Raw genomic sequence first — 140,251 nt, forward strand, 5'->3', positions numbered from 1 at the left:
GTGCCTAGAGCCCATGCACCGCAACGAAGAGTGGCCCCCACTCGCGGCAACTAGAGAAAGACCGCGTGCAGCAACAAGGACCCAACGCAGCAAAAAATAAATAAATAATTTTTTTAAAAAAGTGAATATCACAATAAAATGCTGCCTGCCCTCAGGTTTTTCATTTAAGCTGGAGAAAATCATTCGTATAGGATCAATAGGAATGTGTTGTAGCAAATACCAATCAAGTTAAGTCCCAGCCAAAGTGAGCGAGTGGCATGGACATATACACACTACCAAATATAAAACCGAAAGCTAGTGGGAAGCAGCCGCATAGCACAGGGAGATCAGCTCGGTCCTTTTGACCACCTAAAGGGGTGGGATAGGGAGGGTGGGAGGGAGGGAGGGAGACGCAAGAGGGAGGGGATATGGGGATACATGTATACATATAGCTGATTCACTTTGTTATACAGCAGAAACTAACACACCATTGTAAAGCAATTATACTCCAATAAGGATGTTAATAAATAAATAAATAAAGAGCAGTAATTATAAAAAACAAAACTTACGTCCCAGCTCACAACTGCCCTTCTTTGAGAACAGCCCCAACCACAGAGGTGGACCTGAAGTAATGATGTGTAGTGTCCTTGCAACTTGACCCTGACCTCTGGCCACCTCCTAGGGGTAGACAACTGATCTAAGCTGTACCAATTTTTCAAACTTGAACAGAGAGACTGAAGCTGGCTGAAGCTGTTACCTTCATGGCAGTGTCCATATACTCCCATTGCTGAGGCCTCCAGAACTGCCCAGCTTCTTGCCCTTTCCAAGGCCTGGTTGGTTAGCTCCATGTCTGATTCTGAGAGCTATGGCAGAATCCTTCCAATACATCCCTCCATTTACCGAAGCTAGCCACAATCATTCTCTGTTGCTTTCTACAAATAACTTCAATTATAACCCAAACCAGTGGTGCTCCTTCTGGGAAATAAAAGTTGTCAATTGAGGATTTGCTGGTGATAGGGGAGGGGAGGTCTTCAATCAGAAAATAGCATGGGTGGTTGATTTATAGATTAAAATAGCAAACTCCTGTTGCATAAGCAAACACTTTACCCTGAAGGAGCTGTGTATTGCTTGCTACACGCACAGGGTTATTTTCCTACTGGAGGTATGGGGATGGGAGGAGGACAGAGTTGTGTAAGTAGCCTAAATTATTCCGAGTTCCTCCCCCATTCTCCTGGTCGTTATTCAGTTGCCAAATGTCGCTGGTCTGAGAAGACTGGAAGGAGGAAGCTGGAGGAGGCTGTGGCCTGAAGCTGAGGCTGCTGTTGCTGGGCTGGGACTGCCAGTCAGGAGAAAGATGTGTATAAAAGAAGAGAGAAGGGAGCAGCCCCAGAAGCTGTCTTTTGGACACTGATCCAGCTGGTTCGAGGTTCCTCCACAATTCCTAGCAAAAGGTTGCCCGGCATCAGGACCTGAGATCACTGCAACGTGCGGGGAGACTGAGGAAGAGGGGACCGAGAGAGGTGCCTTAATGCCTGCCCTGCACGGGGCTGTGTCCCTGCAGATGGGAAGGCCCTCTTCACCCAACAGCCCATTTCTACTCAGCGCCAGGCACAGAGCCACACTTAGCAGAGTTCAGTGAACTGTGGGATACAAGGGTGGAGAGACGGAGAGGCCACGGCAGGCGCAAGAGGCAGGACCAACAGCCTCGCAGGCCACTGGAAAAAATCGGGGCTTGGGACCCAGGAGGGGCCTCGCGTGATTCCTCACTAACCTCGCGGATTTCTAGGCGGGAAGTCAAAGGGCGGGCCCTGGGATGCTCTTGGATTTCGAAACTGGAAAGTAGGGAGGGGATTTGGCGGATTTAACGGTTCAGTACCGAGGTCATCAAGGAAGCGGATCTTTGACGTAGGTTCCAGGATCAGGTAGGCGAGGCGAATCGTATCCCCGGCCTGCGGCGCTGAAGTCACTGCCCGGGAAACGGGAAGGAGGCGGAGCCGGCCGAATTTTGACTGACAGGAGCCAAGCAGGGGCGGGACTCTGCTTCTGACTGGCTGTGTCCCCCACGAGGGGCGTGGCTCACCTATGACTAACAGGCCCAGGGGCGGGGCTGGCTTGAGACTGACAAGCTTGACGGGGAGGAAATGGGACTTGGTTTTGGCTCTTTGGACACCAGCCAGGGTGGAACTAGGGTAGTCTGACTGGCATGAGTCCACAGGGCCTGAGCTAAAGCTGGCCCAAACCACCTGTCCTTAAGATGCCGGCCATTAGCCCCAGCGACCAAGGAAAAGAGCAGGATATGGCCACCTGGTCCCCTCCCTATGGCCAGGGTAAGCCAGGCCTCCAGGTCCAAGCCATTTTTTCACTTCGAACATAGGCCAGGAGAGAGGAAGAAGGCTGGGGAGGAAGGCCAAGGATGCAGATGCAGGTTCCCAGAGAGGGTTCCTGGAGTCTGAGCACTGGGAGGAAGAGAGGAGGCCCAAGAATGGGGCCGATTATTTAACTGTGAGAAAAGTGCTATCTCTACCCAAATGCTGACTTCCGAGGAAAATTCCAAGCATGTGGAGGCAGTCTGGAAAACATGCCTGGCTAGGATTTGCCCCTAGAGAACCTGTGAAATTAGCTTAAACCAACCGTTTTTTCTTTGAGAAGCTGGTATGGAACTAGGAATGAAAGATGGCAGGAAAGCCTTCCTTCTAACTGGCCCACTGGTGCCCTGACCAGCCTTCTCTCTGACATGGTTTAGTATTATCTGCAGAGCACAGATAATTGTTATTAAATGTTCTTAATGATTTTGTTTTACAGAGATTCCAGCACCTCACTCCCCAAGTGGGTTTCTTTTACCTAGATTTTCCAGTAAAAGTGCAAGGCCTCTTTTCAAGGGTATAGCTGTGGGCAACTTCCTTAATGTCTTTAATAAGCCTGTGTCTTTGCTATGAATGGACATAACATGTCCGGCCTCACAGGGGTGGTTGTGGAGATCGAAGGAGACAATGAACTTAAAGTACTTGGCTTCAGTAAGCCTGCCTGGCACAACAGGGAAGGACTCAATGAGCAGTAGCTGGTGTCACCCCCACTGCCCATCAAGTAAACTCCTACTTCCTAAGAGGATCGAGTGAGCGCAGGCCAGGGTAACAGGTCACTTGAGGCTGTTGTGGGACCATTCAGCTCTAAAGATTTCTTCTGACCACCTAGTGTGAGAGCTTTAGGCTGAAAAAAAAGGGAGATGAGGGGTATTTCCTGCAGGGAATAGGGAATGGATTTTGTTATAGATTCATTCACGTTTATTCTTTTGAATCTTCCTAAGCCGAGACTTGGGGTAAGAGAGGCAACTATTGGGGGAATTCCCTGGTGGTCCAGTGGTTAGGACTCTGAACTTTCACTGCTGAGGGCAGAGGGTGCGGGTTCAATCCCTGGTCAGGGAACTAAGATCCCGCAATCCACAGGGCCAAAAAAAAAAAAAAAAGACAACTATACACTGTTTAATAGTAGCTCTCACCAGTTTTACATAGGCATGAACAGGACTTTGGGCCTTATTTTTCCTGGAAAAAAAAAGGCGGGGGTCATAAGCAGGGAGGGAGTAGAGGGCCCTGGGGTCGGGGGAAGGGGTGTTAACTAGCAAATGGTCCCGACCAGGCTTGTTCCAGTGTTGCATCAATGAGAGTGTGTAGGGGTGTAGAGGTGTGCTGGCGCCCTAACAACTTCTCTGATGGAGCCAGGCAGTCCTTAGCCCTCTAGCCTTCCTCTCCCAGAGGCCACCACCCCATGCCAAATGCCTGAAGGGAACCAAGAAGCCCAGAGCCTGAGTTGGTTTGTAGGTGTGTGATCAGCAAACCCGCACCCCCCGCCACCGCCCCCGGCCAGAAAAGAAGGAAATGAAGCCAGCACTCCATCTCCTGAGGGAATAGAAGGTGGAGGCAATCTACCCACATCCCTCCTACTTTAGTACTCAGGGTGCTGATGGAGGACTGATTTTTCTATACTCAGAGCTCCCTCTGCTGGGGGCTGAGGCTCCCTACAGAAGGGGAGGGAAGAGACTAAGAACTGAACTTTGTAGGGAGAGAATGGAAGGCCGCAGGCAGCAAGCTCTTCCTGGACACTCAGGACATAGAATTGAATGAAGATCAAGAAGTAGACAGGTTTTCGGTTTATTCAGTAACAGTGGCACCATAACTTTTATTACTGGTGGCGGTTGTTTGGGGGAGCAAGAAAGTGCTCTTAGAGGATCGCACTGGGGCCTTCACCCCACTTCAGCCAGAGGTCACAGGAGTTGGAGTCATGGTCCAGCTCTGCACTCCGTGAATTCACCAGCACATATTCCATCCCCAAGTTCACCTCCCCTATGGACCAGCCGTTGACTGCCGGGCCCTTCCTCCTCTTGGAGGTGGGGGTGTGGGGGAGCAGGGCCAAAAAGCCTCAAGAGAAGGAACTAAGATCAGGATCCTGCTGAACGTCCAGCAATATCAGTGGAACACAAAATCCCCTGTCTTGAGATCATATGCTCAGGGCCTAGTTGCCCTTGAGGTGTCCTAGTTACAGCCACTCAGACACCTGTGGAGTTTAAGCACCGTTCCCACGCTGTGTCCCTCCGTAAGAGGGTGCAGTGGGGGCTCTTAAACAGGAATGCTTGCTCTGCCTTTGTGGCTTTTTGGTTAGGGGAGGGGGTTGGGATTGTAACTTTAGACTTAAGGTTATGATGTCTTGCGGCCCAAGAACTCCTAAGATTGTGCCTGAAGATGCCCGTGCTACAGTGTGGGGGAGATGGGGAGATGGCAAGAGCAGTACAGGACACTGACACTCCTTTGTTCTAGCAGAGAAGAGGAGAGGAGATGACCCCTTCCAGGATGTAGGGAATGCGATAAGCCCCCTGCCTCCCTTATCTTGCCATGTCATCCTCTGCCAGCCCAGTTCCTGAGTCAGCTTCGGAAGCCAGGAAGCAGAAATCTGAAGGATTCAGCCCAGTTTAGCCTGCTAGTGTCCCTCAGTCTCTGTCCTGAGATCCTGGGTCTCCTCCTGTGTCCAGAAGGGGCAAGGTTCCACCAGGAACGACTCGGCTGGTGGAACTGTTTAGGCGAGAAAGTCCCATAGCCTGGCCGGCTGGCAGGTGACAGGAGGCCAAGAAGGGAAGCCAGACATGAGGACATCCCAGGACAACCTGTACACACATGTATCACATATGTACATGTGTAGACACACTAGTGCAGAAGGGATCATGTGATCCTGCTCTTTGAAATCAGAGGAGAGAAAAAGGCTACGGGGGCACCTCTCCCAGCCCAATGGATTGCTGGTCTCAACGGCTGCTCCCACACCAGGCCCCCGCCCAGTACCAGGCAGATGGAAAAGTGGCAGGGACGGCAAGGCTCCACTAAAGCAGCAGCCCAAGGAGGTGAGAGAGGAGGCCAGGGGCTGACGCCCCCTCAAAGCCCCTTGTTGTAGTAAACCGCTTCGATACTGGGGTTTTGCTCATGGATCTGAGCTCTCAGCTCCGGCTCCAGCCTGCTCACGTGGATGGAGCTGCAACAGAACAGCGCAGGCAGGCTGAATGTCCCTTGAGCCCACCCCCTCAGCTGGGTGCCCCCCGATCACCACCCCTCTTCCTCCCAGGTTGCTGAATCTTCTCCTTCGACTGCCAGAGGCCCAGATCACTGTCACTCCCCCACCCCCAGAATAAGCTGAATGCCTGCCAGGCCTCCTCCGGGAACACACTGAAGGAACCTAAATCAGCTGCTCCCAGAGACGTGGAGACCTGTCTGAAGCCCCCAGCCAAACCTGGGGGCAACACTTACCTTCTCTGGGGGAACAGGGCACAGCACAGGGGGGTGGCAAATACCAGGCTGAGGGAGAAGAGTGTTGGAAAGGTTTGTGAAGCTCTGATCTAAGAGTGTTCCCTCCCGGCACCCCACCCCATCTCTGGAGACAGCCCCTAGGGGTGGAGACTGATGAAAGCCAACGATGACATTAGGTTCTGGCCGAGGAAAGAGCCTCCAGAGCAGTGACCCAGAGCGCCACAGCCAGTGACAGAATCAGGAATTAAATGTGCATGAAACTCTGGGCTGGTACCAAAAGGTATATTTCCATGGTTTCCGTGGTGGATGTAGAACCCCTTCGACTAGATTCTTGACCTTCAAGAACAGAGATCACTCCTAACACACACAGTATGCTCTACAGGTGTCCAAGACCCCTACCAGCTGAATGTATGATGTATTTAATGTATTAAATTATCTTAATTATCTTATCTTAAAAGCAATAAGACCCCCCCACATCCACCACAGAAAGGATACTCCCACACATTCTAGCTAACTCCCTGCACACTTACCAGAAGCCCACCAGTCCCACCTGCAGGGGCGCCCCCAGCCAGGGGCGGCGCTGTGGGGAGAGAGAGAGAATGTAATGGTGTGTGTCCCCTGGCCCCCCTCACCCCTACACATTCACCCACCGCGGCTCTATCCCATCAGCGCTGCCTTTGAGCCTCTGATATGTGGCCCTTTTCTTTCCCCCAGTCCCATAACAGGGACTCACCACCCTGCACTCCAGCCAGGCCCATTTGCTGACACCCTCCCTAGCGTCCCACCGCCCATCTTCACCTCTCTGAATCGCTTCCCACACTTCCTTCAGGAGCTGCTTTCTTCAGGAAGCCTCCTCTAACCCTCCACTCCCTCCCTCCCATCCCACTGCGTGAATCTGTCCCTTTCCAAACACATCTCCTGCTCTGCACACCCTTCTTGATTTGCTCCAGCCTTAGAGGCCACCGATCTGTTGCTCCATGTACATGGCTGGCACTCAATAAATATTTGCGAATAAATGATTCAACAAATGAGCCAGAGCTTGTATCCCTGTGCCTTGCTTCTCCGTCCTGTTCGCATGCGGGTGAGCCTGTGTGTGTGTCTCAATGTTTTTTGTAGCTGACAGCACGAGCACGATATCAAGCGTGGCTGTGATAGTCCATCCCTATGTGTGTCAGAGGTCTCTGGAGTGACACCAGCTTTCTTCAGGACAGAAGCCCTTTCTTTCCTTCCCTTCCCTTCTCCTCCTGCACCCTCAGTGTTCCTTCCTTCCAGCTCAATTTATTCTTGCTGAATGAATTAATGAAGGTGGAAGGGGTAGCACAGGGGTGAGGCAAACAGGTAGCAAGTCTTAGACTCAAGTCAGGTTGGAGAGGAAGTTGGGGACCGGTCACTTCTGCCCCCAGTCACCACTATTTCTAGGACGGGAGAGGTGAGAGTGATGTACCTTTAGGAAGTCTTTCTTCTCCAGGGTGTCCATGATCACTGGGGGAATGGCTGAGGGGAGGCAAGGAGGGAGGGAGTTAGTAGAGTGAAAGTCAGGACCCTAAGGAAGGGGCGATCCCCCTTTGCAGCTCCTCCCACTCCCCCCAGAGTCCTCAAACCCCCCGAATAACGGCACCCCCTTCTCTTAGAGCCGCCCCTGCCTTACCCATGGCAGGAATCGCCATGCAGATTCTTGACGTCACCACCTGGAAGATTCCTTGCTTGGCTGCGGCCACCGAGTGGCCAAGCCTCTGACCCTGTTCATCGGTCACTGGGATGCCCACCTGCAGCTCTCTGAGAAGGGAAGGGGGTGGGGGTCAGATCACAGGCCCCAAATCTGACCTGCCATGCTCTCACGGGCAGCTAGTCCCCTCAGACAGCCTAGATTCAAAGGCTGGTTCTCCCACCCCAGGATCCCAGCACCAGACCGAGACTAGGCCCAGCAGCTCGTGTGGCTGGCTGGTGTGCCTACGTGCACCCTGGGCGTGCACACGCCCGGAGCTGGGGCCTCTCACCTCTGCCTCATCAGGGGGATGTTGATGCAGTTGGCAGCTGCCACAGCTGCAAAGGGCACGAATCTGCCAACCAGCGGGGGCAAATGCTGGGGGAGGAAAGATGTCATTTAGTGCAGGGGTCCCCAACCCCAGGGCTGCAGACCGGTACCTGTTAGGAACTGGGCCGCACAGCAGAAGGTGAGTGGCAGGCCGGCGAGTGAGCGAGGCTTCATCTGCCGCTCCCCATTGCTCGCATTACCGCCTGACCCATCTCCCCACCCCCGTCCGTGGAAAAACTGTCTCCCACGAAACCGGTCCCTGGTGCCAAAAAGGTTGGGGACCGCTGATTTAGTGACCCTAAGGGCCATGGGGTGGTAAGGAACTCTGAGGAGAGAGATGGGGAGCCTGTAGGTTGGGGTGGAGGAGTGGTAGGGAAAAAGGAGGCAGATAAAGCGTGAACTGAGGGGGGGCAGTGGAATGGGGGGGATTTACCTTAGTGAGGGATTTGAGTCCCAGGGCCGTGGCCACAGCCCCGGTGGTAGCACTCACGTAAGCCGTTCCCAGCTGCCTGTGGACGGAAGAGCCAGGACACAAGGTGGGAGGTAAACAGTCCAGCATGTGGCTCTTTGCTTCAGGGACGTGAGGCATGGGAGGGTGGCCTCAGTGCAGAGAAACGTCTCCCCTGCTCCAGGGCAGACTTGTCTGGAAGCCCCAATCCCTACCCTTGAAGAGGACTGGGTCCCCCAAAGCATACACAAGAAGACCTCAGGCCCTCAGTCAGGCCAGGAAAGTGAGTGGGGGGCAGGCTGAGAGGAGGCCGCTGAGCCACTGGCTGCATAGGCCCAGGGGAACAGGAGAGAGCAATGGAGGGCCGGGAGAAGAGTCCCTGAGAACAAGCTCTCACCCCCCAGTGATGGGAGCATCGCCACTGCGGTTGGAGTAGTTAACGATGGCATTGAAGGACTGATTCACCCACTGCCAGAACACCACGGTTGGGGTCTTCCTGAGGGAACAAAGACACTTACTTCCACAGTGTCCCACATCCTTGGACACTGATAATAAAACCCCAAAGGTTAACCCCAAACCCTCAGGAGGGACCCTGTTGATGCCCCTAGAACGTGCTCTGGTGACCCCTACATGACCCTCCTTACACAAACACACCCATTGTCTCTGGGGTGGGAGGACCCCGGGGGCTGAATTCTGAGGAATGGAAGGGATTCTAACGCAAGCTCTCACCCACCTACTATTTTCTGCCCAAACTGGCCCAGAGAGGAAGTGCCTAGTCATCAAGTCACACTGTACCTTGAACAGAGCACCCAGGGAGGAGACACACAGAATAGGACCTGCCTGTAGAAGGTGAGCATGCAGCCGGTGATGGTCATGTTCATGGGCACCTGGGCTGACATGCGGCCAATCAGGACCACCTTCTCTCCTGTGTCCGGATGGAAGGCAGAGTCGTACACATACTTGGCCCTCCAGAGCTGGTCCTCGGTGAGCCCTGGCGTCACCACGCCGGCCCTGCAGAGGTTGGCAAGGAGGAGACAGGCAATTCTAGGGGGTAGATCTGCCCTCCCAAGCCCTGCCCACCCAGCTCAGGGGAAGTCTGGGCAGAGGACCAGGCACTTTGGCTCCCAATTTCAAAACAAAGGAACTACTTGTCTCTGGGGAAGAATCATGTCTTGCCAGAAGGAGGGCTCCTATTTCTATTTCCCTTCTAGCCACACAAAGAGGGGTGCCCTTCTGTTTCTGCCCAAATGCTAGGTCAATGCTGGGTAATGGTGGTTTCCAATGAGTCAATGGCTCATTGGCTGGGGTGTTGCATGAGTTTTTCCTCCTGGAGACAAGGAGGCTGCCCTCCTACTTCCTTGGGACTCAGCTGAGCCCCTCTGTCCTTGCAGAGGATGGCCCAGCAGTGGGACAGGTCCTTGTACAGGGTTTGTGAAACACAGAGCAGCCCCCTACCCACAAATATCGACACCACCTCCTCAACCCAAACACCCTGAAATCCTTTAAGTTAAAGTTCTGTGCCCTAGTTGTCTGTGATTCCAACCGAGAGGGCAAGGGAGTGAAGGGGTGGAGGAGTGGAACAGGGTCACGCTCAAGTTAGGGGAGACAGGTGCAAAAGGTACTGTATTAACAGCAGGGAATGAGCCCCTGTGTTAAATGGGGTTGGGGGTCACCTGTAGTTCTGTACGATGTTCCGGGAAGCTTCTAGCTGTGCCCCAGACAACAGCAGATTTCGGGGGTCAGTCACAGTGAAGAAGTGCCGGGCTCTGCCCAGGAAAGTGCTCTGGTCCCAGCGAGGTTCCTGGATATTGATATCTAAGGGCAACTCACCCATTTTCTGCAGGGCAGGGACCAAAGTCAGAGGACTCCAAGGAGGGGTCCAAGGGGTCCACATGGGGGAGACTTTGGTGGTGCTGCCCTGGTCCCTGCCAATCCTTCTAGAGCTCAAGATGACTCTAGATAGGTAAGCAAGGATGTGGGGAGGAGCTGTGTTCTAGGCAATGTTCCAGCCCCCCTGGGCCACTAGAGAACATGGCCAGGAAAACAGATGTCCTTGCACTCTGGCCTGATACAGATTTTCATGAGTGAGGATTTACATGTGTGTGGTTGACGCATGAGCAGCAACTAATCCCATGCAGCTACTCTTGTGCTCTGTATGCACAGAAATGCAGATTATATGCATTACACATCCACGTTGATGTCAGCTTTAGGCCCCAGTTGCCTTGAGACCTACATACAAACCCCCAAGGCTGTTTGGGAAGATGGCATAAGCCATCTCACTCCCCAGGCCCTGACTGGAGGACAGCAAGGGTTCACTGGCAACTCCAGGGCTTACCTATTCCAGATCTCAAACAGGGGACTCTGATGCCAGCCAGCCAGGTGTGCTCGTGGGCATGCACAGTCCCCTCTCCAGACCCATCTTCCTCAGCCCACACTGTATGGCCCAAGGCTCGCCTTGTTCCCTAGCTGGGCAGGACTGGCAGGAACACACATCCACCTCTCCCTGAGCTACCTACCTCTAAAGGAGCAGGATTCAGTGAGTGAACCCTCCACTCGGCACAGAGAAGAAAGCCTGAAGCATTCATCTGGCCATGTTGGGCAATATCCTACAGAATGACTAATTCTCTCCAACCACACTTCCTCCCTCACAGGCAGACACACCCTCCCCTCTCACACACTTACATTCACATACCCACACACAAAGACACCAGCATACACGCCCTACACCGACCTGCAAACAGGGTGGACATGCCCTGCATACAAAGACCGTTACTTACACACACACACACACACACACACAGCTCATATCCATCAGTTGCAGACACTTGAATGTGTGACCATACAGAGTCTCACCCCGACATTCCCTCCCCAACCAACCTCCCCTCGTGCTTTAGAGCCGAAGATGCTGAATCTCGCAGGACGGAGGCAACTTTCCTCTCTGACTTCCAGCCCTCAAGCCCCTCTCCCCTGACCCCCAAACCCCGCCCGGCACAATGGGCACTCACGATTTCCTAGGCTCCTGGGCTCCCGTCCTCTGCAGCTCTCAGTCCCGCCTTCCTCTCCGCGCGACGCCCCCGCCCTCACATCCATCACGGGTAACGTCACGCGTGACGCTCGCCAGCCTGAGGGGCGGGGACTCCCTTGGCGCATCCGCCCGGCGAGGCCAGGGATTGGCAGAGCCTGGGGGCGATGGGTGTCATTTAAGGGCGACGCCCCCAGCCCGGGCCACTGAGACCCGGCCCTACGCTGTCTCCCAGAGCCAATCCGACCTCAGGGATCAGTTCTGGTCACGTCCCCAACCCGAGAGAGGAGGGTAGGAGCTGCCCCATTTGCTTGCAGTCCCCTGGCTGGCCTCGGGAGGCACCCGGCCTCTACAACCGGGGGTCTAGGTGCCCGGGGCGAAGGCGGGCGGCGTGGAGGGGCATCCTCTGACGGTACGCCCAGAGAGACTCGGGTTACCGCCCGGCTTGTTTACTTAATGGCTGCCTTGGCAGTGGCCTCTGCCTACTTGGACCCCTGGTCTCCTACCCCGGTTCCCTCAAGGTCCTCTCGCAGCACCTTGGCATTCTCACCCCTTCACAGTCCGGTTCTGCTCGTGCCTGTGCCTCTTCGGTGTCCCCAGCCCTTTCCTCCTCCCTAGTCCCCTTTATACTCCCCTCTATAACCTCTAGCTCCACTGAGTCCCCAGTTTCCTTATGCCCCAATCCCTACCCCTGCATCACTGACCCTGGCCGCAGTCCCTGCCCCGGATGTGAAGGGGCAGAAAGCTCAAGGTACCTCTGTCTGCATCAAGAAAGTGGATCAGAAAGAGTCTTCCTCCTTCTAGTGTCCTGGAACCAGCTTCCCTGCCTTGCGTCCTTTCCAGAACTGGGTGGCCAGAGAGACACTTTCTGACATAGGAGGATGCATATGAGGGCAGCGCTCAAACACACACACACACACTCCCAACTCACCCAGTCACCATACAGAGCATGCGTGCTGCACACCCAGGTGCCAGCCCGCGCTCCTGCCCACCGCAGGCTCACGCCCCGCTCTGCCCAGGTGGCATTCCCTCGCTGAGGCCTCAAGGGTGACCGCGGAGGGGTGGCAATTCCATGAGCCCTGGTAGCTGGTTTGGCTTGGAGAAGACGTGGTTCTGGGCTCCCCTGCGCTGAACCGGTAGCGGGAGCTGGGCGAGCTGAGTGAGACCAAAGGCCTAAGTTCGCGGTGCGGGATGGGGCACCAGAACTCGAACTGGAGCGAGTAGAACACAGAGGCCCCAGCCCAGATTACAAACGGCCGACCGGGGCACCCAAGGGAGGTGGCTGGAGGGAGTGATTGGCGGCCCTCCCAGCCAATGGGAGCCCGGGGCTGCGCTGGGCGGCCCTATTCCTTCAGCCTCGGCGAGGCTTGGGCGGGGATCCCCCTGCTGCTGCTGCTGCTGCTGTCGCCCGCGCCCGCGGGCGGGCGAGGCTGGCGGCTGCAGCACGCGCGAGCAGGTGAGGGGGGCCGGGAGGACCGAGCCGGGGGTAGGGTGCTGCGTTCTAGGTCCAGGAGCTGCTCTGAGGGATTTGGCCCAGGTTTTGCGCGGGATGTTGGGGGGCTCTCGCCAGCAGGTCCTTCCCCCAAGGCTGGGAGAGGTTCACGCCCCTCTTTGGACGGGAGGGAAGGGGGGACAGAGGGGACCGCAGCCTGGGGCCTGGGGATCTCTGGGGCCCTTGGCTGCAGCTGTCCCAGGTTCTGAAGCCCCTCGAGGCGCAAGTCCCTGGGGCTGGCCCCCTACCCACATACACAGGAGGGGTGGTTCAGCGAACTGTACTGGCCCAAATTTCTCTCACACTGCTTGCAGCCCTAGGGCCGGCAATATTCCCATCTCCACTATCTCAACCTCTACTGAGGACTGGGGACCTACCGGAGTAGATGACTCAGCTGAGAGCAGGAACCAGGGGTGAAAGAGAGGTTCTCACCCACCTTGTTGTATAAATGGCTCCAGAAGTCCACAATGGTGGCTGAACTGGGCAGTTCTCTGGCCAGGGGGTGGGAGAGGTGAGAGGCCTAAGGCATGGGAGGCAGGATGCTCCAAGCAGGGGGTGGGGTGGAAGTTCTGGGGGGCAGCGGAGGCAGCATTCACACCCCTTCCCCAATCTCTGCTCTCCTTGTGCAGGCCTGGAGCACACACTCCTGAGAGGCAGCAGAGATCAGGGACACCAGGTCCCTGAGATCCCAGTCAGCACAGAAGGCTCATGGAGCCTGGGGCACGTGGGGCCCTCCTCTCAAGGGCTAGCAGGTTCCCTCTGGACCTGTAGTGCACCACCCCCGTCTAGCCACCATGGCGCATGGCTTCCCAGTGGGCTTCGACCCAGTGGGCCTCAGAGACCTAAGCTCTGGCTCTCTGAGCTCCCTCTCCTCCCGAGGCCACCTGGGCAGCGAGTCAGGCTCTGCAACCCGATACCTGCTGAGAAAGCAACGGCGGCTGCTGAATGGGCCCCTCCGTGGAATCCGAGCCTCATCGCCCATGGGCCGTGTCATCCTCATCAATTCCCCCATCGAAGGTGGGAGCAGAGCCCAGCCACCGGGCCGGGAACTGCGGGTGGGGGTAGGGGACAGCAGGCACTAGGTAGGAGAGGGCAGAGCCAGTGTGGGTGGGGGAACTCAAGAAATGGCAATCATAGGGATGCAGGGAGAGAGAGCCTCTGGTAACCCATAGACTCTTCCTCATCTACCCTTTTCTCACCTTTAAGCCGATCCTTTAGTGTTCCAGGATTGTGGAGAGGTCAGAGGTGGGAGGTCTGGCATGAAGGTAGAGAAGGGGGGTGTGGTATGCCAGCCCCCAAGGAAGCAAGGCAGAGTATTAAATTGGCCCCTCACTCCTATGGACTCTTCCTTTCTCCAGACCCATTCATGTATGACTTTGGGGGGTGGGCAGGACGGAGAGGGACATTCTTCATCAACCAGTTCATTGTGAGCCCAGCTCTGTGCTGGGCTGTGAGGAGTGAATGTCCAGCTGGACAGAAAGAATTAAAGGCTTCAGGTGCAGAGGACGGAGACAGAGGTAAAGTGGAAGATGTTGCAAAGAGTGGGAAGAAAAGGAGGGTTGAGGATAGGGAGGGAGCCCCAGGTCTGGGCCCTGAGGGAGGGGGACACCTAATCTTATGTAGTTGCTTAACGTTTCATTGCACACCTATTGTATACCAGCTCTCGTTAGGTCCTGTGGGAACCTACAGAGAAATAAGGCTCAATCTTCACCTTCCAGAAATTTCCAGTGTAGCAGGACTTAGAGACAGAGCAATGACAGCAGCTGGTGGTGGGGTGGAGATATCACAGACAAGGTTGAAACAGAAAGCATGGAATATGATGGGTGGGCACTTAGGAGACAGCCTGGCTGCAGTGACAGATGTGAGGCGACAAAGAGCCGGTGACCAAGGCAGGACCTTGAATACCAGCAGGGGAGTGGGGCCCCCTGGGCCTGGGCTTTCCGTGGGTGGGACCAGATAAGTATCTCCAGCTCCGCTCTTCTCTCTCAGCCAGCAGGGCTCCCCTGGCTGGATCCCAGACTGGACTTTTCAGCCTGCTCCTTCCCGCTGACTCAGCTGGGTCCCTCTGTCCCCTACCCAGGGCACCAGGGCAGGGGAGGAGCATGTTGCTCAGGGAGCAGGCTTTCCTGCACCAGTGGCCCATCACGCTCACCCCCATCGTCCACCAAGCCCGGCCTCAACTTCAGGTGAGCAGCAGGGCGGCATGTCATTCTGGACATGGAGCAGAAGTCGCCAGATAAGCTAGGAAACACAGAGGGGGAGAGAGGAGGTACTGTAGCACGGCCCTTGCAAGTCCCATCGTATTGGAAGAACTACGTCATACCTCCCCCTCACGTGCCCACATACTCCATGCCCAACTGTGATGCGAGGCCTATGCACACTGTCCCTCTTCCAGAAGTTCCATGAGGGCTCTCTCCCTCTGCCCCACCCCAGTGCCCTAGTGCAGCCAGGAGAGATGCATCCCCTAGCAATGGAAGGACTGGGGCATTGCTCCAGCCAGCTGGCTTCTCTGGGTTGGGGGCCTGTGAGCTCAGAATCATCCCCTCTGCCTGAGCACAAACATCTCCCAACTCACCACAGCCTGGAGCCCCTCCCCCACGTTATTATCAATATTTAGAACTTTCCAGAGGCCTAAAGTTAACTGATAAGGGAGACACAGTGGGAAGGGGAACACTACCACCCATATCACCCAGGAGTTCCCACCAACTCCTCAAACTCAGTGGGTCCCAGAGAAATGGTATAATCTTTAATCCCAACCAGCCCTTTCTCCTCACTCTCCTAATTCATTCATTTATTCATTATTCCACTTATTATTTCATTGATTAAAAGAAGACTTAGCAAATATCAAGCACAGTGCACAAAACTGGGGATACATTGGTGGAAAGAATTACTAAGTCCCTACCATGACTGAGCTTACAGTCCAGTGAAAAGAGAGCAAGGATAAATAATATACAAGTAAGCAAATGATGAGAAAGGATGGTAAGAATCTTGAAGGTACTAATTTGGATGATATGATAGAGCAGTGGTTCTCAAACTTCAGAATACAGCCGAATTGCCTGGGGGCCTTGTTAGATAGGTTACTGGGCCCTACACCCGGAGAATCTGATTCAGTGGGTCTGTGGTAAAACCCCCAAGTTCACATTTTTAATAACTTTCCAGGTGCTGCTATGCTGCTTGTCTGGAGAGCTCGCTTTGAGAACCATTCGAACAGAGAATACCTGGGAGGAGGGGGAAGGGACTTTCTTAGGTAGGGTTGTCCAGGAAGGCTTCTCTGAGAAAGTGGTGTTTGAGCCAGGAGGAAGTGGAAATAGGAGGTGGCTTTATGAAGGTCTGGGCAAGGGCATCGCAGGCAGAGGGAACACTGAAAGGACTGGCCGGTGAGAGGAACAGGAAGGTAGTCACTGTGGCTAAAGGTCATGAGGCTGGGGAGGGTGGCCAGAGGTGAGTGTAGAGAGGTGGGCAGAGGAAAGCCCAGGGAGGGCGTTATTGGGCATGGAAGGAATGTGGAGCTCCTTCTAGAAGCAGGGGGAGGCACTGAGGTTTTTAATCAGGGGAAAGGCATGATCTAGTATGAAAGTTGACTCTGGCCACTGTGTAGAGAATGGACTAAAGGAGGCAGGAGGGGCGGAGATAGTGAGGGGCTGCCGAGTGCCTGGAGGGATGCCTGGTGGCCCCAGGCTAGGGCAGTAGAGGTAGAGGATCTTCCCTCCTCAGAGGCCCCAAGCTCCTAGGATCAAAACCCCAGATTTGACATCCCCCTGGCCCAGGGCCCTAGGGAGGCCCCCCGAGGAGAGACTGAGGAGAAAGAGGGTTGGAGGGCGGGAGAGCAAAAGCCTCCTTGTCTGGGCTGAGAAAGTCCTGGGACCTGTGCAGATAGAATCAGCTAGGAAGCCCCAGCATCTCCCACACCTCTGTCCTGCACTGTCCCCACCTACAGGCTGCCCTTGGGGATTACTTCCTGAGCTTCCCTGCTCATGTACTGTAACCTGATTTCTCTTAGATCGAATAGAAGTGTGTGTGTGCGTGTGTGTGCGTGTGTGTGTGTGATATTTCTCCTCTCAAACACCTCTGAGTAAGCCTTCCCCAAGAAGAACTCTGACCTTCCCAACTGGGACCCAACTTACCCCTCCAGTCCGCTCACTTTTCTCTAACCAAAAGGCCACCTCTGAGCCTTTGCTCACTCCATCCCCTCATCAGTGCCTTTCCCTTCCCCTCCACCCATCCAAATCCCATCCTTCAAGAAACCTTCCCTGACAGCTCCAGTCCCTAAGGACCCCCTCCTCTGACTTTCCCCATCACTGATGGAGAGGACCACTTCTGTGCTCTGGGCACATACTGAGGCATGGTGGTTTGAGTTTCTTTCCTCATGTAGTCAGTTAGCTCCTAGAGCCCTCACCTCCAGGATCACAGAGTCTATGAGACACAAGGGGCCTCAGGGATCCTTCCACAACATCCCAGACAGGGACTTACTAGGTATCAGCTTGTATGCCTCCAGTGATGGGAAACTCACTACCTTTCCTTGGAAAATTCATTCCATTGTCTGCCAACTGAAGGTTTTAGAAAGTTTTCCCTGATTAAATCTTCCTCCATATAACTCCACTGCGTGGGCTTGGTTCTGCCTTATGGATTACACAGACAAAAACATCTAATGCCTTTTATAGAAGAGCTCTTCAACTATTTGAATATAGACTTACCATACTCATCTCTACTGCAAGCTGGAGAGCCCAGACTCCCTCAACTGTGCCTCGTAGAATGGAATCTTGAACATCTTTCCCATCCATCTGACTCTCAGAGTGGCAGGATTTTTCAGAATTTGGCCTATCCCAGGCCTGTGGTCATGGGTAGCTTAGTAAGGATTAGATACACACATACACAAACACACACACACACACACACACACACACACACACACACACACACACACACAGACCCTGCATTATGAGGAAAGGAGGACCGTGTCTTCTACCATAGAGTCCTGTCCTGCCTGTTCCCACACCCTCCCTGGCCCATGGTCTCAAAATCACCCAGAGAGGACTCAGAAATTAGCTACCTACCCCCTCATTTAGGGCCCTGGGTGCCGGTACCCAGCAACCCAGCCTTCGCAGGCCCCAAGCTGGGGAGGCCAGGGTCCCTCTCTGCCCAGAATGGGCAGGGGAGTCATGCCTGTGTCCCTACGCCAACAGCCAACAGCGATGAAAGTGACATCATCCATGCAGTTCGAGTGGAGAAGAGTCCAGCTGGGAGGCTGGGGTTCAGTGTGCGGGGCGGCTCTGAGCACGGCCTGGGCATCTTCGTCAGCAAAGTGGAGAAGGGGAGCAGTGCAGGTGAGTGGGGCCCAGGTCCTGGCTTCGGACGTGACCCCCACTTTGGTGGGGTGTGGAGATGCTGTTGTCAAGAATAAGAGGAGAGGGCCCTCAGCTTTGGAGGGCCTGATCCAATGGGGAGATGGAAGGGGCTAATGAACAGGTAGGTCCCTGTCTGATGGCAGATACTCAGACCCTACCTGGGGATCCCAATCTCATCAAAGAGGTTTTACCCCAGGGAGCCTAGTCTGATGGGAGAGGCTCAGCCTCAACCTGGGGGACTTCTCCCAAGTGGCCCATGCCAGCCATGCCTCCCCTGGTGCAGAGCGGGCTGGTCTGTGCGTGGGTGATAAGATCACCGAGGTGAATGGGCTGAGCCTGGAGAGCACCACGATGGGCAGTGCCGTGAAGGTGCTGACGGGCAGCAGCCGCCTGCACATGATGGTGAGGCGCATGGGCCGCGTACCAGGCATCAAGTTCTCCAAGGAGAAGACCACATGGTGAGCAGGCCTGGTCCCACCCCACCCACCCCAGCACCACCACCCAAAGCCGTGGAGGGAGAGGCCAATGGCACAGGGCTCAGCCGGGGGCCTGGCTAGTATGGCTTCCGTTCTTCCCATCCCCTGGCACTGGAAACACAGGGATCCGACAGCCTGACCTTGAAATGAGAAAAGACCATTTCTTTCCCCGAGCCCTCCTCTCAACACTCTGCTGTCTCAGACCCCAGTGGCCCTGCCCCTCCGTGCTGCGGCTGTGAGCCAGGGGCCAGTACAGGGCCTCTCCCTCGGGGCCTGGGGAGGATTTGAAATGGGGCCTGGCAGTTAGAGCTGCTCAATAAAGAGAGATTTGCATGGTTTCCCTGGCTTGATGAAATCTATGGCCCAGTGAAGATCTCAGGTCTGGGAGTCCCCCAGAGGCAGCCCTGCCTTTCCTATGCAATTGTCTTGGCTGCTGGGAGGTGAGGGGGTGGCCGGTGGTGGCTGAGGGCCCCGTGCTGTTGTCCAGGGTGGACGTGGTCAATCGGCGGCTGGTGGTGGAAAAGTGCAGCTCAACGCCCTCTGACAGTGGCTCAGAGGACGGCGCACGGCGCATCGTCCATCTCTACACAACCTCTGACGACTTCTGCCTGGGCTTCAACATCCGCGGGGGCAAGGAGTTTGGCCTGGGCATCTATGTGTCCAAGTGAGGGCCGGGGCAGGGTGTGGAACGGGGTTGGGCTGGAACCTGGGGATGGGTCAGCAAGTGAGTCCTGGCCAATGACCTAGGTCAGGGATGGCATCTGGAGAGGGGGTCGGGGGTCACCAGGAGGAGGGTCGAGGGGTTTGACTGGTGTATCCCTGTATGCAAGTGAAGAGTCTGGAAGAGGGTGAGGGAGAGCAGCCAGGTGGCCTATCAGAATGCCTCCTTTCTGACCCCAGAGTGGACCATGGTGGACTGGCCGAGGAGAACGGCATCAAGGTGGGGGACCAGGTCCTGGCGGCCAATGGTGTCAGGTTCGACGACATCAGCCACAGCCAAGCCGTGGAGGTGCTGAAGGGCCAAACACACATCATGTTGACCATCAAGGTGGGCAGGGCTGTGGGAGACAGGGAGAGGCCAGACTCTGGGAAGGACTTCCCAGGCCACTCTAGCACTTAGTGTTGCCCATCGCTGTGCAACTTATGACTTTCCACAGCCTCGTGAAAGGTAGGGCAGGCATTGTCCTCATACCTATTTCACAGAAGAAGAAACTGAGGCTCAGAGAGGCGACATAACTCAGGAATCACAGTCAATTACTCAGTTGATCAGTAGGAGGACCTGGTTTCTGTCCAGCTCCCCACCAGATGCGTAGGCCAGTGTCCCTTTGTATGAGTGGTGGAGGTCTAGGGGCCTCCACCCAGAAAGGGGGGTGGTAGCTGTGGCTTTGGGCAGGACCTGGGTAGTGGGCATCCTCAGGGCACAGGGCAGGGAGGTCTGGGCTGGAGCCAGAGATTGTGTTTCAGGGGATACGCCTGGATTCATTATTCATGTGGGTCTCACACTTGCCTCAGGATCAAGTCCTTCTCACCCTGGCTCCCGGAGGAGGTGATGTCTCACTCTCCCCTAGCGCCCAACCCTGGCCCCTGCCCCCGTCGTCTCCCTTGTGAGACTTCTTCCCTCTCACCATTCAGTGCCTCCCCTGCCATCCCCCCCGCCACCGCCTCTATTTCCCACCTCTCCCACATCCCGTTTCTCTCTTTCCTTCCTCTCAGATTATCCCAAACACTCCTCCTCTCTCCCACTCTGCCCCCATTCATTCATTCAATATTTTTGAGTACCTACTACACGGCAGCCACTATGCCAGGTACTGGGTCACAGCAGTGAACAAGATAGACCAGGTCTCTGCTACTGGAGGGAAACAGACAAACTAGGTGCATGCGGACTGTGACAGCTGCTGTAGGGAAATTAACGGAGAGGTGGGATGGGGTAATTTGGGAAGGCTCTTTTAGCCAGGGGGGTCAGGACCTTTCAGCTCTGAGGAGGTGACACCTGAAGAGCTGGCCATAAGACGAGCTAAAGGAAGAGAAGCCAGGCAGAAGAGACAGCAAGTGCAAAGGCCCTAAAGTATAGAGGAACTTGGCACGTTCAGAAACAAAGTGGCTGGTGTGGCTAGAAGAACATGATGAGCTCGGAGGAGAGTAATCAGGTTGAAAAGTTGACTCCCGTCCCATCGCTCCTTCATTCTTACCCTCCCTCCTCACCCACTCCCCTGTGCCCTCCTGTGCCCACCATGCCCTCCCTAGGAGACTGGCCGGTACCCTGCCTACAAGGAGATGGTTTCTGAATACTGTTGGCTGGATGGATGTAAGTAGCCAAGCCTCCAAGGTTGGAAGGAAGGGGCTGAAATCTCTGAAGAATAAGTGGGCAGGGGCACCAAGATCTCCTCAGGACTTTCACACGCCCAGAGCCATTTATGGGCTCTCCTCCGAGAAGCTGCCGTTCCTTTACAGGCTCTCCTGGGGTCTGGAGTTGCAGGGGGTGGTTGAAGAAGTGACTTGCTTAAGATCTCTCAACCAGTCAGTGGCAAGACGGCTGAGCAGCTGGTTCCCTAGACCCCATGCTTACAACCTTGCTGCCGCCAAGCCCACGGGTGGCCTGCAGCCCCGGCAGGGCCCCAAAGCCACCCAGCCGGAATACTGAGACGCCCTTGCCCTCCCCACTGCCCGCAGTGAGCAACGGGGTGCTGCAGCAGCTGTCCCCCGCCTCGGAGAGCAGCTCCAGCGCCTCCTCGTTCGCCTCCAGTGCCCCCTACAGCTCGGCCGATGGCTGGAGCTCCCTGCCCTCGGACCACATGGATGTCTGCCTGGGGTCTGAGGAGCCGGGCAGCTGGGGGCCAGGCCGGGGGCGGGCAGACACGGCCATGCAGACGGAGCCAGATGCGGGGGGCCACGTGGAGACCTGGTGTAGCGTGCGGCCCACAGTCATCCTCAGGGACACGGCCATCCGCTCCGACGGCCCCCCGCCTGCCCCCCGCCTTGACTCTGCGCTCTCTGAGTCCCCCAAAACTGCTCTGCTCCTGGCCCTCAGCCAACCCCGGCCCCCCATCACCCGCTCCCAGAGCCACCTGACCTTGTGGGGTATGTGGGGGATGGGTGGCTGCTGCTCTCTCCAAAGCCCCTGCTCCAAAACCTGTCCCGCACCCTGCCCTGGGCCCCAAAGCTTCCTCTGCGCCAGGCTTTGCCCCAGCGCCAGCTGCAGAATACACTCAGACCCTGCTCTGGGCTCCATTTCAAACTAGCCCTGGACCCCAAACCTACCCTCAGCCCCAGCCCCAGCTTGTCATCCCTGGGCCCCAAACCAGCCCTAACCCAGCCCCTCCATCCTGGAGTTCCCAGCCCTGTCTACAGACAGACAGACACACGCACACACTCCTCACATAGCTGTAGCTGTGGGTGGGGGAGGGGTAGAAAGCTGAAAGAGGAACCCCAGCCCCGTGCTCATCCCCACCTCCCCACATGGCTGCAGATCCCGTCTGCCCCCTACTCTCCCTTTTCTCTGCCCCTCCCCACACCCCTGCCCCTCGTCCTTCCCTTCTGCCCACCCCTCCAGCCCCCCGGGTGCTCCCTCGTGTCTGCAGAGGAGAAGAAACAGCGGAGGAAGGAGAAGTCGGGGTCCCCTGGGGAGAAGGGGGCCCTGCAGCGCTCCAAGACCCTGATGAACCTCTTCTTCAAGGGAGGGCGGCAGGGGCGGCTGGCCGGGGACGGGCGCAGAGAGGCCTGGACGCTGGACAGTGGGAGCACAGCCAAGTCCCGCCCCCACCCGGACCTGGAGAAAGGTAAGTACTGGGCAGGTCAGCCAAGCAGGACAGAGGAAAAGTCCACTCCGGCCTCCAGCAGGTCTGAGCTTAAATCCCACACTGCTTCGTCCTAGCTGTGAGCCACCACTTCACCTTGCGAGCGTCATGAGTAAAATGAGAGTAATAATACCTATTTCTTTGGGAATAATGAGGAATAAGTGAATTAGTGTATGTTAATCATTTAGCACATGGTCTGACACACAGAAGGTGCTCAGAAAATATAATGGTCCTTGTTATACTGCCTTATCTTCCCATTTTACAGAAGGGAAAACTGATGAGAGTCACAGCATAGACGAGAAAGCCTTGGGTCAGATCCCCGTGCTCTTGGCACTGAGGGGAGGCAGGGCACTCCTTTCCTAGAGCATTTGGCTTCACCTCCCCTGGCCAGAGCTCCACAGGCTTTACCCAATTCTAGAACCATCTTGAGCAAGGCCATTTGTAGACCAAGGGCCAGGCAGGAAGGCCTAGACAGGCTTCACTCACGTCAGGGGCTTCCTAAGGACACTTACAGAGGGTGTCTCATCTCTCTCTGGTGAGATTCAGAGACTGGACCCAAAATGGATGAGTGGAGACTATAGGGGTTGCCTGTAACAGAAACTCAACTCAAGCTAGCTTTAAAAAGCGCTTCTTGGCTCAGCTACTGGTGGAAGCTGGGTCTAAACGTTTAAACAATCTTCCCAGACATCTGCCCCCTTCATCTTCTGGTTCCTCTTTCCCCTGGGTTGGCTTCATTATCTTCCTGGCTTTGCCACTTGGAGGTAAGAAGGCCACTGTCGCTTAGCAACCCAGGGGAAAGAGCTTCTCCTTAAATAGTTCCAGCTTAAGGCTCTCATTGGCCCAGCTGGGATCAGGCGCCCAACACATCGCTTGTCATCTGGGAGAGAGAGAGGTGCTTTCATTGGCCAGCCTGGGTCATGTGTCCACCCTGGAGTACAGTGACTGAGAATGGGGTGGGGGGGGTGGTCCCCAAGTAAAATCAGGGTGCTGTTTCCAGAAGGGAGAGTGGATGTTGGGTAGGCAAAAACAACCAGGGGATGAGGGGCTGGGCCTTGCCCCTCCCTGGGGTCTCAAGGTGACAGTCTCATGGGAGAGACAACCCCTTCAAATCAGGGCAGGCCAGCCCCCTCCCTAAAGCCATCTCTTTTTCCAAAGCCCTCAGGGCCCTGCTCTCTCCTGGTTCTCCTCCTACTTCTCTGGCCACTCCTCTCCTTCAAAGGCTCCTCTTTTTCTCTCTGTCCCTTGAAGGTAGGTGATTTGCCCTTGGGGTTCTTCCCTCCATTCATTTGCTTCCAAATGAACCTCCATGAGCAGGGTGCAGACTGGACCCTCTCTTGATCCAAAGCCTTCACTGACTCCCCATTGCCTGTGAATGAATCCCTGGCCTGAACATGGCCTTCAAGACCCTCCTCAATAGCCTGGCCTCTTGCTTCCCGGTCCTACCACCTTCCAGCCTTGAACGCTCCATTCCAGCCAGTGATCCAGCCAGTCCTGAGCCCCCAAACCCCATTTTCAGATTGGGGACCAGGGCTGCAACTGAGCCTCTTTCTTCTTCATAGCAGGGGGAGTGGGATCCGTGCAGAAGTTTGTCACCTGGAGGCTGAGACGTGGTAATGCATGCATCCCTCTGCCAAGCCTGGTTTACAGTAGAGCTGCAGATGGGGTGCATATTGGGGGTAGTAGCTTAGGGGCTTTGGGCTAAACTCAGTTGGGGTCAAGCATGGGGGATCAGACAGATAAGAAGGTACACACTGGGGGGCAGCTAAAAGAATTGGACTATACTTTCTAAGAAAGATAGGGTTGCAGACAGATATTGGGGAATGGGAGCTTGAGTTGGGTCTCCCCAAAGACAGATTTTTGGAGAGATGAGGGAGGTAACCTTGCTAGAACTCCAGTGGGGACATTCAGGGGGTCCAGGGGGCACTGGGCTAGGACTCCACTAAGGAACAGCCTGGGATAGGGGTCTGTGTTGGGGGCTGAAGGGCCTGGATTGGAGCTCCAATGATGAGCAGATTGTATGGGAGACCGTGGTGGGGAGCATCTGGGCTAGACTGGGATTCCGTCGGGGGTACATGGGCCCCTTAGCCAGTCTGTTCTGGGGTCTGACCCCACTGAGGGGAGCCCCCCTGCCTCCTCTTCTGGATGGCTCCTGGCTCCTTCATCATACCCTTTTGCTCCTGCCCTGCAGACCGGGAGAGGGGCCGGACTCTGCTCTCTGCCAGGTCCAGGAGCCCCTCCAGCCAGCTGCCCAATGTGGATGAGAGGGTGCAGGCCTGGGAGAGCCGAAGGCCCCTGATTCAGGACCTGGCCCGGAGGCTGCTGACTGACGATGAGGTGCTGGCTGTCACCCGCCACTGTTCCCGGGTGAGCCTCCAGCCCGTCCCCAGCCCTAGTACATGGTCACTCAGTCTCCCAACCCTTCATTCAGGCCACTATCAATTGACAAGTATCTGGGCTTGACACTGTGAGGCCAGTGGTAAATAAAAGCAGAAGTTACCCCTGTAACTCGTGAGTGCACACAGACACACAGACACATGGACACACACACACACACACACACACACACACACACACACACGCTGAGCTCACAGCCAGGAAGGGAAGATAGACAGTAACTAAAACCTAAGCACCCATACTGACAAATCATGTGAAGTACTGTGAAGAAAAAGAACAGGAGAAAATAACCTAAGAGGCACAAACTAGATGGCGTGGTCTGGGAGGGCCTCCCTGAGGAGGTGATATTTAAGCTGAGCGGAGAAGGAGCCAGACCAGACAGGTGATGAGTTTGGGACTTGAGTCCCTGCAGTCTTCCCCAGGCTTCCCCACCCCTCATGCCTCCTTCCACTCCTGGGTCAGCCAACAGGTCTGGCCTCATGCCAAGCACCCTCCCCTGTTACCCAAGTCAGTAATCTTTTGTCCTCCCAACATACCCCAAGCCTCCCCCAACACCTGCACTGTTGCTCTCTGTTTCGTTCAACTTCAGACAGAAGCAGAGGGCCCCACGGTGGGGCAGAGGGCAGATCTGAGGGAGTCTGTGTAGCCTGGGTGTTGGGGAGGCTGCAGGAGGCACAGGCCACGCCCTCCAGGAGGATTGGAAGGCCCTCTCCTACCCCTCTGCCTCAAGAACCTGCAGGTTTCCTGTGATGGGTTCCTTGTGCTCCATCTGCATCAGTGTGCGCGTGACCCTGTATACCAGGGCAAGCTGAGGAGTTTCAGGAAATTGTGGTTCCCCCGACCCCCTCACCTTGGCCACGGTGGGGCTGTGTTATGTCTGTGTGACATGTGCATTTGTTAATCTCTGGGGCACCTGAGTTTGTGTTGACTTAACTGTACGGTTGTATCTGTGTGTATGTCACCTGGAGACTGAGGCACACTAATTCATGCATCCTTTTGCCAATGCTTGGTTTACAGCAGAGCTACATATGGGGGTGCATCTGGGGGGCAGCTAAAGGCCTCTGGGCTAAACTCAGTTGAGTGTCACGCTCAGCTCTGAGCGCCATGTAGGGCTGGCTGTGCGTACCAAGCCTTTGTGAGCCTGCAACTCTAGGCCCTGGCCACTAGGTGGAGCTCTGCATCAGTTTCTTTGGTAGGCTCCTGTTCCTCCACCCCTCTGCTCCTCCCACCCTGCCCAGGCCAGGAGGGCCTCTCTCTGTGCCCCAGAGCACCTAGGGAGCAATGCCTACCACCCAACCTGACCCAAGCCCCACCCACACCAAGAGATCAGACCCTCGGGGTGGAGTCCTGGCTGGAATGATTAGTAAAGCTCCGCTAGTGACTTGGATGTGTGGTTCCCGAACCCCAAGCCTCCCTTCTCTCTCCCCCTCTGAGCCATCTCCCCACAGCCGCCAGACCAGGTATTATAAACCACCTCTCTGATCACTTTACACTCCCCAAGCCCCCTTGCAGCCTCATATCTTTGGCAGAATGGAGTACAAGTTCCTTATCCTCACATTCAAGGCCCTCCCTGATTTGATTCCCCAATTCACTAACCTCTGCTTTCCCATGGTCACCACATCACATCCTCTTCCCTTGGTATAACATATAACACTGGTTTATACAGCCTACGAATTGCACAACCCTAGGAGCACTACTCACACTGTAGTCACAAACTGTACAGCCTATATGGAGGCCCTCCATGTACCCCATGTTCCAGTTCAACCTCTATCTACCCATTATTCCACAGTACCCTTTCCTGCCAGCTATCATGCTGTTTCCCTGCATTTATCCTTAAGAGTCAGTGAAAGGCCATCTCCTCCATGCAGCCTCCTTTGATCTTCCCACCCTCCTCTGAGACTCCCTCTGCCCCGTCGCCAGTGGTCTGTAGTTTACTGGAGCATGTGGCTCTCTGTCATTGTGTCCCCACTGCCCAGTACAGGACCTGGCACTTAGTGGAAGCTGAACACAGGTTTGTGGACTTGAAGTGTGTGCACATATGTGACTGGTTCTGTGCAATTACGTGTATCTCTCTCCAGACAAAAGGGGGTGTATTGTCCATATTTGTAAGTGTGGGTCCCTGTAATTTTGTATGTGGTTTAGGGCCACACACACAGTTGAATTTCCAGATATTTATGAATGTCTCACTCTGGCCACCAGGGTGTGCTGTTTCCCTGTGTCTGTGCACGCCCGGGTTGCTCTGTGTGTGTCCCGGAACCAGTATGTGTGTCCCTCATAGCACTAGGGGGCAGTGTGCTGTCCAAGTCGGGTGGCTCCCAGTATACAGTTTGCCAGTTTGTCTGCGTCGGTGGAGTGTGGCTGGTGGCATCGGGGCAGTGCCAGGCAGAAAGGCCTCCACCATCCTGGGTACTGACTGGAGTGGCTTTCTGTAGGGCCACCCCTTCCCCAGAGTCCCCATTCCAGCCTTGAACAAAGCCTAATTTGTAGGTCTGTGCAGACACAAGCTGGGACAGCCAGGCGCACAGCCTAGACTTTGGCTCAAATTCCTTCCTTCAGCCCGGGAGGTGGGGTGGGGAGGAGAGTCCACGCCCTGCATATCCTTTTCCGGTACCACAGCAGGCAGGAGCCAGAGCTCTCAGGTTCCAGTCCCTCTTCACACTTCCTCATCTGTGTGGCCTGGGGCAAAGTCCTTCTCTCTGAGCCTCAGTTCCCTCATCTGTGAAACGGGAATAATTGACGTCTCTCTCAGAGTGGTTGCTAAATGAGGGACCGTGTGTACGAGGCCTAGAAAAAGGCCCAAAGCTGCTATTGTTACTGCTGTTACAGCTCTGTCATTATTATTGCAGGCTTCCACCCAGTCACCAAGATAAGACAGCCCGGGGGTGGGGAGAACCTCTCCAAAACGTGGGGTCCCTCCATGCCCAGGCATGCCCCCTCACCGGGCTCTGGAAGTCCCCGCTGCTATCTGACCTGTGGTGCCTCTCTCTGCAGTACGTGCATGAGGGCGGCGTGGAGGACCTGGTGAGGCCCCTGCTGGCCATTCTGGACAGGCCTGCGAAGCTGCTGCTGCTGAGGGACATCAGGTGGTGAGGGCCTGGGGGCAGGAAGGGGATCCCCGATACCTCCCCTAACCTCTCCAGGGCTGAAGTCCCTCCGGGCACCTCCAGAACTGAGCCCTGACCACCCCTCGTCTCTTGCCCTCCCCCAGGGGTGTGGTGGCCCCCACAGACCTGGGTCGCTTCGACAGCATGGTGATGCCTGTGGAGCTGGAGGCTTTTGAGGCCCTCAAGAGCCAGGCAGGTCAGCAGCCAGGGGGCAGGACTGTGGATCCCGAGCCACAGGTGGGGCTGGGGGCGTGGCCTCCCAGTGGAGAGGGGCAGAGATTGCCTGGGCCCTTTCAGCTGGGCCCATCAGGGAGCCTTGTTCCTGACCTGCTCTCCTCTCCAACCAGTTTGGCCTCCTGCCTTGCGACCAGCCCGGCAGGACACACCGCCCAAGCGTCACCTCATCACTCCTGTGCCTGGTCAGTCAGAGTCCCAGAGCCTGGGGAGGGGGCACACCCTAGGGGGGCTGGGGGAGGGAGAGTGAACCTTCCATCCTTGTCCCCATGTGGGCTGTCGCGGCTCCAGAGGTATGTGTGTTTCCCTGAAGGAAATCCCTCGTCTGCCAGAACCATTTTCATCATGTCCACTCACCATCTGTACTATTATTTACTTAATAATTAAAAAAAATTTTTTAATTAATTAATTTTATTTTTGGCTGTATTGGGTCTTCGTTGCTGCACGTGGGCTTTCTTTAGTTGCGGCGAGTGGGGGTTGCTCTTCATTGCTTCTCATCGTTGTGGCTTCTCTTGTTGTGGAGCACGGGCTCTAGGAGCGCGGGCTTCAGTAGTTGGTGGCTCGCGGGCTCAGTAGTTGTGGCTCATGGGCTCTAGAGCGCAGGCTCAGTAGTTGTGGCGCACGGGCTTAGCTGCTCCAAGGCATGTGGGATCTTCCCGGACAAGGGTTCGAACCTGTGTCACCTGCATTGGCAGGTGGATTCTTAACCACTGCGCCACCAGGGAAGCCCCTTAATAATTGGGTTTTAAATCCACTCACTTTTTAAATCATCTCATTCTATGCAATAACCTCTGAGAAATTACCAGCTTGGTGTGGGAGTCATATTTTTACTTGCTATTGTAATAGTTACTTAAATAAAACTGTAACTATGACAATAGAAAGTTTTAAAATACTATTGCAATAGAACCCGGGCACGCTGCCACAGGGCCTGAGCAAACCCAGGCCTGGGTCTCCCTACACCAACAAAGGCAAGGACTGGGGTCTGGTAAGGTGGTCTGGGCTGTTGAGGAGAAGGCGGCCTGACCTTGGCCCTCTTCCCCAGACAGTCGTGGAGGCTTCTACCTACTTCCTGTGAACGGCTTCTCAGAGGAGGAAGATGATGGGGAGCTGAGGGGGCGTCTGGGGGGCCTCCAGGTCTCCCTGGGTGCCTCTGCCTCCCACCACCCTCATAAAGGGATCCCCCCTCTCCAGGATGTGCCAGTAGATGCCTTCATCTCACGCAGAAGCGCCTGCACACCCCCTCCCCAGCCACCCCCCGTGGCTCCCCGGCCCCCAAGGCCTAACTGGCTGCTGACAGAACCCTTGACCCTAGAGGGCCCTCGGCAGAGCCGGAGCCAGGGCCCAAGCCAGAGCCGCAGCCGCAGCCGCAGCCGGGGCAGAGGCAAGTCCCCCGGACGCAGGCGTTCCCCATCCCCGGCACCTATCCCCACTCCCAGCACAGCCAGCGGGCGCTACCACAAGCCTCGGAAGGCCAGGCCTCCTCTGCCACGACCTACGGATGGGCAGGTGGCCAAGGCAGGGGGCAGTCAAGGGCCCTCTGAGAACGGAACTGGTGGGACAGCCGAGGAGGCAGCCACGAAGGTCCCCAGTGGGGAGCTGAGGACCGTCACACTATCCAAGATGAAGCAGTCCTTGGGTGAGTCCAGGCAGGACTGCACCTGCTGGGGGGCGGGGGCTCTTGGGTGTGGGTGAGGTTGGTGGGCTTGGTTTTGGGGTATAACTAGGGGACCTGGGACTAGGGAAAGAATCGGGGTATTAGGATATAGTTGGGAGGGTCCATATTTGGCAGGTTTGGGGTCTAGAGTGAGTTGAGGATTGAGTAGTAATAGAATCTGGGGGTTTGGGAGAAGTTGGGGGCTCTCTATTTAGGGCTGGGTTTTCCTGGGAGCTCTGGGCTTTAGGGGTGTGGCTGCATGGTGACCCAGTGTTTCTCCCTCTCACTAGGCATCAGCATTTCTGGGGGCATTGAGTCCAAGGTGCAGCCCATGGTGAAGATAGAAAAGATCTTCCCTGGGGGCGCTGCCTTCCTCAGTGGGGCCCTTCAGGTGGGTGAAGGGCACCCAGGCCCACTCCCTAGGCCCAGAGCTGAATTCTGGCAGGGGGCGGGGCTGGTACATGCTCATCTTCCAGCCAGACATGTTTAGACCAGGTCATGGGAGGAGGCTTGGGAGCAGCGGGGTTAGGCCTGAAGGATACGCAGACCTAGGGAAAAATCTGTCCCCTCATGCCAGCCTGCGCCTGAGGGTGGCCCATCCTGTTACACCGCTAGCCCCAAGGGACAAAAGGCAATTGTCTGCACCCCACCCTGCCCCCAACCGGCTCTGGACACAAAAGTCCCATTGTCCATCGCCTCCGCCCAGAGCCCAGATGGGGAGGAGTGTCCTAGCTGGTGGAGGTGAGAGGTTGGGTGGTGGTGTGGGGTTGACCTGAGGAGGGAGGTCTGTGATTCTCCCACCCCCATCCCAGGCTGGCTTTGAGCTTGTGGCCGTGGATGGAGAGAGCCTGGAGCAGGTGACCCACCAGCGGGCAGTAGACACCATCCGCCGGGCTTATCGAAACAAGGCTCGGGAGCCCATGGAGCTTGTGGTCAGGGTCCCCAGGCCCGACCCACTGCCCTTACCCTCTGACTCATCAGCCCTCACTGAACAGCGGCTTCCTGGTGACCATTCCCCTGCCCGCTGACCCCTTGATGGTACTCCAGCTACCTCCCACTGGCTCCCAGAACCTCCCATTAATGCCCTTTCCACCCATACCCAGACCCCTCCCGCTGATGCCAGGCTTCTCCAGCTGACCCCCAGCCCAGTGCCCTCTCCAGTCTTCCAGTCTCCTGATACTAATCCCAGACTCTCCCCGGCTACCCCGTAACTCTTCCCACTGACCCCAGAGAATCCTCCTGCCATCCCCTGGACCTCACCTACTAACCTCTTCAGGCCTCAAGAACCTGCCACTCCTGCTTGCCTTGCCTACCCGCAAAGCTCTGCACTGGTGGCTCAGATCCTCTCCCCCCACATTCTCCCTCCCCAGTTGTCACTAAGGCTCTGCCCATTCCAGATAAACTTGGTGTCAAGGACAAGGTGCTACTGGGCAGCTCTGTCACCAGCTCACTATCCCTAACCCCCCAAGACAGGAAGGGGGTTGGGAAACCCAAGGTCTGGGGCTTAGGATTGGTGTGCACTTTCTCATGATTCCCCCAGTGAGGGACAGGCACGCTCAGATAGGGCCCTCAAGGGGGTCACTGTATCTAGCCCCCAGCCCCAAGCAGTGTTCTGTGCAAGGGACAGGATGGGAGTCTTTTCTAGTTTCTCAAACCCCAAGAGCCCATTTCATGTTGTGGTCCACTAGGAACTCAAGATTTTCTGCTGGATTTGTCCCTCCCCCATCACCCTTTCTCCCCGGAAGACCTCCATGAGGGGTTAGGGGAATAGCCAGCAAATAAAAGAGGGCGTGGGGGTCAAACAAGTTCCCATAATCTTTATCCAGCACACTCATCATTTTCTAAAAACAAAAATTTTTTTTTTAATTTTTTTCTTTGGGTTTGTACAAGAAATTTACAACGTGAAAAATATACAAGTGAAAACAAGGCCATAAACCTGGGTGTTGGGGAGGGGCCACTTGGTCACAAATACAAATAAACAAGACATTTCTGAGTTCTTCCTTTGGTCTGACTATAGCCCCCTTACCCCAGGAGAGAGGCTGCAGAGCTGGAACCTGGGGATCAGACCCCGCTCCCAGCCCTGTCCCCCAAAACGGGCAGGGTGGGGGCAGGCACATCTGGAGCAGCTGGCGCTGTTTGGCTCGCTCTGGCTGTGTGATGGGGAGAATGTGGAGATGAGGGAGCCCCTTCCTCTTCCCAGCCCCCTGGCTGGGTGGGCTGGAATGCTGGGGGTGAACGGGGTTGGCAGAGTGGCAATGGCAGTAGTTGGTGAGTGAAATAGGCTGAGTGAGTAGGAGCCTCGGGGTGACAGTGAACACAGGGACCTTCAAGGAGTCTGATCTTGCTCATCCAAATCACAGGGCAGCCCTGAGTCCTTGAAAGAGGCCCAGAGGCCTGGATCACAGGGGACAAGTGGCCCTGGGGCCCTCCGACTTCGGGGCCCTCAGTGGATCTGAGGCTACCATCTGCATTCAGTAGACCTCCCCGCAGAGCTGGATGCCAAGGCCCTAGATTTCGGTGGCAGTGATCTCCTCCAGGCAGATGCAGGGAGCTGGCTCCGCCAGGCCCAGGTCCGCGAGTTCCCGGGCCTCCAGCTCCAGGCTGAGCTGCTGCAGCTCCTGCTCCAGCTGCCGGTTGCGTCGGTACATCTGGATGTAGTTGTGCTGCAGCTGCTTCTGGTAGCGGATCACCTGCTCCTTCTCCGCCTGCCAGGCCAGCCGCTCCTCCTCGAAGCTGTCCCGCTGCTCCTCGCCTCGCCGCCGCTCCCGCTGTAGCTCCGCCCGGAGCCGCTCCACCTGGGCCCGCAGGCTGCCCCCAACCCCGGCTGCTGCCCGCTGTGCCTTGGCCTCATCACTCTCTGCCAGGAGGAACGGGTCAGCAGTGGCAGGAGGCACAGGGGGTTCCCGGAGGCCGGCCGCCTCGGTGTCCAACTGCCCAGCTTTCTCCCGCAGCCGCTCAGCCTCCTGGCGGTGCCGCTGCAGCTCCTGGGAACAGGCCTCCAGCTCCAGCTCCCGTGTTCGGGCCGCCTCCTGGAGGCCCCGTGCCCGGCCCTCACTGACCCGCAGTGCCGCCCGGGCCTCCCGCAGCGCCACTCGCAGGGCCACCAGCTCGCTGCCCTTCTGCACCAGCTCTGCCTGAGATTCCTTCAGTTGCTGCTTCAGGAGCGAGATCTCGCCTGACTTCTGGCACACCTGGGGGTGGGAGATAGTCAGAAAGGATGGTGAGAAGTGTTCTCCCAGGGTGTCAGGCCCTGACATCATGCTGGGCATTTAGGGAGAGGTGGTTTGATCATTACACCCATTTTACTGATGGGGATAATGAGACAGCTATTAATTGGCTACGGTGGAATACAGACCCAGATGTTTTGCTTTCAAAGCTGGGGTCTTTAAACCATCACAAAGCAGTAGCGCCCTGGGGACTGGGTGGTGGCGGGTTTGGTAGGAGTGGAAGTAACTGAGGGCAGTGCCCACATTTCCAGTTGAGAGGCACTACAGTATCCTGGTGAAAAGCAGAGACACTGGAGCCAGACTGCCTGGGTTCAGACCTCAGCTCAGCCACTGACTAGGTGTGATCTCTGGCTCTAGCCTTTCTGGGTCTCACTTTCCTCACCTATAAAATGAGGATATTAACAGCACCCACTTCACAGGGTTGTTACGAGGATTAGAGGATACACTCTACATTACACGCTTAGAATAGTGCCTGTTGAGCAGTAAGCACTACATTCTCATTCTTATTATGGCGGGAAGGCAGTGGATAGGAACGTTACTGGCTACGTGCGCACTTAGACCAGACCAATGAGGAGACCAAATGTGGAGGCCCAAGAAGACCCGCACCCAGAAAGGGAGGTCAAAGGGGGAGCCTCATCTCACAAAGGTGAGGAAGGGGAGGCCCTCTGGGGGTGGCAGGTGAGGGGGTGTGGCTGGGCCCCTCCTTTCAAGGCTTACCCACTCCCCACCCCCACCCCCACCCCCCTGCCAAAGGCCCTGCTCCCTGCCCATCCTGGTCTGGCCCACCTCCCACTTGGTCTCCTCCAGCCGTGGCCCGAGCTCCCGCTGCTCCCGCTCGAAGGTGGCGCAGCGCCGCTCCAGCTGCTCACGTTCCTGCAGCAGCTGTGCAAAGTCATCCTGCAGCTGCCGCTTCTCCTGCTGCAGCTGGAACACCTGAAGCTGCAGCAGCTGTTGGGCCCGCTGCGCCCGCTGCGCCTGGGCCATGCCGTCCTCTCGCAGGGCCTCGCGCTGCCAGTGCCGCTGCCGTTCCTCGTACACCTATGGGCGAGAGGGTAGGCCTGGGTCCTGGTGGCTCCCCCAAACCTCAAGCCCTGGCCACCCCCAGCTCCCCAATCACCGACTGCCCTGGCTCCCGTCCTGGGCTCAGGGAAGGTAGATTCCATTCAATAATTAACAATAATTACAATACCAACAGTAGCAGCTACTTTTATGAAAAGCGACACAACAACAACAATAACAGCAAGCACTTCCCAGGTGCCAGGCATTAGTCTAAGCACTTTACACCCTTCACCCTACTTACTCTTCATGATAACCCTGAGGCCAGGAATATCCCCATTTATAGATGAGGAAACCGAGGCTCAGTACAACTAAGTAACTTGCTCAAGCCTGAAGGACAGTAAATGGTGGTGCTGTGTCAACCACTCTACAGTGTAAGCCAGACAGCTGGGGTGGGGATGGGGTCACAGTGCAATAGCCCGACACCTGCCCCTCAGCACAGACAGAAATGCTTCTTGTATTCCCAGCACCTGTGGATGTCCTGCCATGCCACCCCCGTCACTGCCACTGACCACACCCGGCACATGGTCACCTCGCTCTCGTCCAGACTGTCCCGCAGCTGCTGCAGCTCTGCCTCCCGGTCTCGGAGCTTTCCTTCCAGGACACAATGCAGCAGGGCCTCATCCGAAGGGGGTGGAGGGGGTGGAGGCGGTGGCGGGGAGCGTTCCCCACAAGAGCTGCTGTCAGGGGAGGCCCGGGGACCGCTGCCCAAGAGCCCCCCGGCCATGCGGCCCCCCAGGGAGCCTGTGCTCTTGCTGGAGGAAGATCGGCCGCTGTCTGAGTGGGAGGGCCCAGTGGGGGCCCCTCGGGCTGGCCCAGGCAGTGCCCCCCGCCCAGGGCCGTGGGAAGGCAGGTGCCCGCCTGGGGAGCTGGTGGCTGGCTCTGCACCCCCGGTGCTGTAAGTGGGCAAGCTGGACAGTGAGTTTCGGCCGGAGTCGGATAGAGTTCCCGATGGACAGCTGCTGGCCCAGCCACTCAGGGTCAGGGGTTTGTCGGCAGCCGAGGAGGAGGAGGAGGAGGAGGAGGAGGCAGGGCCCCCAAACAGCTGCGTTAGGCTGCCTTGGCTTCCTGACAGTCCGGCAGCCCGAGGACCCAGGAAGCTAGGTAGGGACGGTGCCCCTCGAGGTTTGGGCAGCACTGGCTTGAAGGCTGTTGGGCGGATCACAATTTTCTCCATGTTCTGAAATGAGGTGCCACTTGACAATGGGGATGAGGCCGCCCAATCTTTCAAAGCCCTTATCATACTCCCTGCCCTCCCATCCGGGGTCCCCAATCCCCATATACTAATAACAATTGCTCCCACTGGCTGAGGGCCTCCTGAGTGTCAGCTTTATGTCAAGTAATTTAAAATGTTCCTCTCAGATCATTACAACAGCCATACAAGCAAAATATTATCACTATCTCGTCCACAGATGAGGAAATGGAGGCTCAGCAGAGTTACAGGCCTTGCTCAAATTCAAACACATTGTTTTAAGTATAAAACAGTATTTCTAAGCAGCTAACACTTATCGAGTACATATTACGTGCCAGGCACTAGGCTAAACACTTTACACACATGATTAGATGTAATTCTCCCAACAATCCTGTAGGAGTTGACCTATTACCTCCATTTTACAGATATAGGAACTGAGACTCAGAAAGGTTAAATGACTTCTCTGAGGTCATACAACCAGAATGAGGCAGAGTTGGGATGAGAACCCAGGTCTGGTGAATCTGGAGCCCACACTCCTCCCTCTAAATAGGTCTCCTAATTTTGGCTTCTCCAGGGTACCCCTGATTCCACCCAGGCCCCAAAGAAAGGGCTGGTCCTCACCTTCTCCAGCTTTCCGGAGACAGGGATGAGCTTTGGTGGGGGACCACGGAGATGGGCATTGCGTGCCCGCTGCTCTCGGGCATCTTCGATGTCACTGCTTGGGCTGGGGGGTGACTCTGTCCGGAAGTCTTCATTGACGTAGGTAAAGTTGGTGCCAGGGACAGCCTTCCTGGGGGGCACAGCTGGGCACAGCGGCTCCTGTGCCTCATAGCCACCCTGCAGCAGCCCATCCTGCTGGCGGAAGAAGGTGGGCCCAGGGGGACCGTGATGGCGGGGAGGAGCCGGCCCCCCAGGGCAGGGCCGGCCTGAGATGAGGCTGCTCACGCTGCCCATGGCTGGAGCTTGTGGGGCAGTGGCGGCCTCAGGAGCGGGCTCCAGTGGCACTGGCAGCGTCTGCACAATGGCCATGGCAGCAGAGGCTCAGGCCTGGCCAAGGGCCTCCAGGGAAACCTGTGAGCAGGGCAGTGGTGTCAGTGTCTCCATCTTGAGCTCCCTCCCTATATAAGGTCTCGAGTTCCTCCTGGTCCTTTGTCCCAGGTCAAACAGCCCCCTGACATCAGTAACAAACAACGATACCCTCCCCGCAAGGCATCCTCTCCGAGTCTTGGCAAGAGCCTCAATTATCCCTGGGCCCCAGGCCACTGCCCAATTCTGGTCTAAACATGGCTGAGGACTGAATCTACCAAGCAGGGATGATGACGGAATGGGGCCCCACAGAGGCCAGGACTCAAGTTAGGGAGGGAGCCCTCTCTACCAGCTCCCAGCACCAGTCCTTGGTCCCCTGGGACAGGTGGCCTCATTAGAGGCAGTCTGGGCAACCTCAGGGGTGCAGTCAGCAACTCAGATGGTAATTAGGAAACAAAGAGCTAAGGCCAGGCAGTGCCCAGCCTCCCCCAGCTGGGCCTCAGTTTCTCCCAGACAGACAGGCGGCAAGGGTGGAGCTGGTCAAACAAGAACTCAGAGCTCTTAGGGAGCCCACAGGTACCCTCTGGGGTCTCCTGCCTCCAAGAGGTGGATGCAGGCTCATGCCTGTTTCCATGACAACTAGCCTCACCACACCCAATCAGTCGGGCCTAGAGAAGCCTACACAGACCCACTGCCAACCCCTATGAAACCTTCTAGCTTTGGACATTCCCCATTGTAACCCCAAGGGGATAAGGATAGAAGCTCTACCATCACCTCTGGCAGCTGCTCCAAGATCTCATTTCCTGGGCTCCACCTCCCCAGGCCCTGCTCCTTCCTGGAAGGGGACAGCAAGTCTCCACCCGGAACTCCCTCCCCAGTCCTGAGGCTGAAGACCAGGACTCAGGCATCTGCTGAAGTCATCATGCAGAACGGGAGCCAAGAAGTGGACAGAGAATTGCGTAGGAGTAGGAGTGTATGCATCTTACTTATTTGTGTGTGTGAAACTGTGTGTACAAGAGCATGAATCTGAGCACTGTGTTTGAAAATATCATGAATGAATGTGTGAGTATATATGTTTGGATAGATGCATTAGTACATTCAGATATACATGCATATGTATGTGAACTCATATGTGCATATCTTACAAAAGTGTGTGTGTAAATAGGGTGTCTCTCTCAGAAAGTATGTGAAAGTCACAAACGCATACATAAGTGAATTTGTGGTGTATGACTGTGACTATGTGACAGAATATGTTTGGTTAGATGTCCATTCATATATACATGAGTTTATGTATCTTACACAAGTGTGTGAGTAGGAAATGAGGGTGCACAAGTGTGTATAGAGCACCGTGTGTGCATGGGAGCATGTGAGAGAGAGGGTGAGAGCCTGGGTGGCACGCAGGGCCAACTGGGTGAGTGGGAGCCTGGTTTTTGTCACTCACTGGATTGTGGGGAGAGGAGGGACACGTTGAGTCTTTGCTTGATCTGCTCTCCTTCATTCTTGCGTGTGTTCCGTTAAGTCCGCCCCCACCCCCCCTCCCCGCTCAAGTCAGAAGATCTGGAGAACCAGGGAGGTGTCCAGACTGAGGAAGGAGGAGCTGGGAGCTGGGGGTCGGGGTGACTGGTGTCCACGGAGCAGGGGCAGGGGCTGAGTCCACCCCACAAGCGCCAGCCCTGAGCAAAGCCAATGGAACACCCCCTCCTCTGCCCTCTCCCAGACCACTCCAGGGTCTGGAGGAAACAGTGGGGAAGGGGCTTCTTAGGGGGCCATGGGGGCTGGCATCTCTGTCTCCATTTCCCCACTTCTGTGAGCACAGAGAAAGTGGAAACTGAGGGGAGGAGACAGAGATTCAGACAGGGACCCAGAAGACAAGAGACAAAGACTGAGAGAGGCCCCAGGGTCAGGCAGACCCAGTGAGCCGGGGTCCCTGCGCGCCACGGAGCCAGGAGCCCCTAAACCCAGAAGAGACACTGAGCTGGGCCCTGAGAGCCAGACACCCAGGGAGCCAGCGCCAGGCGTCTGGAGAGCCAGGCCCAGCCAGCCCGGCTCCTGCTCTTGAAGCCCGAGAGAGAAGGAGGGGCAAGTGGAGGCTCCATTTTGAGAAGTGCGTTTGTGGCTGTAGGAAGGGAACCCCCAGCTCTCCCCAACATCCTTGAGGAACCGCTCCGGCACAGCACACACTCCCCCCGCCCAGTGGGGACTACTGAGGGCTGGGTCCAGCCGGGGTCCGAGGGAGGTCTGGCCGAGGTCCGAGCTCCCACAGACCTGTTTTGAGGGCAGAAGAGTTCGGGAAAGTCTCCCCCTCACCAAACTCCAAGGACCATCCAGCGGGATCAAGTCTGGGATCACGAGTTGCCATTCCGAGACCGGAAGCCGGGAGCCCCCAATCCACCCTCCGGAATCCATCCCCCTCCGACCCCCGCCGCTTCCATAAAGTGGGGGCAGCTGTAGAATGCCGCCTCCCCACGGGACCTCGGCCGTGCATAAGTTGGGGTCACCCCCAGGTCGCCTCCCAGCCCCGGCCCCCCCTCACCTCCACCGCGCTGCTCCATGCTCAGCCCCGGGCCGCCCCCAGCGCTCCACAGGCGCGCCGACCGGCTCCAGCCCGCGCGCCGCTACTCGGAGCGGCCCGGTCCGGCCCGGCCCCGCCTCCGGGGAGCCCCCGGCCCGGCCCGGCCCAGGCCCCGCCCGGCCCAAGTGGGCGGTGCAGCGCGGGGGAGGGTCCGAGGGGCGACCCCGCCCCCGGGGCGCGGATAAGCGTAGGCACCCCGTGTCACGCGTGTCCGGCGAGGCGCACGCACGCAGGGGCTACGTAGCGGGACTCAGATTCCCTCCCTCCGAGGCGCCGCGGCTGTGTGTCTGGAGGCTCGGTCGGCTCAGGACTAGGCGGCAGTGGGTCACCCTGTACCCCTACCCGAGCCCCGGGGCCAGCGGCTGCTGATCATTGTTCGAGCACAAAGGGCCAGGCGCCGCGGCGGCCGCCCTTCCCCCTCCGCTCCTCTGGTCGATGCCAACCCCGCCCCCCCACCCCCAACACACTCTCCGGCTTCGGAGTCCAGAGAGGGAGGCCGAGGGTCAGCTGCCCCCCACGCTGGGCCCTGCGCCCCAGCACAAGTCGGGGGCCGAGGTTTGGTGGGTGCTTGCCCCACCCGCAGCGGGTTGGAAGAGGCACGCTTGGATTTGCGGAGGCGGCGCCACCTAGCGGCCTATTCGGAGAACACGCCCAGTCACCCCAACCTTGGGGGGTCCCTACCCGACTCCCCAGCACTGTGCCCTCTCCCACTGGAGCCCAGGCCTCCCCCGAGCGCGGCTCTGTGCTCCCCAACCTTCCCTCCGAGTCATTTGCTAAGAGAGAAGTCATTGATCGAGAGGCAGCCCCTGAACCCCCAAAAGTCACTGGGGTGAGCTGGTCCAAACTTACAGGCCAAGCCTACACGAGCCTCACAGCCGACAACATTCCACTGTCTTCTCAGGGTCAGGGATATTCTCACCCTCTGGCAAACAACACTGTCTTAACACCCACACGATCTTTCCCACATTCAGTCTCACACAGCCACAATCACACAGTCTGTCTCGTCCATCACAAGGTTCCATGTCCCTTCTTTCCATAATCTTCAGGCCAACTCACAGAGATACACTCGGTGTCACACGCCTAGTTGTGCACAAGCTTTCACAGCTCGAGTTCCTTCGCACCCAGTCACAATCTTAAATACACTTCGTCTCCTAAGTATGTTTCACACTGACAGTCTCATTCACAGTCACAAAGACAACTTCTTACACATACACGTTGTATTTCACAAACATTTTAACACATAGACTTGCCCGTAGGGGTCTCTGTGACCTAGTCAGGTCAGCTGATGCCCGCACCCCTGGGCAAGGACAGCCTCCTGCCCCCTAACCCCGCCCCCCAGGGCCAAGGCCCGCCGGAGCTCCTCCGCCCCAGGAAGGAGCATTCCCCCCCTTCCAGGCCACAGCCTTGGCCGGCTCTCAGCTCTATTTTTAGCTCTATGGAAAGGGTTGTTTTTCTTTCTTTTTCCCTGTAAAGGGAAACATAGCCCAGCCACCCTCAGGCTCACCCTAGACCCTCAGCCTTACAAGAACAGACTGAGCCCCCCCTCCCCCGTGGAGACCCCCTCTGCTGGCCTTACCCTGATCCCAGCCTCCTGGGACACCAGGAGCCTCCTCCCCTTTCTGGCAGCCTGCCCAGAAGCTCCGGCAGCAGCTGGGCTCAGCGAGTGTGTAGAGGTGGGGGGTGGGGCAGGGAGGGAAGCCGAGGGCCGCTGCCCACTACCTCATTCCCTGGGGGGAGGGGGGCCGTCCTCCCTTCTACCAGAGGGAGATAGGCCCACTCTGGTATTGAGGTGATGTGTACGCTCATGCATCCTCTGGGGAAGGGGGACTCCCACTCTTGCATGAGTGGGCCTTCTGCTTCTACTTTGGGGGTAGGAGCTCCCAGTTCTGCAAGGAAGAGTGGTAGTAGGAAGGGGACCCACAGGCGCTCCCGCAGCTGCTCCCTGGGCTGGAGGACCGGGCGGGGGATGCTGTACACTGCCATCCAGAATAGCACCCCCTTCAGGGATACTTTCAGGGATGGGGGCACCATGTTCCGGAGAAGGAGGACGAGGAACCCAGGTAACCCCACCCCAGCGCAACAGTCTCTGGTCCTCCTGCGCTACCCCAACTCCAGGGGGCGTTGTGTTCCCATTCCTGGGGGAGGGCTGATCACCTCCAGGAGGAGAATGAAATACAGCCCGGCAAGATACCTGGCAAACTTGCTGAGTACCGCGGAGGGAGGTTCCCGCCCCGAGGCTGGGGTGGGGGGAGGACAGCCCGCTGGTGGGCGAAGCGATCACGTGCTCAGCGCCTGTTTACGTCTTAGTCTTCACCTGCGGGCGGCAGGGAAGCAGGAGCCTCCGGAGGTGTCCCACCCGGCCCGCCCCCATCCGCGGTCACTGGGCGGCTCTTTCCTCCCACCCCCATCAAGTACGCGACAGCAGCGCGCCCTGCCCGCTGGGGGGTCCTCGCGGGCCAGTGGCGCTGCTCCACGGACTACTAGCGTTAACTCACTGGGCGCGTCCGCCCCGGAATGCACGTGTGTTCGTGTGTCTCCAGTACGCGTGTGTGTCTGTGTGCGCGCGTGTGTGGGCCCGTCAGTGTGAGTTTCCGTGTAGGTTCCCTGTTCAGACTCCTGGCCTGCGGCCCCCGGACCGGGGACCCCCCTCCTCAACCCCAATTCCCAGCTTCCCCAGATCGGGAAAGTTCGCTCCGGGGCGGTGTGCGGCAGGCGAGAGTTCCTGCACCTCCGCGGCCCCACCACTCACTCACCCAGCGCCACCTGCACCGCCGTTCCAGCTTCCGCCCGGCTTCTGCTCCAGAGCCGGTACCTCCTTGCCGCGGACCCGCCGGCTCCCAAGCCTGCTCCCGGTTGCGGACTCCGAGCGCCCGCCCGGCCGGGCTCGGTGGAGCGGGGCGGGGCGGCTGAGGCCGCGCCCCCGACCCCGGCAGGGGAGTGGTTTGCGCAGCACCCCCTCAACAGCCGACCCAGTACCCAGCCCAGCTGTGGCTCGACGGTGGCCCGAGACTGCTCCTCTGGCCTCTGACTTCACAGCTTACTGGATTTGGCTTTTGACTTACGAAGGGGCCAGTGGCGCGACAGCCAAGCTAAGCTACCTGGCTGCGCTAACCAAGTTGGCTATAGGGCTTTACTGCCACCCTCCTCTGCTTTGTAGGGAGCCCACCCTGGTCCACTCTCAGCCCACCCCCCAGACACAGGGGAAACCCCTGGGAATCAGACAAAGAAGGCTCGGGTTTCACCAAAACAGACCCCGCCCTTCCTCACACACACCTCGGGGCTGGGGCTGCCCGAGCAGAACCAGCGTCTCCCCCTCCCCTGGAGTAGGTGTCTGCCCAGGTGAGCAGGCTTGCCAGTTCTGGCCCTTACGGAGTATGGCCAGGTTTCTCTCAGGCTCATAAAGTTCCACCCACAGGCACAAACAGGAAGTTGACCTGTATTTCAGGGAGGCACAAAGGGCTCCCACCCTCCATGGCACTCAGGCAGCCTGTGATGTCTACAGGTATCTGGGCCATATTTGCAGCCTGAGTACCTGGGCAGCAGGAGTCCTGTGAGTTTAGTCCCTTCTCAAACCCATTCCCAGTAAAGGGATGGAGGACCAAGGCTGCCCCTCACAGGCAAGTGTGACAATGAATCGAGGACAAGCCTGCAAATCCAGCTGGACTCTGCTGGGCCAGGCTCTTCCTCAGCTCTCAGGAAGATTCTTAATGTCCAGCTGGGCACAGGCAATTTGCATCAATACACTCTGGCTACGTACAGGGACAGTGACTCTCAGGGATCTTACACAGGACCCAGGGATTAACTACTGCTTTCTAGGTTCCAGGGACTCCTGAACACACTTTGGGCTAATTTTGATGTGAGGAGTTTAAGGCAGGTGTGGAATGGAAGGTGTTTGTATAGGGGGTGGGGCTGGGGGAACATTAGCTTCCCCTCTCCCCCATTCTGGTTTGTGCAGTGTGGGGGGTATCTGCTAGGAGGGTGGGGCAAGACAAGCAAGTGTGTATCTATCCCTCTAACTCCAATTCACACAGAGACCTCACAAAAGTCCCCTAATGGAAATCCCTAAAGGATTTCCTGAGAACACACCAGGCATCCTAGGGAGACCAGAATATGGAACCCACATCCTTATAGGTAGGACTGACCTGGTGGTGTGCATCTGGAAGGCATGGCTGATGTTCAACGTTATAGACCCTGGATGAGGCCTAGACCAGCCAGCGGCTGGGAATGATTACTGCAGGATTAGGAGGCCTGGCTCCAGCCAGTCTGGGAGAGACCCCCAAGAAGGGAGGCCCTGGAAGAGGTCCCCCCTCCCTCCCCCCCAGAGAACAGCTTTGCTCCAGGGTGTTTCAGGAGACAATTGTAGCCACAATTCTCACACACCACAGACCAGAGAGACCCCAGACCATTCCACAGGGTTCCAGAGCCCCCTCTTAGGTTGACAGGGAAACCTTGATAAAGCAGCCCTGCTTTCAGGAAGCAGGAACCCCACTGACCCCACCACCCTTTACAAAAGGCTTCTCCCCAGCCCCCTTAGAACATCTTGCATTCTCATCACGCTTGCAGGCAAATCTAAAGGGAAACAGACTTTAGGATATCAGAGGAAGTGAGATGGGAAAGTGTCACCATTTAGCAATATTTCTTTAAAAAAATTTTTTTCATTAGAAGCAGATTTCTTTCTTTTTTAAAATATTTATATATTTGGCTGCACAGGGTCTTAGTTGCAACAGGTGGGATCTTTATTTTTTAATTGCGGCATGTGGGATCTAGTTCCCTCACCACGGATTGAACCCGGGCCCCCTGCATTGGAAGCACCAGAGCCTTAGCCACTGGACCACCAGGTAAGTCCTTAGCAATATTTCTGACAGGTCTCTGGGTAAGTTATCTTACAATCTCCGGCAGGGTTTCTTAAAAATGAGGAGTCCTTCAGCCATAAAAAGAAATGAAATTGAGTTATTTGTAGTGAGGTGGATGGACCTACAGACTGTCATACAGAGTGAAGTAAGTCAGAAAGAAAAACAAATACCGTACGCTAACACATATATATGGAATCTAAAAAAAAAAAAAAAAAAGGTTCTGAAGAACCTAGGGGCAGGACAGGAATAAAGATGCAGATGTAGAGAATGGACCTGAGGACACAGGGAAGGGGAAGGGGAAGGGGAAGCTGGGACAAAGTGAGAGTGGCATGGACACATATACACTACCAAATGTAAAATAGCTAGCTAGTGGGAAGCAGCCGCATAGCACAGGGAGATCAGCTCGGTGCTTTGTGACCACGTAGAGGGGTGCGATAGGGAGGGTGGGAGGGAAATGCAAGGAGGAGGAGATATGGGGATATATGTATACATATAGCTGATTCACTCTGTCATACAGCAGAAACTAACACACCATTGTAAAGCAATTATACTCCAATAAAGATGTTAAAAAAATAGGTTCTGCATTTTTAAACAAGAGCCCCAGTTCTGACACACACTAACATAAGAGAAAAGCTGAGAGGGTACAAGAAGAGGGAAATGTATGGGGTGGGTGGGGGGTGGCCAGATAAGAATATGCTGAGCTTGGGTCCACGAAGAGAGGTCAGTGAGTGGCTCATGTCACAGAGGTACAGCTGGTCAGGCAAAGCCTTAGGCATGGGGCCCAGTGATCCGCACCTCTGCCAGGGATCACATGGAGATCCTCAGGGAAGACAGATAAAGAAGCACCATCCTGTCTTCCCTAGGCCACAAAGAGATGTAAGGGTGTGCATGCATGAAGACCCTTTAATACCCCTGCTTTCTTGGGAGTGCGCAGCTCAGACAGGGTGGGGGAGGGGACCTATCTGCTCCCAATTCAAAGTGAGAGGAAAATCCAGTTAAAGACTGGGGTGACACCCAGTGGTCAAATAAGAAAAAGCACAGAAACAAAGGCAATGGAAACTTTTTTCAGTAAAACTGGAAAAGGCTCTACGACGTCATGATCGCAGCCACTCCAGCAGTCCAGGCAGCATACCACGGAATGAGTGTCCAGGTGGCAGGCACCCTGGGCTAACAGCTCCCTTCCATGGCTCTCTTCCAGGCTTCCACCTTTGTGGCTGTCCCTGGTATTATAAGGGCTGAGCACCTAGATCCAATGGTAGTAAGCACTACCTCAGGGCAGGCTCCAGAGTGGGGAGCAGAGGAGATTGGTATCCACCATGTCGCCCCTTGGCTCTGAAAGCCTGGGCTGGAGTTTTGGCAAGAAGTCCCCTATCCCCTTTCCAGCTTCCCCACTGCTTTTACCTCAACTTGCTCATTCCCACGTCAGGGCCTCTGTATTTACTTTTCCCTCTGCCTGGACTCCTTTCTCCAGATGTTCACATGGCTCAATCCTAGTTCTTCAGAGGCCCCAGCTCAAATGTCCTCTGCTCAGAGACACCTTTTCAGATCTTAATCTAAACTAGCCTGTAAGCATTATCACATTACTGTATTTTTTCCTCTAGAGCATTTTTCACTATCTAAAACTATGTTTTGTATGTATTTGTTCATTGCTTATCTTGTCTCTTCTACCACATTACAGGTTCTGTGGAAGCAGGGACCTCATCTGTCTTGTCAGTGCTATATTCGCAGGATGCAGAACAAAACCTGGCACACAGCAGGTTCTCAAATATTTGCTAAATTGAATTCTCTTGCAATGAAACCCTGCCCTAGGCTAGGCCCCTCAGATTGAGAAGGGCCCATAGGTCACAACTACAGGACAGAGGCAGCCCTAGCAGAGGACTAAGAGTCTCTACCCCAGCCTGTCCTGGTAGGCTCATTTCAGCATCCAGCTCTGCAATGCCTTCACCTTGAAGGCTTGGAGAGGTCTGGCTTGTTGGGGTTGGGGGCCTGGTCAGAGTGAGTCTCAGAGATCTGGGGCACAGCCCCCTTTTTGCCAGAAGAGGGCTTTTTGGCCACTAGCCCATTGTCATCCTTGATCTTCTTGAGCCGGGCCTTGCTCTTTGGTGGTATGGAGAAGGTGAGAGAGCTCTTGTTGAATTCAAGTGGGAAGACACCTACGTCTCCATCAAAGCGGTTCTTGGACACCTGTAGATACCGTTTCCCTGGTCCAGTTACCAGCCTCCTGTCCTGCAGGATCAGAACATTGTCTGCTTCCTGGCTTGCCTGGGGGATAAGGGGCAAAAGGAGGAAGGAGCAGTGAGAAGACGTATGAGAGAACCACAAAGGAAGGTTGAGGGTGCAGGGAGGAATAGCAAAAATGGGGGAAGGGAAAAGTACTTCCCCCATCACCAAAGCTCTTTGAACTACTGACCAGAATGCTGGGGCCACTTGAGCCTTTTAGTTCCCTGACAACCCTGTTGCTGTCCCAGATTGTGTACATGCTGTTCCCTCTGCTGCTAACATTTCTGGCTCCACAGCTCACTCAACCCGAGTTCCTAATCATTTAGGTCCTGGTCTAAATGTTACACTTCATCAGAGAGACCATTCTTGATCCCTGTAAATAAAAAAGGCACTACCATCTTTCCATTTCTGTTATTCTCTCCCCCAGTTCCATGTCTGTTCCATTGTGGCACATAGTTTGTGTTCCTTGCCCTGTATTCCCCGTGCCCAGCCCAGGCTTGGCGTGTAATAGGCACTCAGTGTACCACTGGAAGCTCCAGGATCTGGCTGGTCCCGCTGCCCAGAAGGCCCTCCCACTTATTTGCTTATTTAACACCTGTTGTTGGACAAAACCCAACCCAACCTCTGTTGACACATCTTCTAGGAAGTCTCCCCCCAGGCTGACTCAGATGCCTTTTCTCTTTTCTCCCAACACCTGTGCTGCCTATCGTAGCGCTTATCATACTGAGTTGTAATCACTGTCTCCTTTTTTCCCTGTTTTTTTTTTTGGATGCGCCACGTGGCGTATCGGATCTAAGTTCCCCAACCAGGGATCGAACCCGCGCCCCCTGCATTGGAAGCACGGAGTCTTAACCACCGGACCGCCAGGGAAGTCCCTCACTGTCTCCCTCTTTTCCCCATAGAATATGTGAGTTCCTGGAAGGCAAGCAGGGCAAAGGACCCACCATTATCAGCCTTGTATTCCAGCACATGTGTTCCTCATGTCATGGCCCCAGAGGCAAGCTGCCTCCTGCCTGTTCCAGATGGACAGTCAAGATGATTTAAGGCTGAATGAGGGCTGTCCCTGGTCACACCTGCCCCCTCTACTTTCCATAGCTTGAGCTCCTCTAAAGCCCACTTACTTTGGCTGAGCCAAAAATGGATGCTGTCTGTAGTTCTTTATCATCATCTTCCTTCCGGGGGTGAATGACCAGTGTCACATGGCAGCTACTGTCTGTGGCAAACTTCCGAAAAGCCCCGATGATATAGTCTTGAGCTGCAATCCTACCCAACAAAGAGGTTACCAGACACAGAAGGACAAGAACAGACACATACTCCTGATTCGTTAACATCTCCCCACAAACCACCACAACCTCACTCTACTTCCCTCTACCTAAGGACTCACACTTAAGTCCCTGTCCATACTTCCCACTACCACACCCCACACCTCTACAAAGACAGAAATACATATGGGATGGTATGCTCCTGCACATATGTCAGAAAACAAGAGTACAGTGTGTCTGCCCAGAGGCCAGCTCCCTGAGAAGATGTGTGTCTAAGTGGGTTACAGCTAGACAAGAGGAGGATGTCACCTGTCTGTGGACAGCTGCTCATGACCCATCATGAATTGCAGATTGTCGATAACCACATGACAAATGTCATACACGTAGACTGCATGTTGCATTGTGTCTATCACAGTCCTGGGAAGAGGCAGAGACAATGAATTCAAGAGTCAGTTACAAGTAATCTCCAGACCATGGCAGCCAGAAAACTCTGTTGGGAGTCTGTTCTCCCACCCTCCTATTCTTTGAAAGCTCCACACCTAGGAATCTCACCTGATGCTCTGTTGCCCATGAAAAGTCATGAAATAGAGGGGCAGGTCTTCAAAGCGGTCGGCCCACTCGTCATATTTGTCCAGTTGCTCTTCCAGTCGCCCCACAGCGAACTGTGTCAGCATGACCCGGGCTAGTCTCACGTTGCTGATCTCAAAGCTACCCCATAGCGTGTTCACTCCCTGGGTACACAAGTCCAGGGCATATTCACTGATGAATGTCGTCTTTCCACTGCCTGTCGGCCCTGCATGGGGGGTTGAACACAGACCCGGGTGAGGAGTAAAGCCCTACCGTTGAAACCAAGACAGGCAAGGAGCTTCAAAGTTGGGAGGGGAAGGCGCCTCTTCAACATTTACTGTAGCCCAAACCCACATGCTTCAGTCATCTGACCCTCTGCCCCCAAACCCGCCCAAGCAGTGATTTCCCAAAGGGTCACCTGTGAAGACTGTCAGCTCGCCCTTCCGATGTCCCTTCAAGAGACGATTGAGGTCAGGGAAGCGGCTCCAGCGAACGCCAGCTGCCTGCTCCACATTTGACAGTTCTCCTAGCACCTCCTCCCGAAGCTGCCGGAAAGACACGATAGACTTGTGCCAGGCAGGCAGGGCAGTACGCAGAATACGAGAAAGATTTAAGCCTTGGTTCAGAGCCTCCAGGGGAGAGGGCTGCTGGTCCCCAGGCCGCACCAAGGAGCATCGTTTGGGGTTCAGTTTTCGGGCGAACAGCTTGGCAGCTTCCCAGGACCGAAGGTCATCCCCCAGCCAGAGCACAATGCGTCGAAACTGTTCGAGGTAAGGAAGCAAGACAGGGGGTAAGCAGGCTGTTCCTCGGGGTAGGGCAAGGGTGGGCAGCCCTGTGGACTGGCTCAAGGCCAGGCTGTCCAGCTCACGACTCGTCAGCACCACCTCAACATCTCGACGACTGATCAGGGGTAACCCAAACAGGTTGTGGAAGGCACCAGGCTGGGGGATGGTGGTCTCCATATAGTGCACTCTGTCACCCTGGCCTTCGGCCCCTAGTAGCTTCAGGCCTCGTAATCCCAATCCTCCAGGGGAGAACCAAGGAAAGACAAGGCTGTGAGCAGGCCGCAGGTAGCGCACACTGAAACGCTTGAGTGTGTCATCTGTCACTTTGGTGAGGCCAAACATCACGCGAGCCAGCTGGGCCTCTTTTGGTTCAGGCAGCTCCCAGAGAGGTACGGCTCGGTCCCAGATCCTCTGGACCTCCTCACTGTCCTCAGTTTCTGGGGCCTCACTAAGCAGGACCCCTTCTCTGGCCCCATCCCCTCGCCCCTCCACGCTGGCCTGGAAGTCTTCCCAGCTCCCCTCAGCTAGGCTGGTCATGCAGAGAAAGCGGCCTGTGGTCTTGTCAATGAAGAGGCTGAAGGAAGTGGCAGCACCAGTCTCGTCCTTGAGCTTCGAGGCACCCACAAAGGGACTAGGTGCCCGCACGCAGCTGTGCCCATCCTGGAAGGGGATCCCATGGGCCCGCAAATATTGCCGGATTTCAGTTGCTGTTACAGGCAACACTGGTACCTCCAAGGCGGCGAGAGCCTCCTTCCTGTACCGTCTGCGAGGAGGGCCCACGGCCAAGCTTCGTGGCAGGCCCCTCCACCCCATCCACAGCCCACGTAGTGGCAGCAGGATACGGAGGGGGTACCCACTTCGGAGGAGGACCCACATTCCTAGTCAAACGGGGGAAGTCACTGCTTGAAATGCCTTAGGTGCCCGGTTCGGGTGCCTTCACTACTAGGTCAGACCCTAGGGATCCTGCACGCAGCTCTCTTCTCCCTCTGAATCCTCTTCAGCCCCTCTACATTGCCACTTCACATCTATGCCAGAGGACACGGCCCTTTCACGTCCGTGTCCCTTTGGCCGGTTCCCTACCTCTGAAGTCCTCCACAGCTGCTGCCCCCGCCGCCTCCCCTCCGCGCCGCCCCTCGCCGATGCGGTTTTTCTCGATCATCTCCTCGCCACTACCGCCCCTCCACTGCCCCTCCTCGTCGTCCCCATCTCTGCGGCCGCCTGCGTCCCTTCCGTAGTCCCTCTCCTCTGAGCCCCCTGCTAGAGGACCGCTCCGCCGCTCCTTCCCTCAAGGGGACACCAGGCAACCTGAGCGCCACTCCTTCGCTCCCGCCGAGCTCCGCGCTCAGAGGGACGCCCGCCGCGCCTCCGCCGCGTGGTTTTCTCGGCTCCACTGCTAGGAGCTCCGCCGCTCCTGACCCCGGCCCCGAGTCACCACTTTCCTCTTGCCCCTGTTGCCTGCAACATGGGTCACTCGCGCCACTAGCCACGACCTCGGAAACAAAACTGCCGCGGCGCCAGTGTTCCAGGAAGCGGAAGCCTCGGGTTAGTCCCGCCCCCACACTGAGAGGCCGGGCTCGACGGCTTCGGAGCTGCGGCCATGACGGCGCGCGGGAGCGCGAGCCGCTTCCTGACCAGTGTCCTGCACAACGGGCTGGGTCGCTACGTGCAGCAGCTGCAGCGTCTCAGTTTTAGCCTCAGCCGTGACGCGCCCTCGTCCCGCGGCGCCAGGTGAGCCGGGGAAGGGCGCGGACGTGCGACTCCATGCCGAGGTTGCCCCGGGTCAGGAGTCACCTTGCTCACCCTTCTCCGGTCCCTCAGGGAGTTCGTGGAACGAGAGGTGACCGACTTCGCCCGCAGGAATCCCGGGGTCGTAATATACGTGAACCCGCGGCCGTGCTGCGTGCCCAGAGTAGTGGCCGAATACCGTAAGTGGGGCCGGACGAGGGCTGGAGGGAGGCGTCGTGGGGCTCGGCGCGCTTCCTGCCACTCGTGTGACCCCTGACCCGCTTCCTTTTATCCCCACCTCCGTTCGGCCAGTTAACGGGTCTGTGCGCGAGGAGAGCATCCACTGCAAGTCGGTCGAGGAGATCGCCACGCTGGTGCAGAAGCTGGCGGACCAGTCGGGCTTGGACGTGATCCGCATCCGCAAGCCCTTCCACACGGACAGCCCTAGCATCCAGGGCCAGTGGCATCCCTTCACCAACAAACCGACAACGCTGGGCGGGCTGCGCCCTCGAGAGAGGTCCAGGATCCTGCCCCAGCCTAGCGGCTAACACAATGAAGAGTTGCTCCACCTACTCCAGCCCCAGGGTTTGGACTCTGACCCCAGTAGAGCCCCAGTAGAGGTGGTTCTTCCTTCTGGTTTGGTTCACGGGAGACAGATGGAGCCCACCAAAGGGGAAGCTGATGCCAAATCTTTTGCTTGGGATAAAGAAGAGCTGCCTGTTTCTTTTTGATGTACCCTGTGAGGGGCAGAGACTGTGAGTCTCCTAATTCTGATCCAGCTGACATCTCGGAAACCCGAGAGTCTTCAGATTTTACTGGATCTTCATTTCTTAAATCCAGATCTCAAATCACAGTGAGAGGATTTAAGGCTGGCTTCTGAAGAATCCCTTATGTCCTGTGTTTGCAGCCATTGACCAAGAGAGAGCTAGTACCTTGTACCCTGCTGTGAGCATGGCATTGGGCTAGGTCCTTTATATCTGTGAATGTTTGTGTGCAGATTAGAAAACTGAAGTTAATAAAGTTGTCAAGGTCACACTTGAAGTCTACTTCAAAATATGCACATATTTAAACTATAATGCCATTTTTTTATCTTAAAACCAGAAGCAAAATGAATAATAACTCTTCAGGATGGTGTAATATCAAAGGCCATGTGATTAATCTAGGCTTGACCCTTGGAGAGAGTGATTCTCAGGCCAGCTGATAAATAGGCAGCATCTTCTAGGCTTAGCTAAAAATGAGGTGAGGGATGGGGGGAGATGGTGAGAAAAAGAGCCAGGAGGTAAAAACCTAGAAACTGTTGTATGAATTCTTGAACTGTCGTAATTTTGTTTGTCATCCCCTTATCACCATGATCAATAAATAGTGAGAGCCTTTAAAAAAGGACTGTACCTGCCCAGGACAGTCAGGATGGAAGCTGAGGAGCCCAATTTCCTCTGCAAATGGCTTTATGGGAAGCAAAGCCAACCCTGCAGCACCTTTACCATAGGCTCAGAAGCCTGTCCCCTGGTGGTCAGGAGAAGACCAGTCTAGACCAAGCAGACCACTCATAGCTGTGGGGAAGGAGGGTATTTATTAACCAACAGTGGGGGGAGGAACTGAACCCAGCCTCCCCACCCTGTCACATGCCTCTCCCGCCTCCCTGGGTCGTGAGCGGGGGCATTCCTAAAGAATGGTAGCCGGTTTACAATAAATACATTCATTGTGGGGTAGAGGGGGGAGAGGCTGGGTGAAGGGCAGTAAAAATCCCGTGGGACTCCACGTTCTCAGCTACAAAAATAACAGTCACCCTCACCCAAGGGGAATGGGGGCGCTCAGTCAGGTTTTGATTGTCCCATATGGGCCTGGAGACTTCAGAGGCCCCTGGACCCTGAAAGTGCCCCGGTGAGGTAGGACAGGGGTGGGAGCCAAGCATCCAAACTCCCAGCCTCTTATCCTTTGCATAGTTCCAAGAACGGGCTTCATGTGCCAGGTGAGACATCAGATCTCTTCTCCCCCTGCTCTGGTCTAGGGGTAGCAAATGTTTGGTCCACAAAAGGGAGGCTGGCTCATTGAGTGCAGTGTTGGTCACCCATCCTAAGGAAGTGACTGTGAGGACAGCTAAATGGGAGAGAGCTCTCCCTCTGAAATGTTCATGGATCAAACCCAACAGACACAGGTCCAGCGCAGCAAGGGGAGGCTCAGAAGGTGCACGTGAGTGGAAATGTAAGCACATGTTCATGAGGAACACCATGCCTGGAACTGTCTCTGTCACTCTTGAGAGTGACTAAGGGGGTAAGGAGGCTGACTTACAAGGGCTGCACATTAAGGAAGAAGAGTGAATGATGCAGTAGTCTTACCTCCCCAGGCTGGCCTGTTCCCAAGCTCTTGCCAAAGAGGTCATCACATGGGGCTGGGACTACAGGAGAGGACTAGGTAGGATGGGATGTGGCAAATTGGGAGGGTACCCAAAGTCCAGAAGGGATGAAACAAGAATGCACCAGGAGGTGGGCGTGGGGGCCCTGCAGCCCAGCTGATAGACATTCTTCCATGTGCACACGTGAATGTACACAGGGCTCAGGTGGTTCTGGTGGCTGGCAGAGGTCTTGTCTGTTTTCAGGACCATCCAGCACATAGGGCCATGCAGAGGGTGGTGACATTGAGGCCATCTGGACCTGCAGAGCCCTGCCTGGGAGAAAGAAGGGTTTGAGCAGATGAATGGGGCAGGAGGATGGCATCCTCTCCTCCCAAGTGCTTAGGTTAAAAGGGAACAGGAGCTGGCTCTGGGTCTGCAGAGCCTGAGGGAGCACCTACCTCTGAGGAGCACCGGTTGGCCTGGGCTGCTCACAGATGGGTCCATGGAGACTGAGAAGGGGGCTTTGGCTGGGCCTGACTCTGGCCAGCCCTACAGGGACATCAAAAAGTTGGGAGAAGGGCCTGGAGTTGTAGGGATGAAGGTAGGGTGTCTGTGCTGGGGAGGCAGCAGCCCAGCCTGGGGCAAACAGGCTGGTTTGGAAGAGCATTTGTCCTGGGAGGCTGGGCTCAGACAGAGCTCTCATCCAGGTGCTCCACAAGCTGTGTGTGCTTCCTCTTCTCCAGGATGCGGCTGAGCTCCTCTGTGAAGGAGCAGGGCCCTGCCGGCACTCCATTGTTGCTCTGCCTCAGGAGCACGTAGCTATTGCCATTCATCCTGCGCAGCCGGCTGGGCAGTGCCACCAGCCCGTTGGTCAGCTCAGCCGGTGGTGGTGGGGGTGGCGGGGGTGGCGGGGCTGGGGCCCCCTCCCCGGGGATGATCTGGAGGCAGCCACCCTCCAGGCCCCCAGCCCCCTCCCCATCATCACCATCTTCCTCTCCGGAACACTGGCCTGACACTGTCTGCAGCTGCACAGCAGAGCCCCCTGCCCGGCCGGCCCGACCCAGTGAGTATTTCTGTCGGTGTCCTCGTCCACCTCTCCGAAGACAGGCAACGTAGAAGAGGGAGGAAGCCAGGATAAGGCAGAGGCCACCAAGTGTAGCAATGGCTAACACATAGAGCAGCCGCATATCAGGCGCCAGTTGTGCCCCAGGCATTGCAGGGGCCTGTGGAGCAGGGGCAGGAGTGGCTGGCCGCACTGTGAGGCTGTAGGAGGCCAGCAGGGTGCGGAGGCCATTCTCTTCAGCATAGCAGCCGTAGTTGCCACTGTGCTCAGGCTGTGTGTCTGTTACCAGCAGCCCATCCACACCCACGCGGTAGCCATCCTGCCCATCACTCAGGCCCATGCTCCCATTGACCATCCACAAGGCCCGGGCCAGGTTGGATGGCTGGTCACAGGGCAGTAGGACATCATCACCCCGGAGCACAGAACGGGTCTTCAGTGGTGGTGGTGGCCCTGGAGGGAGCGGGGGACAGGAGAAGTGGTCATTGCCTGCCTGTCCTGGGAAGGCATTGGAGATGGCAAGCCAGGTGGTCCACTGTTAGGTCCCCAGCACCAAGCACAGAATCTGGAATTACGGTGACAACTGACTAAGCTCTCTGTGCTCATGCTCCCACATAAGGTTCACGTTGGCCCTTCTCAGTGGTTTCAATTCCTGACATCTGCCAATGATTCCTCATCTCTACCTCCAACAAAGAGTTCTCTTCTTCTGAGCATCAGATTTGAATATCTTCCACATGCTGGGCATCTCTTGGACATGTCACAGGAACTAAGGCCAAAATCTCCCTCCCAGCCTACACCAGGTATTTTTCTTGAATTGTCATCACCATGTATGGTGCTACCAGCCATTTCCCAGAAACCTGAGTTTCCCTTGGCTGTCTCTCCCCCTCATCTTTCTATCTAACCCTCACTAAGATTCTGCTTCCAGAATCTATCTTAGACCTGTTCACGTCTCTCCTTCCCCAACTGCTGGCCCCCATCTAATCCATTCTGCATGCAGCAGTGGGGTGACCTTTAAAAAACACTATGCTGATCATGCCACTCCGCTGCCTCAACACAGTCCCGCCCATTTCCCCAGCCTCTTCTCTTGTTGTTCAAACACCAAGCTTGCTCTGCCTGCTCTTCCCTCTACTTGGGTGTCATCCCCCTCCCCATGCCCTCTATTTGCCCGGTTAACTTGGGGGAGAGAGCATAACAGTGATCAAAAGCACAAACTCCAGGCAGCCTGCTTAGGGTCAGGTTCAAATTCAGACCCTACTGCTTAATAGCTGATTTAACTTTGGGTAGTTTACTTATTCTCTCTGTGCCCCAGAGATTGCCCCTCACGGAGATGGTAATAATGGCACCTTTCTCATAGGAATGCTCTGAGAATAAATGAAATTGTTCATGTAAGTGTTTGATCAGTGCTTGGCGCATGGTAAGTACTCAGTACATATTAGCTATGATTATTATTATGATTATTGCTCTTGCTTCAGTTATCAGCTTGGTCATCTGATCTTCCTTGGGGCAAGCCCTTGTCATAGTTGTAATTATTCCTTTTGTAACAAAAACCAAAGAAAATAATTGTAATTAATTGGTTGTGTGATCATTTGATTGCCTGTGCATATACTGGGCTGTAAGCTCCAGAAGTGACAAAAAACTTCACATCTTGAACCTGTTTCCTTATTTACAATTTTTTTTTGCAACAAATATTTGTCGAGTACTTACTCTGTGCTGGGTCATTCTCGCTGAAAGCACAGACACAGCCATTCAGAATCATACATGCACATACAAGTGGCATCAAATGGTAAAGAGGACAGGCTATGTAGCCAGATGCACACACATCTGTGACGTCACTTACCTGTGTCCCTGTTGCCCTCACAGCCTCGGTTTCCTCTCTCTATGTCTTGTATCAGTGCTGTCCTGGAGATAGAAGATTGGGATTTATGAACAAGGAGAACTGGGCTTCAGTTTCCCCAGTGGAAGGGTCAGTAAAGCTGTTACCAACAACTGGTCCCAACTCCCTGCAGCTGGCAGGCCCTCCTCCACCCCTCAGGCCCGATCCCCTGGGCAAAGGGGACCCTCACACACCTCTATGGCCTCCCACCTGCTACCCTGGGACCTGTTGGCTCCGGTTGTGGTCACCACGCAGGTATGGGTGCCGGGGTCCCAGCCACAGTAGGGGTCCCGGGCCAGGATGCAGTCGTAGCAGGAGCGGTAGCGGGAGCAGCTGGACAGTGATAGCTGGATGACTCCACTAGGGGCCCCCACGTAGAGGCTATGCTAGGAGCCAGAGAGGACAGCTGGTTGGCAACACCCCACTCCCACTTACAGACACACACACACAGCCACTGCCCAGCCTCCCCACTCCCTCCACTTATTCTGGCAAGGCCAGAATATTGAGGGTCACAAGTCAGGGGCTACCTGTGTCGGAGAGATGACCAGGTTCTCCACAGACTGGGGTTCCTTGAACACCTGTGTCTCTTCAATAATGTGCATCCCAGAGCCCAGGACCACTGCCTTGTGGATCCAGCCATCAGCTGGTATGGGAATGGCAGAAGGTCAGACTCCAACAGTGGAATCTACTCTCAGCCCCCTGCAATAGCCTAATGGGAGCAGCTTGGAGTCATGAGGTCAGGGACAAGGATTCGGCCAGTAGCAGTGGGCCCTCTGGACATTGGGAACTCCAAGCTAGTCATGACAAGAAGTATTGGATTTAGAAGCATTAGTGACTAGGGTCAAATGTCACTGTGGTTGGTGACAGGAGTCAGCAATCACCAAGAGCTAGTGGTCATTGGGGACCAGTAGTGTTTATTGAAGAATCAACATCAGTGGTCATCAGGGTTTTGTGATCAGGGGTCATCCAGGGGGCTAGAGGTCAACAGGGATCAAGGACTCAGGCCAGCAGTCACCAAAGGGCTCAGGCCAGGGGTCAGAAGCACCTGTGCCCAGAAAGAGCAAGTCATAGGTGGGTCCAGCTGGCGTGGTGACAGGTGTCCCCGTGAGGTGTGTGTAGCGCACACTGCGCTTGAGCAGCAGGGGCCGTCCGCGTGTGGGTACCACGGGCCGAGCCATCAGTGGGTGTAACTTCACAAAGTCCAGGACCAGAGATGGCAAGTCCTGGGATGAGTTGTAGCCTCGGCTGCGCAATGAATCTGTAATGCACTGTGGTGGGGGACGGGGTGGTGAACCTCAGGACTCTGCCACCTGCCCGTCCTCCCCACAAGGCTAGACCTCCTGCCCCTCTCAGGGGTCCCGTCTGCTCAGCACTGACCCCAGGCCTGGGCACTCACCGAGCCAGGCCGGGGCTCCGGCACCCCTCCCTCGTAGCGGCCCCAGCGTCGGACACCATCCTGGTATTCCATGTAGGGGCCTGCGAAGACAGCCTGCACCTCGGCCAGGTCATAGCGGCAGATGGCTGAGGCCTCCAGGGTCTTCCTAGAGATGGGACATAGGGGAGGTGGCTGAGTCACACTGAATGGAGCCTGCCCACTTGCATGGCCTGGAGCCCACTGTTACCCTGACCAATCCCTGCTCCAGGCCCACAGGGCCTCTTCTGAGGGTGAGCAGGCCACTGGACGTGCCTGAAGTTCTCTGTCTGCAGCCAGCCTCCCCCCAGTGGATCCTATCTCATCTTCACTGAACTCTGCTCCAGCCCCTATGCCGTCCCCGTTCCTTGCCTCCCCACTGTCCCTGCACTGACCACTGTGTGGTCAGCGTGAAGGCCGCATAGAAGTGCGTGCGGGCCGAGGTGTCAGCTTCCAGACTGCAGACACCACGTAGTGTCTCATACTGTGGAATGTGGCAGATGAGACGCGCCTTTAAGAAGGAGGTCCACTTCTTCTGCAGGATCTTCTTCCCTCCCAGGTCTCCCTGGGGAGGTAGGGGCATGGGGTCAGGGGCCAGGATCAGAGGTTCAGCCTCTACACCCTGGCCCTTCCCTCAGTCCTCCTCACCTTGCACACACGGGCCACACGGGCCACACGGTGGCTGCTGCGGCTCTGAGCAAAGCTTCCAGAGCCCTCCTCAGCAGCACGCTCTGTGAAGAAGTAGTAAACCTTGTCGTCGTCACCCGCTGCACTGGCCTTGCTCTCCCGCACCAGGACAGAGAACACAAACTCAGCATCTGTGGGTCAGGCAGTTCAGGTGGCTTCTGAGTTAGGCTGGGATCTCCCCCAACCGCCCTCACTCAACAACACACAGGAATAGACACGATCACCTGGGGATATGGGGATGGGATGGTCAACTGCCCAAGGGAGTAAAGATGAAGAAATAGTCCCCTGCCCCCCATCATCCTGTGCCTCGTCCTCCTAACCATTGAGCCAGTGCATTGGTGCCTCCTCAGTCCTCAGGGAGTGCGGGTGGCGGCTCCGGCGGATGTCAGGGATGCTCCTGAATTCATACCGAGTAGCTGTGTAGAGGCCTCCATCTGAGGCAGGGACATGCCAGCCATAAGACATGTCACACAAAACAAGACACATAACACATGGGTGGCAAGTCCTAGCAATGAGATCCGTGTCCGCAAACAGCATGCTTGTGGATGAGGGGCCGATGTGGGGAGGAGGGCATGCTTACCAATGATGAGGCCTGTGAAGCCACGGGCTGGGTCATAAGGACACTTCTCCTTCCCCTCCTCAAAGCTGGTTGGCAAGGTGAAGGCCTCAGCATCCTGGGGGAATGAAGGAAGGGCCAGAGGTCATTGATCCTGAGGATAGGCCAGGGTTGTTGCCGAAGATCAGACCAGTCCAGGGTCGGGGACCAGCAATCAGGGCAGGGACAGGAATACTCACAATGGCTGCACAGAGAGGCTGGAAGGCGTGAGTCCCGCACGCATAGAGGTGAGTGGCATTGAGGCGCTGCAGGAAACGCACGTGGTTGAAGCACTCGGTCTGTGGGATAGGTGGGGGAGGGCTGTGAGCCCTGGGCTTCCTTAGAGACTGCTTCCATTAGGCCAGCTTTGTGGTCTGGCTCTTGCCCCCACCCACAGGACAAATAGTTCTTTCCAAGAGCCTGGTGGGCTTTCTCACTGCCCAGAACACAGACTATTCCCTGGAACTCACTGTCCTTTGGTCTCCCAGGGGCATGACCCCTTTTCCCTTGGCTATCTCTTAGATTGCCTGACACACTTGGCTGGCTTCTCCTGCATCTTCTATAGTCCCCTGCACCCCCCAGTTCGGGGGCTCCAAGGGCTCTCACCACCCTAAGATGCTTCTCTCTTACATCTCCTCAGCACTGTCCCCCAGTCATGGAGCTCCCACACCTGCTTCGGGGTGGCACTACCAAATCTACCCCCAGGTTCTAGCCATTGCTCCACCTGATATCCCACAGACACATCACACTCATGCTGTCAGAAACCAAGCTCATCCCCTCCCCTCCCTCACCTGCATCCTCCCTCTTAAAACTGTTCATCCAGTCTTTCCCACTTCATCAGTCCATCCCATCACTCAGTCCAGAAACCAGGCGTCATCTTTGCTGCTTCCCATTCCCTCACCCTCACACTCAGTCTCTCTCTGTGATTAAGTCTTTGTCCTACATGTTTCATGACTTGGTCTACTCCCCCTCCACTACCACCACCCTAGTCCAAATTACCACCATCACCTCTTCCCTGGGCAGCTATGCGACCACCTGGCAGCTCTCCCAACTCTCTGCCACTCTTTACAGAAACCATTTATTTATTCAGTGAATGAGGAATACATGCACACAGTGTAAAATTCAAAAGGTAGAAAGGGATATGTTGTAAACAGTCTCCTTTTTATCCTCGTTGCCTTCAAAGGAGACTGCTGTTACCATTGTCTGGATTTTCCTTCCAGAGAGATTCTCCCAGTCAGTACCGTCTTGCAACCCACTTTCCAAGGCATATTTAAAAAATGTAAACCAGATCATGTCACTGCTGTATTTAAAAACCCTTCAGTGACTCACCAGAGTCCTGAACATAGGGTCCCATATGCTCCCGGCCCTACATGATAGGGCCCTACCCCTTCCTGTGGCCTAATTCACCCTACTGCAGCTACCCTGGCCTCCTCTGCCCATCAAATGCCCTAAGCTGCCACCCTCTTGACTTCTTTGCCTTGTTAATGATTTCTCCTCCTGCTTATTACCCAGGGTTTGAGTCCATGCAGGCCTCTTTGTCTCATCCCGCTCCCTCACCAGGTGCAGTACTTTGGCATCCATCCCTCCTCTCCACAAGCCTGCTCAGGCCTCCCTCCTCTGACCCATATGATGCCCCCAGCCTCCTCACTGCCTTTCGTGCCTCCAGACTCACTCTATTTTAAGCCACCTAGTGCCTGGGACCAAATAAATATTCTTATAATAGTGTTTCCCCAAGATGTTTACATTAAAAAAATGGAGCTGGGAGGGGGAATTCTGTGGTCAAATAAGTAGGAAACCACAGGTAAAACCTACCTTTACTGAGGACTCCTCAAAGCCTTAAGGGTATTGCTGTGCATTGTGGGATTGAGCACACAGCATTTCCCAAACTCATCTAACTATTAAACATCTCTTTTGAAAATTAATGCTCCTCAGAACATGCTTTGGGAAATGTTCTAAAGGCAAAGTGTGGTTCGGGACCAGCAGTGTCAGCTTCATCTGGGAGCTTGTTAGAATTGCAGAATCTCAGGCCCTTCCCCAGACCTACTGTGTTAGCATCTGCATTTGTAATACACCCAGGTGATTCACTGCACATTAAAGTTTGAGACTCTCTAAAGTGTCATATGGTGAGGGTGCCCATTGTCCTAGAATAAAATCCAAACCCCGAGCTGGGTGTTTACAGCCCTCCATAAACTGGGCTCCATCTGCCTCACCAGCCCCATTTTCTACCCATGTTATACTAAGAGGCAGCCTTTGATGGAATCTCCTGGAGACACCTCTTTAAATGCAGCTGCCTCAGCACCACCACAGACCCACTGAATCAGAATCCCCAGGTCAGTGGGCCTTGGGAATGTGTATTTTTAAAAAGCTCTCCAGGGATCTCCCTGGTGGTCCAGTGGTTAAGACTGTGCTTCTACTACAGAGGGCGTGGGTTTGATCCCTGGTCATGGCCAAGAAAAAAAACCAAAAAAAAAAAAAACCAAACCAAACAAAAAAAAAACCCCACTGTGTAAAAAGCTCTCCAGATGGATCTGTTACATAGCCAGACACAGGACCCCTGCAGACACCCTGTTCTTTAGCCAGAAAGGGCTGACACTTCACTAATACACCTTCCACGGAAAACTGGGTACTTGAGCTATTCCTTGACCAAAGCCTCATTTTTCTCATCTGTAAAATGGAGGATAATACTATTTTATAGGGTTATTTTAGAATTAAATGAGATAATAGCTAAGTCAGCACTTACTAGAGATTACTTATTGTTATCATGATTATTATTGGGGAGCCCAGAGGAGATTAAGATGCTGTCTCAGACCAAGCTAGTAGGTCACCAGATGTTTGGATTAAAAATACTGCTCCCAGGGCCTGCCACTCCAGTGGCACTTACAGTGCTTATTGTGGTTGCTGCAACAGACTGGCTGATCCGTACCTCTCCATCTGTGTCCCCACCAACCCTGACATCCCCCACTGAAAAGAAAGAGGAAAGGAGCTGGGGAGAGGGCAAACCACATACCTGGTTGTTTTTCCCTTTTTGATGACATTTGCTTTGCATCTCTGGGGAGGCCTCCCAGTGAATCTGGAGGGGGCAGTAAAGGGAATTGGCTGATGCATTGAACCCAATGCCTTTGCCTTTCCCCACTACCTGTGGGACAAGGTGATAGGACCCCAGCGTGGGGGTAAGTTTCAGGAAGAGTATTGGAGGTAAGGGAGACCTGGGCCAGGAAGGGCAGTGCTGTCTGACCAGGAGGCTATGGAAGGCTGACAGGGTTTCCAGGAAGTTGAGGTCCCAAGGAGCTGGATGAAGCTGGAGACCCTCTGGTGGTTCAAATTCCAGGGGCTGACCTCTTTGTGAGTCCCGTCTCCTATGTTGTGGGCATTGAGAGAGAACAGGGCGCCTCGGGCTCCCACCAGCAGCCTTGCTGAGGCCTCCTCCAACAGCAGCGTTGAGTAGTTCTGGGCTCGGCCCTTGAAGTGCTGGGTCCCGGAGAGCTCTGGGGAGAGGGGAAGCTATAAGCCCAGCTCTGGGGCTGCCTCCCCACGCCCAGCCCTGGCTCCTGCTGCCTTTCGAGGTTGGGGATGTCTAACCTTCGTAGGGGATGGTCATCCGCGGGGTGGCATCTAGTTCTCTGGATGGTCTCCGCAGCGAAGGTCCAGGGACTGCAGTTGCTGTGAGGAAGCTCAGGAGGAGGGGCCAGAGCCTCCCCCACATCTTCCTGGGGAGGCCCAGACCAACAAGACCCCCAAGGGGAGCCAGGGCCAGAGTTAAGGGGATGATGGGAAGAAGAGTCACAGGGGTTAAGGTCCAGGGAGGTGACTTAGAAGGTCAGGAGTCATGGGGCCAGGGGGGGTCCTGGAATTGGGGAGACATGGAATCACAGAGTTGTGTGGCCATGGAATCCCAGGTAAGAGGTCAAGAGGAGAAATGGATTACATGCTGCCTGTTGGCATCAAATACAAATGCCATGGTGAGAGGGAGTTGTGGGGTCACAGAGGGGTTGTAGGTCACTGATGGGGTCACCCTGCCCCAACAGCAGGACTGGTCCTGGTTCTCTGAGGTCTGTTTTCTGAAGAAAAAAAACAGGAAAAAAAGCCCTTTCATCTGCGGAAAGTAGATAGCATTACCCTCAGACTTCAGGTGGTACCAAAGGGAGGAGGCCCAGCATCTACGAAACTCCCACAAGAGGATGGATTCAGCCATTCTGTCCCCCTCGGTGTTCTGATGCAGGACGTTGGGTGGAACTTGTCCACTTTCAAGACCCTAGACTCCCTTCAACCCAAACCCAAGGTAATAGCCCTCCTCTGACCGAGTCAGAAGCTTGGCTAGGCCTCCATCTTGGTGGAGCTCGGGTTCCTAGGGAGAGTGCCTTTTCCCAACAGGGAGACCCAACTCAGGCAGCAGCTGCCCCTGCCGCCTGCGGGGGTGCCTTATGCAGGAAGGCCTGGGCAGAGATGCTTAATGGGCCTTTGTTTATTTTGTTCTGTTTTCCCTTTGTTTTTTCTTTTCCCTGACCTGAAAGCTCCCTTTGGAATTTGTCTTTAATTAGATACTTCTCCTCCTCGGCATTCCTCTACAAGGGGGTGCACATCTCTGCCCTGCCCATGCGAGTCTGTACTATACCCTCTGGCTAAGCATCCACACGTGCCCCTACCTGCAAACAGGCACTCACAGGCACCTCGGGGTGTATCTGCCTCCCTCTGCTCTCCACCCCCCGCCACTGTACAGTTGTAATACCTGTACAGGAGTCTCTAGTGTGCAAGGTCACTTAATTGAGACATAAGCAACATGTAAAAGGTGAACGATAGGATCCCTGAGCTCTTGGCTACCTCTCCTGGCACATCTTGGAGACTATTCCCACACCAGGACCCTCCCTCACGCCAACCAGCTGGGGGTGGGGTTGGGATAGGTGGCAGGTCTGATGTGATCCCTGTAATAGGCCTGATCTCTGAAGTTCCTGAGGCTTGGCTGGGCTAGGTGTGGAGAAAAACCTGACCCACCCAATCTCATCAGACAAGGCCAGGGGGGCAACTGGCCTCTCCCTTTCCTTCCAGGTCAAATATTAACTATGTGGCCTCGAAGAGAGAGGAGGGACTGGGAACTGGCCAGAGGGAGAACAGGAACTTGGAGGGTTTTTTCAAGAGGTAAAGGTCACCACTGTGGTGGGCAGAGCCCAGAGAGAATGGAGTATGAGTAGACTGAGGAGAGTGCCGGGCTCACAGAAGGGGCATGGGCCCCTGGTGTGGGGGCTGGGGCAGCAAGAGGCCCCAGGCAAACAGCGCATGCCCCACCTCTCACTGTGGAGGCACACCTGTTTACCTTTGGGCCTCCTGTCTGCTTAGTGCAGAAGCGGGGGTGTGGGGGAGCCCTATGGCTAGGAGGGATCAGCTTCTAGAATTGGGCAAGAGGAACACACCCCGGGTCAGAGTGTGGTGCATGGCACACTTACACAGGTTTAAACGAGTCACATATGTCCAGAGGAGGGTGATGTGCATGCACATAGGTACACACATACATACATATTCATCAGAGGGCTGTGAGCACGTGTACTTGCAGGAGAGTCATGCACACACACATTCACAGGGAGGTTTGTGCACACATATGTTCACCTAAAGGGCCTGCCACATGTTTATACATACTTACATGTAAAGTTGTATTTACATGCCCATTTGTTCAGCAAGTCACCCAGCCTATGGGGTTAACAAGGAGGGTTATAAACCCACACATGTCCCTATGAAGGATTGTACACCTGTTCACAGGAGGGTCCTGCACATACACATGTACATGTGGGGACATGCACACAAACCCATAGATATAGTGGGTCAGGCACCGTCATGTTTGCAAAAGGATCAACTACATGCGTACGCACACAGTCCTCAAACACACAGTTACATCTACGCAGAGACAAGCATATGTACATACAGGGGTCCAGTTTTCACTGCAGGCTTGGAGGCTGCCAGTGTCCACTGGGGGTGAGATGCAGAGCAGAACCCTGCCTCCTTTCCCGAAAGTCCCAATTCTAAGGCCAGAATCCAAGTATGTGTTTGTGAGTGTGTGTGTGTGTGTGTGTGTGTGTAGTGATGGGGGAAGTTTCTGACCTCGCATGCTCAAATAGGATGGGTGCATGGGTCAAGGCTGCTCTGTAAGGGAGGGAGGGGCTACCTAACCCAGGCAGGAGGAGGCCCCTAGTTTTAGCAAAGTAAAGATGCAATGGAATGTGTAACTTAGTCCTCCTCTACTCCCATGTATACTGCAGTTCTAGATATGGGAGTTGGGCAGGAGCTCTCAGCCCCCATTTAACTTGTTGGGAGGGAGGATGGGGCTAAAGGGGGGGGCGGAGCTGCCAACCCCCTCCCCCAGTGGCAACGAGGCTTCAAGGTCTCCAGTCCACATCCCACACTCCACCCCCGGTTCCACAGCTTGGGTTCCTCTCCCAAGGCCAGCCCCCTGAACTCTGACCACCTTCCCTCTATTAGATCTTAGGGCGGAGGGAACTGAGGAGGGGAGCCACCCTGCAAACAGGATCAGTGTAGGATGGGCAGGCTCTCGACCTTCATCCCAGATGTCCACCTGCCTAGTGTAGGTGGTATCTCCCTCTGCCCAGTAGGATGGCGGTCCCTCCAGGCCTGAGAGCCCCTCCCCCGCTACCCCCTCCCTCCTCCATCCCGGACAGTCCGCGGTTCTCTCCTCTCCTCAGGTCTAACCTCAGTCTCTACTGCTGCAGCTCGAGGACAAGCTCTCCTTCGATGCAGCCAGATGCTGGGAGACGTGACCCAGATCCCAGGGAACACTGTTCGCCACGCGGGCCCCCGCCCCACGCCAGTTCCCGACTCTGCGGTGGCGGGTCTGCGCCCAGCGCGGCCCGAGGCCTGGCCCGCGCCCCTCTAGAGCCTTTACTCGGGACCAGGGGACTTGGCGGTGAGGAAGGCCTGGCCTAGCTTGGCGGGTTTAACAGACGTGGGAAGGCCTGGCCCCCGCCCCCCCGGTCCGGGCACCGCCGCCGCCCGCACTCCACGCCTCTCTCACCTTTGCGCTCAGATCCCCGGCCATAGAGACATTGGTGCGCGGCTCCGCGGCCCCACAGCACCACAGCACCAGCGGCTGGAGGAAGGGGCCGCGGCCGGAGGAGGGGCGGGGTGGAGGCGGAGCCGGGGGGTGGGGCGGGAGCCTGGGAGGCGGGGCCAACAGGGTGAATTGCGGGGAAGGGCGCTTCCCACCCTACACTATAGGTCAGGGCTCACAAACAGCCCTCGGGTGTCTGGCGTGCCCCGCCCCCTAGGGCCGCGGCCCCGGTAACGCCCCCTGGTAGTGGCTTCACCACCCCGTGCGCCCTCGAAGGGCTGATCCTACCTTCCCACCCCTCAGCCCTAGAACCCCTTGGACTTGACTGCTCCTGGGGATGTGCACACGTCTCTTCTCGGGGCTTAACTCTCCGAAGGCCCTCTGGCCAGTCCTCTAAACTGGAGCTCACTTCTTGTGCTTCTGCCACCTCCTTCTGCTCTCTGCCTAGGGCAGAGGGCCAGAGTAGGTGGAGACCAAGAGTTGGGGCAGCTCTCACCACAGAACAGTGTCTTGATTCCTAGCTCAAGGGTCTCCAGCCGAGGTCTGAGGAGGTGAAGGGGGTCAGGCTTGGAGGGATGAAGTAACAGCTTGACCAGAAGTGCACACAGAAAATGCTGTTTTTCTGATTAAATAAGCCACAACCATTTGCACCCGTCCACTCAACCAAATCTTAGATGTAACTGGGGTTCACCTCCTCGGGGACTGGGTCACTCAGACACCTGCCTTCCCTTCCAGCTCATCTTGAATATCATTCTTACTCCAGATCTTACAGTGAGCTCCTCCTAGGCAAATATCCTGCTCTGCCTAGGCTTAATCATCGTACCCAGCAACAACCTAGGAAGCCTCCTCAGAATCAATTCCCCAACTCTCTTAAACTCAGCTAGGGAAGTCCTCCCATGCCATCTGGCACCCCCTCTAGGGTTTGAATCAAACCTGAGCTCTAGCCATGATCTGGCCTGATCCTCCCTCTCTCATCCGTGACAGTATTGATACGGGCCCAAGAATAAGACCAAAATGATGAGGGCCACAGGGTCATAGGTAACTGAGTATCACATGTGCCTAAGAATCTGAGCTCTGGAGGAGCAGGCAGTGGGGGAATAGGCAGATGAGCACTGGCCTGAGAGGGAACAGGATTAAAGTAGCTGCCGTTATTTAACTGAAGGGACCCTGGGAAAGACATGTCATCCCTCTTCTCAGAATTCTCCAAAGCTCAGTTTGGCACTTCATCATATACAGTCTCGTAGTTTGTGCGGTTGTGTGTGACTGCAGACCGCTAGACAGCAGGGCCCACGTCACACTTCCACCACCCCAGCACTCTGTAAATAGGATGTGTGTATATGTGGAAGGGGAGATAGCTGGGGAGAGATGTTTATATTAAAGTATACACAGGGAATTCCCTGGCAGTCCAGTGGTTAGGACTCTGCACTTCCACTGCAGGGGGCATAGGTTTCATCCCTGGTTGGGGAACTAAGATTCCAAGATAAATAAAATGTACACAAACTTTTACAAAGAGTGTCCAACTTCTTTCTTTCATCGTAGCCTCATTCCACCCTGAGGGATTAATAGCCCTATTTTATAGATTGGAAAACAGGCTCTAAGGGGTTAAGCAACTTGCCTTGAAATCAGGACTGGAAAAGCCTGAGAAGAGGGAAGCAGGGTAAACCTGAAGGGGAATTGTCAAAGCAAAGGCAGAAGTGTGCAAGTTTGTGCACAGATGAGTGTTGGGGGAGTAGGCAGAAGGGAAGGGGCATGAAAGAGGAAAGTGAGTTTGATTTGATGAGATGAGAAGGTTCCTAGTAAGAAACAGAAGGGAAAAGTCAGCAAGTAGTGCAGAAAAGACTGCAGAAAAAAATCCTCAAAAAGAGCTGACGGATTGAGTAAGGAAGTCCAAGCTGGGAAGACCAGGAGAGACATGGCTATGAAAAATAAATCTGCAGTCCTTGTGGGAAAGTGGGTTGGGGGACAGTAGAGGGAAGGCAGGAAGACTGCTAGCCCCATGGTACCAGACAGGAGAGAAATTAAACTGCAGGGGCCCAGTGGGCTAAGGGACACAGCTCCTCATGTTCTCACAGAACTCAGTGCCAACCTCAGATACCTCAGGAGGTGGCAAGAAGGCCAAAGTGACCTGGTGGTCATCCCACTTGTGTACACTCTACGAGGCAAGCCTTTCTCCTCTAAGGAGGTCTCAACTTATGTCTCCTCTCAGGTGGCATATCCAGAGCTGTATCTGCCTGGCAAGTTGGAAGTGGTCCTAAGCTCTGCCTCTGCACTGTATGGCTTCCCCTTTCTTTGCCCTGAGCTCTAGAACAAGGGAGCCAGGCCAAGGGAATTCTCTTCCAGGCCCCTTTGCCTAATAACCGAAAATATTTTCACCTGGATTTCAGAAAGTAAGATTCATGAGAGCTGTTTATGTTGTTTACCTAAAAAGAGTGCTTAGCATGCAGTAGGTACTTAACAGTTGTTGAATGGACATAGTAAATGAGGTAATCTAAAAATGAGATTACCAAATTCCTGACTGCAAAGGATGCAGCAAATTATTAATTGGGTTATATAAAAGTGAACTATGTACAACTATGGCTTTATGTATTCCAGAAACAGGAAACATCAAGCTAAAAATCTGACTGGAGAATCCAATGCAAGAGGAAGAAAGGAAGAAATCAGTTTAAAAACTAGAGCTTCCCTGGTGGCGCAGTGGTTGAGAGTCCGCCTGCCGATGCAGGTGACACGGGTTTGTGCCCCAGTCCGGGAAGATCCCACATGCCGCGGAGCGGCTGGGCCCGTGAGCCATGGCCACTGAGCCTGGCGTCTGGAGCCTGTGCTCTGCAACGGGAGAGGCCACAACAGTGAGAGGCCTGCGTACCGCAAAAAAAAAAACCCACAAAAAACAAACAAAAAAAACAACCTAGGTGGGGCAGGGGAAGAATCAGGACATTCCAGATACTTAACCATCCCCACTCCCAAACAAATATTACTAAACACATGTCCAAAATGAAGAAAAAGCCATTTTAATAACAGACACATACATTCATAGGACTTAAAACAAGATGTAAATAGTATAAAATTAAAAAAAAAGAGGAAAGAAAAAGGAAATCTGCATTTACTTGTAAACTTCATAAAAGCTGGTGGATTAACTGGCTGATAGGATTGCCCAGGGAAAACAAACACACAGATAAGGAGGTGCACCAACACTGTTAATGAATAAGAAATAACTGCAGATCATGCTCTATATGCCCAAGCCACCTGTACCCTAACTTGTCTCCTTAGAGACAAACCAGAACAGTCCTCCCCTAATTCTCCAACTCAGTCACTTGTTAATGGGTCACCTCTTAAATTTTTGTTTTTTTAAATTTGAAAACTACTCTTGGTTTAAAGACTCCACACATTATTACTGGCCAGTCCCCACCAACTATACTTGTTTTGACAGAAATAAAAATACAAATGCTCCAACTGAGCCTGGATGACAACACACCATTTTCTTTTACATCTGGGGAGATTTTTGTGAAGTCCAAAGCAAGCTATTACTTGTACTTCAAAACAAAAACAAAATGCCAGCCTTCTAAAAGGTGACAAAGGCACCACTGCCCTCAGGAGATAGACAGAAAATGTACAAATGCTGTTACTTTACTGCTACATAGATGCATTTTGTGCATGGAAAGCCTCTTCATTTAACTTGATATACCCAAAAGAATTATATTTTAGGATAACAAGAAAAGCAGTTTAGAAAAGGCAAACAGTTACACACAGAAGCATAAACACAAGTACCTTATTTTTCAGCTTGCAATAAGGGTAATAAGTTTGACATACATATCCAGAAAATTAGACAAGGTGATTTTTGGCACAGTAATATTGCCAAACACACCACCACTCAGTGCAAGCTTTGTTTGCCAAGTCCAAAAAAGTGGCCTGACATTCTCTGTGCAATGAACATATTCTCCCCCACTACCATCCCATTCACTGGGCAACAGCAGCAGGAGGGAGACAAAGCATGGGGACTCAGAGGGAAAAGGATAATACTTAATTTGGGAGAAAAACCATGGGCTAATTGTGCTAAAGAGACTCACAAAATTTTTGAGAACCCCAATGCAAATACTGGCTGGAATATGACCTGGAGACTAAAGACACCTACCATAGTCATAAATACAAGGGTCCCAACTGATGTTTGGCCATTGATTTTAAAGGGACAGATGAAGTATTTTTCTCTAATGGAGAAAGACAATTAAAAATAGAGACTTTTCTTATTGGAACTGCTAAATAAAAATGTATCAAAGTGGTTTTAAATTTGATGGGCAGTTATCTGTTGAAACTGCAATACAAAAGGGTCACTCAAAAAAAAAAACCTGAATAACCCACTTGTCCCCCTGTCAATGTACACAATTAGAAAATATTTACACACTGTAATTACAAGCAATATAAGCAGTATTTTATACTTTGAGATATTGTACACTTTACACAATGCAAAATGAGAAAAATATGGACACTTATAAAATTACACACAAATAATGTATCTACAAAGTATTAAATTACAGAGAGTGAAAGCCCCCATTGTTGGGCAGATAGATGCCAGAGTTTCAAGCTTCTGTCAATATAACTCTTTGTATCTATCTCATTAACCATAAGTGGCATTTTCTAACAATACCCTTGAGAGGTAGTATCAAGATAATAATATTCTTACCAGTAAACTCAACACAGAATAAAACTTTTGTTGGTCTGACTCTTGAAGCCTCATTCAGCCTGGGTTCTTGGGAACTGGATTAACTTAGTCTTCCCTATAAAATCTCCAACTGCTCAATGCTTGACATGGGCTCAAAAGTTACTGATACTATTTTGAATGATAAATTTAAGATAAAATGGTTTTTACTCCTAAGCCTCAATTTAGAGGTAGAAAGCTAGTTTTCAAAATTTATTTTCTCCCCTCTCAAACCCATTTAAACGTCAAGCCCAATTCCCTTCCCCTCCATCATCCTTCCCCCACAATTGGAGGAAGCAGAGTGCTCAGGAGAGCAGTGTCATCCAAGTCAATATTGAAAGAAAGGAAAACAAAGCTGGCATTATCTTTCAAGAAACAAACCCTCCTAAAAGGGACAGTCAACAAAAGAATTTCTCAGTTAGCTAGTAAGAGGCTATTACTACCAAAGGCTTCAAAAGGCCCTTAGGCTAAGACCAGCATGTGCACTTCTACTAACCCTCCACCATTTAAACCAAAGGATGGCTTTCCAGTGTTTAAGAATTTAGAGCAGCTGTGGTTTTCAAGTGCAACAAATTTAAAATACAAGCACACATGCGCACACAAATACACACGCGTGCGTAGTGTACCAAAGAATAAATGCCATTCAGGTCTCTGCCAAGGTTATATACTCATGAAAGTAAGGTTTTTGGAAACTTGTCCAGATCTTTAAGCTTTTACAATATAGACTTCTGTAATATGGCTACAAAGGGCCAGAATTCTAAGATTTAGCCAAGATTCTAAAATTTAACCAGTATTAAAAAAAAATATATATATATATATATATACACACACATATATATATATATATATATATATATGCACTTAAAGAAAATCCAAAACAAACTGCATATGTATGTTTTGGAATAAAAACAGAGCCACTATTTTATAGCTTAAACTCTTCCCCTTAAGGGGATCTGACAATATACCAAACTTCTGTTTCTCAACTGTTTGTTTCGATGTATTTTAAAAACCCAACAGATTTATAATCTTGAATAGCCAAGAAAAATACATGGATTAAAACCCGCCAGTGGTTTGCAGGAGTAACAGAAGAGATTTATCCTTTCTATTAGTAAACTCAGTTCTAAGTGTTCCCTTTGAGTCGTAAAATAACCAAGATGGAAAATTAAACCAAACTGGAACTTGATCTTGGTTTCCATGTCCATCTCCTCAAGTTCATCCAAACCCTTTCTTCCATCCTTTCTGTGATTATCCAAGTGCCGCAAATACAATCCAAACAAACAAACAAAAAAGATAACTGGCTTAAAATTTAACAAGAGTTAACAGGGGAAGGTTAGACATGCAACTATCAGCTGCTTCCACCCCTCCCCTCTTGTTATGGGATTCTGCTCTTTTAAAAGGCTGGTTGCCTTTTTAAGCGGATCGCATTTCGTATCTGCTTCAGAAATGGCAATTTCTTCATTACCAGCTTCATACTAGATATTCAAGTAGCACATTTGCTGAACATTTTCTTGGCCTTCCACTGGGTTCTGTACTACTTTCTACTCCTTTAGGAAAAACTCTTATTGAATTTCTCTTGGTTCATAATTTTGCTGCTGCAACTCCTGTTAAGAATCTGGTACCCAGAAGTCATGAAGCTGCCCCTAGAAAAGGGAAGGGGGAAAAAAACAGAATAAAGGAAAATCAGATTATGAATTAATCCTTATAAAACCACTAATCATCAGACAATGCGCTTTGATAATGAAAGTAATAAAGTTTTGATATTATAAATTGCTCTGAAAATTTACAGTAATCAGATTCAAGTTTCACATTTTATAGTCTAAAAATTTTTAAAAAGTATAAATAAGTACAAGATGTTTTCCTCAGTAACACACACATGTGGAGCGACATATTTAAAAAGATTAAGTAAAAAGTTAAGCTGATTTTTAAAATATTTATTTATTTGGCAGTGCCAGGTCTTAGTTGCGGCATGTGGGATCTTTTTTAGTTGCGGCATGCGGGATCTAGTTCCCTGACCAGGGATCAAACCCGGAGCCCCTGCATTGGGAGTGTGGAGTCTTAACCACTGCACCACCAGGGAAGTCCCTGTTAAGCTGATTAATATAAAGTTTTGGTATTAAATTCTTTTCTGTTTTAATGTTACATGAACAAAAATGGCAAGCCTAAAAAAAAAGTCTACTGAGATTAAAAACTAAAACAAGAACAACAAAATGTTAACTTAAGATTTCTCAAAGACTTCTCTATCTTATGAAGAACACCAATAGCAAAAGAGCCAAAGTGTCATAACACAGTGAGACTGCTTTTCTTAACTAATCTTCAGTGTTCCTGCGACTTTTATATAAAATATAAGCAACTTCTAGGCCCTATCTAATGAAAGTATGGTCCCCGGATCAGCAGCATTGGCATCAGTCTGAGAACCTGTTAGGAATGCAGAATATCTCAGGCTACACTCCAGATCTATTAAATCAAAATCCGTATTTCAACAAGTTCCTTATTGAAGCCTATGTACATTAAAATTTGAGAAGCAGGGAATTCCCTGGCAGTCCAGCAGTTAGGCCTCTGTGCTTTCACTGCTGAGGGCACAGGTTCAATCCCTGGTCTGGGAACTAAGATCTCACAAGCCACATGGCATGGCCAAATTAAAAATAAATAAATAAAATTTGAGAAGCATTTTCGACAATCCCATATTAGTTGGTTTGTAAATAAGCAGGATGGCAAACTTAATATCAGGTGTTTAAACAATGCTCCTCTTAAGGAAAGTCTCCTTAGATATAACACCAAAACCCTAAGTGACAAAAGAAAAAAAAAGATAAAACCGAACTTCATCATAACGAAAAACTTCTGTTCTACAAATAATATCATCAAAACAATAAAAGACAACATACAGGATGGGAGAAAATACCTGCAAATTATATACCTAATGAGGGACTTATATTTAGAACACATGGAAAATTCTTACAATTAGAAAATTTAAAAATGGGCAAAGGATTTGAACAGACATTTCTTCAAAGAAGCTATATGAGTGGCCAATAAACACATAAAAAGATGCTCAACATCATTAGTTATTAGGGAAATGCAAATTAAAATCACAATGACATTCCATGTCCAACCCCCTACTATGACTATATCAAAAAGACAGATAATAACAAGTGTTGGCAAGAACGTGGAGAAATCAGAAACCTCACACATTCTGGTGGGAATGTAAAACAGTGAAGCCACTTTGGAAAACAGTCTGGCAGTTCCTCAAAACATTTAACACAGAATTACTATATGATCCAACAATCCCACTCCCAGGTATATGCCCAAAATGTTTTCATTTGAAATCATACATTTACACCAAAACCTATACACAAATGTTCATGGAAGCATTACTCATAACAGCCAGGAAGTGGAAACAACTCAGATGTCCATTTAATAAGTAGATATATAAAATGTGGTATATCCATAATGAAATATTATTTGGCAATAGAAAGGACATACAACATGCTACAATACGGATTAACTTAACATTATGTTACATAAAAGAAGCCAGTCATAAAAGACTACATCATATATGATTCCATTTGTATGAAATATAAAAAACAGGCAACTCTATACAGACAGAAAGTGGATTAGTGGTTGCCTAGGGCGTGGAGTGGGGACAGGAGTGCAGGTGGTTGGGAATGAGAAGTGACTGCTAATAGGTATGTGATCTCTTTTTGGAGTGACAAAAATGTTCTAAAGTTAGATTGTGGTGATGACTGCACAACTCTGTGCATATACTAAAAAATACTGTACACTTTGGGTGAAATGAATGATATGTGAATTTTATCTTAATAAAGATATTAAGAAAAATACTCCACGAGAAATAACCTCCATTTGATGCAGTGTAACATTTTAAAATGGGGTCAAACACCTTTGGAAATAAATTAATGAATATAAGAGCAAACAGAAATTTAAAAACCATACATAAAATATTATACTGGGGTTTTCAGTTCATTTTAGGATACCTAGAAGCAAGTGCTCTGTCATGATTTTTTTTAACAGTATGAAGAAATAACATTTAGCAAAACTACTGAGAATAAATGAAACTGTTTAATAAAACGACACCTGAGTAGGTCGACAGTTCTGGATTATTTCCTGCCATTTTCCATGTATCCTGGCAACCAAGTCTTTTACCTTAAAAATATCAAGAAGGGGAAAAGGGATCAGAGCAAAACAATTTAATGCTTGATACAAAAGACCTGATAGCTGTGACAGACCCACACCCAACAACTCAATGTGGTTTCTGTTAAGAAAGAGAGAATAAACTCCTCAACTTCTGGAGGGGCTTTCAAGTCATAGTGATTACTAAGACCTTCTTTCATCACCATATCTAAAATACTGAATGCTTAGGACTCCATTTTCCCATTAGTTACTAACGATCATCCAGAAAAACACACTCCCTGCCTTCAAGACACTTATATTTTCAACTTGCTGTCTTTTGAACACCCAAAAGGGAAGCTGAAGAGTGGCCTTTGTTACAGGACCCAAAGCTTTGGCGGTTCCCTGCCTTCCAAGTTCTATTTGAAAGACTCAAGGCCACAAAAAAAGGGTTGTCATCTGTTCCTTTTCACACTATTACAAGATCCAAAATTCAATGTTAAGCCTCTCTAGGTTTTTGCAAAGTACAGTGGACTCTTGAACAACGCGGGGGTTAGTGGTGCCAAGACGCCGCACAGCAGAAAATCATACTGCTCTCTCTGCCTCAAAAACAAAGAAAGTGATAAATGACTTACCCAAGGGCAGGAAGCTAAAATGGTTTGGACAGAATCAGTACTCAAATCCGTGTTGTTCAAAGGTAGACTACACTATGAATCCTCTTCTTTTTTTTTTTAGCAGTACGCGGGCCTCTCTCACTGTTGTGGCCTCTCTCGTTGCAGAGCACAGGCTCCGGATGTGCAGGCTCAGTGGCCATGGCTCACGGGCCTAGCCGCTCCGCGGCATGTGGGATCTTCCCGGACTGGGGCACGAACCCGTGTCCCCTGCATCGGCAGGCGGACTCTCAACCACTGTGCCACCAGGGAAGCCCCTATGAATCCTCTTTAAATACCTGATCTATTCCTGTATTTGGAGGTTTAGCAAGTCTCTGTGTGAAACTCCTACCATATTAGTGATTCTCAGTTAGTTCCTGGACATAATTGCTTGACAAAATGTTTTATTTAATTAAATTAATTTATTTATTTGGTCGTGCCACACAGCATGTGGGATCTTAGTTCCCTGACCAGGGATCACACCCACGCCCTCCGCAGTGGATGCACAGAGTCTTAACCGCTAGACTGCCTGGGAAGTCCCAACAAAGTGTTTTAAACAGGTCAGGAATTTTATAGTTGCTTTAAGTTATTTCAAGGTCTGCTTTTTTCTCCATTTAGATTTCAGCAGATTCAGTTTCTCTAAAACAAGCACCACCTTTTTCTACCAGAGGCTTGTGGAGAGGCATGCAATTCATCTATTTCAGCAAAACCATCCCCTGAAAGCAACTGCCACAGACCTCTGTGTCATTCTCTGCTCTAAGTAAGAGGAGCCCTGGCACCAGTCTATGCCCAGCCTCTTGGCTTTAAGAAACAAAAACCTTGGGTGGTCCTCCTTAGCATGTCTGTCAGCAGTAGCCACTACCACCAAGTTCTATGGGCCAGTAACTCTAGTTAATGTTCAAAAGAATGTGCTTCTGAAACTACAGTTTCCACTCTAAGGCAAAGAGCTATCCGCTACATGTATTTGAAAATCTGCAATCTGATACAATTTCATTAGCTGCTCATTTTTGTATTTAACTTAAATCTATTTAAATACAGATACTAAATCTAAATGGGAATTGTTGAAATATCTAACCTTTACAGCTAAGTAATGTAAAATATAAAGTTACAAAGCTGAAACCTCACATTCAATGACTATCCAAACACAAATGGCAAGAATGGATCGGCTCTACACTACAAAAGCTAAAAGATGATTTAGAATAAAAAAAATCCTTAGAAGAAAAAGTTTCCAGAAAATCCTGTTATGTTTCAGGAAAAATCGTCAAATTGTTTTATTAATACCGAAGTTGCTTTCCTAACTCCATACTCATATATTCAGCTTGTCTTAAAATGTATTTGCTTTGAGATTCCCCCCCTGCTTTACTTTCAATCTAGCTAGAAGTACTTAGTAGAAGTTAATTTGTTATTAAAGGAGAAAGTCATATTTCTAATCTTATATGTTCCTTCTTAAAGAGAGGCTTATACGTATTACTCAAGTATTAACGAAACCAAGGTTAAACAAACAAACAAAAAGCTAACAATAAGAAAAACACACACTTACCTTAGTTCTATAAAACAGTCTTGCATCTTCCCTAATATCACACTTAACATGCTTTTCTAAAGCCCCACAGAGGTGCACAAAGTGTTTCTGTGTAAAACAAATGCAAGGGATGAAAACAACTCTGAAGCATTACAAATTAACAAAGAAAAGATCATGTAGCTAGGACAGCTAACAATCATTTTAAAAAATCTACCTTAGCAATTTCTGATATTAACTATCCAACATAATAGCAGTCATATCAGTAAAAAGTACTAACTGCCACAACAATAAGACTGTTATAGTTTATTGCTAGTTAATGCATAAAATATACACAAAAATAAAGGTTGTTTTGCTATGTATTAAGGCACATTAATGAAAATTAACCCTAGAATTCAGACTGTGAAGTAGTGCCTAGAAATTTAAGAGTCTTTCCATTAACACATTCTCTAATGAAATATTCAAGTAACAGCTAACCTATTTTTTTCTCTATGAACAAAAGGAGGTTTAGTGGTAGTTCCTCGAAAAATTAAGTGCCCTAAGTTTTAGAAGTGTATAGTCCAAAACAGTCACACTCATATATATATACTAAGGTTGAATATACTAAGGTGAGAATGTAAATGAACATTTTTTGGGAGGGAAATGTGATAACAACCATTTTTAAATAATTAAAATTTGAAATATTTATAACCTTTGATCTAGCATTTCTACTTCTAGGAATTTACCCTACAGAAATGCTTCCAAAGGTTTGTGTTAGCACTGTGTGTAATCACACAGAAAGGAATGTTCATCAATAAACGTTTTGAAATACTACAGTTATGAGATAGACGTGCCAGTAATTTACAGTGGGGGGAAAAAGAAAGACAAGTTGCAAATAATATGAATAACATGACCTCATTAAAATATATTTATGTTAGTATATGCATAAATTATGGAGAAATTTATAGGAGGGCACTGGATTATAAAGTCTTTCACTTTCTACCTTATATGGTTTTATAATAATTGAATTTTAAAGCAATAATCATTGATTGTTTTCTAATCAGAAAAAAATAATTTAAAAATGTAAAGACCATATATAAGAACAGATAGATGACTATGTTAGGTTCCAATCAGGAGAGCAAACAATAGTTCTATGTACAGCAGTGTTTATAAAAAGACATGAACCAGTCTTGTGTCCTTCTGATCAGGCCTAAGGAGATACAAAGTTTTAAACAGGGGTTGGATTACCTAAGGTGTGAAACATGAAGAATTAAACAAGAACTTTCCCCAGGAGTATGGAACATGATAGGACAGGAAGAATAAAATAATTCAAAATGAAAATCTTAATATGGTGAGATAATTTAGAAATGCATATCTGAAGTAGCCTGACTTACCATCAGTTTAATTTTGAAGGCAAACATTATTTCTAAATAAAAAGGAAGTGGAGTGGGAGTAGAGATGGGAAGAAACCAGCTAAGAGCTAGCCCATTTGGTATCTGGTGATCTTGATATCTTATTAATGTATTACACTACTGCCAAGTTATCACAGTTAAGTCCCACTCCAGTAAACAGAACTAACATGTGTAAACAAATAATTTTTGTCAGTGACATGGCTGCAAGGTTACTATTACTTCTCTCTTTCCAGTGTACACTCGGATTTCTATAGAGAATCCAAAGGTAACTTGATAAAAGTTATTTTATTAAGTTTTCTCCTATATAAAGAATGTTCATTTATTCCATCAATAGTGACACTTATTAAAAACAAAAAACACTAAAAAATACCTACCCGTTGTCCAGAAGAAAAAGAGTGAGAACAACTAACTTCACCGACTAAATGAAGAAGAATGTAGGTCAGGTAATATGCCTGGTAGAGAAATGAATAAAATCAACACCCATGAATTAGCTAGAATACATGTCATCCCAGTTTATACATTAGGAAAGCTGCCTAGGAAGGATTAAGGATTTGCTCAAGTTAACTGAGCTGGTTAGTAAGGAAAAGCCAAGCATTTATCCCAGGTTTCTGATTTCTAACTCAAGTGCATTCCTTTTACCACCTCACGACTGCCCTAGTAAAGGGCTAAAAAAAATACTCCCAGTATTAAATTACCAACAACCATCCTTTTACCTCAATCCTCAAGTCAACTGAAGAATTTCATGACAGTAATAAACAAAAATATCATTCACTATATAATTGTGTTTGCTAGAATGTTATCTAGTCTCTAAACCCAGAAACGTCCATGGTTAAGATCATCTTTTGAGATGATCTAGCCGTGGATACCTGCTTTTCAAGTTCCAAATGAAGACTATCATCAATAGTGCCATTTGGTTGTTCAGCCCTTTTCTTCAAGACCATTTTCTTCAACAAATCTGAAGGCTTCATTTGCACAAGATAGCGATGCAAGACTGATATCTATCAAAAGAAAGAGGAGACACTGAATAATTTTTGCCTTCTCTAATTTTGCCCCTTTAGCTTCTTATAGTCCAGTGATATTCACTTAACTTAAAAGTCCCCAATTGACCCACCAAGGTCATGTGACTTTTCTGTACTATTAAACTTCACTGCAATAAAATGAGAGTAAAAAAAAGTCCCCAATTGCTTTAAAGGGATCTTATTTTATTTTTATGGCTGTGCCATGCAGCTTGCAGGATCTTATTTCTTCGTTCAGGGATTGAACCCAGGCCCCAGCAGTGAAGTGCTAAGCCCTAACCACTGGACCACCAGGGAATTCCCTAAAAGGGATATTAAAGATTTAGTACTTGTAATTGAGGATGAAAACTTAAGGAGGAGACCAAATGGCATTACAATAGAGGTCAAAGGGAGGACTTTCTTTGAGAAATTATTTGAAAGGCAGCAGAGTTGAATCTTCCTCCCTGTGAGTAGCATTATTGAATTCTGAAAAGAATTCTTTTTAAAAATAAATTTATTTATTTATTTATTTATGGCTGCGTTGGGTCTCTGTCGCTGCACATGGGCTTTTCTCTAGTTGCGGCGAGTCAGGGCAACTCTTCGTTGCAGTGCGTGGGGCTTCTCATTGAGGTGGCTTCTCTTGTTGCGGAGCACGGGCTCTAAGCACGCGGGCTTCAGTAGTTGTGAAGCACGGGCTTAGCTGCTCCGCGGCATGTGGGATCTTCCTGGACCAGGGCCTGAACCCGTGTCCCCTGCATTGGTAGGCGGATTCTTAACCACTATGTCACCAGGGAAGTCCAAGAATTCTCTCTTGATGGCAGTAAATATCACTGAAAGGACTGAGAGCTATTTGCTAATTACCCTCGTGGCTCAGGTGTGGTCCCCCAAAAAAATCTAAAATGAAATCTACGTCAACTCTACTAATGTAGAAACCAGCTGTCCTTTCAATCTCTCTGTCTCACAGCACCTTGTGCATACTTCCATCACAGTTCTTGCTACACTGTACCACAATGGTTGCTTAATTCTGTTTCGACCACTACATTATATTTTCAAGGTCAGAGTCTCTATCTTATTCATTTTTTTTTTCTTAATCTGTAGGACCTAACGGATTATCTTGTACTGAACTGCAGTTCAAACAAGAACACCACATCTAGATCAGGTTCTGTGTTGAGTTTTCAGATTCAACTATGAATAACCCCATTAGTGTTACTATGCTTGTAAAAAGCCTTCAGGACTTCTCAGAGTGGGGTTTCTATAGGACATGTTTATACACACTCATATACACACTCATACATGATATATTCACTACTGGGCAACCACATTTAAGCTCTATAATTTAAAGACTTTAATATTAAAATAGGTACAAGATGAAATTAATGTTTAACAGTTCTACAATTTCTAATCTTGTGATAAAATTACTAACATTGACAAGGTGAACTAATTAAATAATGTCATATTTATATAGCACATTACGATTTTCCCAGTACTTTTTTTTTTTTTTAAATTTATTTTTGGCTGCATTGGGTCTTCATTGCTGCGCGTAGGCTTTCTCTAATTGTGGCAAGCGGGGGCTACTCTTCGTTGTAGTGCGTGGGCTTCTCATTGCGGTGGCTTCTCTTGCTGCAAAGCACGGGCTCTAGGTGTGCGGGCTTCAGTAGTTGCAGCGCACAGACTCAGTAGTCGTGGCGCACAGGCTTAGTTGCTCCATGGCATGTGGGATCTTCCTGGACCAGGGCTCAAACCTGTGTCCCTTGCATTGGCAGGCAGATTCTTAACCACTGTGCCACCAGGGAAGCCCTTTCCCAGTACTTTTAATACATTAATTCATCTAATTGTCCACAACCATCCTATGTGGTAGAGGGTGTGATACTGTCTCTATTTCACACATAAAGAAACTGGGTCTCATTAGTTAAGTACCATGCTAAAGATTACATGAATAGTATTATGCCTGAGTTAGGATCTTTTTTTTTTTTTTTTTTTTGCGATACGCGGGCCTCTCACTGTTGTGGCCTCTCCCGTTGCGGAGCACAGGCTCAGCGGCCATGGCTCACGGGCCCAGATCTACCCGAACCGGGGCACGAACCCACGTCCCCTGCATCAGCAGGTGGACTCTCAACCACTGTGCCACCAGGGAAGCCCATAACCTCAGTATTTTTGACGTAGGATCCATCAATTTTCTCTACACGTCACTAGCTCTCCCATTTATTAAAAGAAAACAAAAATGTTATTTATACCTGCAGATTATTCGCATTAGGGATATCTTCATGTTTCTCATCCAAAAGCTTTGAAATAATCACTAGGCTGAGGCACTGTCTCAGTTGCCTGGAATTAGAATTTTAAAGTATTTAGAATGTGTTTAATGAATACTGCTTAAGAAGCAAATGAAGTTTGCAAAAAGAAGTTCTTCTAATTCGAAACATAGCTAATGTTTCAAAAGAAGGCTATACAAGAATATAAAAGCTATACTAGAACAGTAAAATTTTCATGTAAAATATTTGTACACAAAGTTTAAGTTGCCTGAAGCTCAGGAAAACCATTAAGAGCCTTTATCTTTGACCCTGATGATTTACTGTTAGAAAATCTATTTTACTGCCGGGATTTCTTTTTTTTTTGCGGAGCACAGGAGGCTCCGGACGTGCAGGCTCAGCGGCCATGGCTCACGGGCCCAGCCGCTCCACGGCATGTGAGATCTTCCCAGACCAGGGCGCAAACCTGCGTCCCCTGCATCAGCAGGCGGACTCTCAACCACTGTGCCACCAGGGAAGCCCTGGGATTTCTTTTTACTAAAGCCAAAAAAAAAAAAAAAGCAAACTGATTCATTTTCATGGTATATGCCATCTATATTATCAGATAAGCTAAAATTAAACATCAAGAATATTACAAACTGATCTAAGTATCAGAATCAGGCTGTCAATGCCTTTTCCCACAACTGAATATGAAATGAAATAAAAGACTCTGATTTAACATTCAAGGAATGATTAAAGGAAATAAAGGACCTAAAAGCATTTCATTAATGTAAACATACATTTTTCTTAGTGTTTAATTCTCACTTTTCAATACCTTCCACGTGATGTCCAGTTAGGGACCAGCTGTACCAACCACAGAAGGTTGTGGGGATGACTGGAGAGTTCATTTATGGCCAGACAGAGTTCAGGCACCTGAAAACAAACAGTGAGCAAGATTTTTCAAATAGGTCAGTGGAATCAAATATCTAACAGATCACCCACATCCCTTCTTAATGAAGCATTATTATAAAAAGAGCATTCATTTTTAGAAACAGCATGGAGTACACATATTCAGTGTTTTTTTTTTTGCGGTACGTGGGCCTCTCACTGTTGTGGCCTCTCCCGTTGCGGAGCACAGACTCCGGATGCGCAGGCCCAGCGGCCATGGCTCACGGGCCCAGCCGCTCCGCAGCATGTGGGATCCTCCCGGATCGGGGCACGAACCCGTGTCCCCTGCATCGGCAGGCGGACTCCCAACCACTGCGCCACCAGGGAAGCCCCCACATATTCAGTTTTATCTTAAACTCTAGAATAGACTGAATAGATACATTTACCAGAATTTCATTTGGCTTTTGTGTTTTGTGCTACATCATATCTATCTGTATTTAAACAGTCCTTCGAAGAATAAAGTCTAAGTACACATACCAGTTTCCAAAGGTATATAATGAGAGTTGCACAAGATAATACATGTTCCTGATTTGGGATTTCTTGAATTTTAGGAATCAACTATTCCAGTATTTAAAGTCTAACAGAACTGCTTCAAAATAATCCCTGAGTAGGGAAGGGAAGTATGGGATGAGGGTAAGAGATGAGATAAGATTGATTATGTCTTGATAATTGTTGAAGTTGGGTGATAAGTATTTAGGGGTTCATTAAACTCTTCTCTCTACTTTTGCATGTTTGACATTTTCCACCAAAAAAGGCTGAAAAATATAATTTAAAAAAACCTAACAAAAACTATACATGTTTACCACCAATGGCTGCAGAAATTCAACTCAACTTCTTGCTGTTATGTATGATTCACTCTATCATTTCATTTAGGTCTCTGTTCAAAGGTCACTTCAGAAAGGGCTTCCTTAACTGCCTCATATGAAATAGTAGCGCATCCCTGCCTTGTCCTGCTTTATTGTAATTTGTAGCACTTATTACAACTTAACGTGATATTATAATCTACATTTACATTGTTTATAACCTAACCCTTTGACTAGAATAGAAGTGCTGGGAGAGCAAGGGCTTTGTCTTCTTCACAGCTTTATCTCTAGCACCTGCATTAATGCTCGGCCCACAGTAAATCCCCAGTAAACATAACACATTTTTTGTGGAATGAATTAACTGCAGTTTTAGAAAAGATTCAGTTTCATGAATTTAAATACAGTGCCAGCACAGATAGTCGTTTCTTCAGTTTATTTTTCATCTGCTGAGCACCTTAACTGAGGTTACAAACTTTCAATTCTGCATGCACTATGAAAGTCAAATTGTGATGCTATACAAAAAACAATATTAAAATTTTAAGTAATGTTACCTTTGTATTCCAATCTCTGATGTTTTTCATCAGGTTTATCAGGAGGCTTTGAAAGTCTACTAGAGGAATCTGTTTCAGTTGTTTTTCCAGACTCATTTTAAACAACATTAAAATCAGTAACATTATTTCACAATCCTGGTAACCTTCCGGATGTATAGATGTACACAAGCCTAGAAACTTTGACACATATCAGAGACAAAACAACTTAAGGAGATATATTTTGCTTGAAGAGTTTAATTATAAAAACTTTTTAACAAAAAATGCAAAAGAACTATATAGAAATTGAAACATCAGTGTCTAGGAAGAAGGCAAGAAATACTCATGTTAATAGTTGACTTGATAAGTACCTTCTTCCCCATTTTTAATTTTCAAAATTTTCTTAACAGTTCAATATCATTGATTTGATTCAGCCACTAAAAATGTTTTAACACTGTTATTAATTCTTGGTCACTAAGTTATACTGTAAGTTACAATTTTTTTCTTCATATATTCTAATTCTAAAAAATTACTGGTTTCAAAACTACTAGTAGCAAAAAGCTTCTTGGTAAAGGTATTCCTAGAACTATTTTAATCACATAACTCTGATTCAAAGTTCCCTTTCGTTCCTAATATTAAAACAAAAATAAGGGACTTCCCTGGTTTGTGTCAGGGTTAGTGGTCCAGTGGTTAAGACTCCACGCAGGGAACTAAGATCCCGCATGCCGCACAGTGCGGCCAAAAAACAAAACAAAAAATAAATAAATAAAACAGCAAAAACAACCTTTAATATGAACATTATTGCTAAGAAATTTCAGAGACTAGAAATCCCATGGTAAAACACTAGTGAATTTTTTTTTTTTTTTTAATTTGGCTGTGCTGGGTCTTAGTTGTGGCACACGGGATCTTCGTTGCTGTGTGCGGGATCTTCAATGCGTCCTGAGGGGATCCAGTTCCCTAAGATCGAACCTGGGCCCCCTGCATTGGGAGCGTGGAGTCTTAACCACTGGACCACCAAGGAAGTCCCTGATTTTGTTTTAAAACCATTAAGCAAAAAACTAAGTGGTTCCAGCTCTGTGCTAAAGACATACAAAAAAGAGTTTTCTCCTACCTTGACCACATTTAAAATGTTGGTTTCAGGGAGAGATGAAAATATTGGCTTACAAGAAGAATCTTCACTTCCTTTCACCCCCAGTGTCATCTGTGTTTCAGAACTATGGAAGAGTGAATAAAAACAATGTGAAATTATGCACAAAACTGTGAGAAGTACTGAACAACAAAAGTTTTACTGAGGTATAATTTACATACAATAAAAGGAATACACACATTTAAAATTTTGATGATATGTATACTAGTGTAACCACCATCCAAATCAAGAAACAGAACATTTCTATAATACCTCAAAAGTCCCTTCATGTCAGATCCGAGTCAATCGGCTATCTCCACTCCAGGTAAATTTGATTTCTATTTCTATGCATTAGTTTTCCCTTGAACAGCTACTTTTTTTTTTTTTTTTAAGGTAAGAAATGGATTTATTTAGAGAGAAACACACTCCACAGACAGAGTGGGGGCCATCTCAGAAGGTGAGAAAGGCCAAACAGCTACTTTTTATGAGGCGTTCTCTCTGTTGCTCTTGGTGTCAGAGAGCTATGTAGAAGGTGGCTCTGACTACAAAGAACTCATAATATTTAAAGGCCTCATAAGTGGCCCAACAAAACTTCCACAGCAATATAAACAATTCTAAGCACCCCAATTTTGGTTGAGGAATCAGTGAAGGTTCATGGAAGAGGAGACACATGAATTTGGCCTTCAAAACATAGATAATATTTTCTTGCTTTATTTTTTTTTGAATAAATAACCCTTTCATATGGTTAAAAAAAAAAGTTAAAAGAAATTAAGGCACAGTGTGCTGAAGAGAATTGTCCTCCCAGTCTAGGCCTTCAGCCACTCATTTCCCCTCCTCACAGACAATCAGTACTAGTTTTAGTCCTTCCTCCCACAGGCATTTTATATACATATAAATAAATATGAATACACTCCCCACTGCTTTAATACAAATGGTAGCATACTATACACTCTGTTGTGCACCTCTCTTTCTTCATTTAATATGTCTTAGAGATACTCCTATAACTACATGGGAAGAACTTTATTTTTTAAAATATCTGCTCAGTAGTCCTGTGTCCATTCCTAGCTATACAACCTCAGGCAAGTTACTTAATCTTTCTGTGCCTCACTCACCTGTAAATGGGAATGAAAAAACTATCTAGTAGTTGTAGTGACTATTAAATGAAGTACTCTACATTAAGCCCCCAGAACCATGTCTGGCACATAGTAAACAATATGTAATGTTCGTAATTCTACTCTTATAAACAGTGCTTCAACAAGTGAGACAGATAATTTTGGTGAGCAGACACTGAGGATGGAGGTGAGGGACTAGCATGAGGAAGATCCCATGCAGCAATGGCTAATGTGGAGGAACAGCAACAGAATCAATTTGGTTAGAACAACAGGGTGAACAAAACAGAAAACAGGTCAGAGTCAACTGTAGAGTCTTAAATACAGGTGTAAAGGTTTACTAGTGGAGAAAAAAGCTTTCATAAAAGGAATCCTGTAACAATGAAAGGAATAAATATCTTGGAGGTGGAAAGCCCCCACGGAAAAGGAGATTTTTGCCAGGCTAGGCATGAAACGAGGATCTGAGTTAGACTGACACCGGGAATGAAAAGGCAAGAATAGTTGTGAGATAGGTAGAGGAAGAGGAACACAGGGATGTGACAACTGATGGAATACAGACTAGAAAGAGGTTAGGACTAGGTCTGTATTTCCTGCAGAATAATGGTAAAGAAAAGAACTGTCCTAGTATCCTTTAACATCTTACTCTCCCCACCTGAATATTTACTCTAACAACCTTTAAACATTTTTCACTCCAAACCTCCCATTTGGATAGCAACTTGCTACTGTGAACATGCACATATATACCAGCAAAAATGGATAAGCTGCATGTGAGTCCTAGTGAGAAGAGTCAGTTGTGATATTTCAACAGAATTCACTCTCGTGCTCATGTTGTTTAAACCGGTATTTGATTATGTTTCGCTGATTCCTTCACCAGCTTACTCTTGCTTACCTGTGTTCATCTTTGCCTACCACTACGCAGCAATGGTGGTGACTTACAGCCACCATATCCCGGCTCCCAAACCTGACTGAGGCAACTCTTCAGTTGGTAAATAATCAATCAAAAAAACAATTTTGCTAAATATTATTTGCATTTATTATGTCTTAATGAAATAATTATATATCTTTATTTCACTATTTCCACTACAGTACCTGTTCACTACAGTGAAGAAAGGAAAACAAATCTGTTGCATACAACATAAAAATTCACCACACACTATTCAGTTCATTAAATGTTAAATAATAAAATAGTATTTTAACTTTCTAAATATAGGTATTTGAGTATTTTGGTCATGTTTGGGGTTTTTGAACGGTCTGAGAAAGCATTATTTTTCCTATTTAAATGGAATAGGATGGATGATGGACTACACTCTTTATGTGAAAATTTGCTATCCAACATATTTTCAGATACAGGTTATATCTGAGCAACAAGGAGGGATCCTGTATGGGGTGGAAAGAAATGGAGAGATGAAGAGTTTGGTTCTGGATATACCAAGTAACAAAAATTTGCTTTTTTTTTTTGAAAAAGTGAAGATGAGAATATTCTCATAAAGTTTAAGAACTGTTTTAATTTTTCTTTTTCTGCCTATTTCCTTTGCCCATTTTTCTAATAGGTTATTGATCTTTTTATTAATTTGAAATTAAGCCTTTGTTTGTGACCAGAGTTCCATTCTTATATAGTTGACCCTATTTTGCCCTTTTTTTTGTATGTATGTATATATGTATTTATTTATTTTTGGCTGTGTTGGGTCCTCATTGCGGTGCATGGGCTTCTTACTGCGGTGGCTTCTCTTTGTTGTGGAGCAAGGGCTCTAGGTGCGTGGGCTTCAGTAGTTGTGACATGCGGGCTCAGCAGTTGTGGCTCACAGGCTCTAGGAGTGCAGGCTCAGTAGTTGTGGTGCACGGGCTTGGCTGCTCCGTGTCATGTGGGATCTGCCCAGACCAGGGATCGAACCCGTGTCCCCTGCATTGGCAGGCGGATTCTCAACCACTGTGCCACGAGGGAAGTCCCTACACTTGACCCTTAAACAATGCAGGGGTCGGGGCACCCACTTGCCGCAAAGTCAAAATCCTCGTATAAAGTATAGTTGGCCCTGGACTTATTTTGTTCCACTGATGGAGCTATGAATATCTATCTGCATTTGTCCCATGTTATTATCTGCTAAGGTCAGTCCCACCTCATAACTCTTCTTTCTCAAAACTTTCCTGGGTATTTTTTTCTATATGGCTTTAGAATCACTTGTAGAGTCCCAACTCCCCTCGTCCCCACAAAAATCTGACTGGCATTTCTTTATTTTATTTTAATTTTATTGGAGTATAGTTGATTTACAATGTTGTGTTAGTTTCATTTCTTATTAGGATCTCATCAAGTTCACAGTTTACCTCAGGGGTAGCTCTAATGTATTTATGATGCTGAATTTTCCTATCTGGTCTTCTTTTTTGTCTCTTAGTAATGTTTACACACACACACACACACACACACACACACACACACACACACTTCTATTTAAGTTTATTCCAAGGTATTTAATATATTTTTCTTACTATTGCAAATGAAGTGTATCTTTTAACTAGCTACAGTTCATATACCTTAAGGTTACTAATTTCTCTTTATTAACATTGTACCCTGGCATCCATACCAAATTCTCTTACTGGTTTGCCATAGCTTTTCAGTTGATTCCTAGGCTTCTATGTATACATTAAATCACTTTTTCTGCAAATAATGAATCTTTCACCAACTAATTTCCTATCTTTATATCTCTTTTTTTTTCTTGTCTAATTGTTTTGGCCAGTAGCTCCAAAATAATGGTAAACAACAATAGGCAGTCTTATTTAAAAAAATTTTTTTTAATTTAAAAAATGTCCCCATTTCTTCCCTGTTAAACATGCTGATGGCATTTAGATTAAGTTAGATGTTAAGAATATATCTAATTCAAGATCCGTTTCAACTTTAAGTTTTAAAAAAAATCAAGCATGAATACTGAATTTATCAAATGAATATTAACTGTTTATATATAAATTGTTTAAAAGACAATTTTTGGAGTTAATTATGAAAAGAACACTTACACTAGGTCATCTTCATTAAAGTCTGGCTGAAGATTCTCCAGAGGGAACAAAGATTTAAAATCAATTCCCATATTGAAAAACACAGCAGCTATATCAGACAATGATGGGATCCAAGGCCAAACTGGTGAATCACTGAAGGTATCTAGTTAACAGAAGAAAATATTTTATCCCAAATCCTGGGTTCACAAACCCATAGTTGCAAGATGACAGTCTGCACATGAAACATGGATTATTACTATGATTTTATAGAAATGGCAGCTGGTAATGATATGTTAACCATATAGTTATTTAGAATGATCATATAGGAATTACAGATTTTCAAATAAATGTGAAGGAAATGACATTTATGAACAAAATATCTGCAAGTGATGGATAAAAGGGTGTAACTCAGGAGGAACATTTTCAGAAGACTGGAAAATAACAACAGTGAAAAACCAACTACTGCTAACACAAAGATTTTACCATGTTCAGTGCCTATATAGTCCCAAGCCTTAAAACAAGTGAAAAAGGTAAATCACAATGCTTGTTTCATTATAAGGGATCTCACAGGTAAGAATGCAAGTGTCATAGTTTTGCAGTGGATACTTTCAATCTTCTCAGTGCATAATCAGTACAATACTGTTGCTCACCAAAAAGCCATGAAAGTTAATTGGCTAAATAAACTTGCAACTATTTCCACTTATTCAGCACAGTAAGCTATGTCTTGGTAAAAATTAGGTAAGGGATGCCACTTGCAAGATCTTATACCCTTTTTCTCAATGCAACTAGAAAAATGCACTCATTTTTTATTGGAGTTTCATTTCATTATTAAAGTCTTTATATTACAAAAATAATTTTTTATTCTATATGTCCAAATATCCTAATTGTTTAGTAATACAAAAGAGTTCATGTACAAAGCAACCAATAATTCACACTGTTAATCTCAATAAATTTATCTACTCACCATTTCTTATTGTTATTTCCATTAATGTACTTAAAATCTGCACAGACACAATACAGTCTGTATGAACTGACATCATCTGCCAAAGTAGATAAATGATAGAGTATTAAGAGAGAAGAAAGAGCAAAGAGGCTCAGAGAGATGAACATACTCCACCCAACATAATACATGAGTTGGAATTTAAATCCAGGTCTGATTTGTAAGTCAGAGCCCTTTCCATTCTAACATGCTGATTTTTCTTTTTTACAACTTTCATCTACAATTAGATAAATATAACTTTAAAAACTATCAAAAATACCTTTCTAGTTCATATTATGCCATGAAACCCAAAGACCATAAAGGAGAAGGCTACTAAATTGATCACATCACAGGCAAAAATCAAACCACAAACTAGTAAAAATATTTGAAAAGATACAAATATACAAATTAATAGACCAATGTATATTTTTAAGAGCTATTCAGTATCACTAGTAATCAAAGAAATGCAAAGAAAAATGACATGATATCATCAGCTGACTTCAAGACTGGTAAAGATTAAGAGTTTTCATAATACCCAGTTTTCACAAGAGTACTAGGAAAGAGGGAGTATGTCCAGTATGAGTGTAATTTGGTAAAAACTGTAAAGTCATTTGGTAATATTTATGCAAAATCATTGTCCTTACACTTTGATCTACTCAGCCTTTTTTTTTTTTTTTTTTGCGGTACGCGGGCCTCTCACTGTTGTGGCCTCTCACGTTGCCGAGCACAGGCTCCAGACGCGCAGGCTCAGCGGCCATGGCTCACAGGCCCAGCCGCTCCGCAGCATGTGGGATCTTCCCAGACTGGGGCACGAACCCGTGTCCCCTGCATCGGCAGGCAGACTCTCAACCACTGTGCCACCAGGGAAGCCCTACTCAGCCTTTTTAACGTACAGGAATTTATATACAGAAGCATATAATGAATGTAATTTTACAAGACAACTTTTTGGGAACAAAATCTCAAGTTTAAAAGACGTTAAAAAATCATAACATATTGAAAGTTATTTTAAAGTGGTTTTATAGAGAAAAACATGGTGTATTTCTATTTCTCTTTTGTTGTGAAACCATGGATTATGATTATAATAAATTTAAATCTAAAATATAAGGGTGAACAGCCCAAACTCTGGTTTCAATCAGGCATATAACTTGAGTCATTTCCAAGTCAACCTATGTGAAAAAATGTCTTTGCTATGATGTTTGAGTCATTACACTCTGCCACTAGGGGCAGCACCATTCAAAGCCATGTTGGACACAGGACAAGTTCTGCATAAGAATCTTTTTGTGAGGGGTGATGAATTTTAAGGTGGGCATTACAGTACGTGAAGCTAAATAAATATGTAAAGAGATACATACATACATATAAAACAATCTAATGTCTGTCAATTGAGATTGGGTTAAATAAATAAATCATGGTACAGCACTACAAAGGAATACTATTACTATTACAATATAAAGCCATTAAAAAGAATGATAACATGTCTATACTGAGATGAAAATACTCAATAATTTATTGTTACCTAAAAAAAAAAGTTATAAAACAGCACATATTCTGTTCACATTGTCTTTCTGGTCAACTATGTTTAGACACATGATAAGATCATTAAGATGCAAACATTTCAATTACATTACAATTAAATTTCAAATTATCAGGACTATAGCATTAAAATGAATTCTGATATATTTTATAAAAAAAAAACTTGTAAGTTGGTAAGTCTCTCCATCATGAAAAATGGACTTGGAATTGAAAAGGAGAAATGAGACAAAGTGTCTTACACAGAAAAAGCACTTAACAAATGATTATTAGTTTGCTTTTCAAAGAATATAAAGAGTATAAAAAGCTGCTTACATGAAGATATGCTTGTATGTCATCATTAGGGTTTTAAAGGCTATAATGATGGGCCCTCACCAACAAGATGAAAACAGATAAATGCAAAGTCCTACTTGTAAGTTTAAGAAAAGATATATTACATAATTAGAGAATAATGAAGTCCTGGTGTGACAACAAATGAAGTTTTGAATCACAATAAACAAATATGTGGGGGCGGGGGTAGATGTGTAAGAGCCTTGCTGGAAACTGCTGGTAGGAAAGACCTTATCTGGAGCATATATTCATTTACTGGGGGGAAGGAGGAACACTTTAGGAGGGAAACTGACAAGCTAAAGGTCATTCAGAAAGGTGATCAGTAAAGGGACTGGATATTTAGTGACTCGAGAAAGTTTAGTGTGGGGAGTAATGAGGGTCATGATAGTTGTTTAACTGAAGGACTGTTAGACAGATGAGGCATACTGTGGGAAGCTATAGAAAAGATAATTAGTACTACTACTTAAAAAACCATTTGGAGGCAAATTTTGATTTAATTAGGACTGTTTAAAAAAAAAAAATCACTGGGATCCAAGTAGTGAGCTCCTAACAACTGGAAGCAAATGCTCCTGCCCCACAGTCTGTCCCACCTGTTATTCTCTCTGCCTAGAATGCCCTTCTCCCATTTACCATCTGACATATCTATAAACATACACACACCTGTTTATTGTCTATCTTCTCTGTACTAGAATGTGGGTTTCATGAAATCAGAAACACTGATTTTTTAAATTGCTGTTCTCTCCAGCACCTGGCACAGTTGGCACTCAAACATGGCAGCTATATGAAAAATGAATGAAAAACTATATTGGAATATATAGCTCTTGCAAATATGAGATTCTTTGAAATGTAACCTTAAAGCCCAGAATAGAAACTGCATATATTTTTCCCACTTCTCACTTCACATATATAGAGTAGTTACAGTTCTCTGATACCACTGATATTTATAAAGTTACCATGTAGATAATACAAAATTATTTATTTAAGTGCATTTAAAAGTTAAATACAAATAGGGAAAAGAAATATTCAATTGGATTTGCGCTCCCCGCACCCAGTTATGAATGGGGAAATATCAGTATACAAGTCAAGTCCTAAAAATGTATGTAGGCACCTCCACAAAAATAGGGGGGAAAAGGTAGAAAAAAATCCCCCCAGGTACACAAGCATTAGAAGACTTCTTCTAAAGCAAACTACAATAGTGATTTACCAGTGTGATGAAACGACTTAGGCACAACTAGCATTATTGCCTATCCTGCACACTATCTGCATTAGCATTTCTTTTTTTTTTTGCGTTACGCAGGCCTCTCACTGTTGTGGCCTCTCCCGTTGCGGAGCACAGGCTCCGGACGCGCAGGCTCAGTGGCCATGGCTCATGGGCCAAACTGCTCTGCAGTATGTGGGATCCTCCCGGACGGGACACGAACCCATGTCCCCTGCATCGGCAGGCGGACTCTCAACCACTGTGCCACCAGGGAAGCCCCCCAGTATTTCTTTTTTTTTTTTTTTGCGGTACGCGGGCCTCTCACTCTTGTGGCCTCTCCCGTTGTGGAGCGCAGGCTCTGGACACACAGGCTCAGCGGCCATGGCTTACGGGCCCAGCTGCTCCGTGGCATGTGGGATCTCCCCAGACCGGGGCACGAACCCGTGTCCCCTGCATCGGCAGGCGGACTCTCAACCACTGAGCCACCAAGGAAGCCCAGCATTTCTTTTATAATCTCTTTATACTGACTCTTTTTGCTTCATTCTAGCCCACTAAAATCATGGGTTTGATATGCTAGATTTTTTCTCTAGTAATGTGCAAATAAGATTATATTTTAAAAGTTTATTTTTGACTGGGAAATATAGAAAGAGGCAACTATACCCCCCAAATATTTCTCTTACCCGAAACAGCCACTTTAACACAGGTACAGGACACTGGACATAGTGATAAGCAGAGGTAAGGAAGCCTTGTGTTGTCAAAAAAATCTGATCTGTTTTTCCTGATCTGAAAAAATACAGTGAAATCAATATGACTGTTATTTTCATGGCAAGAAACTTCTACCACCACATCTGACATAATCAGGGAAATGAGCAAGCAAACCATCGTAGTCCGTGGAGGTGGACTCTACCCCAATGTGGATGGGTTACTCATTAGAAATTCAATCAGTGGCCTAAAGCTGAACCAATCTGTTGGCTTGGCTCCAGATTTATCTGGTGGACAAATCTACAGTAGCTGGCAGTGTCAAAGAGCCTATCAAGTCTCAGAGCATCATCTGCTTTTGCCAGACTGGGTTTGTACTTCCATAAAACTTAGCACCACAATTAATGTGATCTGTCTGGATCTGAGCTATCACGTACTGAGAGAAATTAGACCAGTTTGGGTACTGTGGTAGAGACTGTTAATCCCAACATCTATTCTTGTCTTTCCTCTTGGTAACTGAACCCTGGGGTTTTTAGCTGGGCACACTGGCTGCCTGAAATGAAAATCACTTCTCAGCCTTCCTTGTGGCTAGGTGTGGCCATGTTGACTAAGTTCTACCCAACTAACCATAAGTAGAAATGTTGTGTGGGGTTTCTGGGAATTTAAAGGCTGGAGCTCCAGTAGCACCTGAAGCAACCAGGTGCTAAGGATGGTGGGGAAGAAAGATTATATGGTGAAACACCAGCCCTGGACTTCCTACCTCTGAACTTCTTCCACATCAGAAAGAAATATACTTCTTGTTTAAGCCTTGTTATTTTATTTATTTATTTTTAACATCTTTATTGGAGTATAATTACTTTACAATGTTGTGTTAGTTTCTGCCATATAACAAAGTGAATCAGCTATATGTATACATATATCCTGATATTCCCTCCCTCTTGCGCCTCCCTAAGCCTTGTTATTTTGACAGTCACTGTTACTAGATACTGATCTTAACCCTAACTAATAAAGGCATGTAATATGCCAAGCGACTACCTTACACGGCTTCCTATAACTAAATAATAAAACACAAAGAGCAACAGTAATAAGTAAGAGGATGAGGAAACTGGATAGGTCAGAATAGAAATTAACCTTTCAGAAGATTACATCAGTCAGAAACCTTTCAATTTTTATACAAGAATAAGTTAAATGTCTATTTTCCTACTTACTTAAGAATAAGCTTTTCTACAGCACTTTGTCCGATAAAACCAGAGTCTCTTAAATCCAAGGTATACTGATTGAAAATTTTTCCAGAATTAAGGAAATTAAATATTTCTTCGCCTGGATGATGATCAGGAATAGCATCAATTGTAACTGAAAATTTCTTTAGAAATTCTCTGAAAAAAAGAAGTTATTGAATACTGAACAGTTATACTGCATATAATTTTGTATTTGAAGATTGGGTGCAAAAAACCCTTTTCTTAGGACCACTATTAATCCCACATTAGAAGATGAACATGAGAACACATGTTCTGCTCTCCCACTTTTTGCTAGTATTGAATATTTATAGTCCAAAGCCACTAAATGTGTCTGTGTGAAAAGGAGAAAAGACAAAAAATCTAACTTGGCCTTAAAATCTGCCTTTCAAATCCACCCCAGATGGATTAAAAACCCACCATAGATTATTCACAGAGTAAATAACCGTCAATGGCTCATTTATTTTACGAAAACAAAATTTTAAAATGTATTTTTAATACAGCATACATCATGAAAAATGCTGTACCTGTGCTCTTTTTTCCTCTGATTTTATTTACTTATCCAGTTTTATTGAGGTATAACTGACATACAGACTGTTTAAGTTGAAAATATATAGCATAAGGATTTGACTTACATACATCATGAAATGATTATCACAAGTTTAGTGAACATCCACCATCTCATATTGATACAACATTAAAGAAATAGGAAATCTTTTTCTTGTGGGGAGAACTCTTAGGATTTACTCTCTCAACAACTTTCATACACAACATAAAGCAGTGTTAATTATATTTCTCATGTTGTACATGACATCCCTAGTACTTATTTATCTTATAACTGGAAGTTTGTACATTTTAACCACCTTCATTCAATCCCTCCCTGCCCCAAACCTTCTGCCTCTGGTAACCACAAATCTGATCTTTTTCTTTGAGTTTGTTTTTTGAAGTATAACTGACCTACAACACTGTTAGTTCCTATTACACAACATCATATTGATTTTGTACTTCTATACATTGTAAAATGATCATCATGATAAGTCTAGTTATGATACACCACTGTTTACAAAGATATTATACAGTTATTTACTATATTCCCCACATACCTGTGCTCTTCTAAGAGGCCATCTTCATCATCTGTACTGTCTTGATCGCCAATTCTGATTGGAGATTTAATGCCTCGGCCCTGCCTTATGTCTTCCTGTAGTTGCTTCTGCAGTTCATCTAGCCTGAGAATCGAAAGAATGTTATAATAAATGGCTTAAAGATTTTTTTATTTCTAGGGTCTGTCTAAAAGCAGCACCAAAGAAAACTCTCATTAAAAGATCTGAATATTTCTTTATGGCTAGGACTTCAAGAATGATGTCCAAATCATTTAGAGATCAGGGGAGGAAAAATCACAAAGAATAAACACCACTGATTTGATCATCCCTCTAATCTTTAATGCTCATTGGACTTCCAGTAGACCAACAACCTGATAACGTTAACTAGGCTTTCTAGAAGCAGCAGTCATCACCATTGTCACTATGATTATCACAACACCCAACACTTACTAAGCAGTTACTATGACACCGTACCAAGGACTTCATGTATTAACTCTTTTAACCCTCACAACAATTCCATGAGGTAGTTTATTACCCATTTCATACACGAGGAAACAGGCATTAGAAAAGCTTACTTGTTCAAGCTCACAATGTAAGGAGCTGGGATTCAAAGCCAGAGAGTTTAGCTCTGGAGTCCTTGCTTATATTGCTTGCCAAGATTAACTTACTTTAACCAAGGTCCTTATTCCCAGCTCCAGCTCCACAGTAGATGAGTATAATACAACAGTAAATGACCAGTAAAGGCACTGCTCTATCACTACAGGAAAGAGTTAATCATCAGATCAAACTAGAACCTCTGGGCTTCCCTGGTGGCGCAGTGGTTGGGAGTCCGCCTGCCGATGCAGGGGACACGGGTTCGTGCCCCGGTCCGGGAGGATGCCACATGCCGTGGAGCGGCTGGGCCCGTGGGCCATGGCTGCTGAGCCTGCGCATCCGGAGCCTGTGCTCCGCAACGGGAGAGGCCACAGCAGTGAGAGGCCCGTGTACCACAAAAGAACAACAACAACAAAAAACTAGAACCTCTGCCTTTGGTCTGTGCAATGTTCAATTTTAAATAAGCAATTTCAGATCTGACATCACAAATCACATGAATTCATGAAACTTTTAAAGAATTTTACAGTTGACGGGAATTCCCTGGCAGTCCAGTGGTTAGGAATCCATGCTTCCCTTGCAGGGGGCACGGGTTCCATCCCTGGTTGGGGAACTAAGATCCCACATGCCACACAGTGCAGCTAAAAAAAAAAAAAAAAAAAAAGAATTTTATAGTAGAGACAAATTTCTCCAGTTAAATTCAGAAAGGGGAATACTCCTCACTTACTGTCTGCAATTCCTATGCTTAGCTACTTAAAGACACATATATACCAACTTCAAGCCAACTGAGTTTTCAGTGAATTTCTCTGCATTAGTTTCAAGGATAGTCTTTGCACTAATAAGGAATATTATTTTTCCCCTCTCATAAGCAAAAGCAGTTTGCAACTAGTTACATAAATTTCATTGGGGTTATTATAATGCCCAAACTTTCTGATTTCTATATGTGTGTGTGGGGGTGGGGTTATCAGTAATAATTCTAAACTTCTTCCTCAAAAGAGTAATTTGATGTAGAAATACCACTTCTGGTTATACTCATTTCAAAACTTGGACTAGGACGGCATACGAATGTTTAACAAGTATGAAGATGCCACTTCATACCTGTTAGGATGGCTATCATTAAAAAACCAGAAAAACCAAGTGCTGGTGAGGAGGTAGAGAAACTGGACCCGTGTGCACTACTGGTAGGAATATAAAATGGTACAGCCACTATGGAAAACAGTACAGCAATTCCTCAAAAAATTATGTACAGAATTACCATATGATCCAGCAATTCCACTTCTGGGTATATACCCAAAAGAACTTAAAGTGGGTATTTGAAGAGATAATTTGTACACCCGTGTTCATAGCAGCAAAATTTACAGTAGTCAAAAAACAGAAGCAACCCAAATGCGTCCATCAATAGATAAATGCATAAATAAAATGAGGTATATACATACAGTGGAATATTTTTCAGCCTTAAAAAGGAACGAAATTGGGTCATTTGTAGAGATGTGGATGATCTAGAGACTGTCATACAGAGTGAAGTCAGAAAGAGAAAAACAAATATTGTATATTAACGCATATACATGGAACCTAGAAAAATGGTACAGATGAACCATTTGCAGAGCAGAAATAGGGACACAGATGTAGAGAACAAACATATGGACACCAAGGGGGGAAAATGACGGGGGGAGTGGTGGTGGTGGGATGAACTGGGAGATTGGGATTGACATATATACGCTAATATATATAAAATAGATAACTCATAAGAACCTGTTGTATAAAAAAATAAATTCAAAAATTCAAAGAGGAAATTCTGACACATGCTACAACATAGATGAACCTTGAAGACATTATGCTAAGTGAAATAAGCCAGTCATAAAAGGACAAATACTGTATGATCCCATCTATATGAGGTACCTAGAATAGTCAATTTCATAGTAACAGAAAGAGTGGTAGTTGCCAGGGGCTAGAGGGAGGGGAGAATAGGGAGTTATTGTTTAATGGGTATAAAATTTCAGTTAGGGAAGATGGAAAATAAAAGTTCTGGAGATGGATGGTGATGATGGTTGCACAACAATGCGAATGTATGGTAATGCCAGTGAACTATACATTTAAAAATGATTGAAATGGTAAATTTTATGTTATATATTTTTGTCACAATAAAAAAAATACAAAAAATTTCTACCCATACTTTTGATCAAGAACTTCAGCTACCAGATACCAGCTGTGATAAGTAGAAAGGAATTCATACTATTAATTAATGCAGTATGCCATAAAAACCAGGATCTTTTGATTCAGCCTGTAAATAAGAACACCTTATTTCTAACATAGTTGACAGCAAAACTGTTATAATAGCACTAGCACAAAATACATGCTAATTTCTCATGTTTTTTTTAAGGTAAATTAAAAGCCAGCCATACAAACAAACAGTATGTTAAATTTAGCAAGACAGTCACGATGCCAACCTACCTTTGTGTGTCTTCCATCTCCTTCACTAGACGCTCTAAAGTATTTGTGTAAGTTCCACTATGAACATGTTCCTAAAACAAGAAGAAAATTTGACAATACTTTATAACGTATCTTAGTAGAAGAATTGGGATGTTTTAAATTATTCAGAAGACTAAAAAATATTTTCTATTTCAATAACCTGGGCCAGGAGGATATCTTTCTTAAAAAGATAATTTTCACCATCATGCTTTAAATCTAGAATTTTGTACTGCAGGCAATTTGATTTTACCATCTATTAGGAAAGGCACTACTTATAAAAACCCTGCTAGCCTTAGGAACTGACTGTTAACACCCAAGGGCTCCATAGCTACCCTGTCTTTATTTTTAAATTCTATTTTAGTGGAATTAAACTACTAATTTTTAGGTGTTACCATGAAACATTAACACCTTCCCCACCATATTTTACACACATGAGAATTTAATTCAGCTTATTCCCAAGATAGAATGAAGCACTTTATAAATAAAATTGCACACCACAATTAACAACATTTCTACACTCTACCTTCATTTACAGCAGTGGTCTCCAAAGCAGGGGGTGTGCAAGGTGATCCATTGGGGTGCAGGAAGAAAATAATAGAACTTCTATTTATATGGAACTTCTATAGAAACTCCAGTAGAACTTACTCTATTGTAACTTCTATATAACTTATATAGGAAAATACTTTTTTCTTCTTCCTTTCAAATTCTGTTTTCTTCATATGCTTCAGAAAGTACATAGTAGTATAGTAGTACAGGTATATAATCTATAGGTATACATATATATTGGGGTACATGCTCAAAATTTTTTTTACTAATAAAAGTGTGTGTGATCAAAAAAAGTTTGGAGACCACTGATTTACAGTTATAAAGCTGAAGATATGGGAAATCCATTAACCAAAAAAGAACTATACCACTTTCAGTCTAATTATAATTGTAACAAACAGTGAATTTTAAAGTAAGTTCTAACAATCTATCCCTCGTTCACTAGTCAATCCATCTTTCTCTCTTCAAGTAAAGATAAATATCATAAAACTACTTACTGTATAGTCTGATGACTGAGATCTAAGCCCCTTAGAAAGAGCAGGAGGCTTTCCTGTAGTTGCAGGAGTCTGATTGAAGTTCAAAGCCATTATTTCTTCCAGTGATTTTAATGTTTCCTCTTCCTCATCACTGTCTAGGTTATAACCTAAACTTTCTTCATCACTATCAAAATCACCCCTTAGTTTTCTTTTCAGTGCATTGCTACCTGCATTGGAATTTCCTGAACTCTCTTTATCTGAAGGGGCTTTATCTGAAGGTGCTGTTGGGCTCGGAATACATGGCACAACTTCCAAAGCAGCCGGGGGAGACTTTGTAGGAGTGCCATATTCTGAACGCAAAGATCCCCCACAAATTTTCCCTGTAGATACGTTAGAATCAGCCTTATTAGTCTTTGCTTTGTGTTCCTTGTGTTTGGAGGACTCTGTAGAATGCCCAGAACATTCTTTAGATGAGGAACGCTCTTTATCTTTTTTAGGAACTGGAAGAGTGCAATTTTTAGCATTTAATGGAACCCGAGAGGAACCAGCACTTGGAACATGGGAAAGTAAAGGTAGAAGTTTTGTCTCCTGTGATGCCACAGAGCTAGCAGTTTTATTTTTCTGAAGGTTGCTAGCTTTTTTAACTGCAGACTTTTCCTGAGGTAAAGGTAAGTGGGGTTTCTGTATCTTAGTCTCTTTGGTACTTGCCACACGAATTTGGTCACTATTCCTGGAAGAATGGTGCCCAGTATTTGAAGGTGTCAAGCCTGCAGAGGAGCAATCAGCTTCTTCATTCGGTTCCTTGGATATATCTTCCAAGCGCAATACACCACCAGGTGTCTTCAGTGCAATATGCTTTATAAATTTTTCTCTCTGATGTGGTCCATCAGGACGCTTCTCAAGGAAGGACTCTTTTGCTTTTGGCATTATAGATTCTCTTGTGCTTTTCAGATCTGAGTCCACAGAGTTCCTTTTTCTTTTGTCAGGGAATTTATTCTGCTTAGAGCCTGCTAAAATTTAATTTTTGCCAGATTAGTGAAAAGTATACTTTCCTATCTTATTAAAGTTTATTCAGTAAGTGTCTAGAATACCCTGACAAAATGTTTAAATTCTAAAAGTTTAGGCTGAGATTATTAACCACATATGGAATGAGGAAACAGAGTTAATATTTTATTTATTAACTGATAAATACTAGTGTCCACGAAATTTAGTCCAAAGCTAATGACAAATGCTCATTTTCATTCAAAAGCTATTAAAAGTTTACCACCTAAATAGAATTAGAGGTGTTACACCCCAAAACACTGCGTATCTGTAACAAGGAAAGGATCCTAAAGGCACTTTTCCTCAAAGTGCATATACTCTTTCTTAGACTAAAGCCTACCTGGTTCTAGAAATCTAACACTTTTACATCTAAATTTATAGTACCTTAAAACACATACACAATAACTAGTTGAAGGCAGAAAAATTTTAATTTCTCAATTAAAAAAATTCCCCTAAGTCTTTTTCCCTACTATTAAATTTTTTATTCTTTCCCATGTATCCCTCTAGTCTTCAGCTGTGTTATAGGTTGGACTGTAGCTCCCAAAATGATATGTTGAAGTGTTAACTCCCAGAACCTCAGAATGTGACCTGAATTAGAAATAGGGTCTTTATAGGGGCAATCAAATTAAAATGAGGTCATTAGGGTGGGTCCTAATCCAATACAACGGGTGTCCTTATAGAAAGAGGAAATTTGGACATGGAGAAAGACATGCAGGAGGAAGATAATATGAAGACACATAGGAAGAAGATGCCACGTGACTGGAGTGATGCACCTACAAGTCAAGGAATGCTAAGGATTGTAGACAAACACCGGAAGCTGCAAGGGCAAGTAAAAGGAGTGTCCCCTATAGTTTTTAAGAGAGAGCATGGTCCTGCTGATAACCTTAGTTTGGGAATTCTAGCTTCCAGAATCATGAGACAATAAATTTCTGTTGTTTTAAGCCACTCAGGTTTAGGTACTTTGTTATGGCAGCCCTAGGAAACTAATACAACCTGTCTCTGTGTTAGGAGCTCCATCCAGAAGCATGTATATCATCCAGAAGCACATATATTTGAGTTAACCAGTTTTTTTAAATTTCTGTGTTTAAAAATGTGATGTTTCATTAATTCACTCTTAAAATTTATTATTCATTAAAAATTCACTATTTATATAACTAGTATTCTCAAAATCAAATTTCCCTAAATCAAGTTCTTTCTGCACATGGACAGATGTCCCCAAATTCTTTTTTTTTTTTTTTTAACATCTTTATTGGGGTATAATTGCTTTACAATGGTGTGTTAGTTTCTGCTTTATAACAAAGTGAATCAGTTATACATATACATATGTTCCCATATCTCTTCCCTCTTGCGTCTCCCTCCCTCCCACCCTCCCCATCCCACCCCTCCAGGCTGTCACAAAGCACCGAGACAATATCCCTGTGCCATGCGGCTGCTTCCCACTAGCTATCTATCTTACTACGTTTGTTAGTGTGTACATATGTCCATGACTCTCCCTCGCCCGTCCCCAAATTCTTAACAGCTTGATTTAAAAAACAAAAACCAAAAAAACCTCGAGAGTTAAGCAATTATTTGCATAACTTGATCAATACATACTCTGGAAAACTCAATTTATAAGAATGAAAAATCAGTTAATAAACAAATGCTCCTATCTATATTCTTCTACAGATATTTTTATTACCTGAGAAATCATTCCATGCCCACTAAGTTTTCTGGGGTTAAATGTCTTATAAAAAAGGACAGAGGTCCCTTATAGGGCAGGATGAGAAATCAGATAACTAAGAAAAAGAGAAGACTTACACTGATTATCTTAAGTTTGGGGGTTACAAAAAAGCTACAGAGCTGCTAATTTGAGTTTTGCTCCATTTCCTTAGAGAAGTCAATTTATACACAGCTAGTAATGAGGGGAAATTCCTGCTTTGTTTAAGAAGTAAAGACTTACCTAGGAGGAAAGAAAAACTGTGGGCAAAGTTTAGGAAAAAACAGCTTATTATTATTTTTTTAAAGTGGACGGTGTTTTTTTGTTTAATTAATTTATTTTATTTTTGGCTGCATTGGGTCTTTATTGCTGCGTGCGGGCTTTTCTCTAGTTGCAGCGAGCAGGGGCTAATCTTCACTGCCATGCACGGGCTTCTCTTGTTGCAGAGCACAGCCTCTAGGTGCGCGGGCTCAGTAGTTGTGGCTCGCGGGCTCTAGAGTGCAGGCTCAGTAGTTGTGGCGCACAGGCTTAGTTGCTCTGCAGCATGTGGGGTCTTCCCAGACCAGGGCTCGAACCCGTGTCCCCTGCACTGGCAGGCGGATTCTTAACCACTGCGCCACCAGGGGAACCCGAAAAATCAGCTTATTAAGAGCTTTTAACATCTAGTGTTAAGAGGAGAGTGAACTGGTACTACAGGTCTCCTTTTGCAAGCTCTCTAGGGCAGTAATGTAACTGTAAATGTTTCATGATTCTTTTCATACTTCTTGTACAACTTGTAGGCTGAATGTTTGTTTTACAACACTTCAAATATCTATTAATATATAAAATACTCAGATAAGATAGGGACTGAATTTGTAAAAAGAAAAAAAGGAAAACTCCACATGCTCAATAGGGGATTGGTTATTAATAAATTATGGAATAAACTAGGGAGGGATTAAGTTGGTCCTCAGAATTCAGCCGAAGGACAGGGCTCTGGAAGACCAAAGAGCTAAATGCCTACACTACCAACATTTTTGAAATCCCTGAACTTGTGTGTGATTAATGAATGTGTGATTATGTATATCACCACAACTGTTAAGTGTAATTAGCAGTAATATAAATAAAACATAATATTTGGATTATTAATATCTATTCATTATTTATCTATCAGATAAAGAGAAACATTGTTCATGTTATCTAGAGCGAAAAATCCCCTTATGCCCTTTATATTCTGTTGATATTCAACAGAAGTATAAATGTATGTTTACTAAGATTACAACACCATAATTATTAATGAGGATTATGAAAACATGCAAACATATTAGAAATAAAAATACAAGTGAAGACAATTATCTTAAACCTGCCTCTGAAAATATGTAGAAAGCATCCTTTTCAAGCAGTGTTCGAGAATGCGGGAAACAGTATATGGGAAACTACTTTAGTCACCACTGATGAAATCTGCAAACCCATGAACTGAAGAGAATTTTTATCTTAGTCATTATCAGAGAAAAAAATGCTGAACAGCTGGGTGGCAACACCACCACCAGTGGTCCCTTATACTAGCAGAGCTAGCCTAAAGATATTTTGTTTTCCATTCACCTCAGTGCAAAGTGATCATTTATTTAGTGTTACAAATATGTAACACAGTACAGGAGCAATCTAATGGCTCATGGCTGAGAAATTATTGTTCTTGTACTATAATGTCAAAATCCACTAAAATTTGATCACTAAAACCAACAATACTGTAAAATTTTTTAAAATTAAAAAACAACACATAAAACCTCAAATTTATTCTTTTATCCTAGAAGGTCCTTCTACAATAGTAAAATATGATTTCAGCCTTGGCTGCAGATGGATTTTAAGACTCAAGATCACTTGGTCAAAATGCAGTACACCTCTAGAATGTATAAAAAACAGAGTTTTACATGAAACCTGAAGAAGAATGAGTCAGAACTGTCTCTCTGTACCTGCTTTTTCATCTCTAAAAGTAACCACCTTATAAGGATGTGAATCAAATGATTAAAAGCATGGCGCACAGTAAGTGCTCAATAAATGTTGGCTATTATCAGTATGTCCAATGTATCTTACTGATTGTGGAAATTTGTAAAGCCCATTTTTCAAAGTCTGCAGTTATAGCAGAAAAAGAAATTTGATACACCAGACTATTCTGAACAGTTGGCATTTCTGGGGGCCTTTCATTTTCTATGTTATACATTTCTGCGGTGTTTGAATTTTACACTGTTCTATCTTCTAGTTAAAAAGAATACTTTAAGAATTACTGAGTTAACAGTAGCTGTTTGTTATTATGTATTTTCTCAATCAACAGTTACTGAAAGTACAAATTAATATCATGTAGGTGTCCTTGAATTTGATACTAAAAAGGGACCTTTGTATTTGAAAAATTAAGAAACAGTTTTAGACCTTGATAACAGTTTCAAACTTAAACAAAGCATCTATAATATCAAGACCTCAGTCCATAATTCCAAGAATTTAAGATTATGCTTCTTAATGTAGCCAAGGATTCAGAAGTAGAACACTGAGTACCAATATGAAAAGCACATTGTTAGGAACTCTTGAAGAAGGCAGAGAAGAGTCAAGACAAACCACTGTTTACACATACTGAATTCAAGAACTATTCCTTCTGAATATAACATTACCAAACTTTTAACTAATCTGAGACACCGAATTTACCTCTAGGAAGGAAACTGCATATTTAAACAAATTTAAGTAAAAAACAGTTCCATTAAGATGCAAATTTATTTAAAATTCTGAAATTTAATTTTGATTCTACCTGAGGCAAGTTCCCATGAATCAGAAGAGGATCTTTTTCTTGAGAGAGGTCCATTTTCCTATTAGCAAAATGAGAAAAAAATAATTAGGAGTTGGGAGCAGTCAAGAATGTGAACTTTTCTTCATAATATTTAAACACAGATTTCTACTCTGAATAAAACAAGCACCAAATTTGGAGGTAAACCCAAACTTCTATAATAAAATATTTTAAATTCCTAAGTCTTTTCATAAAAATGAAGTACATTTGTATCATATGTAAAAATGTCAGTTTTCATAATGTAAATTTAGAAATTTTTATTAATAGCTCAAGATTAATATTAGAGCACTGTACTGTACTATTATTTTAATAAAGAAATAGCCTAATATTTGCCTATCAAATAGCTACAACTCTTCAACACTTCTGTTTACGTACTGATACACCACCAAACACTGAAATGTTATGAAAATGGACCAAATGTTACTAACTTCTATTGATCATTAGCAAATCTCACTGGTAAAGGCACCAACTTCCTTGCAAACAAACCCATGAGTTTACAAATATAATTTTCCAGCAGTATAAAATACAACTCCATTCACTCTTAGAATGTCATAGTTTGGTTTATTTTTGGTCCATCTGATTTTAAAATCTCATAGTATCTTATCAACATAGCACTTTCTTGATATCTCATCTTCCTTTAGTTGCTCTGTATGTAGAAAAGCTTTCTGAAACAGATGTACTTAACAACTTGACTTTCCAGGGGACAGGAACAGCTTTTATGCTAATTCTCAAAACAGAAGTTTGATGAGCTTAAGATGTATCTGGATAGTTTTCATCATATTCTAAGTTTTCTAAGACCCATACTCAACTACTTAAGACATATAACCTAAACTAGTGATTTTCAAACTTTAAAGTGCAGCGGAATAATCTGGAAGGCTTGTTAATTGCAGATTGCTGGACTCTACTTCAGTTTCTGGTTCATTGGGTTTGGAGTGGGGCCTGAGAATCTACATTTCTAACAAGTTCCTAGGTGATGCTCATGTTGCTAGTCCAAGGAACGTTCTGAGAACCTCTGTTCTAAACCATTTCCTGTTGTTTTAGATTTTCCATTCCCTCAAGAATCTCCCTTCAGTGTAGCCTAACTTAAAAATGACTGCACTTGTCTACAAAAAAAATGCTTACTTTCCTGATTAAGAAAGATCTTTGTTCCTGGTCTGAAAAAAATTATGGGCAAAAAACAATGCTTTACTAAGTTTGAAGGACAGTTGGAGGGAATTTAATGAAACTAGCTTCTATACAAACTGTGTATCAGTATTTCCCTAACAAAACGTACCAAATTGTTTCTTAACAATTATCAAACATTTTTAGATTTAGTATCTAAATATGATAAAATAGTAGCCAAGCTAATTCAGCATTTATTGCACATACCAGGTTTGAAAGATTACTATTTCCGGCTGTGACATCATTCTGTTTACTCTGTTCCTGCCTTGGTTTGCATCTTCTTCCTATACTAGAGGATTTTAAGGAAAGAGTGCTTGCTGCTGAGAAAGAATTTTCTGAGTTGATTCTCTGCTCCATTTGCTCCCTTCTCAACCTCTTTAGTTCTCTTTCTCTGCAGTAAGAAGCTAGAGACAACTGGAACTTAGCTCCCAGTGGGCTTTCTCCTGGGTGGTGCCTGGACAGGCTGCTCCTGCTGCTAAGACTTCTGGAGCTGTTCTTGAAGATGTCAGCTTCTGTCACCGCGGCCTGCTTTTTAGAATCTGCACTGATTTTGCCTCGATCTCCATCATTCTTCTCCCTGCTATTTTCATGAATGAAATGTGACTTCCTTCCCTCTGGAGACTGATGTTTTTTCTTCGTCTCTTTTGACAAGAGATATGAAGGAGGAACGTATTTTGTAACTGCCTTTGGACATTTGGTGGCCAGTGACACACAAGGCTGACGTGACTCATGTACACCATGATCTCTATGGTGCTCTTTACCACCCTTCATGAATGCCTCTAAGACGGGGCTCTTTTCTGATGGCACCCTTTTGGGTTTAGATCTTTTTGGTGAGGATAGTTTCCTTTCAAACTGCTCTGTCCCACTGATGGACAATCCACTTTCTCCATATTTGATGTTCGATTTTTGTGGAGAATCCAACATATGTCTATCTAAATAGCCAATTAAAACACATACACATTGTATGTTATTAAAAATAGCACAAACTATTACATTTGTATATTTATTATAAATTATTATACTTAAAATATTAAACTATCACAAAAGTTTTCAAATTAATAATTAAATGATACACATATTATTGGGGGGGGGAATTTAAGACATGATTTAATAGCCTTACTTTCACAAATCTCCCTTTTGTTACATCATGTAAGCTCCCTATAGCTCCACTTATGAAATAAGTTAATTTAATACAGAATCGAAATAGTATACATTATGAACATTATTAACTGGAATATTTTCAATTAAGAAAGCGTAACAGCAAAAAGTTTCTTCATGATGTTTAGAACTTGTTTATCTTTGTAAACAACACTGCATCTTCTTTATATTTTCTATTTTGAACACCATGTTTAATCAAATTAATAAGTTTAGAGTAGATTTAAAAATTGACTCCATCTTCCTCCCCAAAAGATCTCACAAAAAATGCATTAACAGTATACATACCTTGTTTTGAAGCTGGTTTGAAGAAATCTATAATTGACTGCTTCCTGAAAATAAAAGCATAACTAATATGGGATCACATTAGCAAATATTAAAACTTCAATAATTCAGATTAAGTGGAGAATATCAGTAGATTTATAGACTATAGGCTGAATTTCACTATCTGGTTTAATCAAGTTCTGACAATGACAATAATGCTTTGCTAAACTGATTATAAAAAATTTTAAAAATTAAATTCAGCACTTCCTGTAGGAGTAAATTTATAAAAGCAGTATTGAGGTTTATATACTCTATTGTACTAAAATGATAAGACTAGAGTGTGGATCTAAGGAATTGGTAGAGTATTTCCTAGGACTGAAAAGCTTGTTGCTATGTGGGAGAAGAAAAGAACTTGAGGGGATCTGATCCTATTCCTTCATATCTCCAGTGCCAGGTACAAAATAATGCTCAATAGATGTTTGCTGAACGAATAATGGAGATTATAAAAACTAAGTAAAACCTGAACAGACTCATAACAAGAGTAGATGGTAGAATGGCAAATATGGGTGATTTTGCTGGTCTGGAGAGGCAGATGAAGAGTGTGCTGGGCAAAAGAAAGAAAGGATCAAGTTCTAACCTTATATTATACTCTTTATACAATACAGTTAATGTTAATCTAAGTAACAGCAAAAACTGGAATGAATCGTGTTTCAAAATCTTAATTTTTTACTAAGAATTCTTAAGATATTTACGAAAATAATGCGTTGCCTGGGAAAAACACAAAACAGAGAAAAAGGAGTAAGTTAACAAGAATAACAAAAACCAAACTTTTAATTTTTAAGGATTTCTGCATCCTACAATGAACACAAAGTGAAGTAGGACCATATTACCATAATTTGTATTCTGATTTGTTCATGTGTTTAGAGTTGTCAACTGCATAGAGGGATGTTATTATATGTTGAGCAACAAATCACCTTTCTGGCAAATTCTGCTAAAATGTATTCATTTTAGCTGAAAGAAAATAAGCAGTAGATGAATTTCCCTAAATATTTATCCACTATGAGCTTGGAATGCTCAGAGGAAACTTGAACAATCCAAGTCCTTTGAAGGTTATTCTTCTTCTACATCTTGTACTCTTTACTTGCCACATTAGAATAGCAATGCCCATTCTTAATGGTTTAGTGAGAGTCCACAATGTCTGTTTGAGATGCTGGTAGAAAAGCTAAGCAGCTATGAAACGAATGAGTGGGAATCTATGCATTTTTTTCATAAAATAAATTATATCAGAGGGTAAAAGAAGAAATACTAGAGGTCTGCAAAGGGGAGAAGGATGATGCCTTCAGTTACTGGTTGAATAGACAGACATGAGAAAGGACTAAAAAGCAGCTAATTAACTCAAAACAATACTGAATGTTTTTATGTTAATTACTAAAAGTAACACTGTATCTCTTCCCTAAAGTATTACATCTTTTTGGTTAATACACCTGAGAGAAAAATGGCTTTGGGTAAAACATACAAGAAACCTGTAAAATAACCAGGAATGTGACTTTCAAGAAAGAACAGTCCCCTAAGTTCATATGCACAGAAAGGTCCATTACTTATTTATAACTAAACTAATTATAACTAATTAAAAAATTATTTGTAACAGCACACAAACCCTTATCTGAAACTTTTGGGGCCAAATGTGCTTTAGAATTCTAAATTTTTTTTTTTTTTGGATGCATTATGTAAAGCCCCCAGTGGGGTCTGAGACTGCACCCTATAAGCAAACACATTAGTATTTCTCCAGCAAAACTTACGGAAAAAAAAAAAAACCACACAAAAAACAAAAAACTTACGAACACTCACACCTAATGAGATAAAGACCATCTATAGCCTTCCATTAGTTCTGGTCAGGTTTGGCTGCCAAGTTAGATGTGGTGCCAAACTTACTGAAAACTTTGGATTTTCATAGCTTTCTGAATTAAGATAAGGGGTTGTGGACCTGTACAACAATATCTGAAGATAAATTTACTGTTAAACTTACGTTACAAGCTTTCAAACTTAAAATAAAAAAGACAGTACCAAGTGCGTAGAGAATTTAAACATGTTTTATTGTCAGAGGATGTCATTTGATTAAACTCCCCATCTCATTACATAGCTCCCACAAAATCTTTACAAAAAAATCTGGCCTCTTGGAGAGGCGTAAAGTTACTGAAGGAGAAAACATATCACATTCCAAATCTGCATGTTTTTTAAATTAAGACTTATCGTGCGTAGTGGACTTTAAAGCAATTCGTGGAAGGATTTTCCTCATCACATCTTACATAATATCACCCACAATACAGAAAAGGCTTATACTATTCAACCACTAGGATCAGTAAAACTGACAGCGTACAGAAAACCACTTAAATATGCACTTAGCAGCCAGGGCCCCGGGTCCAGCTAAAGTAAAGGACAAAAATCACATTCTACCTAAGGCGGGTGGTCCGTAGCCATCCAGGCTGTGGTCACTAGACCAAGAACAGCGTCCCAACTACAGAAAAGAAGACTCCAGCTCCCAGCAGCCCCCGCGCGGAGGCGGGGCGGTGGTTTGCCAGGCCCCGGACGCGGAGGCCTGAGCTCGCGGAGGATGGCGGGAACTGGAAGAGCGGCCGTCCGCAGTCCTCCCTCATATACCCTTGCCCCCGCGACCCGGCCCCTTCTCAAGCCCTCTGCACGGTACCTGTCCCCAGGACTCTCTGTTCTCTTTCCCGCTGCAGCAGGGGCGGTACTACCGGGTCTCAGATGGCAGCGCGGGGGCGACGACCCCGGGGCTGGGGATGAGGGGAAACCTGGCCTAGCGGGCATGCAGCGCCTTGTCATGTCGGCGCCGCTGGCGACGGCGGCATGTGCTGTGGCTGGAGAAGTTGGGTGCGTGGTTGCCGTCTTGCTGCTGGGACTCGGGGAGGCTGTCGGAGCAGAGGTGGGCGGCACCCCCTTCTCTCTTCATGGCGGTTCTCTCTCTTCGGAAGTGACTCCGGTGTGAGCGGGAAGGAACCTGAGGACCAACAGGGGGCGGGTCTTACTTGAAGCGTCGCGTTCTGATTGGCTTGCACGTCGGTCATTCCTGTTGTAGCGCAATAGAAAGCCGCAGCCTCTCAGGAGAAGGCGGGGTTTCGGTGAGGGGGAGGAGAGAAGGAAAACTGCCCCTCGTCACGTGCACAGGGACGGGGGCGCGGGGGGTGGGGTGGGGTGGGGGCGCCGCAGCCTCCGGGTCGCTTCGGCTTCGGCGGGCGGGCAGGCGCGGGCAGCAGAGCGCGCTGCGGCAGCTGGCGACACCCATCTTGAAGAGGGCGAAGGGCGAGTCAAACCCCGAGCTTGGTAGCTGACCTCAATGAAGATGGCCAACAGTTGGGCTTCCAGTGTCACACAGTTGTGCCTCAGAAATCCCCAGCTGTTCATTACATCGTCTCTTTAACATCTTAGGCCAAAGTGCCCTGATGCTGTCACCATTTCCTCGGTAGTCTGCTCAGCCCAATCTGAAGACTTGTTCATTCTGTGAGGGTTCTTGCTAAGTGCTGGGGGTGGCTCCTTTTTCTCTTTTAAAGAAGAAAAAAAACCTCATTGAAATAAAGACTTTTTATTCCACAAACGCATTTTGTTTCTCAGTTGCTGAAATGAGTTATCCATAAAACCTCTGCAGCCAGATTCCTGGGAGATTTCTGAAAGGAACATAGGCTCAGCTTTCAATTACCCATGTTAAGTGTGGAGAGCATAGGTTAGTGAAAACTGCCAGCAGCCTCCAATCCCCCTTTGCAAAGGGCTTGTGCTTTGGAGGCTGTTAGCATTTTCCCTACAAACTGAGAGGCTGGTCAGAGTATCTCTGAGCTTGTTTCCACATCTATAAAATGGGCATTCTACTTTTCTGGTCAATTGTAAACCATAAAAATGGTAAGCAATGCAAAGTGCACAGCTCAGAGTCTCTCATGTAATAAGTACTGGGCAAATTAGTGTTCCCTTCCCTTGTCCTTTAGACAGACTCTTTTTTTTTTTTTTTTTTTTTTGCGGTATGCGGGCCTCTCACTGTTGTGGCCTCTCCCGTCGTGGAGCACAGGCTCCGGACGCGCAGGCTCAGCGGCCATGGCTCACGGGGCCCAGCCGCTCCGCGGCATGTGGGATCTTCCCGGACCAGGACACAAACCCGTGTCCCCTGCATCGGCAGGCGGACTCTCAACCACTGCGCCACCAGGGAAGACCTAGACAGACTCTTAACACTTTAACTTACTACAAAATCTTCCAGAGACAGGTCAGATATTATAATAACTATTAACCAAAATATCAATCTCAAGTTTGTTCAAGCCTTAACTGTCAGACCTGTTCAATCAGTTGGATGGAACAAAATCTTAAATGACACAGAATTTAGACGGTCTTTAAAGTTTATTGTACTCAGATTTAACTGCTTTGCGAGCTAAGCATGCCTGACTGGCCTCAAGTTCACCTCCTTCCCTTCCCCGTTAGCCTTCAGGAGGAAGAATTAATGAGGAACAAAGTGGCTAACAGGGTGGCAAAGTGGAGGATAGAAGGTAAACTGAATGTACAGGTCTCTCATTCATCCCCAAAGTATATATCCATAGGTATATACTAGGTAGCAGGGATGCAAGAAAGGAAATACTGAAATAAGAGGCATTTTTCTCCTCCTAATACTTGAGAAGTTACTGTACCTAGCATTGTTTCTTAGATAAAATAGAATATAATAAATGCTCAAAATGTGTTGAATGAATAGTGCCTTATATGTTTGTTTATTAAGGGCTTTTCACACATATTATTTCCCATCTCCTCTTACTGTGTTCTGTTGGATGTTACTACACTGGCAAGCTCCTGTTTCTATAACAGCACATCTACAAAACATTTAATCTGATTCATTTCATTGCATGCTTGGATCATAAAAAAGAGTAATGCATAAAAACACGTTCTGCATAATCAATTAGTTGCTTTTCTTGGATTATAGTATTTGAATCATCCAGCTTCCAAGCTGTCGCTTTAAAGTCTATACTCATGATACCAAACAGTAGTTTTTGGATTTTCTTAATCTGAGCAACAGATTATGGAGTTAAGTGAGGCAAGAAATCCCTAGATCAATAAATGGATATGGAGTCATAATGAAAACACAATTTAAAAAATCTCTTCTTAACAGTGAAGTAGTTATCCAAATCCTCAATAAGCATCAAGGCTCTTCTTTGTTTAAACTGTGTTTGAGAATGATACAGATTTGGGTTGCGGGGTGAAATATACTCAACATATCAACCAGAACTGCCGGGAGCCTCTAAGGCTCTTCCCGACCCCCCCCCCCAAATAGTGCTGGTCAGTCTATTATGTGTTTATATCCCTTCTCTCACTTTGAATTTGTGTGTGTGTGTGTTTGTGTATGTGTATACACACACACATACATACACTGTGTGCACACACATGGTTAATGTAAGGGATTTTTACACATTACTTTGTAGTGGGCTGGAAATAGATGGCCTGGAAGCTGTACACTAGGTGAAAGATGTGAAAGAGCCAGGTATTTGCACGTGAGGAGACCAGGGGAGAGAAAAACTGGGGTGGGGCTGGGGGAAGAAAATGATGAATAAAGTAGACAAGACTGAATTAGAGACTTAAGACAAAACATCAGCCAGGATTGGAAAAGTAATTTAGAGAAATGAAGGCTGGATGACCATAAAAGGCTAGTTGGAAAAGATTTCTGGGCATGGGGATGAGGAAGCAAAGATCACAGGAATGGAGTGGCTTCTAGGCCTGAGGCTTCTATGGGGTACCCCTCAGCTCAGTTTAGCACCCTGAGCTGTTAAAGACAATAGGAGGAGCACAGACTCTGGCCTTGATGGGAAGGGATGGGGCAGCCACAGAAACAATGTTACTTGCACGACAGATCAAATCTGCTGGGAGCCTCAAGCCCAACGTGGGAGTCCTGAGAGGAGTGACAGTATAGCTGATGCCAGAGATCTCAGCAGTCACAGAGAGAAAACTATTTAGGGAGATTGGCTCACGCTGTACCTTAGCAGGCAGGGGCTAAGAGAACAAAAGGTCAGTAAATTGCGCAGAATGTTACTAATAAGCAGGGAACTCTACCTTTTGATTCAACAGTAATGACATACTTTTGCTCTGAGATTGCTGCACTCTGGAATAAACCCCAAGGCTCTTGTTGGAGGGTGCTCCACGGCAGGCGAGAGACAATGATGGGTTTGCTGCAGAGCTGCTTGATGGTGGCCAAGAATGTGTGTGTGGAGGGGAGGGTAGAGGGTGACCTGGGAAAGGGGATAAGGAACAGACTCAGAAAAACAGGAAATAATTAACTTGAAAGCCTGACAGAGAAAGACCACGTGATGATCTGAAGGAGGGAAGGCGAGCTCCAGCATCTCAAGATCTGCACAAATCACTTTGCGAATGGATGCTGAACTCAAAACTGCCTAACAAGTGCTTGGAAAAAGCACTAGCTTGGGTCTTAGGGGCTGCTTGGGAAAAGCCAAATGTAATATAACATAATGTCATGTCATGAAACCTAAACTTCCTGGGAGTAATTAGTAAAACTGTGCAGAAGCAGATCTAATGTTAAGGAAAGTAAGTTTCTTGTTATTTCATTATGGAATGGTGCAAGATAGAGTTTCCCACACTTTAGAACACGAGTAACATATTTGTAAATTTTGACATACCTGAATGTTTCCTATATTAAGAGTTAATTAATATTTTTCTGTAAATCACTTTTTAAACTTAAATACATTTATTTTAGAAGAAAACTTAAAATCATTTCCACAAGTGGAAAATCAGTATCACTTGGAAAGGGATATCTTTTCAAATGGAAGCTAACTCTAAAAACTAACAAATCACTGAATAATAACTAGAAAAAAGTCTCTATGTTTCTTCTAGAGACATCTTGTTTTCTATTGGTGGTAGGTACAGATATTACCCATACATCTGAAATATAAAAGACTCTTTGGGAAATATTGGTTTTGGGAAATCCAGCCTGGAATCAGGTGTTTTTCACTCTGGGTTAACAACCCATTAGGTTTTGAAATTGGTGTAATGGGTCACAGACCACATTAAAAGAAAAAAGAAAGAGAGAGAATGGGATAGAGAGTATTGATGCACTGCATACAGTGTATGAGTATGTGTTTTGCAAGACTTTTACTTATTCAGTTGTACATATATATTTTATATGGCAGTGATGTCAAAGGTATTCCTGTGGCCCTACTGTAGGTGGTGGCATAAACTTTTGAAAGTTGTTGCTGTAATTTGTATTCATATTTCACACTTCTGGGTATTGGTGGCAATGAACAGCAGAAGCTGCTTGGGGGGCAAAAGATGGGCTTTCTTTGGTCACTCCTGCTGGTGGGGAGACATAACTCCGGCTCTCCTTATGCCCTTTTTTTTTTTTTTTTTTTTTTTTGCGGTATGCGGGCCTCTCACTGTTGTGGCCTCTCCTGTTGTGGAGCACAGGCTCCGAACGCTCAGCGGCCATGGCTCACGGGCCCAGTCGCTCCACGGCATGTGGGATCTTCCCGGACCGGGGCACGAACCCGTGTCCCCCGCATCGGCAGGCGGACTCTCAACCACTGCGCCACCAGGGAAGCCCTCCTTATGCCCTTTTAAGGCCATACCCTCCAGGAGTGGGAGAGGATTGTAGAGAGAGGCAGACTGTCTCTCCAAAGAAGCTTTCCTTTACCCCTCCCGGGCTGTAATAGCTTCAAGATGGGGAGGAGCGGCTGAAGTGGTCCTATCAGATCCCTCCTTGTCCTCAGTAATCTTGAGACTGCGAGGGAGAAATGGGAGAGAAGGGAGAATGATCCAAAAGAGGTGGAAAAACCTTATATCCCTTACCAACTTGCCCCTCACATAAAACCCCACCACCCTGGAAAGAAGAGAGTCTGTTGAGGATAGTACATGTGATCTCACACCTTTGCAATGCTCTTCCCAGAATTCATCACACCTATCATGACCCATAAAACCTTTCTTTATCGGGCTCAGACTTGCCTCTTCGGAGTCATTCTACCACTACTGTCCTTAAGCTGTAAACTTCCAGAGCACCAAAATACTGAACACTCTATGCCAGGCATGATAAGATGGCCTCCTGAAGGAGCCATCCTTCATCTCCTTCTTTTAGCTCCCAAAGAGGTTTTTTATTTTTTTAAAGATGTGGGGTAACATTTAAAACTCAAGAGATTTCCCACAAAATTCTAGATTTCTGGCTTCAAGAATTATAAAGAGCGGTCTCACATTTATGTCCACAGGGGCTAGGTAGACAATATAAGTATGTGAATCAGGTCAGTTCAAGGCCCCCGCAGGCTGCTTGGCCACACAGAATGGATGCCAAGGCAGCAATATATGGAGTAATTTAGCTGAACTCTCAACACTTGTAAACAATATAAACTGGTATGGAATAATCTCTAAAATATGTTAAGTGAAAAATTAAGTTGCAGAACAGTGTATGCTACAGTGTATATATATATTATGTTATTGCTTGTATAAATAAAAGGGGTTATTTGCGTGTATATGCCAAGAATATCTCTGGAAGGATGCTGTGCTTTCCAAATAACTTCCTAATGCAACATAGTATTCTACTGTATGGATCCGCCATAATTTACTTAACTAGTCCCCCACTGCTGGCCTAGTTAGTTTCCTTTCAGCCTTATGTTGCTGATAATGATGCAACAAATACCTTTATACATCCACCTTTGTGAACATAGAAACATATCTCTAAGATACATTGGGAAGGGAATTGCTGGGTCAAAGGACATATACATTTTATATTTTGATAGACCTCAGCCATTGGCCCTTTTAAGTGTCTAACTTGAGCATAGGTAAATAAGCTCATAACAGCAGTTGCCTCTGGAGAGAGGTTTTCCCCTAGTTGTGAAATTTATATTTTACCCGGTGCATATATTACTTTTCCAAAGAAACACATATGTCTATCTCTATCTATCTATCTATCATAAAATAAAAGGTCAATGGTTTTTGATGAAAAATTACACAGTGTTACATTAATTGCTTTCCATGAAGACTTCACCAGATATGTTCCACTATTTCTGTTAGCATCTGCTCATTTCTCCTTCGTCTCCCTCCTGTGGAACCTTGCCACTGACACCCCTATTCCTACCTGCCCCTTTCAGGCAGCGTGGAGCCTATTAAGTTATGTTGCCTGACCAGGGATTTGGTAGTACAAACATTTGTTGTTGGGTTCTCAAACTCAACGTGTCTTAAATAGAACTAATTATCTTCCCTCCCTGACCTCCAGATTTGATGTTCTCTCCTCCTGTATTTCTTATCTCAGTGAATGGTGTCATCATCTTCTCTCACCTGTCACTCCAACCAGAAACCTGGGAGTCTTACTAATCTCTCCCCTCCGTCACCCTCAACCCCCACCTGTTATGTCACCAAGTCAATGGTTTTGCTAAATATCACATGTATGCTTTCTTTTCTCTTAAAAACACATGTTCACACCTACCCATCCACCCATATTTGATTCTTTGTAGAAATGTAAAAGATATAGACAAATACAAAGAATAATATTACAAACACATATTCACCATTCTGAACTCACAACTGACTGTTAAAATTTTAACCAGTTACTTCTCTTTTCTGGTTTTCTTTATTTTTATAATAAACATTACAGGAGTAGCTAAGTCTCTTTTTATTGACACTCCAGTTTAATTCCCTTCTCCCCTACTCCTGTGGTTTTTCAAGTCCACAAGCCTCAGATTCTTCAGTTTTTACATACATGTATAGCTCGTCATAAAGAATATAGAGAATTATTTTGTATACGTTTTTTAAAAAATATGCACACATTTACATTTTATTTATGTATGCAGTCCATACATCACATTTTATTTGTCCATTACAAACAGTACTGTCACAGACATCTCTGTATATGTTTCTTTTCACCCATGTGCAAGAATTTCTATGGGTTATATAATCACAAGGGAAATTGCTGGGTCGTAGGGTATTTGCATTATCAAGTTTATTGTATGCTGCCAAATTGCTTTCCATGAATGGCTGAGTTAATTGCAGTCCCACTAGAAATATATGAGAACACTGTTTTCCTCCTGTCTGCTCAAATATTTGATATTGTCATCCATTTTTATTTTTGGTAATCTGAAAGGTGAAAATGGTTTCTCATTGTTTTATTTTGCATTCCCCTAATTGGGTATCTCTTCATACATTTGGGAGTGGGTCATTTCGATTCTTCTTTTGTTACTTGCCTATTTCTATATTTCACCCATTTTATAAGTCCCTGTGTTTTTCTTATTGGTTTGTAGAATTTAAAAAATGCATATTTTGAATACTCAAAAATTCTTTCCATCCCTCCTGCTGCACCCCAGTACAGGTCTTAATCATCCTTTGCAAAGTCTCTTGCAACAGCTTCCAAATTGATCTCTCTGACTTCAGTTTGCCCTTCTTCATTCCATCTTCCACACTACAGCCTGATTGATCCTTCTAACAAGCAAATCTGAGCATGCCACTCCCAAATTCATTACTGACAGGGAAACAAGGCAAAATAAAAACGTCATCATCAACAACACAATTACCAAATAAACCAACTTTAAAGCCCTAAACTCTCTGGCATACCATACCAGCTACTCCATGATCTGATCCCTCTCTACCTGTGCGGGGCCATCACGCTGTTCCTCCCCATACATCTTATATCCACCCATTCAGAACGATGGTGTTGTCCATTCTTTGAACACATCAGCCTCACTCATGCTTCTGGGCTTTTGTGAACCCCAATTTGTACTGCTATCTTGTCCTCCTAGAAAAAATTTCCCTGACATCCCTAAAGAGACCTGGTTGCTCCTTGCTCAACTGTTATATGCACTATAGCTCCGCTATAGTCTTTATGATTTTGCATTGACATGATTTATTATATATATGTCTTCTCTCTAGATTGGAAGCTTCGATAGAACAGGGCTCTGTCTCTTGGTCTCAAAAGGCAGTATAGCAGCGTGGTTAGGAATGTGGGCTCTGAAGCCAAACTGTCTGGGTTTGAATCTTAGCTCTTTTACTGTTTGGGAAGTTGTTTAGCTTCTCCATGTCTCAGATTCCTCATTTGTAAAGTGGGGATAATAATAGTACATATCTCATCCACTTGTATTAAATCAGTTAATAAATATAAAGTGCTTATTACTAGCCAAAACGTGAAAGCGACTAAAGTGTTGATTGATCGATGAATTGATAAACAAAATGTGGTATATATATACATACAATGGAATGTTATTCAGGTTTAAATAGGAAGGAAATTTCTGACATGTGCTACAACATGGATTAACCTTAAAGACATTATGCTAAGTAAAATAAACAGGTCACAAAAGGACAATTACTGTATATAATTCCACTTATATGAGGCACCTACGATAGTCAAATTCATAAAGACAGAAAGTAAAATGATGGTTACCAAGGGCTGCAAAGAGGGGAGGTTGGAGAGTTAGTGCTTAATGGGTATAGTTTCAGTTTGGAGAGATGAAAAAGTTTAGAGATGGATGGTGGTGATGGTTGCACAACAATGCGAATATACTTCATGCTACAGAACTGTACACTTAAAAATGGTTAGGGAATTCCGTGGTGGTCCAGTGGTTAAGACTCCACACTTTCACTACCGAGGGTGAGGTTTCGATTCCTGGTGAGGGAACTAAGATCCCATAAGCAGCATGGCACAGTCAAAAAAAAAAAAAAAAAAAAAGGTTAAAATGGTAAATGTTATGTATTCTTTATCACAATAAATGAAAAAAAGTGCTTATAATGGTGTCCAGTATATAGTAGGTGTTCAATAAAGGTTAATTCTGATTATCTCTATTAACAACCCATTATTAATAACCATTATTTATTCATGGTAGGCACATAGTATTTTTGCATGAATGCCTTGTCCACCCTCTCTGGATATCTTAATGCTATCTTCAGAATTAGGACTGAGAATGTCGAAACACTTTTCCACTGTCCTTGAGGTGTTACAACCTCCAAGGGGGCTAGCTCCTACAGCTGGGTCAGTTCCCCCAGTATGTCTCCTGTCCAGTCCTAACTTCCTCTGATTTCCTGACACAAGGCCAATTCCTCAGAAGGAGATTCCTAGGGCAAGAGGATGTACTTGGTGTAGGAGCAATGCTAGCCTAGGTGACACTTGGGCATCCCCAACTATAATTTCAGGAGTAACTCCTACTGTTCACATAATTCTGGCTTGAGTTCTTGGTCAGTAGTGACCCCCGCTTCCTTCCTTCTTTCCCCAGCTCATCCGTCCCAGCCACCTAGCTACCATACCAGAAATAAGTGGAGGCATTAGAAAAATACATTACATTAAATGAATCTGAGAACATTCTTAGCACTTGAAGAACCTGTGCTAATTCCACTCCAGGCCTCTCCAAGCCATTGACTAAATCTGCACTTTCTCTCTTCTCTTCACCCTAGATGCAGGCTTCAGTCTGAGGTCTCAACATGTGGTAAACCCAAACCATCCGTTCCAAGATTCCTCCAGAATCCAATTTCCCATGTTGGGGCCTCAGATGGTATTTACCATCATGTTCTCTTTTGGAAGTCTTTCAAGCACAAAATTCTCACTTTGTGTTCTTATGACCAGAATAGAAACAAACCTTTCCTGGGTAGTTGAGAGCAGGAGAATATGCTTTGTTTTTGTTTTTTAGAGCACAGCCTAGAAATGCCATGCCTGATTTTCTAGAGGCCCTTGGAGTGCTGCTGGCTTAGATCACAAATGAAAAATTCAGATGTGGACAGGTGTGAAAGTCAAGGGCTCAGCCTGGGGGATTCTGGGTGTCTCCAATTCAGCAGAACAAATGGCAAAACAACAGGTGTCCACAGATGTACCGACCCATGAGGCACTCATACCCAAAGCTCGCCTTGGGATTGAATTATCTCATTGAAATCTGCCCCCTCTTTGTGCGGCCCCCATCACCTAATCTCTGCAGGGCTTGGGAAATTATGCATTCTGCTGGCCTTATATTACAGGTACCAGGAGGTTATGTGTGACTCACCCAGGATTAGCTGGCTTTAGGACTAAAAGTTCTGACATTTTCAAGCTGTTTATTAGTCATAGAATGTTGCAGCCTACCTACAGATGTTGCATAATAATGAAAAACTATAGTTGGAGCAAATGCTCGGGGGTGACCACAACTGATAGGACAGAGAACTGTGGAACTGGGAACCCAGTCTAGGGTCTTCAGGGCCGTAAAGCATTGTCTTTTTTAAAAAATATTTATTTATTTATTTTATTCTTGGCTGTGTCGGGTCGTAGTTGCAGCAGGCGGGATCTTTCATTGTGGTATGTAGACTTCTCTCTAGCTGTGGTGTGTGGGCTCACGAATTGTGGCACGAGGGTTTAGTTGCCCTGCAGCATGTGGGACCTTAGTTCCCTGACCAGGTATTGAACCCATGTCCCTTGCATTGGAAGGCAGATTCTTTACCACTGGACCACCAGGGAAGTCCCTGTAAAGTGTTGTCTTGAAATAAGACATTTGCAGGCTGGGGAAGAAGGAATACTATGGAAAAAGAATCAGTATGACTTTTCCTAATTAGGGGATCAGAAATGGTGCTGGTAAACCTTGGAAATTAGGTATTCCATTTACTGTTTCTTAAGGTAGACAGAAACCAGAGCCAGGAACTATTAAAGTAAAAACTTTACAAGCTTTGTACCATCCCATATTTGTTCTTACTGTTATTCTGTGTTTGTTTCTTGGAGTGATGGCACAGAACACAAAAAACCGAAAAAGCCTGTGTGCTAGTCATCAGGAGCACCAGCAAAACAGGGAGCTTAGGTAACTCCATGCTGCTCCTTAGCCAGGCTTAGGATGGGTGGGTGGAATGGCAGCCTCCAAAGGAGAGGGTAGCAGGTTGAACACCTGAGTCTGCAACAAAGAAAAAAGAGGAGAGCTTTGAGTGAGGTACACAGTGGAAGGGAGCAGTTGCCCTGAGAAAGGACCGAGCCAAGCCGCAGCAATTTTGTGTGTGAACCAAGGTTGCTCATAGCAACATTGACTGTAATAGAAAACTAGAAGCAACCCAAGTGTCCATCAACAGAGGATTGCTAAACAAATTATGGAGCAGCTCTACTATGGAATACCATTCAGCCATTAAAAAGAATGGAGAGGATATAAATATGCTGACATAAAAAGATGCCTGAGGTATGTCAAGTGAAAAAAGCAAAGTGTATAACAGTATACATACGTAAAGTCCCATTTCTACATGGTGTTCCCTTTAAGGTGAGGCATGTTAATATGTTTTTGCATTTTCTTGTATGTATATAGACAGTGTCTGGAAGGAAATACATAAAAAAGTTAACACTGCCCCACTTCCCCCCTCTGGGACTGAGACTTAGGAGAGGTATTAGAAATTATTACTTTCCACTTTATAATTTTTATTCTGTTTGAAAGTTTTAAAAAGCATTTATAGTTAAAAAAAAATCTTTTTTGTAAATCTTTTGAGGGTTTCAGCCAGGCAAATTTCAGGACTTACAATTATTGGAAACCTGTCCCTCAGTTCTAATTTCAAATTAGGAATGTGGACTTTAGTTTCCTGATTTCTTCCTTCTCCCAGGATGGTGGACAAACTTGCAGTTTTAATATATATTCTTTTCAAGCACACGTGGAATATTTACAATGACCATGTTCTAAGTCACAGCGGGATTCAACAAGATGTCAAAGAACTGATAGCATGTAAATAACATTCTCTGTCCACAATGCAATAATATTAGAAATCAGTAACAAAAGCACCGTATTTAAGCAAGAGTTAAATAACCAAATCAAGATGTAGTCTAATTCTAAATTCTCTCTCTAACAGTGATAACATAAAGGAAAAACTTCTATTAATGAATTTTCTCTGATTTTTACTTTCACCCTTAATTATGATGAGGATATTCACTGCTCCTAAGTTGATCTACGCTGTGACTAAATGAACGAGTCAGTTTATTTATTTATATCTCTTCTCTTTCCATAAAGGTTTGAAGGCAGTTCAGTTGCTTGAACTCAATTCTGAATCTGGAGGAATCTTCTTTGTCACTGTTTATAATGTTAGTGTATTAAAGCCATAAAATTCCTCCAAGATCCTTACCCTTGGCTACAGGCACCAGCAGTTGAAAGATCCTTTCTTTCTCTGGAGAGGAGCCCACACCTGCCAGTCACAATAACGTTTAGATACTGACATGGACAGATGCCCAAGATACATCTTACGTGAAAAAGAAAATCAAGTTACAAGACAATGTGTAATATATGTAGTATTGGATGAAAATGTGTAAACCAGGCATATACTTAGGGTGCCAAGAAAGCTAAAAAGCAGTTTCGAAAGAATATATATATATATATATTTTTTTTTAAAAATACTGAAATAATAATTAAAGGAAAAATAAAAACTTTGACCTCCATATGCTTATTTTACTGTTTAGTATTTTTATTTCGAATGAAACACGGGTAGGGTAGGGGACATCCTAACCATTTTCAGGTTTAGGGTTGCCTAAGTTCTAAGTCTGGCCATGATTTAATGATGCTGACTTTGTAAAACTTTACATATATAGCAAATATTCATCTATGAAGAAAAAGCAATCTGGATAAATACACCTCTGATTAAAAGTGGTTATCTCTGAAGGATAGAAGTTTAATTTCTACATTATATATTTCTGTAACTTTTAACATTTTTACAATGAGTATGAGTTCTTTTGTAATCAGGAAAAGAATGAAGATTAAAAAACAAAATAAAACAAATTCATTTTAGGCAGCAGGCAGTTAGGCCTTGTCTGGAAATATCACTCATCAATTGTGTGGTTGTGTGGTCTTACTACTCGTTTTCAGCTTCTGAGATATTGCTGCCAAACTCAGGTACAAAATCTTTCCCACATGCGTGGCCTGAAGGTTCATCCTTGCTCACTGCAGTTTCCCATGACTTCTTTGTGACCTTCTGCTGCCACCTCTGATCTCTGGCCACACCCTTCTTGTCCCGTCGTCCAGCTGGGCTCGGTGGGTGTTCATCTAACTATTAAGATTCTCAACTCTTTCTCTTTTCCAGCTTGGCTTGATCCCCTGGGATTGACATTACTGCAGACCTTCTAATGAAACCCTACTTCTTTTTCCTATGTAAACAGGCCTTCTGGCCATTTTCATGCATGAGTCATAACTTTCTGTAAATGCTCTGGCAACTGGATGAATGTAAAATGTGGACGTGATCCATTAAAGATATTGAGCACAGTAAGTTCTTAAAGCTGCGCTTGAATGGGAGATGGCCGACACCAGGCAGAGGATGCTCACCAGTTTCCTGACAGTCTAGGGATGAAGGCGAAACCACTGGAAGAGAAGAGCAAGACAAGAGGTGGCTAGTTGGCAGTGAGGAGATAGCAGAGTTTGGGGAGGTGGAGGTATTGGGTGGCGTTGAAGGGTTTTGACAGATGAGAGACTTCTCTGGGTGGAGAATTCATCAGGGTCTGGAGCTTCCTGAAGGCAAAGGCTATTGGGGCCAACTGGGATTTACTGGGCTTTAGCTAATCCTGGGCTTGGAGACACACAGATTACCTGTCTGGCCTATTTGTGGGTGTGTCACACAGAGAACAAAACAGTAAAAGAAGGGTGGAAGAGCAGAACTCCTCTGAGGTGGAAGGACCCTTCCCCAAGGTAAAGCTGATGGCAAGTCAGTAGGCCTCGCTTGGTGAATAGTTGGCCACCCTAAGAGAGAGGCTCTGAGAAAGACTGAGAAAGGGAACGAAAGGGGACAGAGGCAGTCCAGTGAGCACTTCCAGCTCCCATATTAGAAAGGAGACAAGAGCCAGCCCTGGGAAACAAACCTGGTGACACCTGTATGATTCTTTTTTGTTGCTGTGTTGGGTCTTCATTGCTGTGCGCAGGCTTTCTGTAGCTGTGACAAGCGGGGGCTCCTCTTTGTTGTGGTGAGCGGGCTTCTCATTGCACTGGCTTCTATTGTTGCAGAGTGTGGGCGCGTGGGCTTCAGTAGTTGTGGCACGCAGGCTCAGTAGTTGTGGCTCACAGGCTCTAGAGTGCAGGCTCAGTAGTTGTGGAGCAGGGGCTTAGCTGCTCTGAGGCATGTGGGATCTTCCCAGACCAGGGCTCGAACCTTTGTCCCCTGCATTGGCAGACGGATTATTAACCACTGTGCCACCGGGGAAATCCCACCTGTATGATTCTTAACTGTTGTGTGGCTTCCACATTAGTGGTGTTTATGTTTTTCCATGTCAGTTTCCATGGTGATTAGCGTAAACCAGTAGCAGTAAAGCAGCAAAAGCTTTAAAATGAAATGGGTTTGTCTTTGGGGGCAGCAAGGATGGGGGAGCTGGGGAGGCTGGCAAAGGCACCTCCCTAAGGAGACAAAAGCCTGCCAGTCCCCAGGGCCTACTGCAAGAAGGTGGAGGAAACCTGGACCAGGCAGCAAGTTGGCGCCAAGGAGGGCCTTAACTTAAAAAGAAGCTCTCCCTGTGGGATTTTCTTGCCCCTACCCTCATTTTACTTATCCCTCTATGTGGCACTTATTTTGCACCTCATAGGAGAAAATAACTTGCCCTGTGACTTTTGCTTTTACATTTCCAGCTAGAGTGAAACCGTGTCTCACATGTTCCTATATTCTCAGGAGCCTTGTATAGAACTGAGCATGTATCAGAGGCTCAATATATCTTTATTTTTGTAAATTAAAAATAATTTTACTTTTATACAGATAGATAATGCGTAAGTGTGTCCTTTTTGTTTACTGTTTTTCCCTGTCTCTGCCCTCCTCCTCTTCTCATATTCTTACGACCATATATAAATAGGACACACACACACACACACACACACACACACACACACACACATATATTTTTTTTGTCGATAGATGTTTTACAAAAATATAATTATGTCATCTTAAACATTTTCTGCCCCTTGCTTTTCTTCCTCAACAATACCTCTTGGAAATCTACCAAGTAAACTTCTATAGGATGACCTTGTTATTTTTAATGGCTGCAGAGTAGCTCAGGGTATGGCTTTGCTATAATTCATTCACGGTGGGATTGTGCTGGAGCCCCCAGCTTTCTAGAGTCGATTGCTCACATCTCTTCCCAGCTTGGCATTCAGTGACACTAGGATGGTAGCTTGAAATTGGGCATGGTGGGAATATTTACATGTCAGGAGTATGCAAAAACTACAAATCAGGGCTTTTCCAATGGTTTTAACTAGCAAACCACTGATCTCTATTAATGGATTTTAGTTTGTTTCTAGTTTTTTTTCTGGGGTGGAGGTGTAGGGGGAGAATCGGCCAGTACAAATAAACAATGCTGATACACATACACACACACACACATACATACATACATGTGTATATACCTATATCTCTTTATGTACTGGTGTTTTCATTTCTGTGGGATATAAGAGTAGGATTGATGGATCAAGGGAATACATTTTTTTTTTTTTTTTTTTGCGGTACGTGGGCCCCTCACTGTTGTGGCCTCTCCCTTTGCGGAGCACAGGCTCCGGACGCGCAGGCTCAGCCGCCATGGCTCACGGGCCCAGCCGCTCCGCTGCATGTGGGATCTTCCCGGACCAGGGCACGAACCCGTGTCCCCTGCATCGGCAGGCAGACTCTCAACCACTGTGCCACCAGGGAAGCCCGGGAATACATATTTTTAATTTCAAAAGATGTTCCCAGATTATAAAGGATTGTAGAAATGTACATTTCTACCAGCAATGTAAAAACTTTTTTCTGTGCCTCCCTGCCAACAATGGAAATTAGCCTCATTTCAATTTTTGCTAGTTTGAAAGGTATAAAATAATATCTCATTGTACTTTAATTTGCACGTCTTCGAATACTAATAATTTTGAGCTTTTTTTCCTAAGCATGTTGACCATTTAAATATGCTCTTTTATGGGGTGCTTTCTAATAGCTTTTGCTCATTTTTCTATTGGGTTATTTGTCTCCCTCTTGTCCATTTATAAAACCTTTCTGTTTATTGTTGTTTTTAATTATCTGTCTGTCCTGTACATTATGAATATTTTCCCCCAAATCTGTTGTTTGTCTTTTGACTTTATTTTATTTATTGCCACACAAATTGTTTTTATAGTTACAAGGTAAAATATATCTATATTTTCTTTTATGGCTTCCAGATTCCAGTCTTGGTTTACAAAGCGCCCCACAACCCCCACCCCTATATTGAACATGTAGCCTCCTAAATTTTCAAGGTTATTGTCTTATTTTTTATATTTGTCTTTAATCTATATGGAGTTTATATTTGTATGTGGTATAAAATAGGAGTCCAGTTTTATCTTATTCCAGATGGAAGCTGTCTTGGCACCATTTATTAAATAATCCATCCTTTTTCATGGAATTGAAATACCAACTATGTCATACAGTAAATTCTCACATATACACACTTGGTCTATTCCTGGGTTCTCTATTTTATTCCAATGATACATTTATTTATTCCCATGTCAATACTGAATTGATTTAATTACAGTAGTTTTATAGTACATTTTGATATCTGGTAAGACAAATCTCACCCTTTTTCTTTTTCATGTTTTTATTTGCCATTCTAAAGCATTTATTCTTCTATGTAATTTTAAGTTCATTTTATTCAATTTTCCTCCCAAATCAAAACTCTCTTGTTATCTAATTACAATTGCATCAAATCTGTACATTAATTTTGGAAAAAAATGACATTTTAATCAAGATTCTTTCCAAAGATATTTACTGAGTACCTACTTTGTGACAAGCTCTGGGGATATAGCACTGAAAAAGACGGATGTGGTCTTTGCTGTCTTTGAGTTCAGGTTGGTTTTTTTTTGTTTGTTTGTTTTTGCGGTACGCGGGCCTCTCCCTGTTGTGGCCTCTCCCATCGCGGAGCACAGGCTCCGGACGCGCAGGCTCAGAGGCCATGGCTCATGGGTCCAGCCGCTCCACGGCATGTGGGATCTTCCCGGATCAGGGCACGAACCCGTGTCCCCTACATCGGCAGGCGGACTCTCAACCACTGCGCCACCAGGGAAGCCCCAGGTTGTTTTTTTTAAATAAATAAACAGCCCAGCAATTCCACTCGAGTATATACCCAACAGAAATGAGTGCTAACATCCACCAAAAGACGTGTATAAGAACACTCACGGCAGCTTTACACATAATAGAAAAAAAACTGGAAGTAACACCAATGTCCTTTCAGTAGAATGGATAAATAAACAACGACGTAGACAAATCTCAGAGATATTATGTTGTGCATAAGGAGGTGGACACAAAAGAGTATATACTCTATGGTCTCATTTATATGAAGTTCAAAAACAGGCAAACCTTATCCTGAGATAGGGTAGAAGAGTGGCTACTTTTAGAGGATGGATGCATATTGAATGAGGGGACACAAGGGAAACTTCTGGGGTGGTGGTAATGCTTTACATTTGGTCTGACTAGTGATGACACGAATATATATATACTTTCATCAAGCCATACATTATGCATCATCCACTTTACTGTTTGTAAGTCATACTTCAATTAAAATGTAAAGGAATAAAAAGGAAATTTATCCTCACAAAACTGCCCTCCTCCCCTTCACGTGCCTAGGGTGAGCAGCCAACTGCCCACTTCTATCTTCTGCCTTCTCCATCGCTGAAAAATGGATTTTTCTAGTACTTTCTAGGCTGGGCTATTGCTGTCTTGAAGTGCCTGCAGCTGCTGTTCACTTCGTGATTTTCCAGCTCCCTCCCTGCTTTTAAAAAAAAAATTAAAAAAAAAATATCCTGATGGAATACAGTACAGTATTGTGAAAAAGCAGCAGGCCTGGACCAGCCAGCTGAAACTCCCTCTGCCCCACTGGTCAATAAGAAACCCTGGATTTTTGTGCCTTACCCCCAAAAGAGTTATAAAGTTCAGTAAGTGCCTGGAAAGCAGGCAAGACTCTGGGATGCAATCTGGATCACCCATTACCAATTTGCTTTGCTCACCCACCGTAGTGGCTGGGCCTTATGCTTCCTAGGGGAAAATGAGCAGTTTGAATGCCTGCCCCTCCTCCCTTCTCCTATCTCACCCACTCTCCTCCCTTTGTTTTCGATGAATGGTTCCCGATGTGGGGATGCCTGTATTTATGGCTCTTTGGGGAGAAAACTTTGAGCCCAACTTGGGGTTTCACATGTAACCCCAAGATGGTAAGCATCAGATGCAGCCTGCAGCGGTTACAAAAGGCAGATTACCGTGTAGCGCTGCTGAGCTGCAGTTCATGTCATTTTGTACTTCCGCCCTCTAGGGTAGTGACTCACTGCTTTGCAGTTCAATGTGGGGACATGTCCCACGGTGCTGACTGCCTGATGCTCCTGGAGGACATTCCTAACCCACCGCTCAAGTTATTAGAAATCTAACTCCGAAATCACTAATCCCCAAACAGCCTCTATTCTCTCAACTGATGGCTTCCTTGCTTTGATTTTACGCACAGTAGTTCTAAACTCAAGGCCAAAAATTCTACCCCATGCCGAGCCACTTTCAAAGGAGAACCAATATGCTAAGACTAGAGGGGGATCTGAATAGTGGCTAATTGTCAGTTTGTCTAGTGAAAAAAGCTTCCTCTATCCCCTGAGTGGGCTGGTTATTTGTTAAAGTTTGCTGGGGTTTTGGAGCACCTCGCTGTTAGGGGCAACTCAGACTCAGCAGTTTTAATTATTAATCAGGTCAAAGGCTGATGACAATTTTTCTTCTCTTCAGGGGAGGGTCTTGAAAGTTCACAGGAGGGGCTGTCCAAGCCCTTGTCCTGTGATGGGTGGAAAAGAGGGAAGAGGGAAGCGATTCATGCCAGAACGGTCTGAGTTCTTAATGGTTGCCCTAGACAGACTGTGTTGGAAAGTTGCTTATTCTGCCTCCGGATTGATTTTTAAGTGAATATAGGTCTTTATACTTTCAAGGGGGTTGTGGCCTTCTGACCTGAACAAATTCCAGACCTGACAGCACACGTGAAAGCGTATCCAGTTGTACCCTTGCAAATTGGAGTGCAGGAGAGGTGCTATCCTCTCCAAAGAATGTGTCCATGTGGGGCATCAGCTCACTCGGGTGGCAGTGGGGAGGGCTTCTCTGTACTTCAGCGCACTTTGGGAAAGGCACCCGGCTTTTTCCAGTTTGGGTTTCTGACGTTTCCAAAAAGGCTGCCTCTATTCCTGCCCTGCCTCCCACGCTTCTCTCCTGGTGTCTGTGGATCTGCTTTCTCTTTTTGGCCTGAGACCCCAGGTTGACAAGATCCAGAAAGGTCTCCTTTTCTGTCTGCCTCTCCGTCAGCCATTCTACACGATTCCAGCAGGCCCCGCCTCCCGCCCCTGTTGCTAGGCAGATTCCCCTGTTGCTAGGCCACCACTGCTTCTTACCACCCTGAGAAAGAGGCACAAATTCCCTGTGACCCACTCAACCGTCTGCCCACCTAGCCACACGCTGACAAAACAAGTCGATCCCAAACATCTGCTATACGTGAACTCCCGTGCCCAATGTAGAACAGTTACAGACGGAGAAGAGGCAGCAAGCCCAGGGCTGTCAGAGATAGGGGTGACCAGTTGTCCTGGGGGTGGTGATCCGGCTGTCTTCTGGGAGGTTTCTCAGGGGATAGATACTAACTTGAAGACTTCTCCTTGGTCCAAGATTTGACCCTCAACCTTACAGGTTCAGAAAACTCATTTTGCGTGCAGCTAGAAACAGATCTTTGTCCTGGTAGCAAAAGCATATTAATGAGGCTTGAAAGACTGATACCTAAAATGAGAATGTGAATTTATTCATTTATAATGAGAAGTCTGTCACATGGAGATAGGACACTCCTACAGGTATCACTGTCTCACGGAGGAGGCCGACTTTTCTGGAAACGGTAGCATCACTGAAGGATATTGGAGAGTTGATATGAAGCACCAGTTTGCCTAAGAAAGGGAGTGTATTTATATATATCTATACCCGTATATCTATTTTTTTTTTTTTTTTTTTTTTTGGTACGCGGGCCTCTCACTGTTGTGGCCTCTCCCGTTGCTGAGCACAGGCTCCGGATGCACAGGCTCAGCGGCCGTGGCTCACGGGCCCAGCCGTTCCGCGGCATGCGGGATCCTCCCGGACCGGGGCACGAACCCGTGTCCCCTGCATCGGCAGGCGGACTCTCAACCACTGCGCCACCAGGGAAGCCCTATCTGTATATCTATTTTTAAAGATGTAATTTTGTTAATTCCTCACATCAGCCATGAGAGGGAGCTACAAACACTCATCCCCATTTCACAGAAAGAAAGCAGTTCAGGTTAAATTGCTTAACTGAGGTCATCCAGCTAACAGGTGACAAATCCAGGGGTGGAACCCACAGCCTATTGTAGAACTAATAGGTCTCAGCTCCCTGGCAATGTTGAGATGACAAATTCGGTTGGGGGCGAGTTGGATAATGGATACTGAGGTGCTGATGACTCAGCCAGATGGAAATTTCCTTTAAGTGATGGGACCTTTGGAAGTGGAGCTCAGCTGAGCCTAGATCTTGAGGTGGAAATTAGAAGCACCATCCAACATAGGCTGCACCCCTTCTGGAAGTGTTCTGAGAGAACAGCTTTTAAGTTCTTATTGATAATGGATAAGTATCTGTGCTTTTTAACTCCACTGTAGTAATAGAATGCAGGAAGGTCACCTGTGCTGGGTAGGCATCTGAACAGGGTAGGACCGGGCACCTGAGGGAGTTGCCAGGGTTAGAAGCTCAGAGGAGAAAGGCTTCTGGGGTAGTGGCTTCACCACCATCTTGCCAGTTGGCCATTAACTCAAGAGGCCCAGTACCTCAGCAGACCAAGAGACCAAGATCTTAACTCTAAGGACAGGTAGAAGCAGCCTTGGGGAGAAAGTGGTATTCACTGAGCTCCCTGGAAGGGGCAGCCTGGAGCCCCTGTAAGAAGAAGGGGACAGAGAAGTGCCTTCCTTGTCCAGGGGCCTGGTCAGGAGCCCCTACCAAAGGGCAGGGCAGATGTGCAGATAGCCCAGATCTGGGAGCTGGATCAAGACAGGGGCCAGAAGCCTCGCTGCACAGCCAAAGAGAGAGAGAGAGAGAGAGAGTGAGAGAGAGAGAGAGAGAGAGAGGGAGAGAGAGCGAGAGAGGGAGAGAGAGAGGGAGAGAGAGAGAGAGAGGGAGAGAGAGAGAGAGAGGGAGAGAGAGAGGGAGAGGGAGAGAAAGGGGCCTGGATGGCAGTTTCTGAAAGCAACTAAGAGCTCTATCAGGCATGGCCATCGCCTTTATCTCTGTTAACCTCTATCTCTGGCTAAAGTGTGAGCATCTTTATTCCGTATCCAAGCCTTAAAGAACTGAGAAGGAGTGAGAGGCAGGAGACGTGGGTGTCCAACAAGCTGTAGCTTTTCTTCTCTCCCTTTCCCCCCATCTTTCTTATTCACGTATTCTTACAACAAACTTTCCTGTGTCTAGACTTGAGTCATTCCGGGAGAAGGAATCTGTGCTCTATAAGCTGTCTGTTTCTCTGCTTTTGTAATTTACTTTTTTGGCGTTCCCCCCAGTTTCCTAGTGAAGTACTTTTTGAACAATCTTAGCCTTGTCTGGACGCCTGAGATTTGCCCGCATTTGGGCCAAGAGAGTCAAGGGGTTCCAGGGCCCCTGGAAATTTAGCATGGTAGGCCAGCAGCTGTCTCAGCTGGATTTGCAGGAAACAGCTGGTGGAGCCAGGGCAGAGAGAGGTGAAACCTCGAGAGAGGAAGAGATTGAGCAAGAGAGAGAGATGGGAGCAGCTGCGGTAGCTAAGCCTTCCCGCCTGGGCTCCTCCATCACGGAGGCCAGCTAGGCTCTAAGGCTCTCCACCCCGGAGTCACTCAAAAAGAAACAAACAAGTTAAAGTTATGCCCCGGGGACTATAAACAGCGGGCAAGGCCAGTATCTGATGGGGGAATCAGACTAGGGCTCTTACCTTAGAGCACCGGGTGCGTTCACCTGCAAAGCTTAAGGGTACCTGGGGTGTGATTCAGCTAGAGGGGGATTATGCCCCAGACATTAGACCGTGACTGTTTGGGGATGAGATCCAATCAGGGTACACTGCATTCAACGGAAATAGCAGAGAATTGGAGGAATCTGGGCCTCTTCTGTTAGTTTAGTAAACTGAGAGTCTCTTAGAGATTTGTGCACAGCACTAGCCTGGGCCTGATTGGAGGCCCTCCCCAAGCCCCATCTCCCTTATTCAGGTGAGAGATGATTTTTTTTCCTTAAAGACTCAGAATTATGTAATAACTGGGGAAAGGCAATACTTTCCTGGACTTATTACTGGCTGGCCTTTGGGAAGGAATGGCTGGAGTTGGGAAGATGTCTGGGTCACTCTGAAAGTTTTGGGGGGTACCTTCTCCTAACCCACTAATATATTGCAGACTCAGACTTGGTTCCTGGGCAGCAGTGGTTAAATTGAAATCTTGATTCTCTTGGTAACTTGATGGCTTAGTTTAGGCCTCAGGTTGCTGTTCCATGAACTGCCTTGAAATTTAATCACCCAAATTTATTTCCTAGAGTGTTTTTCATCGTCTCCTCCTCTAGGCCCATTAGTCACCATCCCGTGACCTGACAGAGTGATTATCAAAGACCCTGTGGTTCCCTTTCACTAGATTTAGGGGTGTTGGTAATTCTGGAGGCAGGTCCTAACTTGAGTCACAGTTGGGTGGATTTCCCCCCGCAATTGGTTGTGAATCTTCCCTAAGGGCATCCTCTCAAGGCTTGGGAGAATAACACTGTGGACCTTCTGTTCCTTCTTCAAAACCAGGGAGATGGTTTCTGGGTTCTTCTAGGGCTGGTGTTCTTGGGCTGAGGGTTATATTATCCTTTGCCCCTGGGCACATCACGGACATCTCCCAGCTTCAACTGATGGGGATAATGCACGTAAAAAAAAAAAAAAAAAAGGAGCGTTGAGCCAAGCACACAGGCCTGCAACACATGTTAGCTCCCTTCCCGTCCACCTGGGACAAGGCTCAGGCCTTCTGCTGGGAATCTTGGAAGAAAAATTTTATCAGTCTGATTTCGAAGCATTCTCAGAAATTTTTATTTCAAGAGTAGGTCCATAAATGAAATTTTAGCTACCTCCCCCTCCAACCTGATCCTCTAAAAGTAGGAGTTGCAAACTTACACGATTACAGGTGTCAGGCAGATAATGTAAATATATAGCAATCTGGCTGAGCACTGTTGGTGAAAGGAGGGCATGAGCCCCGTGAAGACAAGACACTGTCTCTCTGCTGGAAACAGGCCCAGTTTGATGTTCCCATTTTTTAAGAGATGCTAGATATCAGCTTATTTTGGTGAAAAGTCTCAAATTTTAAATGCTTTCAACCGATCGAAACATTTTAAAGTGGGATGAATGAAACACTGTATAGCTCTCCACCGGTTAGAGTTTCACCCTCTGCTCTTGGCAGGTTCTGGAGAGGGTGCTTTCCCCTCCCCCAAGACTGGGCGTTCCTACTCACTGCTTGGCTGACCTTGGGAGGCATCTACCCGGACCTGCTCCTCTCCTGCAGACATGTTGGACCAGTTAAAGGTTATTCTGTAGAAACCTCCACCAACAAGTCAAAAGATGAGTTTCCTGCTCTTAATAGATAATTTTTATTGGTTTTGCAATAAACGTATGAAATAGAAACAATGGCAATAAACCAGCTCAACAAGAAATCGAAAGGCACAGGCCCCCAAAGCCCTTCGCGTCTCTTCTTAATGAGTCTCTAATTTATAGACTGGCTAGAAGGGCCACTTTTCTTTTTCCAAGCTTTGCAAACTTTTCCATCTCGGAGACTGGTGTGCTCTGGAGGCTTGCGTGCTTGTTTCTGCAGAGCTGCTGTAATGGAAGCCAGGACACAGCAGAGCCAGACAGGAGCGGGTGGCACAGCTTTGGGGCTTGGGGCTCTGGTCCTAGCCCTGTTTCCTCTGTCTTTGAGCGTTTGAGCCTTTTTCATTTTGTATTTATCAATGGAGGGCAGAAAGGGAGAGTAACCAGGATAAAAACTCATGCTGAAATGACCAAACACCACAATTTAACTTTTGGAGAGCCAAGGGACTAGGATGGGAACAAAAAGCATCCCGAGGCTGGGGAAGGGGTTTTTCACCCTTTAAACCTCTGACCTTTATCTTTTGAAATGTACAGAATATTTTTAGTCCATGGTGCTATGTGTTTTCTGAGGACCCACATCTGCCTCCCCCCTGTCTGCTAAGCAGCACCAAGGGGTGAGGGGGATGAACTCGGTACCTTTGTGACAATGATGAGACCTCCTGGCTGTTGTACTCAGTGGCAACTCAAGCGAGCTGGAGGCCCTGGGTCCCTGCCAGCGGGTATTTACTTGCGGGGTTACTGGCGGTGTCAGATGAGTGATAGCTGGAGTCAGAAGGGCTCCGTTCGCTGTTGGAACATTTCCCCTGAGGCCTGCAGCCCAAAGAAGGGTTCTCTGTGTTCCTGATCACGCCTCAAAGAAAGTGCAGGCCTCCTCAGGGCTCATTCCTCAACAGTGAAAGGGAAAAAACAAGACCAAATGGGTTTCCATACCCACCCCTTCAGGGACTGGATGACCCCGGGCCCATGATGACCCCTGGCAGCCCGTGGCAGGAGAGCACAGAGCGCTTTCACTGGGGATGTTTATGCTCTCATGCCCTCGGCCAGCTTGGCTTACCAACACCGCCCCCTTCCCCACTTCTTGCCATGCCCTGCGTGAGGAAGGAGTAGTGGGTGCCTCTCCTAGGAATTCACGGCCAGGAAAGGGCTGCAGGTTTCTCCAGCGCCTCATCTCTGCTGCACTCCTCCTGTTCGCCTTGTTTCCCCCTCCTCAGTGGGCTTAGGGGAAGAAACCGCTGACTTTGCAACGCACAGCCCCTGAAAGTCCCCTTCTATGGCATGCTGTTATGCTTCGAGGACACAGGACTGTGAACTCGAAATTGTCTCGCCTTTGTCACCTCCTGGCAGGTCTTTAGAGCTCAGGGAAACAGCCGAGCGGTACAAATCGCAGCGGCGTGGTAAAGCCCCCCTTACTCCTGATGGGCTGCCTGACTCATATCTGTTTCCCTGGCAAAAAATAAGTTTTTGTTATTGCTGGCTTGGCAGAAGCATGGAAGAGTGCGCGAGGATCTACTGCCCCATGCATCACTGGCCAAATTGCCTGAGAAATCCCAGCTCTAGAACTTTTCATCGTTGGCTGTGATGTACGGAGCAGAACGGCAGCTCCATTTCCCCCGCGTGGGGCTTAGCGACGCTGGCACTCGGCAGACCTGCTCTGCTTGCAACTCCCAGCAAATGTGGCCTCTTCTTTCCCTTCCCATCTTCTTGGCCCCGTATCCCCCCAACCCTTTATCTTTCCCATCCCCCGGCCTGCTCATCAAGCCCCTCCCTGCCTCTACCCAGCAGAGCCATAGCTGGAGAATCAGGAGGAGGCCCACAATGTCATTTCCCCATCACTGTGCAGACGATTCCACACTAATGTTCTTTTAATGCTGTGATGCTGCACTAATTAATAAGCATCCTGCACAGAGGCCTCGCCTCGCCTCTCCTCCCCTCTCCTCCTCTTCCCTCCCCGCCCCTCCCCACCAGCCTTCGAGAAGGCCTCATGACATCCTGGCATCTGGCAGCAGAGAAAGGATTTCACTCCTCTACCTGGGCTGCCTGATATTGCTATGAGAGATAACTGTATACGAACCAATAATCTAGCCTGACAATCCAATTTACTGACCAAGAGCGCACAATCCACCATGTCATCGGCTGTGGGGAGGCCCATAAATTAGTTCCTAGTAATTTATTCTGATCAATAGAATGGGCAAAGTCACTTGTCTCTTTAATCAAAGGCCCTCTCAGAGATGTCAGGACAGGCGGCTGTGTGGGAGGCAGCAAGGCTTCCTGAGCAACTGGGCAGTGGGTGCTCGGCCCTGCACCCGGAGCTCTGGCTTCCAGAACCCAGCGGAAGGTTCCCAAACAGGGCTGGTGTGGGAGGGACCCATGGTCCAGGCTGCCTATGGTTCCTTTGGCCTGCCCAACCATAACACATTGGCTGTAAGGTAAGCTAGGGGCAGAGGTGGCCAGGGTGGTGGTGAACAAGAGATAGACTTGAGGAGACTGCACTGGGTCCCAAGGATGTCTTATCCCTTCTGAATGCTCAGAACCTTTCTCCCCAGGTCACAGGAGTCCCACTAGCTGCTGTGCTGAGGCTTCTGTAAAGATAGGGTGCACAGCGTGGTGGACCAGAGCCAGGTTGCCTGGCTTTGAATGGTGTTGCCACCCCTTCCTAGGTGTGAGGCCTTGGGCAAGCTGCTCACCTCTCTGTGACTTGATTTCCTCTTCTGTAAAGTGGGACTAATAGTAGTGCCTGCCTCATAGGGGTATTAAGAGGATTCAATAAATACGTAATATGAATAAAATCAAATCAATAAATTAATATGTAAATCACTTAGAACAGTGCCTGACACATAGGAAGTGCTATATAGTGTTTGTTAAAATAGACAAGTGCAGGGAGATCAAGGGAAAATGTTGATGTGATTCTCTCTGAAGATGTGCCAAGTCCTTGAGATACTCTGCTGCCTGAAAACTTTTGCTCTTTCCTACCCACCTTCACCTCTTGTCCTCCTTGTCCAAGATAAACAGAGGAAGAGTCCACTGATGTTATCTCTTTGAAATGTCAGAGAAGCTCTAAAGGCCTCCGTGCAAGGTTCTTCCCCTCCTCGGGGCCCTTGGTCAGAATCAGTGTATCGGCCTTGAGGAAAGACACTGATTTTGCTTTAGAGAAAACAAGCCTGTTGTTAAGCAGCGAGGAGGAAAAGGAAGCCTGTTATCTGTTTTGGCTGTGGGGCCTGACACGTGAGGCAGCCTCTCTGACATGAGCAAGATAAACCAGCAAAGACACAGAGCAATGGTGCAAGGGTCTGTCCCCTTGTGTTCTAGGCCCAGCTCCACCACTCACTAGCTGTGGAACTTGGGCAAAGTCGCTGCATGTCTCTGACCCTAATTCTGTACCTGAAGCCTGAAGGTGCTGGACAGAGTGATCTTGGAAGTCCCTCCAGGCTGTGACACTCTGAAATTCTGTATGGTCGGTAAAGGAGTCTGTTGGCATCTCTCTGACTCCCCTCAACCCTACACTCCCCACAATAATAAACCGAAAGCCTCTGAAACCAGGAGCCAGCAGCATGAGAAAATCCATGATGTCTCGGGAATATCAGAGTCACTAAATGGACTGATGTCATTGGTGGGACAGGGATAGGGATGAGAGCCATCTCACTGAGGAGAGGGGTTCCTGGGCCCCTGACCCCAACTGGGACTAGGTTCCTGGATGTGCAAGAGGCCATGGGCCTCTCTTCTGTCATCAAGGTCAAAGCCAGGACTTCTGATACTAAAGAACCTCTGTGGCCTCCTCCGCTCTAATCACCACTCCTCAGGGCTACCTCAGGGTAGGGAACCCCATGCTAAAAGTACAGCCTTGCCAAGGCACAAAAAAGGAAACTGAGGCAAAGTCCACCCCAAATTCCGGGCTCCAGTGACCATCCCTGGGTCCCCGTCCTGGCCTCCCATTTCCCCACAACTGAGCCCTGACATGTGCTCAGCTCAGACCTGGTGAGTCCATCAGAGGTAAGCTGGAGGGCTGGGGTACAGCGGTCATTGGGGTGATAGGGCCAGGTTGGAGGCCTGAGGCCAGCCCAGGGTGGCTGCATGGCAGGTGCACACAGTTTCTGGTGAGCAGGAATCTGGCACCCTCTGCTGACCCCGCGGCGGGAGACAGCTGGTCAACCAGGCTGGGGCTGCAGCCACCCGGAGGGGGTGGGGTGGGGTCCAGCACCAAGCGGCAGCTTACCAGTCAAAAGAGCAGCTCCCCTCTCTGAATAGATCATTTTTATTGGTTTTGCAATAAGCTTATGAGATAGGAACAATCTCAATAAACAAACTGAACAAGAAATCGAAAAGATGGGCCCCGAAAGCTGTTACTGAACCCTCCTCACCTTCTCTTAATGAGTCTCTAATTTATAACAAACTCATCAGCCTAGCACCTCCAGGGTTCCCTGGCTCCAGGCTGGGAACCCATAGTCTCTGCCTCGCGTGTGCGTGTGATCTGTCAGCTCTGGGCGACGGAGACCTGGCTCCAGAGGGGCAGGAGGCTCCAGAAGGAGGAATGGATGCAGGAGAGCCCTGGGACAGGGCTGGGACTTCAGTCAAGGCGACCTCCGGGAAGATCTGGGAGGCGTGCACCTCCCCCACTACTCGCCAGACCTCTTCAGAATGGATGGGGCTGGTTGGGGAGGACCTACCACCCCCAAACTCCTTCCTCAACCCTCTTCCCAGCCCTAGGCTGCAGATTCAGACACAGAAATCATGTCTATTTCAGAATTTCAGACTAGGACTTGGCATGGGAGGCTGAGATAGCTGAGAGCTTCTGAACCCCTAAATTGCATGCTTTTCAGATAGGATTGGGGTCCCTGATGGGGGCTGGGTTTTTTTCCCTCCTCAAAATTAGAGGATAACTTAGGGCAGAGTGGTACCTTACCCCTCTTCCCTCTAAATAGGCTCTCTGTGGGGGCGCCAAATGCTCCCCATCAGACTGTGCTTTCGTGAGGCCAGGGCTGAGTCTCTTCCTTCAGGAGGGGGATCCCTGGGGAAAGGCTGCATCTCCTCCTTAGACTGCAGCCCCATGAGTCAGGGTCACGTTTCCCTACCTCACACTGGGGATTCGGGAGAACAGGGTTACATCTCTACCACAGACTGGAATTCCCTTAAGCATTTATTTTTCTCTAGTCCCCTTTGTCACCAAGAGCCCCTGAAGCCTTTTCCCAAAGCAGCTTCCTGTTCTTCCACCTGTACCTGCTCGAGGTACATGCTAGCCCCCACTGTACTTCCCGGCTGCTGTGCATGGGACAGGGCACCCAAAGATCAGACCTGTTTTCTTGCTCATGATGGTCCCCATTAGGTAGGGCTGTGCTTCTCCACAGGATACCAAGTGCTGCCTGGCGTTGCCTACAATCCTAGGGGTAGCCACAAGATGTCAGTGTGAGGCCACGGAAATGGCTCCTGTCCTGGGGCTGAACTCAAAAGGAAGGAAATCAGATAACAGCCTGGAGGGGTGTGTGTGTGGTGGTGGTGGGGGGTCTTGGCAGTCACCCCTGTGCTCCCCTCTCTGTCCCCTCTGCAGGTCCCAATCACCGTCCTACCACTCCACCTACTCCCTCAAACTCACGGCAATGCTGCATCTCTCTGCTCTGCCCCCAGTTCTTTGCTCCCAGAAGAGTGAATTCTGCAGCTCCCTGACCTCCAGCTCTGGGGAGGATGAGGAGCTGCTGTCCCTGCTGCAGGCACCCTTGCTGGGAAGAGCAGCCCGTGCATGTGTGGCCCTGCACGTCAGCGTGGATGTGGCTTCAGGCCGCCAGGCACTTAAAAGCCCGGGTGTGCTTGCTTGGGGCTGCCTCTGTGTGTGTGTGTGTGTGTGTGTGTGTGTGTGTGTGTGTGTGTGTGTGTGTGTGTGTGTGTGTGTGTGTGTTTGTATGTGTGTGACTCCACAAGGATTTATATCTGCCACAAACGAAATTTGGAACTGGAAGGGGATCTTAGAAATCACCCAGTCCAACCTCTTGTTTTATAGATGAGGAAATAGAGACCCAGAGAGAGCAAACTCTTGCCCAAGGCCATGCAGCGATTCTGGCTAGGCTGTGCCTGGAGCCCAGGTTTCCTGCCTTCCAGCCCAGTGCGTGTGGGGGGTTCCTGTCTGGTTGTGTCTCCAGGGCTGTGT

General features: G+C 47.7%; 7 protein-coding genes across 17 annotated transcripts; 2 read left to right on the forward strand and 5 right to left on the reverse strand.

Annotated features, from left to right (window-relative positions):
* Positions 1–4,115: 4,115 nt before the first annotated feature.
* SFXN3 (sideroflexin 3) lies at positions 4,116–11,326 on the reverse strand. Its single transcript, XM_079900611.1, has 11 exons — positions 11,251–11,326; positions 9,919–10,082; positions 9,082–9,256; positions 8,643–8,737; positions 8,231–8,306; positions 7,760–7,845; positions 7,411–7,538; positions 7,207–7,256; positions 6,293–6,342; positions 5,763–5,810; positions 4,116–5,490 (listed from the first exon to the last, which is right to left on the reverse strand). The coding sequence occupies exons 2-11, from the start codon at positions 10,077–10,079 to the stop codon at positions 5,394–5,396; spliced, it is 966 nt and encodes a 321-aa protein (XP_079756737.1). The 5' UTR covers positions 10,080–10,082; positions 11,251–11,326; the 3' UTR covers positions 4,116–5,393.
* Positions 11,327–13,361: 2,035 nt separating this feature from the next.
* Positions 13,362–30,788, forward strand: PDZD7 (PDZ domain containing 7; the record flags this gene model as incomplete). 2 transcript variants are annotated; one of them, XM_079899703.1, is made up of 17 exons in its annotated part: positions 13,494–13,776; positions 17,943–18,083; positions 18,388–18,562; positions 19,068–19,244; positions 19,481–19,628; positions 20,825–20,885; positions 21,251–21,658; positions 22,159–22,356; positions 23,530–23,622; positions 23,934–23,984; positions 24,563–24,738; positions 27,760–27,851; positions 27,977–28,068; positions 28,220–28,291; positions 29,149–29,742; positions 30,051–30,151; positions 30,573–30,788. In XM_079899703.1, the coding sequence occupies exons 1-17, from the start codon at positions 13,554–13,556 to the stop codon at positions 30,786–30,788; spliced, it is 3,018 nt and encodes a 1,005-aa protein (XP_079755829.1). In that variant the 5' UTR covers positions 13,494–13,553. The 2 variants fall into 2 exon arrangements, with proteins under 2 accessions (XP_079755828.1, XP_079755829.1); XM_079899702.1 differs by lacking the exon at positions 23,530–23,622 and having other exon boundaries at positions 13,362–13,776.
* Positions 30,789–31,487: 699 nt separating this feature from the next.
* On the reverse strand, positions 31,488–41,791 carry LZTS2 (leucine zipper tumor suppressor 2). 5 transcript variants are annotated; one of them, XM_079900832.1, is made up of 5 exons: positions 41,587–41,791; positions 35,857–36,306; positions 34,576–35,223; positions 33,774–34,025; positions 31,489–32,951 (listed from the first exon to the last, which is right to left on the reverse strand). In XM_079900832.1, exons 2-5 carry the CDS (start codon positions 36,262–36,264, stop codon positions 32,268–32,270), a joined length of 1,992 nt encoding a protein of 663 aa, XP_079756958.1. In that variant the 5' UTR covers positions 36,265–36,306; positions 41,587–41,791; the 3' UTR covers positions 31,489–32,267. The 5 variants fall into 5 exon arrangements, with proteins under 5 accessions (XP_079756961.1, XP_079756958.1, XP_079756960.1 ...); XM_079900834.1 differs by lacking the exon at positions 41,587–41,791 and adding an exon at positions 41,025–41,038; XM_079900831.1 differs by lacking the exon at positions 41,587–41,791 and adding an exon at positions 38,795–39,156.
* Positions 41,792–44,271: 2,480 nt separating this feature from the next.
* TWNK (twinkle mtDNA helicase) lies at positions 44,272–49,586 on the reverse strand. The gene is made up of 5 exons (XM_079900291.1): positions 48,154–49,586; positions 47,721–47,961; positions 47,478–47,585; positions 47,028–47,169; positions 44,272–45,948 (listed from the first exon to the last, which is right to left on the reverse strand). The coding sequence occupies exons 1-5, from the start codon at positions 49,394–49,396 to the stop codon at positions 45,628–45,630; spliced, it is 2,055 nt and encodes a 684-aa protein (XP_079756417.1). The 5' UTR covers positions 49,397–49,586; the 3' UTR covers positions 44,272–45,627.
* A 95-nt stretch (positions 49,587–49,681) lies between these two features.
* Positions 49,682–52,526, forward strand: MRPL43 (mitochondrial ribosomal protein L43). The gene is made up of 3 exons (XM_079899759.1): positions 49,682–50,248; positions 50,339–50,445; positions 50,558–52,526. The coding sequence occupies exons 1-3, from the start codon at positions 50,118–50,120 to the stop codon at positions 50,791–50,793; spliced, it is 474 nt and encodes a 157-aa protein (XP_079755885.1). The 5' UTR covers positions 49,682–50,117; the 3' UTR covers positions 50,794–52,526.
* A 556-nt stretch (positions 52,527–53,082) lies between these two features.
* Positions 53,083–65,331, reverse strand: SEMA4G (semaphorin 4G). Of its 2 annotated transcripts, none has more exons than XM_079899758.1 (15): positions 65,219–65,331; positions 61,783–62,261; positions 61,540–61,688; positions 61,211–61,273; positions 58,404–58,502; positions 58,189–58,282; positions 57,929–58,042; positions 57,570–57,739; positions 57,317–57,486; positions 56,907–57,051; positions 56,556–56,778; positions 56,038–56,153; positions 55,736–55,896; positions 55,475–55,536; positions 53,083–54,090 (listed from the first exon to the last, which is right to left on the reverse strand). In XM_079899758.1, exons 2-15 carry the CDS (start codon positions 61,904–61,906, stop codon positions 53,264–53,266), a joined length of 2,517 nt encoding a protein of 838 aa, XP_079755884.1. In that variant the 5' UTR covers positions 61,907–62,261; positions 65,219–65,331; the 3' UTR covers positions 53,083–53,263. The 2 variants fall into 2 exon arrangements, with proteins under 2 accessions (XP_079755884.1, XP_079755883.1); XM_079899757.1 differs by having other exon boundaries at positions 55,721–55,896.
* A 2,893-nt stretch (positions 65,332–68,224) lies between these two features.
* Positions 68,225–110,588, reverse strand: SLF2 (SMC5-SMC6 complex localization factor 2). 5 transcript variants are annotated; one of them, XM_079900517.1, is made up of 20 exons: positions 110,310–110,588; positions 107,630–107,673; positions 106,394–107,118; positions 104,990–105,047; positions 99,504–100,489; positions 98,446–98,516; positions 95,407–95,529; positions 94,277–94,444; positions 93,050–93,152; positions 89,297–89,372; positions 88,354–88,495; positions 84,227–84,329; positions 83,140–83,316; positions 81,673–81,770; positions 80,847–80,934; positions 78,484–78,615; positions 77,992–78,069; positions 76,251–76,337; positions 74,028–74,096; positions 68,225–71,581 (listed from the first exon to the last, which is right to left on the reverse strand). In XM_079900517.1, exons 1-20 carry the CDS (start codon positions 110,447–110,449, stop codon positions 71,546–71,548), a joined length of 3,504 nt encoding a protein of 1,167 aa, XP_079756643.1. In that variant the 5' UTR covers positions 110,450–110,588; the 3' UTR covers positions 68,225–71,545. The 5 variants fall into 5 exon arrangements, with proteins under 5 accessions (XP_079756643.1, XP_079756642.1, XP_079756645.1 ...); XM_079900516.1 differs by having other exon boundaries at positions 99,504–100,492; XM_079900519.1 differs by lacking the exon at positions 106,394–107,118 and having other exon boundaries at positions 110,310–110,392.
* Between the last annotated feature and the right edge of the window lie 29,663 nt (positions 110,589–140,251).

The sequence above is a fragment of the Stenella coeruleoalba genome (assembly GCF_951394435.1).
Source record: "Stenella coeruleoalba genome assembly, chromosome: 16".
NCBI classification, from domain to species: Eukaryota; Metazoa; Chordata; class Mammalia; order Artiodactyla; family Delphinidae; genus Stenella; species Stenella coeruleoalba.

Bases quoted from the DNA above. Each gene is read 5' to 3' on its own strand.
- MRPL43 (XM_079899759.1), top strand. From the start codon at position 50,118: ATGACGGCGCGCGGGAGCGCGAGCCGCTTCCTGACCAGTGTCCTGCAC. The intron at 50,249-50,338 runs GTGAGCCGGGGA...CCGGTCCCTCAG, and splicing joins CCCTCGTCCCGCGGCGCCAG to GGAGTTCGTGGAACGAGAGG. The intron at 50,446-50,557 runs GTAAGTGGGGCC...CCGTTCGGCCAG, and splicing joins CAGAGTAGTGGCCGAATACC to TTAACGGGTCTGTGCGCGAG.
- TWNK (XM_079900291.1), bottom strand. From the start codon at position 49,396: ATGTGGGTCCTCCTCCGAAGTGGGTACCCCCTCCGTATCCTGCTGCCA. The intron at 47,962-48,153 runs GTGACCCTTTGG...CCCCCCATGCAG, and splicing joins CGAGCTGACAGTCTTCACAG to GGCCGACAGGCAGTGGAAAG. The intron at 47,586-47,720 runs GTGAGATTCCTA...GCCTCTTCCCAG, and splicing joins CATGGGCAACAGAGCATCAG to GACTGTGATAGACACAATGC.
- SFXN3 (XM_079900611.1), bottom strand. From the start codon at position 10,079: ATGGGTGAGTTGCCCTTAGATATCAATATCCAGGAACCTCGCTGGGAC. The intron at 7,846-8,230 runs GTAAATCCCCCC...TTCCTCCCCCAG, and splicing joins GACTCAAATCCCTCACTAAG to CATTTGCCCCCGCTGGTTGG. The intron at 5,491-5,762 runs GTAAGTGTTGCC...GTTCTGTTGCAG, and splicing joins GCCCTGTTCCCCCAGAGAAG to CTCCATCCACGTGAGCAGGC.
- SEMA4G (XM_079899757.1), bottom strand. From the start codon at position 61,906: ATGTGGGGGAGGCTCTGGCCCCTCCTCCTGAGCTTCCTCACAGCAACT. The intron at 58,503-61,210 runs GTATGTGGTTTG...CCTATCCCACAG, and splicing joins AAAAAGGGAAAAACAACCAG to ACCGAGTGCTTCAACCACGT. The intron at 56,779-56,906 runs GTGAGTGCCCAG...CCCCCACCACAG, and splicing joins CGGAGCCCCGGCCTGGCTCG to TGCATTACAGATTCATTGCG.
- LZTS2 (XM_079900835.1), bottom strand. From the start codon at position 36,264: ATGGCCATTGTGCAGACGCTGCCAGTGCCACTGGAGCCCGCTCCTGAG. The intron at 34,026-34,575 runs GTGACCATGTGC...TCTCGCCCATAG, and splicing joins ACAGTCTGGACGAGAGCGAG to GTGTACGAGGAACGGCAGCG. The intron at 32,952-33,773 runs GTGGGCCAGACC...TCCCACCCCCAG, and splicing joins TGGAGGAGACCAAGTGGGAG to GTGTGCCAGAAGTCAGGCGA.
- SLF2 (XM_079900516.1), bottom strand. From the start codon at position 110,449: ATGACAAGGCGCTGCATGCCCGCTAGGCCAGGTTTCCCCTCATCCCCA. The intron at 107,119-107,629 runs GTATGTATACTG...TTGGCTATTTAG, and splicing joins CAAACCAGCTTCAAAACAAG to ATAGACATATGTTGGATTCT. The intron at 100,493-104,989 runs GTAGAATCAAAA...ATTAAATTTTAG, and splicing joins TTCATGGGAACTTGCCTCAG to CAGGCTCTAAGCAGAATAAA.